Here is a 144,179-nt window from a genome sequence, read left to right on the forward strand (position 1 = left end):
AGATATCATGATAGATGCACCGTTAAAGATAGTTTTAGCGAGAATATTCAAATTTCACTTTGTTGTGAGTAATTAATCTCTTCAGTTAAACCTAACTCTTTTTCTAAATTTCTAAAGAGTTTAATAATAACCTACAAATTAATTTAACCTGATTTATTTGAATATTCAATCAATTCATATTCCATACGCAACAATTGATTTGGGATCTTGCCCACCTAACAATTTTGATGGCTTTGTCTTCTTTTTCAAGGCACAATGTGGTAGAAGTCCAATGCTAGTCCCTCGGATTGAATATGACGTTAACTTTCGGCAACTAGGAAATCAGAGAAAGCTTTAGGGGAATGGATTCTCATGTTTGCTTGCATTTTTTTTTTTTGGGTCAAAAATTGCATGTTTAACAAAGAGAAAACAAGTAGTACTATATTGTGCAAGCCGAGGAGTGAACGCAAAACTATCCATTCTTGAAGACAAAGAGAAGGGTGAAAGGAAAAAAATCATGCATTAGTTATTCAGACAAACAAATAACACAACACGTAGTTTGTCCAAGTAATACGGTAGATGATCCACTTAAACAATGTTTCATATTCAGTTTTGTGGATGAAATAAAGGTGATTGAGAGAGAAGAATCCTATTAAAAATAACCAATCAAGTTTTTTAATGAAAATTAGTCATGGATAAAGTTGATACATGCTTGATAAAACTAAATAAAAAATTAGTTGAAAGTTGAGAAGTCAACTTATAACTAAAAACTACAAAACTAATTTATTAACCATTAAAATAACTTAAAAGTATAAAATGATGAAAAAAATGATAAAATCATGATTTATTTAAAAAGAATAATCAAGAAATTTGACAAATGTATTAATGATAAAAAAAGAAGAAAATATTAAAAAAAATAAAACCTAACATTTTTAAAAAATACTTTAGTAGTATTTTAAAAGATTATAAAAGCTACTAAAAGAACTTATTTATCGAATTATTAAACAAATCTTTTAACTAATAAAAAAAATTAAAAACTAACTAAAATATATTATCAAAATCTTTGTATTAATAACTAATAACATGATTAAAAAAATGCAAGCATAAATACATATTATTTTTCACACAATAAATGTGTGGTGGTGCACTTGATATGGTTTACAACATTTAATCAATATTTTTTTTATTTTATTGAGCAAAATATTTTTATTACTTTAAAATTCTCGAATTTACACTAAACTTTAAATTCACCATAAATTAGACTTGGAGCGGTCTAAGATGGCTCACATTGTCTTGACCGAGCTTTATTTTTGGAAATATTTTACAACACACTCAATCACCTATAAAATGCAAAGCTACTGCAAGTAGGTTCAATTTAGACGAAGAAAATTGCATTTAAACGTGTGACTAAACAATTCAAAGATTAAGTTTTCTTTTTGAGCGCTGCTATTTGGTGCGAAAGAAAATTTGCACGAAATATACGAATGGACACGTGTAAACATTTTAAAAAAACAGCAAGTGATTATTTGCATTTGACGGGAAGTTACTTATATAAAATTAATCTTTAAAAAACATTCGTCTTATTTCATGCAACAAAAAGTGCAATTAAGCATTTCTCTTTTTCTTTTTTTGATAAATTTAAGAATTTTTTTTACGATAATAAGAATTGAATCTTAAGTTTTTATTACTTACCCCAATCCCAACACTAGGTTGATCCCGGGGGATTTATTTCAACGGTTAAGTTAGTAAATGCTTTCATTGTGTATTTAGGGGGAGCTAGGTCTATATTGTAGCTAGAGTGGTTAAAATGGACTGATTTGGTTCATTTGGATCCAATTCATCTAGATTCACTTCTTAAACTTAAACTGGACAGTTTCACTTAAAGTTAATTAAAAAAAAAGTGAATTATCGTGACCCATCATGTTGTAGATTAAACGGGTTAATCCACAAATCCACCTAAAATAAAATAAAAAATATTTAACTTTCTAAAAGAAAATTCAACAAAAAAATTATGTTTTAAAAAAAATAAATTAAAAAATATTAGTTAAATTACAATTTTCATTGCCCACACCCCAACAACACATATTATCACAAGCTAAAGTCTAAAACTATAAGAACAAAATATTTAAAAATGTTGACCAAAACACTAAATAACATAATATTGAACAATATCATAAAATACTAAAAGTATATTTTAAGTGAGTTTTATTTCATTGCTAGTTAAATGAACAAAACAGTTTTAAAAAATATTATAAAATATTAATAGTTTATTTTTTTAGGTGAACTAACCTGACCCATCACGGGTTCAACCTGGATGGGTCAGGTCGTAAGTGGATTGGGTCAAGTTACAATTAGCTATAAAATTTTTCTCTTTTTGGGTCTGGCTCAACAACCCGTAATAAGCATGATTAGGCCATGGGTTTAAACCCATTTTAACAGCAGGTGATGCTAGGTGCACCCAACATTATTATTAGTGCTCCCAACACTTAAGCGGAAAATACCTAAATACCCTTAACAATTTTTTTTTAAAATTTGTACACCCAGCAATACAAATTTCTTCTGCGCCTGTTAGTCTTCTTCTTCCTTCCACGACCTCAGTTCTTCTTCCTTCTGCGCGTGATTCTTGCTTCTGCAACCTTGACTGGGCTTTGTGCGTTCTTGCTTCCGGCAGCGTGGTTGTTGATTCTTCACCATTGTTGGTGGTGTGGTGGTGGTGCTCTTTACCTTGCGCGTTCTTCTTCTGGTTGTGCTGCTCCATCGACGTTGAGGTAAGCGCATTCTCCCTTCTGCGTTCGTGCTTCCATTTCTGGTTTTGTAGTGTACTTCGTAGGATAGTATTGATCCGCATAGGGATTTAGGTCTTTCGTTGTTGGTATAGGTTAGGATTAAGATGATTCGTAGTTGGAAATAGTTGATCCGCAAGCAGTTTTGCCCGTGAACTAGGTTACGGATCAACTTGATCCGCATGAAGCTTACGGATCAAGTTGATCCATAAGCTTCTTATGGATCAAGTTGATCCATAAGCTTCTTATGGATCAAGTTGATCCATAACCTTCTTATGGATCAAGTTGATCCATAACCTTCTTATGGATCAAGTTGATCCGTAAGAATCTATTTTAATTTTTAAAAGTGGAAATTAGGTTATAAATTATGAAAAATGGTTTTTAATTAGGGTTTAGGGTTTCTTTTGAGGCTTTTAGGCTGAAGTATAGTACGATTGAGTAATGAAATAAGTTTGAAATTATGTGTTAACTCTTTGATGAAGTTGATATTGGTTTGAAATTTGGTTTTGAGGCTTTTTGGTTTGTATTGTATGATGTTTGATATTGTATAATGTTTGTTTAAGATATTTTGGTTGGTGTGAATTTATATTTTGAAGGTTTTAGTGGTCCACTTATAGTATATATTGGTTTATTACTTTATTTATATCCTGAATGTTATTGAATAACAAATTGAAAATAGGAACACAAACTATTAAGTTGCAACACTACTTTCATGTCTCTGTCTCCTCTCATTAACCAATCTCTAGTTTTGTTGAAAGTTTTCTCCTACTTCTGTGTTTGAAGCCCTTAAATTTAGTCACTCATTAGAATCCCAAAATCATGCTAAAAGCTTAGAACCCTATAAACTCTCATGAGTTATGCAGTTAGAGCATGTTGCCTCCATGCTGCAATCATTCAACTGTTTTATTTTCAAAAGCTTAGATATCTCCATCTAGATCACTTCCTGAACACTCATTTGGATGAGGTCTGATATAAAAAATTAGTTACTGGTGTTACTAGATAACAACAAAAGTCTTATCTAGGTGAGTTTAAGTAACATAACCAATTTCAAAACTTTATTTAGATAATACGTAATTGTATGTGTGATTTCATACTCATAGTTGCTTAAGTAACATACTCAAAGTTTTGTTGCCGTAAATGTTTGCAGCATCATTGAAAGGCAGATGGAGTGCAATCATAACCACATTTTTTAGTCACTTAAGAACTCTATCATAACCCTACCAAGTTTTTCATTCATTCTGCTTGCATTTTACAAGTTCAGTCAAATACCTTAATTATGAGTGGATTGTGTTGTCTTCTGCTTTTTATAAGGACATACATTGTTGTTTGTAGAAGTTTTCTGTTGACTCATTGGTCCCTAGCCAGAGTCTTTGGACTTATTTATCGATGTTGGTGTGGGAGTTGAGACCCACATTGTTCTCCTTGACACTCAACAACACCATCACCTCCAATTTTTAATGATGTTGTACATGGCCAGTGTTTGTGGTTTGCGACACATGGTCAACCCAAATTAATCTTCTTCACCCTCAAACCAATCACACTTAAACATTAGAAACTTGAAGTGACCATAACAGTCTAACTCAATTATATCCTTGATTGCTCCATAAAAAGTGTTACACCAAAATTCTGAGTCAATGAAATCCCTAGAGTCAATGAAATCCTTAGAACTTGCATGACTTTGAGTCAATCAAATCAGTGTTACACCAATGAAATCAATGAAATCCTTCAACATCACTTAAACATCCTTAGAACTTGCATGACTTTGAGTCAATGAAATTAGCGATGAAATTTTTGGTAGACATTTGCAGATCATGGTTAGGACGAGAGGTTTAGGTCATGCCTTAGGTAGGGTTATTGGCAGAGCTTTGGGGAGAGAGGATCTTCATGATTCTGATGATGCTCCCTAGCGGCGAAGGCCTACCGCATCGGCATGCAGGCAACGGGGAACTGTCCCTGTTGCCGAGGATGACCCTGTGGTAGCTACTGATGAGCCTATGGTAGTTGCAGATGCTGGTGCAGACGGTCATCCATCTGGTTCAGACACTGGTGCAGACGTACATCCACCTGGTGCAGACATCGGTGCAAAGGCTGCTGTAGATGAGCTTGAGGGATTTCCAGGTGGATCGACCGATCCATCCGTGCTTACCAAGTATGCTGAGCATGTTGCAGCCAGCGTATGAACGGAAGAGGTATTTATAATTTTCAATTTAAGTTATTTGTTTAGTATGTGTTATTATTGAAATTTGTGTTCCTTTAAAATATTATGTTAATGAATTGTCTATTCCTTTATACTTCAATTTAGGAACGTCCTGAATTGAAGTTATCCTCCCATGGGAGGAAGTTGCAGAAATTAGGTAGGCCTGTCCCTATCATTGAGGGGCTAGTTGCTAGCACAGGACTAAGTCCTTTGATCGCGTGTTTAGTAGACACTGGCGATCGGGGACTTATATCCTCGTTTGTGGAGAGGTGGCACAGGGAGACCAGTAGTTTCCATCTTCCCGTGGGGGAGGTTACCATCACCCTGGACGACGTGGCGTCTCTTCTTCATCTGTCCATCGTTGGTGATTTCCATACCTTCCAGCCTCTGCACGTCGATGAGGTGGCATTGATGTTGGTTGACTTACTACTGGTCTCTCACCAGAGGCATCCAGGGTCAAGACAGGGCATTGTCATGGACCATACGTACGCCTATCTTGGGTACGAGATATATATTAGAGTAGATGTCAGGCCAGACATTGGACAACTGCAACTCATGCCTATCTTCTTCATCTTCTGGGTTGCACTCTTTTTGCTAACAAGAGTGCAACCTATGTTCATGTTGTCTTCTTAGATGCTCTACGTGACCTTAGTCAGACTGGGAGGTATGCATGGGGAGCTACTGCCCTCGTGCATAAGTATGATCACTTGAATGATGCTTGTATCAGCACCAACCGACAGCTTGCTGGTTACATCACCCTCTTACAGGTAATTAATATGTTTTTCATAAGTTAATTACAACAATGTTTTAATTAGGGTATTTTATATGTTCATTTGAAATTTGTATGATTTTCATGTAACCTTTGTAGTGTTGGATATATGAGCACTTTTCGTTAGTTGTGGATCGCTGATCTGTACTACGACAAGGTGTCACCACGTGCATGTGGATGGATTGCTACTAAGAAGACTATGAAGACCATATATACAAAGACGTATAGGTAGCATATTGATCGACTCAGGATTCCTGATGTCTGTTGAATGCCTTATGGGGAGCATCGATCGGTCCAGGAGTTTCACTTGATTTCATGCTTTTCCGGTCAGCTCCGCTGGGGGCCCGTTGCTGTCAGACTCTGAGCATAGAGGGTTATGTGCCAGTTCGGATACGTCCAGAGTATTCCTGCACCGCCTGTCGATTCATGGGAGTCATTTGATGAGATAGATGACAAGTGGATGCACTACTCAGACAATCTTGCGCCAGCAGGTGAGATGTGTGTTATGCCAGGTCAGTGTGCGGCGGACTACATGGACTGGTTCTTCGTCATTTCTCATCCATTCATGACCGTGGCATAGCCATCAGATCTGCCGCGAGATGCACTTGCGACGCAGCCCAGACATATCCCTCAGGTCCCGGAGCCAGCAGCAACATCGACACATGCCCATTCTGATGAGGACGAGCCTAGACATGCAGTGGTAAGTTTGACTATTTGCAAGATATGTATCAAATGTCATTTATGTAAATTATTTTAATACTATTGTGTAATTTGTTTATTTTCTATTTAACAGGAGGCTTGCCATGCGATCGCTAAAAGGTTGGAGCGTCATCTCAACCTAGGGATAGTCACACCAGGCACAGAGACACATGAGGTCATCGAACAATGCCTCAGGATTGCCAGGGGTGTCACAGAAGACCGCATTGTGTATGTGAGGTCTCGACGTAGGCGGCGCATGGATCAACCATAGTTTCTTTACACATTTGATATTATCATATTTGGACGATGTATATACTTTTCTTGTATTTTAATACATTTTTGTTTTTGATTGAACATTTTGTATATTTTAAGTTATTTTTGTTTATAATATTAGTGTTAATGTTTTAATGTTATTTTTAAATTACTTGATTCCAAATTCATTCAAAATTCGTCGAAATAGTATGAATGTCATTTAAAATTGAAGCAAATAACTAAAAACTAATTTAAAATAATACGATATGGATGTAACTAATTTAGAAATTTTTATTCTTATTCTCTTACTAAAAACTATTTTGAAGCAAACTACCTATTTTAGATTTTTAATTTATTTATATACTTTTTAAATATTATTTTTTTATAATTTAATTCAATTTTTATATTTTATCTGTCAAAGAAATTTTATAATTCAATCGCGATTGTCTATCATTACCAAAATATCATTCAATATTAAAGCTTACATATTTTTATAAATATACTAGCATTTAATTTGATTTCTTTTATAATTTTACTTTTATTTTCTTATGTTGTTAAAAAAAACAAATATTTTAACTTTATTATCATAAATCCATTAAATATTGATGTCACATTTAACTAAAGATTCATTTGATATAATTTTATAAAGCTAACACATAACAAAAAAGATAATCATTAGGATAATATTTTTTAATCACATGCTATATTTTAATTAGATAAACAAAAGAGACATAAAATAAAATTAGTAATTTGAATCTATTTACAAAAATAAAATATCAAAAATAAGAATTAACTAACTTTTTAGTGTTTAAAATTTTTCAAATGGATTTTAGTTCGTAAACAATTTTTTGATTGGTCTTGGTTCTCAAATATTCATCCTATGTCATCACACCATACAATAATACAATCATATAACTTTTTTTTTGAGTCCTTTTTAGTTGTTCCATATCATTACACACCCAGAGAAGGCCTAAGGCCGGCCTTGAACAAGATTCTTGAATTATCAATAAAGTGTATATATGTAGAGGGTAGACATGCATTAACATGTCTTTATTTATGGGTTATAATAAGATTATAATAAATCGCATTTTTTATAATTAAATTTTTAGTTCCATAATTTTTATATTTTTTAATTTTTCATTAGTATTTTTAGTTTTATTTTTTTTCCATTTTTGGTCTTTCCTTTATTTTTATTATTTAAAATTAGTTCTCATTTTTCCTTTTTTTAGTTCTTCATTTATTTTATATTTAAAATTAATTTAAAAAACCGACAAAAACTAAAAGTTGTAGAAAAAAATTAAAAGACTAAATATTTACATTTAAAAAAGTTAAAGGAATAAAAATTTAATTGACCTTTAAATTATTATAAATAAGAAAAAGAGTTGGATTCCTTTTATAGTGCCCACACCATCGAAAACCAATGCCTTGTCAATTTAAAAAATATGCAAGGTTTTGTCCCTACCTATCCTTTTAGAGTCCCTATACTTTCATACAAGTAGTATGATCACAATTTTTTTTTATTTATTATTTAATCTCTTTGTTTTTTATTTTTTACTTAATCTCTCTGTTTTTTATGTAGTTCATAGAAGGGGAGTTATTTTTTTTATTGTATATTTACTCTCTTTGTTTTTTTATCTTTCTATACTTTTTTATTTACCAACAAATTTATTTTCTGGTCCCACTGTTATCATTTTAATTTAACGAATTTGTTGATTTAGGTAAACCTTCAACATAAAATAATCATTATACGATAATGGACACAAATTCAAACATTACATTAACTTCAACATAGTGGAAAGAAATAAAATTTGCATCAAATACTATAACTAAGCCATGCTAATTTTGCGACAAGGACAAGTCGTCTTCCATTTCCATTATATGTTTATTAAAAACAGCTAAAATTTCTATTGGCCCAAATTTTTTCCAGTAGTTAGACTGCACTAACACCTTTAGCACGTCATTGTTGGTTTTCAGTTCAATTATTTCGAATTTGATAATTTTATCTGAATACTCATAGTGACTTGGTTGTCAAAAAAACAATCGCCTTACCGTTTGTGTTTCATGAATACCATAAGGGGGAATCCCATGAGGCGCAACTTGCTTGATCAAATCCTTCAGTTCATCCATGGTACATCCTGGAATGTCAAACTTTTTGGGATTTTTTCCTGTGAACGAGTAACCAACAAACTTATTTTGGCGTGGCATGTTCCACCTCCCATTGTAATATAACAGGGCACATGAGTAGGGGTCATAGTGGCTTCAAGTAAGTTTAGTATATCATCTGGTGTTCTACCAATGGTGCATAATAACTCAATCGGACCAACACATGAAAATTGATGATTACACATTAACATTGTGTTAACATCATCATCATTTTTCAGTTGCATACATTGAAAGCGAAGATGGTTACCTGTATCTGTGAATAACTGCCGGTAGTAAATTTCATCCAAATATTATTTGTCGGTTAGCTGAAGGGTATTGTGTATTCTGGTTTTTAACATTTTAAAATCACAACCGTTAGATACTTGAATGGGTACTGGAGTGGAAGTTTGAAAATAAACACCACTGTCATTGTGATGGATCCATTTGAAAAAATAAAACCTAATGTCGAGTTCACAATTGTCTGAATGTTTGTTTCTCCCAAGAATGTCATAATTTGTTCTAAGAGTTGGGTTAGGATAGAATGTGTGATTTTTTACAGTGTTCGACTATGTCATATATATAGATGAGTTTCAGTATCATTGCTTCAATTTTTTAAAATAAATACATACACATGCACATGATTTCTGTCTGTGTTGTCAACTACACCAATGACATGACATGCTTTATCTTGCATCAGTTCTGAATGTGTAATCAAGTCTTACAATGTCATGTCATGCTTTATGTTAACACGCATGCATTTCACAATGTATTGTCAACTCAAACAATGATTTATCATACATGCATACTTTATTTTAGTTGCATCAGTTAATTTTTTTCTTAACGCAAGAATTAAGTAATAATTTTTTGTTAATGGAACAAATATACAAAGATACATAACTCTAATGTGAGATTCAAATTAAAAACGATCAGTCATTAAAAGGTATATGTTCAATCATCATTTATGTCAACATAGTCTCTTTTGAACATCATGAAGCTTTTGTAATGTTGCATTCTACTAATATATGGAGTTGACCACTACTTTGCCTGAGGATGACAATTGCTAGACCATAACAATGCTACAAGCGGTAAAGGACAACGGTCTTTTAAATAAACCTGTTGTACATTAAAAAAAAATTAACTCAATGGTACACAACTGATTGTAGTGTAAATATAAAAAAAAACACTTTATATCTAGAATGTACCTGAACAAAATGATTGCCATAGATGTGACCGATACAAATTATTCGATGCACTGAAGAATCTGCCGGTGGTTGACTTCTAAGAGGAAAGAACGTAATGCTTTGTTGTTGAGACAAGGATACAAGAATTACATTATACCTTGATGCAATGACATATACCATGTCGGTTATATCCATCCACTTATCCATAGTCACCTGAATGAAACAAATATAGACGTCGAAGTTAATTCTTAAAAATAAAAAGCATAAATTAAATACCTTGGTTAACCCATCAACAAGTAGTGACATCCTTAATTCCACAAATCTATCTGTGCCACCAAAGAGCTTGATATATTCTTCTGAGAATTTGTTAAGTTCTTTAAGCAGATGGTTGCGGACCACCGACTAAGAGTCTTCACCCATACCTAATAAATCGACAACCGACCGATATCCACAGTTTCCATCAGCTTTGACATCAACAATGTTATGAATGAAGTCGTGGATAAATGGCTAAAATTGATCCAACATAGGCATGATCGTTTTTGGATTGGGCTGCTCAGAAGATGATGCACTATGCCTCACTGACGAATTGCTATTTTGCATAAATGAAAAGCATCTACATAGTCCCAGTAAGATGGATTGCGTTTTGTTGACCTTGGGTTTCTGTTCATTGGTTTCTTCGATGCACCTTTTGTGTTAACCTTTGCTGGAGGAGGACACATCGAATTTTGATCAGGGTATGCAATTTCCCAAAGTTTAGTCTTCAAAGTAAACTTACCACAAACATCAAGTTCTTCAAATCTTTTGGATATTGTTTCCATTTCTTCCTTGATGCTCACTTTAGGCTTAGATAACCCTTGGTCTGAAAAACTGAGTCTCCTCCAGAACATATGGATTGAATCCAGTGGGATGCAACCAACAACGTATTTGGATAGCTCACAAGCACAAGGAAGACCGTGCGTGCTTCTCATGACATAACCACAAGTGGAAGGATTCTTGCCAGCATAGTGAACACGCTCAAATTCAACAACAATCTGATTTAAAGCATACCTTGAAATCATTCCAAGAAGCCTCTTGTATAAGGTTTTTTTGAAGACATGTCCAACGACATGTGTACTTGTTTCAAATGATGCTTTAATTTTCGTGTGCTATAGCATCATCATGTTGTTCATGGCATCCCAGACAATGCATAAGTCTCCAAGGCTATTCTGTAACACTCTTTTTAAAGCCCAGCGAGCAGATTCAACCCTACATTTCAAATAGACAAATAAAAATTAAAATATAAACAATAGAATTCCATCAATTCATCAACGTTAATAGAAATAATTGAACAATTTCATACCTGTTTGTTGTTGTGTTTCATAAGTGCATCACCTTATTCGTCCAGGCGGAAACAAATTTTTCCTTGTGTGGGATTATCCATGTTTCCTTGACATAGTCAATAAACATTGGCCAATGTGAACAAACCATTTCAAACTTCTTCAGGCACTCATCAAACTGCTACTCCGAAGGACAATCAACAAGAGTTCCCCAGACATCCATGACATAATCCCAAGCATTTCTTTGACCAATTAATGATTTACATTTGGCCTTCACATTCTTGTTTATGTGAAAGCTACACGACAAATTTGTACACTCAGGAAATACAGTTTTCACTGCATTCATCAATGTTAGGTCTCTGTCAGTCACAATAACTCCAGGAAGGACATCACGTCTTAAAAATATACCTCGGAATCGTTCTAAAGCCCAAACCACATTATTAAGATGATCACCATCCAGATATGCAAAACCGGCAGAGAACGTCATCCCAGTTGGCGTCAACCCAACAAAATCGAGCATTGGGAGTCTGTACCTATTGGTTTTGTAGGTACTATCTATCAAAAACACCAAATTACATGCATTGACTAACTTCACTGCATCAGGATGACACCAAAAGATATCACGAACTACGTCTTCATCCTGTAATCTGTGCCAATGAATATACTGATCACGTTCAAGAAGCTTCATTAGATGTTGCATTTCAGTATCACTTCCTCTTATGGAAGAACGATATGCACTTCTTGCATTATATATTTGTTAGATGGTCATACAACTATTGGCATTGTGCTCCTTCAGAGTTAGCAGAATGTTTCTTGGTTTCACCATTGACTTGGTCATATCAGCAATAAGTGTCTTTTCAGCTTTAGTCAATCGCCTAACATATGAATGTCCAACTAATGACTTGGCCAATTCATGATTATGAATCCCTCACATCAACTTCACCATCCAGCCTTGTCCTCCAACCACTGGCTTGCCACGAAGCTTGAAGGGACACCCACATTTCCTAGTCCTAGTATCTCTTCTAACAAATTCTTTCTTCCTACACCTATATTCGCCACTCCTTTCACAGTCAATTAACACAAACGAAGTCCTTCCTCTACTACCAGTGTTTGTATCAGACCTTATAATCACTGCCACAAATCCGTTTTCATAAGCAACGGATTGAGCCCACTACAAAACATCGTCTCGGCTGTCAAACACCTACAAAGCAATCTAGATAATTTCAGTTTTCTACAACATATTCATTTTATTTAATCACTCACAATCATGAACACCTGAGAAGTATTGAACGCATCCGAACAATCAACATGTGGTTCATTCACACCACATTCTTTTTCATTTTGATAATCCATATAAACTTCTTCAGACATTATACTGTCATACATCCATTGATCTTTGTTCATCTTAATAATAAATCATAAATTTCAACACAGACATACAACACCTAACCGAACTAGACATAACATACAAAACTATACATAATATTTTACTATCAGTCACAACAACTCGTTATTAGTAAAATGCAAACACCCATTCTACATACAATGAAAATCAATTACACCTATAAAAAATTAAATTATTTTTAATTATGACAATACAAACAAAGTAATAATTAAAATAATTATAAAATTAAATAAATTTTACAAATTCAAAATTCGTATAAACCTTATGGATCAAGTTGATTCGTAAGGCTTATACGGATCAACTTGATCCGTATGCTTAATATCAACATACGGATCAACTTGATCCGTATGCTTTACGGATCATCCCACTCACGAACACCCAGCAGAGATGCAGAAATGCGTATCTCGTATCTCGTTTGTCACCGACGTCGAACAAATCACCGCAACAATGAACACTGTCCCCTTCACCTTCACCGAAAGCTCACCTAGCACAAGAAAATATCGCACGAAAGAGAGAAACGCAAGAAAAAAAAACTCCACAGCGGAAATCACTGTGCACCCAGCTTTTTAAAGAAGAAGATATGGGAAGGAGCATTTTTGGCAATTTCAGAAAATGTTGGGTGCACCAACAATAATGCTGAGTACAACTAGCATCTCCCTTTAATAGCTCTAGTCTCAGGGGTGGGGGAATATCATTAAACAAATATTTATGCAAAAGTGATATAAAATAACCATTTGCATAAAATAATCAAAATTTTAATTATTAGAATTATCAAAACTTTACAAATTTCGATAATCAGTGTTATAAGATAACAAACTAAACCTTTTTTTTTTAAAAAAAAAAATTCAAGATTACAATTATTGATGACCAATTTCACATGTTACACAAAATTTATAATAAAAATTGATATCTATGTTAATTTTATTACTTTTAAAAAGTCTTTTAACTATGTTTTAAAAAATATATTAAATTCGGATGAATGACTTATTTAGCAAATGATAATAGCCAATAATCATCAAAAAAGAATATGCTTTCAAAAATTAAAGTATAGAAAGTCCCTTTGTGTATTTGACATTATTCTTTGTTGTTGAGCGAGGTGTGATTCCTTATTTCAAAGTGCATTTAAGTTGTGTTGTGCTTTTTTGTTCAATAAGTATTGTTATAGTTTATTTTATATACATTAATAAAAAATAATAAATAGAGGACAGAAAGTAATAATTTTAATAAATAATCTTATTAAATAGGTTTAAGAGAGTCATATTAATATTATATTGAAAACTAAAGTGACACTTGTTATTATGAGTATTATTAAAAGAAAAAATAATTAATATTACATTAAAAAACTAATATAACACTTATTTTTGAAATAATTTATTTTCAAATACAACACTTATTTTGAAATAATGAAAATAAGTAGGTTATTTGTTAGACTTCGATTCAATTCTTGTAACATCCCAATTTTCACTTAATAAGAATTTATTTATTTTAGGAAATTAAATATTTCTTAAAATAAATATTGTTTGATGTAAAGAGAATTATTATCAGAAGAAATTGTAAATAATTCTTTTTAGTGATTAATTTGTATGAATTGTTTGATATTTAATTTTTTTAGTATGTTTTATTTAATTACATGACTTTGTAAATTATGTGCCTATAATGTTGGGCCTAGAATAGGAATATATTACTTTTTGGCCTCATATAATAAAAATAAAACAAGGTGTTGTAACGGGTGTAAATAGAAGTCTTAGGAGTGTTGTAAGTAAAAATGGACTCACTAAAAGGGGTATAGAGTGCCTTTCATGGTGCAAATAGTAAATCAATTTTTTTTTCATGGGATGTTATTTTATCAGAGTGTGGAGATGGATCTCAAAACCCTGGCATTCCATGATTTAATCTTATATTGTTATAATGCTTGTTATAAAAATTATTAGTATGTTATTATTATTAATTGGTATAGATTGAAATGCTGATTTTGAATGAACATCACAATGAACTTGTATGAATTTGCATGAACTTGTATGGATGCCTATGAATAAAATTAACCTAAGCCATCGAGTATGTGATGTCTCAATGGGTAAGTCAATCCCCTAGGTTTCGGGATTGATAGTGCCAACTCGTAAATCCCAATAAATGTAAAGACAACTTATGATGGAGTAGAGAGTATATCTCTTTCGGGTATTTTGCTCGATTGATTACATGTAAATGAGATTATATATTTGACTGACAATTGGTATCGATGTTAGGGTACCAAGAGGATGTGTTGGCTGCACAGGTATGGAACTGTGGCAGTGGTAGAGATATACTTACTACCATCACTTCCCAAGGATGATTTGTGATGATGGTTGATTAACCAGGTGTATGGATCCATACGATAATGTTGTGAAGAGAATGATGTGATGATGATGATGAGGGAGGGGAGTAGTATGTTAGTGTCACTGCTCTACTAGGGTTTTGTTAGAGGGAATTGATTAGTGGTCTTTCAAGGATATGATGTACCTTCAGATGTATTTGGTTTTCAGCTATATTTATTAACTATGTTGACACATCTTTTGATTAGTGAAAATGTTATGTTTCCTTCCACTGTAGTGTTTATGTTTTAATTTTCGCTTTTGTTCAATGATTTTGTTAACACGTGAAAATTTACATGAATTTTAATGAATAAATTATTACAAATTTATTTAAAATTAAGCAGAGATTGAATATGAATCAATGTAACAAGGGTATTATAATTCCTCTCATAGACATTTGGGATTGGGATTGGACTTGTCTTGTCTCGTCATGAATAAGAATTTTTAAGTATTTTATTGGATTAATATCATTAAGTATTTCTCTACATCTTATATCACTAACTATTTTATAAATAATTTTTAGAATCATACTTTAAATAAATCATATACGTTTTGTATAAAGCTTAAAATGTGCTTTGAGTAAGTATTTTTTCTATTTTTAATTTTTTAAATTAAAATTTAATAAATAAAGAAGTAAAAAGGAAACAAGTAAATATACTTTATTATTTTCTTAGTAGTAATAGTATCTAAGTTAGTACTGTGCGTTTCCATTTCATGTTTAATTATACTTTTTATATTATTTTGGTTAAAATATATTTTTATTTGTTCATGTTTTTTTTTATATTTAGTTTGGTTACTTATGTTTTAAAAAGTTTAATTAGTCTTTTATATTTTTTAAATTTAAGTGAGTTAAAGTGGTTCTTTTAAAATAATGGTATTTTTGATTTTGAAATACGATTTGAACTTTTTTTTTATTAACTCAAGAGTGAAACTTATCCCAATTGATTCATTATAAAATTGAGTCGGTACTTAAACTTAAAAAGATTATGATAAAAATCATCTGACAAATAAATCCAACAAGTGATAAGAAAATTAGAAAATCGAATATTTAGTTTTTTTAATTGTCCGTGAGACTCACTGTTCACATTCTCATTATGTTTATGATTCTTTATTGTTCAAACATTATTTGTGTTACAAAGTATTCATGTAAATAAAAATAATAAATAAGTTTAATGTCTTGAATTAATAAAAAAAGATTAGAAGAATTCTGTCCCAAAATAAAAAAAAACTATTTTAACTCACTTTAAAATTAAACTCACTAAATTGATTTTTTAAAATATAAATAACCAAATTGAATATCATTGAAAATATAAAAGATTATAAAAGAATAAAAGTGTACTTTATCTTATTATTTTCGTCAAATGTTTTTAAAATAGTTAAATTTTTTAAAAAGCCAAATTTGTTGCAACTCTCACAAACGACGGCCATGAGTCATCATCACACTTTCAATTTGCAACCATGAATACTATGTATTAATGAAACATACTTCGTAGTTCCCATCTCATCTCATAAAAACTGCCTTTTGCTGTCAAACGTTAAGGTTTAGGTGTCACGTTGATAACACTCTTTCCCTCCATTACATTCATTATTAAGCGTGCAAAAGAGAAATGGTGGAAACAATTTTTTTCTATTTAACACGAAAGCTATGCACAATTGATGGACTCTCCTTCTCAAAATTGAGTGTGAAATACAGGTTAACGTTTATTAAATAATTTTGTTTCTTTTTGAAGTTAAGTGTAAGATTTTAAAAATATTTTTATTTCTTTTTATAAGTCAATTAAAATATTTAAACAATATTTTTTATTTTTTAATCAATTGTAATTTCTTTTGGAATCTAAGGAAATGAAAAACAATAATAAAGGAAAAAACATTCAATAATTTTAATAAATAGTATAATAAGAAATCAGTAACAATTTTAACAAAAACAAGAATGTTAATATATTTTTTTAATTGACGTGTCACAACCTTAAAGACACTAAGAAAGGAATGAAGGTATTTTGAAATATTTAAATTAAAAAAAATCTTTGTATTTATAAAAAGAAAATATTTGAAATAACTCCAAAATCCTGCCAAGTTGGATGAAACCATTAACTATTAGGTGACGAAGTTTTCATATCAAAAGACAAAAGTCATTATTATTCGTGCTCAATCATTGTTTAATAAAAGTATGGAAAACTCTGCTATATGAATTGAAGGTTTATTTCAATAATTCTAGCAATTTGAATTGAAATTTCAGTTACACATAATAGATGTGTAACTTCTTATTTATTTTTTAGTGTTTAAACAAACAAGACTTTGAATAATTTATGTATTTAATTATCTGTCTCTAACCTTATAAAGTATTAGAAGGAAATAATGAGAAATTGCTGGATAGATTTCAGTTTGCCAAAATTGATGAAGGTCGGTTAGAGACCTCCACCTTCCCATGAAAAGCCTTGTTCAATTTGGTTAAAGAACATATTTTTTAGAGATATTATTTATCTTAAAAAGGTCGGCTACATGGATTAAAAAACATCATTTGATAACAAAAGCCTTGCCGAGTTGTCAAATGTTGTCATAATAAAGCATAATTAACAAGTTAAGATAACTTCTTAAGATACTAGTACTACAACAAAACCCTTATCTCACTAGGTGGAGGGTGTTGTAAAATAAGGTATCTCAACAACAAAACCCATATGCTTAAATATAGATTTGTTATAAAAGAAAGAAACCGTAATAACTGACTTCTTAAATAATAAACAACCACTCATATAACAATAACAAACCACTAATATAACAACTACTAAGTAATTGGACATAAAACAACTAATCCTAAAGACTTGGTCAAACAGTTGGTAGAAAATAACAAACTCCTTTTAGATCCTTCGGCATTGCATCCCTCCATTTTGGATCATCCTTTGCATCCCAGTATCCTCTAGGTTCTAGAACTGCTGCGTTGCATCTTTCATAAATATCTGAGAACGTACAATCTAGTGCCTCTCATGGGTACATCATCAATTAACTCATCTTGATCATGCAAAGGGCCATCTATTGACATTTTCTCGATATCGTTTCAGCTCCATTTCTCATTCTCCATGAAGTACACATCTCTGCTTATAAGAATTTTCCTTGTGTGAGGTTGGAAAACTCTATAAGCTTTAGATACTGAACTATAACCTATAAAGATACCAAGTTCAACTTTCTTGTCTAGCTTGTCTCTCTTAATTTGAGGCACATAAGTAAAACACAAACATCTAAATACTTGAAATTTTTTCAAGAAGGGTTTATAACCATACCAAGCCTAAAAAAGAGTCTTTCCATCTATTGCTTTGGTGGAAAGTCTATTTAGCAAAAATATTGCAGTGTTTATAGCTTTCACCCAATATGCCTTAGGTAACTCTTTCTCATGAAACATACACTTGACCATTTTCATGATTGTTCAATTCTTTCTTTCACTAACCCTATTTTGTTGATGGGTGTAAGGAGCTGTTAATTGCTCAATGCCTGCTTCCTCACAAAGCATGGGGAATTGTGTTGAAGTGTACTCCTTACCATTATCAGACCTTAAATCTTGAATCATGCAGTCACTTTGCTTTTCAATCTAGTGCTTAAATCTCCAAAATACACTTGCAGCCTCTGACTTAGACTTGAGAAAGTAAATCCAACACATTATGGTGAAATAATCTACAAAGATGATGTAATATTTACTCTCTTTAAGTGAAACAGTCCTTTGAGGTCCGACCAAATTTGTGTGATTTAACTGCAACTTCTTATTGCTCTCCAAGTTGATTGTTTGAAGGGTAATCTTGCTTTCTTTCCATATTGACATGCTTCACAGCTTGGCAATTCAGAATCTAAGTGAGGTAAGCCATGAACCAACTCCTTTCATTGCATATTCAACACAACTGCATGATGAAAATGGCCAAGTATTTTGTGTCAAACTTCTATATTGTTTACAGTAACTGAATATGTTGCTTACTCCTCCTCCAATGGATCAAATGAGAAACTTTTTCCTCTCATTTTGATATTGAAATTTTCCTTGTCATTAACATCTTTAATCAAATAGTGCTTGTTTTCAAAGATTACTTTAAACCCATTCTCAATCAATTGTTGCACACTTAGAACATTTTGATGAATCTCAAGTACATACAAAACATCATAAATTAATTTTGTACCTACACAACTTTTAATGGCTACAGTTTCCTTTCCTTCAACGGTGATAAGATCACCATTGCCAATTCTAACTTTTGATACCTGTGATTTGTCTAATTCTATGAAAAGCTATTGATCATGGGTCATGTGGTTGGTACAACCACTATCCACTAGCCAACATTCACTTGAACTATTGCTTGTAAAATATGTTGCTACAAACAATTGCTCTTCTTCTTGTTGACCTACAACTTGAGCCACATTCTTTTGTTGAAAATTGCTTTTGCAAATTCTCACATGATGCCCTAACTTGTTGCACTTTTCACACTTAACATCAGGTCTTCTCCAACATTTGAAAGGAGGATGACCCATTCTGCCACAATGTTTGCAAGGAGGAAATCCTTTGTTGTCTCCATTATTGTTGCTAGTGTCAGTTGCTGCTTCTTAGGTGTTGAAATTTTTCTTCTTGTATTTCTTCCACTTGTTTTTCTCTCCTTGGTTAGTTTGCAATTAAGCTTGCAATGCTCGTTCCATAGAACCCTCAACCCTCATTTTTCTTCTTTGCTCCTGGGCTTGTAAAACATTTACAAGTTTTGCCAAGGTAAGTTTTAAAAGATCTTTAGTATTCTCCAAGGATGTAATAGTAGCCTCAAATCTTTCAGGGACAATCATTGGTATTTTCTCAACTATTCTCGAGTTGGAAAATTAGAACCAAGCAATCTTAGTTTGTTAGCAATGCTAAGAAGCTTGTTAGCATACTCTTTAATTGTTTTGGACTCCTTCATTTTCCGCATCTCAAATTCTCTAACCAAATTTAGGGGTTGCATTCCTTTGATCCTTTCATCTCCTTTGTATTCATTTTGGAGGAAACTCCAAATTTCATATGCTAGTTTGATGGTCATGATTCTAGTAAAAATTTCTTTTGGGATAGCAGCAAACAAAGTAGCTCTTGCCTTTGACTTTCTTGCTTTCCTCTCTTTTTGATTTTTTATTTGAGCCATTGTTGAATTAGTTGGTAAGGGAAGAATTTCGTAGTCTTCCTCAACAACTTCTCCGAGATCATTTGCCTCCAAGTGTGCCTCAATTCTTGCTGCCCAGATTTGATAATTGTCACCATCAAACATAGGTGGTGCTAGTGCTGAGTTATGATGTTTCAGAATCCATTTATCAAATGAATTGAAGTAAGGTGTTTAGGCTTTTTTTTGTGATGAGTTTCACTCAGTTCATTCACAGGTCCTTCTTAAGAAGAAGGCTTTAGATACCAATCTGTTGTAAAATAAGTGTAACTCACAAAATTAAGGGAGATGAATGTACACTTTTTTATTGAATGATCATATGTTTAAATACAAATTTGTTGTAACAGAAAAGAAACAATAATAGCTGACTTTCTAAATAATAACTAACCACTAACATAATAATAACAAACCACTAACATAACAACTACTAAGTAATAGAAAATAAAACAACTAATCCTAAAGACTTGGTCAAACAATTAGTAGAGAATAACAATCTAATAGACAAGTGTTGATACACATTCAACAAAGGATCACACGACATCATTGGACTCGATTAAAGACCAAATTCTTAGGATATTATTCACCATGAGATTCTTAAGATACTAGTACGCATGAAAATAGTTAGGAACTTGGATAGTGAAGTAATCCCATCAAGTCATGGAATAATGTACAAGAGAGAATGAGATAGGACTATCTACACATACAAATTCTTATGATTTGTGCTCCAAAATGTGGTTTTAGCTAAGTTCTGATCCTTAACATCTATCCAACTATTGAGTAAGGGGAACACACTCAAGCTCAAGCTCCAGCTCACCCCTCTCAATATTCTGTAGCCTCAATGAGATTTCCTGTTTGATCTTCCCTTCATCAAGAGATATGATACCATCCCTAACAAGGGTGTTGTCCTTGCTTGCTACAAATTTTCCAAGCTGCATGGACTCATTGATATTCAATTTCTCGTAGGCCTTTGCGGCAATAACTAGAGGTTGAATGTCTATTCCAGCCTCCCCCATAAAATCATCAGTTGAAAATGTATCTTTGTCATACACAAGCTGCGCATAAAATCCCAACAAACACAATCAATCAAACATGGCTAACACAAAAAATAGTATAATGCAATATAAATAAAATCAAAGTGTTTTTTTAATGGAAATGTAATGCATAAATTGTGACAAGATAATTACAATGCTAGACATTAGCAAAATTTTCTGAGGAGAAAAGAAGGCATGTAGGATTTTCAAAGAGAAAATAGGTAGTGGTATCATGATATGCATGTTATTTACCCTGCTTTAAGAATGTTAAAAAAGGGATGAAAAATTATCAAGAAGAAATATTTAGCTAATTTATCTTATGCAAACAAAGGAAAGATGAAGAACCTTTTTTCTTAGTATAGTTTAACAAGTTAATCTTTCAAATTTGAAGCCTTATTCCTAGTTCAAGGGGAAATGACAATGAATGGACATTACTGTTATAGCAATTAAAATTATCAATTACAAAATAACTATATCTGAAGTTTGAAATTTTGCATTCAGGAAATTGTCACTTTCTCACTAAGTGCAAGTATTACTATGATACCAGAACACCAATACCAACCATTTATGATTAACAAAAATTGAAAAAAATTGAACTTACCACTTTTAGAGGAGGAATGTTCTCTGGAATTGATAGCATTAGGCTTTCATTCCAGACCGGATTCAAATTGCTCTTTATGACACGTGTTTTTACTGACTGCAACAACAAATACAAAAAGTGTTTCATATTAAATGTTACATTTTTTTTCCATTCCATCTATATTTTAAAGTAGGTCATAGATGAAGATGCTCACTTGGTGACCCAAAGAAAGGATGACATAAGGGTCACTAGTCATTACATCTCGAATGGCTAGGTGAGTGCCTTTAACCACATTAACCTTAATCAACCCAACAAATTCAACCATACCTGCCTATAACAGTAAATGAAAGCAACAAGATTTAGTTTACAAAAAATAAAAAATTCTACATTTAATAACTATTATTTTCCCTTTCAATATTTAGAATAGGGTATAAAAATGTATGCTTAATATTATAATAATTCTTTGATTCTCATCTGCTTTTTAATATTGTTAGAGCTTTGTGGTCTTAGTCCCACATCGCTTGGTTTATAAAAACTTGTGTCTCATTAGTGTTATATATAGAGACACCTTGTAAGCTTTTATGCACAAGAAATAAAAGTTCTCCTAGTGTAGCCGTGAACGTAGGCACATATATTGTGTGCTGAATCACGTTAAAAATTTGTGTCTTTTCTCTCTTCCCTTTATTACTTTCTCTTCTTTTATTGCTCTATACTAACAACTGGTATCAAGAGCTTTTGGTTACTCCATGAGATTTCCTTAGTTTAAAGGAATTAGTGGGAGTCTTCTCAGTTTAGAGGAGGCAGTGGGAGCAATGACATTAGAAGAGGGGAAGGTGAAGATTGAGAAGTTCGATGGCAAAGATTTTAGCTTTTGGAAGATGCAAATAAAGGATTATCTATATCAGAAGAAGCTGTATCAGCCCTTATCAGGGGTTAAGCCAGACAACATGAAGCAAGAAGAATGGAACTTGCTGGATCGACAGGCTTTTGGCGTGATCAGATTGACATTAGCCAAGAATGTCGCGTTCAACATCGTAAACGAGAAGACTACTACAGGCTTAATGAAGGCATTATCAGATATGTACGAGAAGCCATCGGCAGCCAACGAAGTATACTTGATGCGCCAGTTGTTCAACCTCAAGATGGGAGAAGGTATCTTTGTAACTGATCATATTAATGAATTTAATACTATTCTTGCTCAGTTGGAATCAGTGCAGATTAAATTTGAGGATGAGGTGAAGACATTGATTCTATTGTCATCACTACCGGATAGTTGGGCTGCAACTGTTAGTGCAGTTAGTAGTTTTACGTGGGAGAACACATTAAAGCTTAGTGACATCCGTGACTTGATCTTAAGCGAAGATGTTCGCAAGAGAGATTCAGGAGAATCTTCCAGTCATGTTTCTAATTCAGCATTGAATACTGAAGGCAGGGGAAGGACTACCCAGAAGGGTCAGAATGGTCGAGCCAGATCAAAGTCAAGAGGGAAAGGTCAGAGAAAATTTCAAAGTGACGTTACTTGCTGGAATTGTGACAAGAGAGGTTACTTTAGCAATTAGTGCAAGGCACCAAAGAAGAACAAGTCGCACAAAAACAAGAAGCGCGATGATGATGAATCCACAAATGCAGCAACTGATGAACTTGATGATGCATTAATTTGCAGTTTGGATAGTCCTGTTGATTCATGGATCATGGACTCAGGTGCGTCGTTCCACACTACTTCCTCTAAAGATTTATTGTCTAACTATATTTCTGGAAGATTTGGGAAAGTTTACCTTGCAGATGGAAAATCTCTTGACATTGTTGGAAGAGGTGATATCAACATCAAGACCTCCAGTGGATCCCTATGGACATTGCACAATGTCAGACATATTCCCGCCTTAAAGAGAAATTTAATATCTATAGGGTAGTTGGATGATGAGGGACATCACCACTTTTGGAGATGGAGCTTGGAAGGTAACAAAAGGCAATCTCGTTGTGGCTCGTGGAAAGAAGCAATGATCTTTTTACATGATTGCAGATGAAGACGTGGTAGCAGTTACTGAGGCTGTCAATAATTCAACCATGTGGCATCAAAGACTTGGACACATGAGTGAAAAAGGAATGAAGCTTATGGCGGCAAAGGGTAAGCTATCAAGCCTCAAGCATGTTGATGTTGGTGCTTGTGAACATTGTATCCTTGGAAAGTAGAAAAAGGTCAGCTTCTCAAGGGCAGGGAAGAATCCTAAAGTTGAAAAACTAGAATTGGTGCACATAGATGTTTGGGGGCCAGCCCCAGTGAAATCTGTTGGAAACTCATGCTATTATGTCACCTTTATCGACGACTCTACCAGAAAGGTATGAGTTTATTTTCTTAAAAATAAATCTGATGTGTTTTCTGTGTTTAAAAGGTGGAAAACAGAAGTTGAAAATCAGACAGGTCTAAAGGTTAAAAGTCTGAAATCTAACAATGGCGGGGAGTATGATAGTCAAGAGTTTAAAGACTTTTGTTCAGAACATGGGATCAGAATGATCAAGACAATACCAGGAACACCTGAGCAAAATAGTGTTGCAGAAAAGATGAATATAACCTTGAATGAGAGAACGAGGTGTATGCGGATCCAATCTAGCTTGCCTAAAGCATTATGGACAGAAGTAATAAACACAACAGCATATCTCATCAATAGAGGACCATTAGCTCCTTTGAATTATCAGTTGACCGAAGAAGTATGGTCTGGAAAGGAGGTAAAACTTTCACATTTGAAAATTTTTGGTTGTGTTTCATATATACTGACAGACACTAATTATAGAGATAAATTGGATCTGAAGGCGAGGAAGTGTTATTTTATTGGTTATGGATTTGACATGTATGGCTACAGGTTTTGGGATGACCAAACCAAGAAAGTTATAAGAAGCAGGAATGTTACTTTTAATGAGAACTTATTTTATAAGGACAAATTTTCTGCAGAATCTACATGTGCAGGTAAACTGTCAAAAATTTATGAGAAAGCAACAATTGAAGAAATTTTAGAAAGTGATATAGCCAGCAGAAACCAGAGTACATGCGTAGAGGTTGAGTTAGAACCAGAACCATCAACTCCTCCAAGAAAATCTAGCAGAATTTCAGTACCACCAGATAGGTATTCCCCTTCATTGCATTATTTGTTGTTAACTGATGCTGGTGAGCCATAATGTTTCAGTGAGGCTACGCAGGGGAATGACTCTGTTTAGTGAGAGCTAGCAATGAAAGATGAGATGACATCCCTTCAGAAGAATAAGACATGGTCTTTAACTAAATTGCCAAAAGGAAAGAAAACATTACAAAATAGGTGGGTTTATAGGCTAAAGGAAGAATCTGACGGTAGAAGAAGATACAAGGCGAGATTGTGGTGAAAAGGTTTCAGCAGAGACAAGGAATTGATTTCACAGAGATCTTCTCTCTAGTTGTAAAGATGACTACCATCAGAGTTATTCTGAGTATTGTAGCTGCAGAGAATCTTCACTTGGAGCAGTTAGATGTTAAAACTGCATTCTTGCATGGGGATTTAGAGGAAGACATCTATATGACCCAACCAGAAGGTTTTGAAGTGCCGGGCAAGGAAAATCTTGTGTGCAAGCTTCACAAAAGTTTGTATGGCTTGAAACAAGCACCGAGATAGTGGTACAAGAAGTTTAATGAGTTTATGAGCAACTCAGGATTCAACAGATGTGACATGGACCATTGCTGCTATGTTAAGAAATATACTAATAGTTATGTTATCCTTATCATGTATGTTGATGACATGTTGATTACAGGATCTAGTATGGCAGAAATTAACAAGTTGAAGCAGTAGTTGGCAGAAAACTTTGAAATGAAGGATCTTGGTCCATCTAAACAAATCCTTGGTATGAGAATTCTTAGAAACAGATCAGAAGGAATTTTGAAGCTATCTCAAGAGAAATATATACACAAGTTGCTTGACAGGTTTTATCTTGAAGATTCTAAGACCATGAATACCCCTTTGGGATCTCATTTGAAGTTTTCAAAGAAGCAATATTTGCAGACAAATGAAGAAAAATGTTACATGTCAAGAGTACCATATGCATCAACAGTTGGGAGTTTGATGTATGCTATGGTATGTACCATACCTAACATAGCACATGCAGTGGGAGTTGTCAGTAGGTTCCGATCAAATCCAGCAAAGGAGCATTGGGAAGGCGTAAAGTGGATACTCAAATATTTGAAGAGTACTTCAGAGATGTGTTTGTGCTTCAGAAAAAACAATCTCACTTTACAAGGATTTTCAGATGCAGACTTGGGAGGAGATTTTGATTCCAAGAAAAGCACCACAGGCTACATTTTTACTTTGGGAGGTACTGCTGTGAGTTGGAAGTCTAAACTTCAAAATAGAGTTGCTCTCTAAACCACGGAAGCCGAGTACATAGCTATCTCAGAAGCAGCTAAGGAGATGATTTGGCTAAAGAATTTTCTCAATGAATTAGGGAAATAACAAGATAATGCTTCAATGTTTAGTGATACTCAAAGTGCTATAAGTCTTGCTAAGAATCCAGTCTTCCATTCTAGATGCAAACATATTCAATTAAGATACCATTTTATCAGGGAGTTGATAAATGATGGAGACTTATCTTTGTTGAAGATCTTAGGATCAGAGAATCCAACAGATATGTTGACTAAAGCTGTTATAACTGACAAGCTGAGGCTTTGCATTGCCTCAATTGGCCTTCAAGGATAATTGAAGATGAAGGCGCTACACTAGGTAAAGAGTCGATGAACTCATTGCTTACAAGGAGCTGCTAGAGTTTGGAACTTAGACCCCAAGTGGGAGAATTGTTAGAGTTTTGTGGTCTTAGTCCCACATCGCTTAGATTATTAGAGTTTTGTAGTCTTAGTCCCACATTGCTTGGATTGTTAGAACTTGTGTCTCATTAGTGTTATATATAGAGACACCTTGTAAACTTTTATGCACAAGAAATAAAAGTTCTCCTAGTGTAGTCGTGGACGTAGGCACATACATTGTGTGCTGAACCATGTTAAAACTTTGTGTCTTTTCTCTCTTCCCTTTATTCCTTTCTCTTTTTTTATTGCTCTATACTAACAAATATGACTCTAAAGTCAAAAGCACATAAGGAAAATGGGTGATAAAAGCCCAATGTTGCAATTCATGAAAACTAAATGTTGTATAGGCTGTACATTTTATCCCACGAAATACTGACAAACATCATTCAAGGATATAAAGTGTTTTGTCATAAAAGTGTATCATGTATATAATGTTTTGTTCTTAGAAACATTAATAATAGCATACAAATTTAGATTCTTCTTTTCAACAAAGCATGCTGCTATTCAATTTATCTATCTCTTTTTTTATTTTTCATCCTTGCTGACATAGTTGAACATTATAGATGGTGAATTATCCCTGTCCGTAAAATTTTTTCTGTTCATTTGCCTTCATAAACATTCAAAATTTTATAATCACATAGAAACCTGTATTAATAATAATGGAAAAATACAAAGTTATCCTAAAGCTAGATATGAATTGTCTACTTATACTCCCTTTCTAAATATTTCCTTAGAAATTCATTTGACTAAAATATAATATTAAAAGGCAAAGGCCCTACTAGACTTATAAATGTTGTCCAGTATGGAACTTAATTAATAAGAATTTCTTGCAAGTCATTACTAAAACTCATTCTCTCACCCTTTTGGGCTAAAAATAGAGAAAATAGGAGCAAGGAGAAACACAAATATTTAGTATGTAGTACACTTTGTTGTATTAACTAACTCCAAAAATAGTGTTTATGTTCATTTAATAGAAGACTTATATAACTGACATTAATCAAAGGAAAAATTACCAAAGAGGTACTTTTCTTTGCAGACTTGTGCTCAGAATCTTTTCTTCCCCAGCTGTTTCGGAATGTGTTTCCAATACGATGTTTGCTTTGGTGTTTTTCAGATGGTTTGTTGTCCATAAAAGAATTGTAGTATGAAGTGCTACTTTGAGCAAGAGCAAGTGATATGCTTCTTCCTTGAGATGGGACAATGGGGCATGATAAACCGTCATCATACCCGATAAATTGTTGCATCTCATATTTTCTCCTAAGAAATCAAATAGTATATATTTTTGGATCAGAATAATGTATTCCTCCACACAAAAATAGACATTTTGTTTCATTTTAGTTACCGAATAAATTCAGAGCGCTCCTCAATGGATGAATGTGGTTTTGGTTTTCTTATGTTACTTGGGAGGCAAGCTTCGTACTTCTTATTTAATAATGTATTTCCACCCAACTTTGCTAATGCATCAACTTGTTCGTCCGTCCATTCATCTAGCTTCAGTGATAGAACCTATAATAGCTTCAAATTATGTTAGGATTTCTTTGTTTAGTGTGCCAGTTATTCATGCACAAATAACTTGGTGAAATGGGGACAAGTGGTTCAATACTCTCCCCTTTCATCACTTTAGAAAGCAGATAAAGTCAACATGGAGTGCTTCCGTATTAACGACTAAGATCTAGTTTGGATAATCTTCTTAATAAATATTTATAAGAGAAGACAATAAAATGAATCGAGGAAGTAAAATAAATTAAGTTTCTCTCATAAGTTAAAATTAATTTATGCACCTCAACTCTTTCTAAAGCTCCCTCATCTAACTTTTTTTATAAGTTGAAGTTCATAAGTTATTTTTAATTTATAGGAGAAATTTGATTTATTTTATCTCTTTAATTTTTCTTCTTCTTATTTTTAAGTGTTTATTGAGAAGTTTATTAAATTGGCTCCTTTGATTAAAGATTCTTAAGAATATGTAGTACTCACATTGACTTTCTGTTTACTTTAACTTTAAGCTACCAAAGTTTATTTATCATTTTGTCTATTTCTTGTTGATGGTAGTTTAATATGGCGTGGATTTATTAATTAGATAGAATCGTAGTAGCTCCATTTACATGGAATTCACTTGAGTATTATCAATCTTAATTTGTGACCCTTTTCAATCCAGTAAGCATTTTTCTTAATAATATGTCATGTGATGTAAGATAAATATTTGGATAAATAATTATTTTTGTCCTTAAATATGTAGAATGTTGACAAATTTGTCCCCAAAAGATAAAAATTCAAATTTTAGTTACAAAGTGAAAAAAGTGTGACAAATCTATTTAACCGTTAACTTCCGTCTGTTATTGTCAATGAAAGAACCTACGTGACACATTCAAGAATAAATTTGTCAACGTTTTACACATTTAAGGAGGAAAATGATCATTTACTCAAAATATAATTTAATTTTCATTTTCTTCCCTTTTTAATCGTTGCAAACATAACATTACAATAAATACTTAAAAAAAATAGGAAAATAAGCATAAGTTAGAATAAACATAATAATAATTAATAAGTATAATCTGTCTATTGCTCTGAAATTTCTAATGTGATAATACCTTACTCAAAATATGAGACTCAAACAAAAATGCGCAATCATTAAGTTAATTCTTACAAAAAAATAAAACCCAACTTGATTTTGTCATTACCTAATGTTGTCACAATAGAAATTTCAGAGCAATAGACAAATTATGCTTATTAATCAATATTATGTTTATTATTATGTTTGTTCTAGCTTGTGTTTATTTTCCTATTTTTTTAAGTGCTTATTGTAATATTATGCTTCCAACAATTAAAATAGAGGGAAAGATGGAGATTAAATTATATTTTGGATAAATAGTCATTTTTATCCCTGAATGTGTAGAGCGTTCATAAATTTGTTTATGAATGTGTCACGTAAACTCTTTCATTAACGGTAATGGACGAAAGTTAATAGACGAATGAATTTGTCACACTTTTTTACTTTTAGGGACTAAAATTTGAATTTCCATCTTTCGAAGATGAATTTATCTAACACTTTATATATTCAAGAAGCAAAATGACTATTTATCCTAAATATTTTTCCATTTGCAAATGATGAGCGCATTTAGAAAGGTATGCCACTATAGTTGTAATTTAAGAAGGTTTGATACACAAGATATATTAAAGCTCATAAAACAAGAGAGTACAATAACCCCCTCCCAATATACACACGTGTTTCTAAGAGAGTCATAATAATGAATATACAATTTTAACATAATTCTTTTAATTCAAGCGTATAAATATTTTCTGCAAGTATGTATGTTTGTGTGTATATGTATGAATGGTTCGTAACAACCTTCTTATTTTTCCAAGAAAAACTATAATAAATGAATATAATAAAATGGCAATGTCACTAACAAGTTATTTGAAAAGCTTTGCTAGTAGCATACCTTTGATATGTGGACTCCTAGACTTCTATGTATGCCAGAACACTTGATGCATATAAATACTCCAAAACTTGAAGACCTGATGTTTAACAAATTTATCACATAAAAAAAGTACAAATAATATGAGCTATAGATTTAAAGATATGATTAATTTCTCAATGAACTCTAAATACAACACTTCATATCTTAATTTTCTTAGCAATTTTGTATAAATCGTTTAAGCTTATAAGCTCCAAAACATTTGGTATATATATTCTAATTTTTGTATTAATCATTGTTCCTAGTTTGTAAATCCACCATATATAATTCTTCATCATTTTTTTAATTTGGAAGTGTGTTGCCTTAATAATTATTGGTGTTAACTTTATTCCTTTCTTCATTAGAATATGGAGTTGTGAAAGAATAAATATGATTTTAGACCTGATTAATCTGTTATCTACACTCATTTAGTATCAATGACAAGCCATAGTCTACAAAACCTATGGCTTGTATATTTATCCAATAAAATATGCTCCCTTAGCTTGAATTTGAAAACTCACATATAAAGACAAAACAAGTGAAGATTGTTGTTGCTAGTCTAGTCAAGTTTAAATAACCTTAACAGAAAAATATGTTTATCTTAGAAAATGAAGTTTTTTCTTCTTCTTTTGGAAAGACACTGAAATAGCACTTAGTTTCATTATCAATGATAATGTTATATAACCATGAAAGATAACCAAGCCAATAGACTAAATTCCTGTGAAAATCCAGGCAAATACATACACCCATCTTGGCTCTGTTGTTCCACAATCAGCGCAGAACTTGTTTCCAGCATGATGCATAAGATTTTCTAGTCTTTTTTGTGGACCTAGTAATTGGTAAAAATGATGAAAAGGAATAAGATATAAGCTAAAATTAATCAAGTAAGGAGGCACATGGGGTTAATAACTACAGTTGATCCTACATGTAGACAAACTATCTATAAATGCTGCACCTATAAATAATCTTCTTTCAGTATTACACATAACAGAGTCACACATATTCAAGGAACATTAATCAACATCTATTGTTAGAAATTCTTAAAACATATAATGTAATTCATGGTACTACATTCTATAAGGAATATAAATTTATTCAATCCCTAATGTCAAATACAATAGGTAGTACAGTATGATTGACATGAACTTTCCTAGAAGAAATCAAGAATTATGTGGAATCACTAATTGATAGATTAACATTGTTATTTATCATGTCTGCATATAATTATCAGAGAAGAGAGTGCATACTGATAGTAATAAGGAAGATATTCAATGACCAGTTGCCTTCAAGTAAAAATTACACTTTTAACATTTATTGCCTCTTCTATAGAGTAGCTATGTCCTAAATTGATTTTAGAAAAGTTTTCTGAATACATTTTTGAAACTTTATAATGCTATTCTTTTTTTAATTCGTTGCTAAATTGCTAATTGCTTTTCAAATGAAGACAAGCACATCTGATTGTAAAGATAATGACCACTCCCAAGATGCCTTGGGACTCATTAAAAAATAGAAGATATAAATTAGATGACACATCACACATCACCTTTTGTAAGAACATAAAAAACATAAAGAATTTTGAATTGTTGATGCCTCATTTCTATTATGGAGTCTTAAACCCGAACTATAATCTGACACTATGTTTTGCATACTAGTTTGTGTTCTAGGGAAATTTTTTTGTGATGTTTAACTAAAATCAAGAATCATTTAACTTTCATGAATATTTCACCTTTGATATCATGACATGGTACAAAGCACAACATCTTAAGTATCTACTATATCCTCAGAAACCAAAATAAGAAACCAACAGATTAAGCCAAAAATACCTAGGAAGCAAGACAATTGTTGAAATAATCTATTAACATCTGGTAGAATTTTGTGGCAATTGCATCCCTAGTTACTTAAAATTGCATATGCTCATTCTCTAATTCCTTAGAGGAAAGGCATTTGCAATAATTATCCCTTCTCACCCATCAAGTGGTATATTATAGAAGATTTTTCACAACAGGAACAGGTCCTTCGGGGGGGGGGGGGGGTGAGAAATTGAATGAAATAATTCTATGATATCGATGATTATCTTCATGTGCACACAATTTATCATTCTATTTATATATATTATTTTTCGAGGGGGGAGAAGATTTTGAAAAAAAGGATTAGAAACTCTTACATATTACGTTTTTTGTCTCAGAATTTTCATGTTGTATAGACATATCTGGCCTCCAATATTTAGAACCCAAAGGGCCTCCAATATTTGAAACCCAAAGGAAAATATGGTGCTACAATCTGTGACCAGCCATATATGCCAGTTGCTTCTCTGCATGCAAATACAAGGCATTGCGCATATTAAATTTGATAATCTTGCACATGGGATATGCAAACCAAAATGAATAAACATCAATGGTGGCCAAGAGGTTGCAAATTGCAACGACATAGCCAATGAAGGTATAAAAAGAAACAACTTTTGAATAAAAATTCTTAAATATTAGAATATATCTTTTTCCTCTTAAATTTTGAGAATTAAGAAGCCAATGAATTCTTTTTCTGCACTGCAACAAACCAAAGTTGTGTTAAAACCAAATGGCTAAATGAAACATATCATAGCCAATTAATGGGGTTGTGAATGATTGAAATAACATACCCGAGTCTGGAAATATTCAAAAAGGTCTTTGAGAAATTTGGTTTTTGTCAACCAATGAAGGTGAAAGCTTGAAACTTTCGGAAATATGCATTGAATAAGAAAATAAAGAAACTTGGAAATTCATTTGACAAGCAAAATGTGATGGTTTTTGGAAGTGGCAAACAAATCACAGGTTTCAAGGAAACGAGACATATCAGAATTTTGTTTTGTTTTTAACAAACTTTATAATTCTTAAAGAGAAAAAAATATAAATCCTTAGGTATTAAAGGTTAATGTGAAATTTTCTATAGATTCTAGGCAATGAATTGACTTTTTTGTCTTTTAAAAAATGAATAATTAACTGGCTTGACACATCCACTAACAAACATGTATACACCCTAACATGGCGTGTATCTTGACATGTGTAGTACATGAAAAACTTCGCACGCATTCAAGAAGCACACATAGTCAATATCAACTATGCAAAAGGCTAGCTACCACCCAAAAATAGAAATTTCCACCTTTTTTCTTTTCCAAATCAATATTTTTTTTCCCTTTAGTCCTTAAACAATCTGAATGCCTCTTCTTAAGATTTTAACGATTCTGTTTAGTTTGATAAATAAATATTTTTTTTTGTTTTAAAAATATTTGTTCAAGAACAACTACTTTTACAAAGGTCTTTGAGGTAATTATGTCCATTAATTTTTATGACGTGTTTACTTTCTTTTCCTATTTTATTTTTTCTTTTTTACTTTTCAATTATAAAATTATCACTTTATTTTCAATTTGTTTCTTCCATGTTTTCAAAGATTTGTACAGGAGACACATTAAAAACAATGTAATAATTTAAAACTAAAAGGTAAAAATAAAAAATGAAAATATAAGTAAGTTTAGGACAATTTCCCAATTGTTGCATAATAAATAAATATTTACAACTATAATATTGATCTCTCGAGATATATGTTAATGTTATCACTCAACTCACATATTTTCTTTTAGTTTTAGACTAATTTGATAGTAGATTTATACTTTTTAAAGACATTTTTTTTCAATTTTCTTACACCGATGGATGAAAATAGTTGTTTACTCCCTCACCTATGATGTTAAATTTTGGGGCAAAAACAATTCTTTTTTATTTTTATTAAAATTAAGGTTGGATCGTTCAAATAATATTTGAATTTAATTTTTGATATAAATAATTTTTAACTAGATTTTATTTATCTTCCGATTTCATTTTAAATTATTTAAGGTTCTTTTTTTCCTAATGGGTTAAGACAAATAAAGATATGATGTTAAAAAAATATCATAAATAATTTCAAAATAGGATTTTGTTAAAGGATGACCCTTTTATTGTCTTCCTTATGCTTTGTTTTCTTTCAACGTCTGTTTAGTGACAAAAAAATAAGATAGAATAAGTATTCTATCTTGTTATAATATTTCATTTTACGTAGGATATAATAATATTATTTTATCTCTTACCTTATTCTATTGATTTAGTGTATTTCTTATCAGGATAGAACCGAGTTAGGATGAATAACACACGCACTCAAACATGTCATCCTCCACGTACATTTAATATGTGCATAATATATATATATATATATTATAATTTTTTTGACCAACAAATTATCTTTAATACATAATAATAATTTTGACACATAAATTTAAATTATTTCAATAATTAAAATATTAAAGCTTAAATAATTATTATTTAAATATTTTTTTATTAACTATGATTTTTTAAACCCTATATAATTTGTTTATAATTTTAATAAAGGTAAATATAATTTTATATAATTTAGTTAAAATTATATTTTTATGAAGATTTTTATAATTTGAAAAAATAATTTAAAATTTACTTTATAGAAAGTTATATATATAATGAAATGATAATTTTATTATTTGAACATTTATAGTTTTATGATTTTTAGCAACATCAGACATTAGATTATATAGAATTAAAGTTTCTTATCTTATCCTATCTTATCAAATGTTCACCACATTAGACCTTAGTTCTTCAAGTAAACTCTTTCTTTCAGCTTTGCTTCGTAACAAGTAGGGGTGGGAATATGTCAGGCTAGGCTTTAAAAGGCCTGAGCCTAGCCTACGATGAATTTTTAAGGCCTGAACCTGACCTATAGCCTATCAAAGACTTTTATTTTGTCTCGGCCTGACCTTTTTAAAAACTTAGCCTGTCCTAATAGCCTTTTTAAAAGCCTTCTTCACATTAAATCTTTAATATTCCTTTGCTCTAGAGTAGGAAGTAATAGGAAAGGAAACGTCAACAAGAATAGGAAAACCAATAAAAATAATGAGGAATATAAAGGGACACATGACTCACACCTAAATTGTAATTAAAGTTTTACTTGATTATAGGAATAGAAGTTATGGAGCAGTAATGTGTAATCAAAGTCTGATAGTTTAAAAAAAAATTAATTGTACCCAAAAAATAATATAAGAATATATTGGTACCAAAAAATAATATATATATATATATATATATATATATATATATATATATATATATATATATATATATATATATATATATATATATATATATGCAGGCCTATCAGGCTTATAAGTTTTTTTAATAAGTCTAAGCCTGTTCTATTTAATTTAATAGATTTTTAAAAAAACATGACCCTAATCTTTTAATTAAATAGGTCAGTTCAGGTCAGACTTTATGTAGGCCAGGTCGTAGGCCCCTGTAGACCGACCTGACCTATTCCCACCCCTAGTAATAAGATTGAGGCCAATAAATCCTAACACATTGTCATAATCAATGAATAGAGGAAAGATTGCATTAAATCCTATGAAAATGATGTTGCACTTTCTTATTCAGATACGAACATATTTCCCCTGATGACGTGGCCTCGTCTCGTAGCATCAACATCTCCCATGAAAGTGCAAACCAAAACCAAATGCAACACCACACCCTTCATTTTCTCTCACTATGAACTACACACACCACTCTGTGTCCTCTTCTAGTGAGTTGAATCTTTTGAAGGATTAATTTCAATGTTTCAATTTATATCATATGCTCTTTGGGTTGCTGGTTGCTACATTTGACATTTTAATTGTGTTTTGGTTGAATCAATATTGTTGATAAGCTCATTGAACTTTTTAGGAGTTTTTAAGTGTCATTGAGCTTTTGAATGTCATTGATTGATTCTGCATAGAAATTTTGTTATATGTAGTCTGGGTTGCTGCATTCTATTCTAGTTGATTGAATTGATTTTGTTGCTCAAACAGTGTAAATGGTTAAATTGGGGTGTTTTCTTTTTTTTTTTTTGAGAGGTGGGATTTAAAATTTGTGGACTTGTGCTTGCCTATGATTTCATCTGAAACCAATGGGAGTTGGGTCTAACAGAAGGGCTAGTCCCTCACAGCATGGTGAACCAAGGTCCAAATCGCTACTACGAGAGGTACTTACATTTAGTGTTTAATCCTATTTCAAATAAGATTGTCTTCTAATAAGGAGACTTGTGGGGAGCAAAAAATAAATAATTGCATCTTAATGATTTGGGGATTTTTTTTTCTTTCTTTTAAATTGGTTTGAATTGGTTATTCAACTTATTTTTTTTCTTCCCTTTTAGTTGTTTGGTAATTCAATTGTATTTTATAGCTAGATTGAGGTTATATTTCTGAAATTTTGGTTTTAATCCTAAGGCAAATTCGGTGTACTTGTTGTTTGTTGCATAGTACTGGATTTCAGGGGGTGGGATATGGCGAAGGATAACTGGGATGGTGCTTCTTCTTTTCCCTGTTTATTGATTGAGATATGATTTAGAACCTCAATCATTAAAGAGGGGAAAGAAGAAGCATATTGTGGTTTCCTTCACAAAACAATTCTGAGTGAAATTGAGTTCTGATTCATATGGTAACATATACAGGTTCTATATATACAACAACTACTAGAGTACATACGATGTATAATGTTCATATATAAGTTGTACCTCTCAATAACTGTACATATCAACTTTGTAGCCACCAGATATGTACGATTCTGTGTGCGCTGGTGCATGACACATGGATGCAGATTTGTCACCACCAGTGTAAGGTTGTCATGCACTTGTTGTGAAAGTTTCATCCGAATTCCTTGTGTTCATCACTAATTTTTTAAGAAATTGATCGCTTGAATTATACTCTTTTGTATATGCTGTGAGAATATTATGATTAAATCTATGCTAGTGGTTGAGCTAAATGTTTCGGAAAATGTACTTATATATGTCTTTAAATTTTTAATTGAAGATGTTGCATACTGAATTACACAAGTTATGCCTAAGGCCTAAAATAAGCCTTGAAGCACACTGGGAAATGCACATCAATGGAATCTATAGTTCTTCAACTCCATGAAATCTCAGCTATCAAATTTGGCAATTTCAAGCTCAAGTCTGGCATCTCCTCTCCAATCTACATAGATCTTCGCCTTGCTATATCTTATCCTTCTGTCCTCCGGAATATTTCTCAAACCCTTATTTCTTCTGTCTCTTCCACTTCATTTGACCTTGCCTGTGGTGTCCCCTACACTGCTCTGCCCATTGCCACTTGTGTCTCTGTTACTCAGAACATCCCCATGGTCATGCGCGGCAAGGATGCATGATGTTATGGTGGAGCATCAGTGAATATATTCATGAAGGTAATTGAATGCTAGGTTTGACAGTAGGACAACATGCATGTTTCATTTTATAGCAGTGAAATTATATGAATGTGGGAGAGTATACCCTAGCATACCAAGTGGTTTGGCAATTGAAATGGCTTATTTTGTTTTTGGTTTTAAATGTACCCTTTTACATCAATATGGATAATAGAATATGTATAAACTTTCTTTGGTGGACTTTAGCTTTCCCTGTGCAAGGTTCATTTTATCTTTTAATGAGATTCTTATCTTATATAAAAAAAACTTTAGATGGTTTCATTAATATTAATTAGAACATAAAACTTTTCAAAAGATTAAAGCTTAATTTGCACCCACTACATGTCCAAATGTTCAATTATTTCCTTTAATTAACTCAGACTAATGGTTGATGCCTATAAAGCCTATCTCGTGGTCAGTTAAATTCTCATCCGATTACATCTGGGAAATTATCATTCATATTCTAGCTACTCCTATGGCTTCAATTGGTGGTGGCCAACAACCAAATAAAGAAGAGAAGCTACTTCTATCCCTTCATAAAGAGAGGAGTTGGTCATCACCTTATGTTTATCTATTTCAAGAATTCTGGTGCCTATCAACTGTTATTCTTGTTACCAGCCTTCCAAAGTCAGGTACTACCTGGTTGAAATCCCTTATTTTCACAATTGTCAATCAACAATACTTCTCCCCCACCCATTACTTACTTCCAATCCCCATGACCTAGTGACTTCCCTTGAATATACATTGTTTAATGATGATATGCAAGTGTACCCAAATCTACAACATTTCAACATCACTGAGCCATGACTTTATAGTACTCACCTTCCATTCACTTCGTTACCTGACTCAATCATTGAGTCTATTTGTAGAAATCCATTTGACACTTTTGTTTCATCATGGACTTTCTTTAGTAGTATTAAGCAATCATCTTTACCTGCATTAACACTAGAGGAAGCATTCGAAATGTATTGCAATGGGATAATTGGGTTTGGTTCACGGTGGAGTCATATGTTAGGTTACTAGAAGGATAGCATAATTACGTTAGACCAAACAAAGTTCTTTTCTTAGAGTACGAGGATCATAAAGAGGATGTCAATCTTCAAGTGAAGAGAATTATAGAGTTTTTGGGTTGTCCTTTCACTCACGAGGAAGAAAATAATGGAGTTATTGAGAGCATAATCAAGTTATGTAGCTTTGAGAATACGAAGGATTTGGAAGTGAATAAATCTGGAAAACTAGGCAACATCATTGAGAATAAGAGCTTTTTTAGGAAGGCTGTAATAGGGAATTGGATGAATTACTTTTCCCCTTCTATGATAGAAAAATTATCCAAAATTGTTGAAGAAAAATTAAGTGGATCAGGTCTATCATTTAAAATGTATTCATAGAACTACAAAGTGATATGTGGCCTGTGAAGCCCGGATATGTGAAAAGAGGAAAAGCCGTATCCGACATCGATACTCCACGGATACGGCCGGATACGTATCCTAGGAGTATCCAATTTTTTTTTAAAATACAAGATACGGCTGGGATACGACTTAGATACGAATTCCTAAGGCTAGACACGGCTTCAATACGACTCCAATACGACGCAGATACGGCTACAACGTTTAACCCCCTTTTTTATGATTTTTTAAACGCAGAAGCTTTATTATTTCACAAAACCCATTTGCTTCTCTTCTTTTCCACGCTTATGAAGCTCAAACCCATTTTCTTTTCTTCTCCACACTACGTGACAACTAAAAACAAAGCTGCAAAGTGATTCTCTTCCGCGTCGACGTGGTTCTTCTTCCTCGTTGATGGTTTTGCAAGCCATCTTCAACGACGCTTTCTTCTCGACGACGGATTCTTCTTCAACAGCTCTCTTCACTGGCAGTTCTGCAAGCACTCTAGTTGCCGCCGATTCTCGTCATCATCGGTTCCCATCATTGTTGTTTCTTGTTTGTGGGTGTGTTTGCTGTGCTATGAAAGATGTCTTGTATAACAGAAATGTTTGCATCTTTGGAATATCAAGATGACCATGCTACACTGTGGTCATTTGTTACAATAAAGGAAAAGATAGGAGATGGGGGTGGTAGTAGGATGTGGAGTTGTAATTTTTGTGAAAAAGTTGTCAAAAGTTCATACTTTAGGGTTAAAGCACATTTGCTTAGAATTTGTGGTAGTGGAATTGCTACTTGTCCGAAAGTTACTGATGCATATTTGGTTGATTTGAGGAGGGTTTTTGAAGAGGCTGAAAATAGATTAAAGTCTAAGAATGTTCCTTTACCTACTGACAAAAGGACTCCAACACCACCAACATTACCACCAATAAGAAGAAAATCAAGCAATATAGAGAGTGCATTTAATATTGAGGATAGGAATCATCTTAGAGCAGAGATAGCAAGGATGTTTTATTCTGCCGGCTTGTCATTCCATCTTGCTAGAAATCCACATTTTGTTAGTTCTTATTCATTTGCTGCTAACTGTAATCTAAGTGGGTTTCTTCCTCCTAGTTATAACGCATTGAGAACTAGTCTTTTACAGCAAGAGAGGTCTCATATTGAAAGGTTGCTTCAACCTATCAAATCTTTGTGGAGTTTAAAAGGAGTTACATTGGTTGCAGATGGTTGGACAGATGCTCAAAGAAGACCTTTATTAAACTTCATGGCTATATCTGAAGAAGGACCTATGTTTTTAAAGGCCATTGATGGGTCCAAGGAGTATAAGGACAAACATTACATGTTTGACTTATTAAAGGATGTAATCAAGGAGGTAGGGCCACAAAATGTAGTCCAAGTCATAACTGATAATGCTCCTATTTTTAAGGCAGTTGGGTTATTGATAGAAGTTGAATTTCCTCATATTTTTTGGACCCCTTGTGTGGTTCATACTTTGAATCTTGGAGTGAAAAACATTTGTGCTGCAAAGAATGTTAATGGTAATGAGAATGTCTTCAATGAATGTGGGTGGATTGCTGAAGTAATTGGTGATGCTTCTTTTATCAAGGTTTTCATCATGACTCATTCAATGAGATTAGCAATTTTTAATTAGTTTTCTTCTCTTAAATTGCTTTCAATTGCTAAAACTCGTTTTGCCTCTATGATAGTCATGTTAAAAAGACTAAAATTGTTGAAACATTGTTTGCAAAATATGGTCATTAGCGATCAATGGAATAGTTAAAGAGAAGATGATGTCAGAAAAGCTGCACATGTAAAAGAGTTGATTTTTAATGATATATGGTGGGATAAAGTTGATTACATCCTTTCTTTCATGGATCCTATATATAGCATGATTAGAATATGTGACACCGATGCTTCTAATCTTCACTTAGTGTATGAAATGTGGGATTCTATGTTAGAAAAGGTGAAGACAACCATCTATAGACATGATGAAGTGCTAGAAAATGAAGTTTCTAGTTTCTTTGAAGTTATTCATGAAATACTTAATTCTAGGTGGAGTAAGAGTTGTAATCCACTTCATTGCTTAGCTCATTCTCTAAATCCAAGGTAATATTTTTATATCAATTTTTCAATAATGTGTATGGCTTAACTTAGCTCTTTCTCAACCATAGTATGACTAAAATGTATACATATATTTTTTTATAGGTACTATAGTGATAATTGGCTTAATGAGGTTCCAAATAGGGTTCCTCCTCATAGAGATGATGAACTTTCTAGCCAAAGGAATAAATGTCTTAAGAGATATTTTCCACATGTTAATGTTAGGACAAAAGTTTATGAAGAATTCTCTAAATTCTCATCTTGTGCGGGTGACTTTGGTTCATTTGATTCAATTGAGGATAGATGGGCATTAGATCCAAAAACTTGGTGGGTGATGCATGAATCCTCTACACCTATACTCCAAAAGCTTGCTTTAAAGCTTATAGTGCAGCCATGTTCTTCCTCATGCTGTGAGAGGAATTGGAGTACATACTCCTTTATTCATTCTTTGAAGAGAAACAAAATGGATCCAAAGAGGGCTGAAGATTTGGTTTTTGTGCACTCTAATCTTAGGCTTTTGTCTAGAAAATAGGAAGGGTATAAAAAATGAGAGACAAGATTGTGGGACATTAATGGAGATGTACATGATCCACTTGATGATAGTGCTGGAGTTCTTGAAATGGCAGATTTATCTCTTGATGAGCCAGATTTAGAAGCTATGCTTTTCTTAGATGATGGCAATGGAGGAGAAGAAAATGAAACAATTAGAGTTTGACAATAATTTAGTAATTTCTAACTAGTAATGATACTTTGATATAGGCTATTGTATAAAGCCAATACTTATATGAAAGTTGTATTTTTTTGATGTAGAAACTGTATTTTTTGCTTATGATCACAAGTATGTCTTTTTGTAAATTGTGATCATTATATGAAAGCTATAAATTAATGACAAATGAATGAATGATCAAAGTATTACATGCGTTTGATGTGATTCAGTCTCACAATTTGTTTGTTTTTGTTGACTAATTGATATGGTATTATAGTCTCATAATTTGTCAGTGTCACTATCTCTTTTGTGGCTGAGGAAGACTCCCTTAATGGAGCCTGTCCTACAGAAGAGAAGAGTGATTGCTTGGAAGCAGGTCCAACTATGAATTCTAAATTAAAAGAATTAATACCACATGAAGGTATCATTTTCTGGTCAGACATAGGTGAAAATGTCCTGTCAAAAATCAGATTTAGTTGGTACTCATTAAGTCTGCAATATCCTGTCATTTTCTGATTCTAATGATTTTTTCTCTGGTTTTGTCTAGTGACAGGAGATGTAACCAACATAGCATTGGATCCTTTATTCATGTTTGTTTTCCATTTGGGTGTTAATGGTGCAGCTATTGCTCATGTTATAAACCTTAGGTTTTCTTGATTTGATGATGATTTATGTTATTTGTTGTTTTACGAAGCTGAATAGGGATTTTTGTTATTTTGGATTTATCTAAATGGATAATCTGTGCCTGCCATTGTCACTCTATGACAACTAACTTTTTTGAATTTACACTAATTTATCTTAATGGACAGATAAACTTGTTCTGATTTCATTTAATGGACAGATAAACTCGTATCTAGGCTTCCTGATTCAAGTGAAGTTGGAATACGCAATGAAACCGGCTCGCATATGGTATGAATCAAAGAACCTAGTTTTGTCTTGTTTTTCTTTATCTTCAATTGGTTTATGATAGATGGTTAGAGGGTGTCTATGTTACAGTTCTTATAGATGTAACTAAATTAACACCAGAGTTTTAAATTTGGGTCGCAGTGGAAATTTCATTGCTATCATATGGGGCTGAATTAATTGTGAATTGAATATGTACCAAGTAATGACATGCTGCTGAATTGAGCTACAACATGGAATGAATCAAGTGGGTAAATTGGCTATCCTGCCATGAATTTGGAAAATTTATATTAGATTACTTGATTAACTACATATTATGTATACTACTATGCTGTAATGGAATGGAGGCACAATTGATGTTATCAGTGTTATGAAATGCAATTCAAAATCATGACATGATAATGATTTGGTTTCTAAATTCAATCTCTGAAATAAGTTTTTCTGTTGTGTATCCTCTGTTTTGTTTTACTTTGTTCTTGCTTTTTTTTTTTCCATGAATTGCTTCCTTTTGTGTTCACATTTTTCATATTTTTACTTCTGTTTTGAACATGCAGCTTCATATCAGAATTCTAAATCTCAAGGCTCACAGAACGAGAACGATCCAAATAATACAACTGTGCGTATTTCTTTGCAATATAGAAATGCTTTCTTTCCAACTTGTTTGTGACATGAATCTTAATTGCAGATTTTTGTTGGCAATTTGGACCCTAATGTCACTGATGATCATCTGAGGCAAGTTTTCAGCCAGTATGGTGAATTAGTTCATGTGAAGATTCCAGCTGGCATTTTCTAGTCTAGGCAACATTGATATTATGTCCTGATTTTTCATGTTTTATTTTTTAATATTAATTTGAAGCTATTCCAATGAAAAATCTAACTGTTCTAGAAAAAAAATTTGAAACTATATATAACTTTTTATATATTTTATTAACGTATCCAAGACGCATCGTATCTTTAATTTTAAAAATTTGTCGTATCTCCATATCTGTGTCGTATCGTATCCATATCGTATCTCGTATCTAGGCTTCATAGTATGTGGCTACTTACCATGCATCTATCTGTATTATGTGACAAACAATATTGTGACTTTTCTGCACTTTTATTCTGACTAAGGCGTGAGTATGGTGGAATGTTTCTTCTGTTTGGGAAGGAAGTACACTTGCTGCACTTTGATTTAATGGGGCATGATTCTTTTGTGGCTTCCTTATTTCTGCCACTTTTATTTTAGATGCAGGGATTCTGCTGTTTGATGGTCTGTAGTAGGGGTTTTTCATGTATGCTGTTCATTTTGTATATTGGTGTTTTTTTGTTTGGTGGCATCACATTTTTTTGTCTCCATATGGGAGCTTTTGTAAAAGACTATATCCATATTGAATCATGACATCCCTTGTGGTTATAATTCTGCTTTCTGCTTTTTAATATAATTATTTTTGTACAAAATGTTAGAAAATTAAAATAAAATGAAAGAAATTAATAAGATGAAAATGAAAAGCCTTAGATTAAATAACAAGATAACAATAGCAAAATAACTTTAATTGGCAGAATATGAATCAACAACACACTATATCATACAATAAGCACCAAGAAAAAATAAATTAGGGGAAAAAATAATTAGCCTGTGTTGAAGTGCGCAAACGTTATCCTTAGAGAGAAAATGCTCTCACTGCACTGGTAGGAAAATCTGATTGCACTCCTCTCCCAAGATACGACAACCCGTTGGTTCCGATCGTGTGTGGCGAAAGGATCCTCGAACCTGCAGAACACCAATTCTCTTGCTCTCAAAAATAAGTTTTTTTATGAGAGAAGGAAGAGAAAATTTTAGGGAGAAAAAGATCAAACTGTTGCTTTGCTTGTGTTTTCTAGAGAGGAGGAAAGATATATATATATATATATATATATATATATATATATATATATATAGGCATAGATCCCTTTATGCAACAACAATATATGATTGATGGAAACCAAATATGACCGTTGTGAACCAACTTACAGGTATCAAAATAAACTTAACAAATTGCATTGACCCATTAAAACAAAATCTTAGAAAGACAGAAAATCTAATTTTACGTAACAGATTCTAAAATAAATATTTTATTTTATAAAATAGAATTAATATAAGTAATATATATTTATAAATTTTAAATTATAAAACAAATATTTACTAACATTCTCCCACATAATTTAAAATTTTAATATATATATATATATATATATATATATATATATATATATATATATATATATATATATATATATATATATATATATATATTAAAAATGATCTGTATAGGAACGTAAGAGAAAGAACATGTGATATTGTATTTCGGTATAAGGAACCTTCCGGGTTTGAGCCTTATACCTAGTGTTTATGAACTTCCATACGAGAAAAATGTAGTGACTTAATTGTCTTGAACTACACATTCTTTAACCAGACTTTAGTACACAACCCCTTCAATATTGACGTTCAAGTAGGTTCTAATTAGTGGTAGTGCGCTACACGACCTTGCGCATGTATCTTATTTCGTCAGTTTCACTTAGAGATTAGCCCATATCTCATAGTGGCGGCCCCACCACCACACTCACTAGGTGAATCCTCAAAGAGTGGTTTGTGACCCCACCCTTACAATAATTGTCATCGAATTCATTAAGAGGTATTTTTTTATACCAAAAATACACATATATAAATACCTCAACCTTAATATTGCCACAATTTATAATACACTTTGTCATAGGAATGAGAAACGGAACAACTCAGCCAAATTTTATTTTGGTGTACTTTAGTCAACAAATAATTTTGTTGTTACCCGTTGAATCCATTCATGGGATTATCAATCACACGGAGACGGGTGTCCATTGTTGTAACTAAATAATGGGCTCTAGTCCCATTCCCTTTGACGACTCAAGTACTTGTTGATGCGTCAACCATTTTGTATGCGGATCTACAATATTGTTTTTTGACCTGACAAAGTTAAGAGATATGACATCATGAGAAATCAAATTTCTGATAGACTTAAATCTCACTCTTAAATGTCTTCTTTTTTTTCATTAAAATTTTTGCTAGTAACTTTAGATATAACAACTTGACTATCACAATGCATTGGAATTGGAGGTATGGGCTCATTCAACAATGACAAATCACATAACAAATTTTTAAGAAACTCAACCTTACTAATAGCATTATCTAAAGCAATAATTTTTGCTTTCATGTGAAATAATAGTTTGTCTAGTAGATTTTCATGATACTACATAACCAGCTACTAAAGTAAAGATATAACCACTTGTCAATTTTGTTTCATCAAAAATAAAAAATTCAATTTGCATCACTAAATCTCCTTAATTACTTCCCAATCTACCAACTGCATATGCAATGTCAGGCAGACCTAGAGAAGTTTGTCAAATGCTTCAAAAACCAATAATTTGAGAATATTTATGTGAAGAAATTTGTTTACTCAATTTTTTCTTTAACTTGATGGATGAGTCATAAGGCGTAGAAACATGTTTTACATCAAAATAATTAAACTTCTTCAATAGCTTTTCAACATAATAAGATTGTGTAAAAACTATGCCATCATTTTTCTTTGTAAGCTTAATACCCAAAATCACATCTATATGCCCAAGGTCTTTCATATCAAAATTTCTAGACAAGAAAGACTTCACATCATTTATGAAATACATATTACTACCAAATATCAATATGTTATTCAGATACAAACATAAAATGACACATCCATTATCATCAAATTGTTTCACATACACACATTTATCACTATCATTAATTTGAAAACCATACGAAAGAATAACTTGAGCAAACTTTTGTGTCATTGCTTTGGAGCTTGTTTCAAACCATATAAAGATTTAAAAATTTATTTTTCAAGGAAAAACATTTTCAAAGAAAGTGATATCTCTAGATTCCATAATAATACCATTAGAAATTTCAGATACTTATGAATTAACAACTAAGAATCTATAAGTAGTATTATGTAAAGAATATCCAACAAAAATACAATTAACATTTTTTTTATGTCAATTTTCCTTTTCTTATTAAGAGGGATGTTAACCTTTACTAGACACCCCTACACTTTAAGATATTTCAGATTTGGTTCTCTTTTTCTCCATAGCTCATAAATATTTTTTTTAAAAAAATTTATAAGATACCATATCAAGAAAATGACATACAAAATATAAAACTTCACCCAAGTGTTCATTTTGTGTATTGTATTTTCACATGTTTATTATTATTATTATTATTATTATTTTAGCAAGAAGCTACATATATAGAGGCAATCAGTCACTAACTTCTAACAACAAAATATTTGCAACAATAACACTAAGAAACAAAATAAAAATCAAACAATCTTACTAACATTAAATACTTGTAACATTCACAAAGGAAATTGACCAAATAAAACATAGCTTCCTAACATATAGGAATGAAGTTAGTGACATGCTTTTTGTTTTTCACATATACTAATTCTAAAAGCATTTTATCTTTACAAAACATAATTGATAAATAAAATATATTTTAATTTTAAATTATAAGAAAATATTTTCCACCAATCTCCCACTAATTTAAAATTTAAGGAAATGAAATAATATAATAAAAACATTTTTAATGGTGCATAATATATTGTGTTTTCATCCATTAATTTTCTAGGTTTACTAGAAAGGGACTTAATCATATCCATTATATATATTTTGATAAAACATGATGCTACTGCAAAAAAGATTATGCAAGAAGAAAGTATAAATTTTTTTTCTCTAACACTGTTAGAAAATTAAAATAAAATGAAAGAAATAAATAAGAAGAAAATGCAAAGCCTTGAATTAAATAACAAAATAACAATAGCAAAATAACTTTAATTGGCAGAACATGAATCAACAACGCATTATTTCATACAATAAACACAAAGAAAAATGAATTAGGAAAAGAAATAATTAGCCTGGGTTGAAGCGCACAAACGTTATCATTAGAGAGAAAACACCCCCACTGCATTGGTAGGAAAATCTGATTGCGCTCTTGCTCTCAAAAAAAAGTTTTTTATAAGAGAAAGAAGATAAAATTTTAGGGAGAAAGAAATTAGACGGTTGCCTTGCTTGTGTGTTTTCTAGAGAGGAGGAAAGATATATATATATATATATATATATATATATATATATATATATCCCCTTATACAACAACAAAATATGACAGTTGGAAACCATGACCGTTGGGAAATAACTTACAAAATAACTGTAACAAATCATATTGACCCATTAAAACAAAATCTTAGAAAGATAGAAAATCTAATTTTATGTAACAAATTCTAAAATAAATATTTTATTTTATAAAATATAATTAATATAAGTAATATATATTTATAAATTTTAAATTATAAAACAAATATTTACTAACAAAAAACTATTGTGATTTTTCCTTGGGCTAAATAAAAAGTATTATAAGTTGTGTAGATATAATGATATGTGGTTAACTTTGTTGTTACCATCGAGAATCAATTGTAGGACCTCATATATTGAAAAATAGAAAATCTTCAATATGGTGAGTTTTCCTAGGCTTCCAATGATGGTGAATCGAGTACTTTGCTCCAAGAAGAATATCTTCTCCAAAGGAGTACCAAGAAGATCAAAGAAGATGTTGTGGTTTTTCGAGAGAGTGGTGCTCCCTCGTACACTGATCAATTATTAAAGCCGATCGGGGTGAACAACAATGCTCTGATGGAAACAGAATCAAATGTGCAAAAGGTAGTTTTAGATGAAATGTCAAAGGAGGCTACGAGGGGTGTAGAGATAAATTGTTGCGATGAGCATCTCTATGATTGAATACTTTGGTGGTTAACATATTGGGAAGACGTGTAAATTTTTGTGCTATTGCAACAAAGATTCATAAAACATGGACAAAGAATGGGAAGATCCAGGTTATTGATATGATGATGGATTTTATCAAGTGGTTTTTAGTAGCCAAAGAAGATTATAATTTTTCTTTACACGAAGATCCATGGAGAGTTACAGATCATTATCTTATTGTTCAACAATGAAGACCATTTTTTCTTATGAACGCGGAGAAAGCAAAAAATGTTGTTGTTTTGGATAGGGTTTAGAGGCTGCTTATTGAGCTTTACAATGATATTTTTCTACAAAAGATTGAATTGATCTTAGGGAAGTTTTTGAAAGTGGTCATCTAACATCCATACACTTCCATAGAAAATTCGCAAGAATTTGTGTGGAATTGGACTTGGATAAACCACTTGTGCCTTATATTTACGTGAGGGGTTATAAGTTGAATCTGAAATATGAAGTTCTACACTCTATGTTTTCGTTGAAGAAGCTTTGGCTACAAGGATCAGCGTAGGGAGGTATTGGAGCATGTCGTGGAGCCTTAGATGGAGGTTAACGACAATCAGGAAGGCGACACAACGATAACAACGCCGCCGGAAGTGGTGCATGATGGGAGTAGGGCTGATGTTAGTTGTGACACCCTCTACCTCGACATATATATATATATATATATATATATATATATATATATATATATATATATATATAAATAAATAAAAAAATATATAAAAATATCGGTAAATAAATTCATGTGGGTAAAAGGTTCGCATTCACTTCACTATTATCAATTAAAACTTATTAAAAATATATTCGGCTCAAAATAAAGTCGTAAAAATTTATAAAAATATTTTGTTAAATCAGTGAGGTAAAATAAAATAGACTAACATCATGCAATTAATATAAAAACTTATGTCCCAATGTCACATCCTATCAGAGCACTGTGTCCCGACGTTCTTTAGCACAAGGTTCCGTAAAAAAATTCACCTAGTCATCTGTTCCCCCGAACACAAAGTTCAAGATCATCACAGGATCCAAACACAAACACCACACGAGGAATGAGTTATCACATTCCTAACTAATAGAGAAGCAAGACAACTAGATATACATACCATATAAACAAAATAAAACTTACTTAAACATAACTCACGTAATTCCATCACTTTGTCATTCAAAATTCACTTTTCAATCATCAATCACATTACACAAGAATTACACACTCCGATCAAGATATAACAACACATCAAATTCATAATAAATAATTAGCAAGCATGTGCAACAGTTATGCTAAGATTCAAGCCTATATGCAATGTGGTACCATGTCAGTGAAAAACCACCCTGGGGCGCTTAGGAGTACATAACAAGACACACCACACAATGGGTATGTCAGGTCACTCTCACTAAGTAAAATCATAGGGAGACCAGTTAGGATCACGCTGTTTTGCGAGAATATTTCAACCATGTGGGATCGACACAGGCTTAAAGGAGCACTCAAATCGGGTGACCCATAAGGCCTACACTCCGAAGAGTTCGTCAGGGCCTCTCCCTCCTGATTCAAGTCCAAACCCTAAAATAATTTTTTGCATGCAGACACTGCTCATGAATTATACAATACTCACAACCTCACACTCGTGTTTTAAACACGTTTAACACAATTGCGCTACAATTTAACACTGATTCCCAAATAGGAAACCTACACTTTCTCTTTGACACTGCGCATCAACACTTTTCTCAATATCAACACTGGTCGGGTTATTGTATAATTCACAGCTCAAAACTCAATACACACATCTCAATACACATGTATCTCAAATCTAACCATAATATTCTCAAACTCCAACACTTGAATAATTTTTGGAATCACACTATAAGAACACTATAAATATTATTTACATAAAATATTAATATAAATAAATATGTAGCTAAATCTATATATATAAAACCAGCAGCATACATCATATTGGATCATGAATTTCAAAGTAAGCTTTCAATGTACCAATTCTAAATAATTATATGAACACTTTCCCATATATATAAGTATACATGAATTCATATATATTATCTACGGATACAACACACAATCTATTAGAAATCTTTGGTCAATTTCAAATATAATATTAATTTTAAACTATAAAAAAAACCTAAAAAGCATGAAAAGGAGAAAATACAAAATCAATATCTCACTCCCTCTTACGCTAAATCTCTACTTACTTAATTTCATCAATTCACGCTAATTAGACAAAGGTTCAATTTATAGGATTCACACTCAACACAAGAACACATCAATTTCATAGTAATTTCTCATTTGGACATCAACTGGTTCATCAAAAGTATATAATTCACACTTATAATTATAAGGATAAAATAAAAAATTGCGGAAACACCCCAAAACTCATTCCAATTGATACTCTAAGGATCCCTATACATGTTCTCACTAATCCCCAATTGTGAATAACTCATCCATTACCTCGACGTAGTCGCTCAAGTGTTCTCTGTTATCAATTGTGGCATTTCTGGTGCTCTCTAGAGCTTATCATCCGGTTGCTCTGTTAGGATTCCCAAACGTTAGGGAGAAGGGATTGAAGCCTCCATTCCATGGTCCTACGTGTGATGCATCTTTCTCCCTCCACAAACATTATTTTGTAAATCCATATGGTGAAGACGTGAAGAAATGAATCATGAACCACATATCAAACTTTCATGACAATCCAACGGTTAAAAAGTTTGGGATCATAGTTTTACCGAGACAGCTTTGGGTTTCTATGGGAAAGGAAAAGTTACAATGCGAAGGGTATTTCTCTCAGCTTTGACATCTTTTTGTAATTCCCAACGGTGAGATTTTTCGGAATTGAGTTGCAAACTATGTGCTTAAATAGCACAACAATCCAACGGTGAACGAGTCCAAGATCATCATTTTTCTGAGACAAGTCTGGTGGTAAGCAGGAAAAGAGAGAGTTTTGGGAGGAGAAGAGGGGAAAACAAAATTGAGAGAAAAATGAGACTGAGAAGCTATCGTCAATCTGAAAACTGACATAACATTTAGCTAGGGTACTCACAACCTATTATTTACTCTATTTATTTATTTTTATTATTTTACAAAAACAAACTCTATTTTATTCCCTATCAATTGAATACCCTTTTTATTTTCTCTCAAACCATTATTTTAATTAATAAAGTTATTTCTTCTTATTTATTTAATTATAAATAATCTAAAACTCTATTTATTTATAAATAATAATCCTTTTAAATAAGTTTACGAAAAATGGGATGTTACATTAATATCATTGATGGGACAAAAGAGATTTTAGGGAATCAGTTTTGATAACAAAAGAGGAGAATAATTACTATGGGCAGTGGATGATTTCACAATGCACGTTTAGGAGGAAAAAAGGGAATTACACAAATAGTTAGGAAGGAATCTTTGATGAAGGAGTGAGAAAATGGAAATGTATGAGTCCAAAATAAAACCAATCAATGTGTGATTCTTGTTGATGAGGACAGACGACTAGCAGTGGGTTTAGACTCATTAGAAAATATCACTATAGAGAAAGATACATATTATTGGTTTATTTATTATTTGTGAAAATTATAGGTTCAAAGATCATGTTGGTTTCCTAATCTAGAAAATCCTTGAAATTTTTACATGTGATATAAGAGTTATGAGGTATGAAATTTATGATTTTCGAATAATAATTTATTTTCTTCCAATTATGATGAATCATAATTATGAATTTAGGAATTTTATTTTTCCCGCTGCAAATATGATATTTTGTAAATAAATAAAAAAGAGAGATTGTTATTTTTTTTCCAGAAAAAGTATACTATTAGAGAAAAAAAAAGTGGGCAGCTATGCATGTTGTTTCTTTTCATTGGAACGAAAAGCAAACCCTGGGGATGAAAAGGGGTGAATTCTTTGGAATTACTATTTCCAACCTACTTTTTGTTATTCTCAATCCCACTTGCTCATTTTTTTTAATATTGTTATTAAATGTGATTAAAGGATTGAAAGTTTATGTCCTGTAATTAATGTTTATTCAATTACTCATAAAATAATAGATGCTAAATTATATGATTATTGGTTTGTGGGTACATTGAAATTCATTGTAATAAGACATATATGGATCACCTAAAGGTTGATTAGTTGTTCTTATATAGGCGATTTGTGTGTATCATTAGTTTTATTTATATACCCAAAGATAATAGGTACCACTAATTGGTGCATATTTTATTGTCAAATAATGTTAAGAATTTTATTAGCATCATGTTTGTATGTTGTGTGTTGGTGTATCACCTAAAGGAGAACATCGATATACATTGACCGTTATCTAAATGAATCATATGTATGACTTTATGTCTCAAAACACTTATGTGAATTTTATTATGCAATACATGTTCCCAATTCACTAAATTTTCATGTATCATTTGTGCCAATGTTAATGGGCTTAACTTCTCTAACTGGAATGAGCAAGTCCAATTTCACCTCGGTGCTTTGGATGTTGATCTTACTATGTTGGAAGAGAAGTCTGTTACTATTATTGATACTAGTACAATGAAGAGAAAGCCCATTATAAAGTTTGAAAAAGATCTAACAGACTCAGCCTAATATTGATGAGAATGACTATTGCAAACAATATTAAGACAACTCTCTATAAAATCGAAAGTGCTAAAGAGTTTATCGGGTTAGTGGGAGAGCACTCTCAAATAGATGATAAGTCTCTTGCTAGGACATTAATGAGTACATTGACCATAATGAAGTTTGATGGTTCACGTACTATGTATGAACATGTCATTGAGACGACAAACATTGCAACAAGACTTAAGACCTTGAGAATGACTTAAGCATAATCATCTCATTGGTACTGGTGTTCTTTGTGATGATTTATATAAATTGAAATTAGATGGTTTGTATTCTAAAATCATTTTAACTTTGCATCATAATATTGGCACTATACATAGTTTAGTGAATGAATGATCTGCTTTCTTGTGACATAAAAGTTTAGGTCACATTTCTAGAGAAAGGATGGAAAGATTAATAAAGAATGAAATTCTTCCTGATCTAGATTTTATGGATCTAAATATTTGTGTGGATTGTACTAAGGGAAACAAACAAAACATACAAAGAAAGGAGCTACAAGAAGTACTTTGCTTCTTGAAATTATGCATACTGATATTTGTGGACCTTTTGATGTTAATTCTTTCGAAAAGGAAAGATACTTTATTACCTTTATTGATGACTATTCACATTACGGTTATGTCTACTTACTGCATGAGAAATCTCAAGTAGTGGATGCCTTAGAAATTTACTTAAATGAAGTAGAAAGACAATTACACATAAAGGTGAAGGTTATTAGATCTAATAGAGGTGGTGAGTATTATGGAAGATACGATGAAACTGGGCAACACCCAGGTCCATTTGCTAAGCTTCTTCAGAAACGTGGCATTTGTGTGCAATACACAATGCTGGTACACCACAACAAAATGGTATATCAGAAAGGCGTAATAGAACTTTAATGGATATGCTTAGGAGTATGTTAAACAATTCAACTTTACTTGTATCTTTGTGAATGTATGCCTTGAAAACTACCATGTATTTATTGAATAGGGTTCCTAGTAAAATAGTTCCAAAGACACCTTTTGAATTGTGGACGAATAGGACACCTAGTATAAGGCACCTGCATGTTTGAGGTTGTCAAACTGAAATAAGGATTCCTAATCCGCAAGAAAGAAAATTTGATGCAAGAACAATCAGTGAATATTTCATTGGTTATCTAGAAAAGTCAAAGGGGTATATGTTTTATTGTGCTAATCATAGTATGAGAATTGTCGAAACTGGAAATGCAAAATTCGTTGAAAATGGTGAAATTAGTGGGAGTAAAATTCCACAAGATGTTGACATTAAAGAAGTTAGAGTGCAAGTCTCTTTAGTTTGTGCCTTTAGCAGTAAGGTGATTGCTCCTTTAGTTGTTGTTACAAAATAATGAAGAGGAGCAACACAATAGTGAGTCCATGATACATAATGAACATATTGTAGAAGAATTATAAGAAGTAGCATTAAGAAGGTCTCAAAGAGAAATGATACCAACAATTTCGAATGACTACGTGGTATACCTACATGAAACAGAAATAGAAACAAACTTAAGCATTAATGACAATGATTCAGTTTAGTTTCCACAAGCTGTAAGCTGTGATAATTCTGAGAAGTAGTTAAATGCCATGAAAGAAGAGATAAATTCCATGGAGCATAATGGTGTTTGGGACCTTGTAGAATTACCAAAGGGTTGTAAGAGAGTTGAGTGTAAGTGGGTCTTCAAGACTAAACGTGACTCTCATGGCAACCTTGAACGTTATAAGGCTAGACTTGTTGCTAAGGAATTTACTCAGAAAGATGACATTGAATATAAATGGACTTTTTCACCGGTCTCACGAAAGGATTCTTCCAGGATTATCATGGCATTAGTAGCCCATTAAGACTTGGAGCTACATCAGATTGTGAAAACTGCCTTTCTTAATGGAGATTTAGAGGAGAAAGTTTATATGGACCAACAAATGGGGTTTTCAATTGAACGAAAGGAACACATGGTATGCAAATTAAAGAAATCAATATACAATCTTAAAGCAAGTTTCCCACCAATGGTATTTGAGGTTTAATCGACATGGAAGGGACCATGTCGATTAAGTGATGTGCAACCACCATGACTCGAATTGGTTCTTATTCTTAATCATAAAATTATGATATACCCAATGTATTGAGAAATTTAGTCATTTTAATGTGCATTATGTTAGTTTAATCTATTTATTTATTTGGTCCATAATGTTTAGTAATGTCACATGAGCCAAGTGGGAGAATGTTAGAATTAATGTCTCGTGTGAGAGGCATGTGACTTATGTAGAGACTAATAAATAAATAATTAATAATTAAGGACTAAATTGTAATTGGGTTAAATAGGAGAAGTTTCTTAAGGTAACTGCTACTAACCATACATATTTCGAAAAAGAAATAAAGATAAGGCAAGCCTTCATAGCCACCAAATTATATAAATAAGTATGTGTAATAATAATTATGCATAAGGATAACGTATGGTTAGAGAAAAAGTAACATAATTATAGCCTGCAAATAAAAACAAAATATAGTATCAAAGACAAAGTAATAGAACTGAATAAATACAAAAAGAACTTTGCCTAGATCTATGTCGTTCACTATTGTCTCAGAGGACATATTGTCCAATGGATCCTAGGACACAAGACATTGTTCAACATAAGGACGCTCACTTATGCATTTGCATTTATTAAGTGAAACATAGTGTTTCCTTAAAAGAATGTTGTAATTCTTTTTGCTGAGTCAGCTCTTGGATGGCTAGCTTAACCAATTCTTTTCAAAGCACATGATAAACCCTTAAATAGAAGAAACTCTTAGTATCTTTCTCACTCTACCTCAAAAAACACTTCATCTTCCTCTCTATGACCAAACCCTACCCTAACCTTCTCCGATGATCGCTTCAAACTCGTTCATTGTTGAGATCATTCCAACCATTGACATAACTACCATCCACACTAAAAATACACCCTCAATACATATTGAACACTTCTTCAACATTCAGGAACTTGAAATGGTTGGTATCAAACTTGGTGAGACTCTTTTCTTTTATGGATCAAGACATTCTTCAACGAACAACGCACCATTTATCTATAACTCATCAGAACATTCCTGTGGAATGTTGAGTTTGCCAATCACATGGTGATTATATTCAAACTATTGGGAACCAAAATGGTGCTTTATAGTGATTCCATTGCCAAGGCCATTGAGTGCCTTCTTGAGGGTGGCATTTACCAAGAAGGGTGGAAGAGAAACTATGACTCCCATGTGACAAGGGCTCTATGCAAAGAGAATGCTGAAAAAGTGGGTTATCAAAAGGCCACAGTATACAATTTGATGTGTGAAAGGGCGAGGATATGGGCTAACATTATTAAAAGTAGTTATCCATAAGCAGGGTCAAAAACTTCTCTGTTAGATCTCCGTAAGTTTGTGCTCTATTACTTGATGAAGAATCTTCCATTTGATCGGCTTCACACCATCTACATCTACATCCTAAAAAATCTGAAGGGGTTAAGGGGGTCTGGACAACATCTATTATGTTGCTCTAATAAAAAAGGTGTTGTGGGATCAAGGGGTTCATCATGTTTTTTATAAGATGGATGAAAAATCCAAGCACACCATCATAATCAATGGTCCAACTATTTCCAAACAACAAAAATTTAGCAAAACTAAATTGAAAGCTATGAAGGTTGCAATAGAACAAACCTTGGAGGAAGCTTTTTAGGTGGACATGGACACCATCAACAAGAAAGAACAGAAAAGGCTAGCCAAGGCCATCACTAATGAAGATAGAGGTCTCAATAGTTTTGGAATTGTAAAGAAAATTCAAAAGATCATGAATGAACAACAAAAGAAGAAGAAGACGAGGAAACAATCTCAAAGGGAAGAAGAAGAGAAAAAATTAATAGCTAGGGAGTATAAAACTAAGAAAAGGCACGAGCAACCTAATGTGTCCATCTCTATGTATCCAGCTAAAGAGAAGTTAGTGCCATAGTTCATTTACCTCTCCCTTGGTGGACACGTCTAGTGGTGACTCAACTCATATAAATGCAAGCTCATTGGTTGGTACTTGGAACCTAACAATGTGTCTGTCCATCAACTAAGGTCACACCAGTAGCTGCATGGAGAAACCAACATATGTCCAAGGACAAGAAGAGCACTAAAAAAATTATTTTTAGGGTTTTCTTTCACATAAGACTCAACTTATAGGCCAAGTGTAACCCAATCATGATGTAGTAACTGAACTATCATCCAGGTCGTATCCCAAAAGAATAAAGGAGAGATTTCATGTAATTATTTAACTAAGAACTAGGTTTTTGTATTTCTGTTTTGTGATTGTCATGAAATAAAAAACATAAAATAAATTGTAATAAAAATTGAATAAAAAAATTAAGTAAAGATAGAAAACCACATTGATGAATGAATGTCTAGGTTTAGACTTGGAATTCACTTAATCCATTATAACTTCACAATTCTCTACTTATCTCTCTTACTCATCCCCAATTCACCGGTGTATTCTAGCCCAACTCTCACATGGTCGCATATTCTAAACAACTTGCCCGATACCCAATCCTTTGGACATACTGACACAAGCAATCAACATTAATGGTCGAGAATTAGCAAGACTTAACCAAGATTATTCTATCCCTGGAGATAATTCCAATTAAGTACTTGATTCACGTTCAAGTTCTACCAAGGCTCGCCAAAGCACAAGTTAATTCCTAAATTAATTCATCTATAAGATGGATAATCAAATAAGAACATTACGTACGGTAACAAATAAAGAACTCAAGATGAATTATTGAATTAATAGAATTAAAGCGAAACAAAGTTCATTATTTCCTATCCTAGGTGGAAGGAATTACACTCATAAAAATAATACAATAAAACCTAGAGCGTTTAATGGAATAATGCAAGTGTCTAGTAGGTGGAAGTCTAAAATATAATTCTAAGAACTGTTCAAGACTTCTACAGTCTTACAATGAATGTTTGGCCTTATATTTATAGAATTGTAGTTGAGTTTAATTAAGGAGATAATCACAAGAAATTACAAACAAATAATATCTCTAATTAATTCAAGTAATTATCTTCTTTTTTAGCTGATTTATCCTTAAAAAATATCTTGCTCTTGATTTTCCTAACTTTTATCTTCAATTTTCACAATTTCTCCTTCCAGATTTTTTCTACTCATTTTATGCCTCTTGAGCCCTTACTAGAATGATCTGGTTTTGCTGGAAAAATATCAAAAATTCAAAAAAAATAACTAAAACATAAAATTCTACCTAAGACAAAGTAAAAACTAAATTTATAACGAATTTGATTTAAAACAAGGACTAAAGTTAACTAAAAGGTCAAATAAACGTCACAAAATGCATATGAAAATCCTGTAAAGTTAGGTTTATCAAGTATCCCTAGAGATCTGTTTGAGAAACATATGAGGGATCCTTCATAGGAAGTGAAACCACCCAAGAGTGAGTTTCAAAAGAAGATTAATCTCTAGACACCCTTTACAAAGCTTCTACCTATACATCCAGCAAATCTTGACCTTTCCCTGAAGGACTACTCTTCTATTGGTAAACTTCATTCGCAAATGTATGCTCGAGATCAAGGAACTGCCTATCAACCAGAATTGAATATCTCAAAGGCCATCAACATCAAAATCGTTACAGGTAAGGTGTGTTGTCGTATACTCATTTGGGATGTTATTGAGAAAAAGGGTTTCACGCAATAGTACAATGAAAATATGCCTTGGGGGCAGATGAAAGTTGAAGTGGTTAACTACTCATGGAACTTGAGTTCCTTGTTTAATGGAAAGGAGCTTGTTCATTCTCCAAACACATATGACACCAAAACCTTCTGGAGTAAGATTGTGTGAGCTAACACCTTGAAGGTCTCCTCATTGGATTATGATGGAATTGAAAATGCCAATCCTCATGACATCATTCAAGTGCTACATCCAGTCAGGAAGTATCACTTTGGTGATGCTTGTGTATGTTTCACCAAGGATGCTGACAGCTACTCATTCATGCAACAAATTAGTCCTGCAAACAATTTAATAACAAATTGATCATTAAACTTTGTATCTTAATGTCAAATTGATCCTAAAAAGTACAACTTCATTGTCAAATTAGTCCTTGAACATTATAACTTAATGATAAAATGGTCTCACAAATTTAACGACAAAGCTAATTTATTGATATTTTTACACATTTAGGGACTAAATTTGTCAAGGCATTACACTTTTAGCACTACTAGAAAATGATGTTTCTACAACGGTAGAACTGGGACTTCTATGACGGTTGCCAATCATCTTTGAAGGCTGCGTCGTGGAAAGTGTTGACTTTCCATGACGGTCCCCTAACAACCGACTTCTACACAGTGTCAATTCTACGACGGCTTTTAAGTAAAAGACGTCGTAGAATGCATGTATTCTACAACGTCTTTGAAGTAAAACTCATCGTAGAATACAAGCATTCTACGTCGGCAACTACCTTAAAACCCATCGTAGAATTCTTGCATTCTACGATGGGTTTTAAGTAAAACCCATCGTAGATGTTGTATTCTTTGGGTCTGGATGGTCTATTTCTAGCAATGTAACAATCAGGAAGAACCATATTGGCCTCCACTGTAGTTGTAAATCAAAGGCACATCAGTTTTTACTTCAGTAACTAGTTAAATGATCATAGAAACTTCAAATGTGTGTATATATTTGTATTACAATACAAAAGAAAAACAAGTATTATGGATCAATACCTTCAATTTTCCATGAAGAAGGCCATCAAGGGCCATGAATTGAGCAACATGAGACCCAAATCCTCCTATTGATCCTTCTTCCACGATGATCAAGACCTCGTGCAATTTTGCAAGGCTTCGAATTAGGGAATGATCCAATGGCTTACAAAAATATGCATTCACCACTGTTGCATTTAAGCCATGATCTTCCAAGAGGGTAGCAGCAGACACATAACTCTGAACAATTGATCCATAGCCCAACAAAGCCACTCTTTCTCCTTCAATTAGTATCACACTAACTTTATATGATTGTTGCAAATATTGTGTGCTTGGAGTCTAAGATCATAGTTAGCGAAAAAAAATTGAAAATTGCCAAACAGACATTGCCAATATATACTTTAGAGGAGCTAACCCTTAGACATTACTATTAGCGAGCTCCTATTTACAGCTTCAACAATTGCACTGATATAGTAATTTTTTTCCCAGTGCTCCATGATCCATTCCAACCAAAACCAAAAATCCCTAAATAAGCATGCCTTGAGATTATATATTAATAGATCTATAGTCTACAATCATGTAATCAGAAAACACAAGAAGACTCGATGTATACTTTCTGACACACTTTCCTCTTCATTTTTGGGTGAATTGTATGTTGGTTGGAAAATGTGTAGCAAGCATGTCTTCTAAACAATCCACAAATAGAAAAATAAAAGCAATGGATTGAAATTTACCTTATGGAGAAAGAAGGGTGAGAGCTTGTAAACTTGGGCAGTGAAACCTATCCCTATATTCATGATTAACGCCCACAAGTTTTGACATGAAGCAACACCGCTAATATATAAGCCATCCTCATTTCCTTTGTCAATGTGCTGGGATAGCCTTTTATCTGACACATTGTAGTGATATCTACAAAATAAAACACAATCATTCCTAATGCACAACAACTCCCTCACATTGATAACTTCAAAAAAGGGATAATTCTTAAATCCAAAGTAAGTCAAGCATACAATTTACAAAAAATACACACACAAAAGGTTGTAAAACAGGTTCCACAAGATGGTATGGGCAGAAGAATCACCCTCTCCACCCCTAATCTCAAGGATGGGGAAATGAACAATTACCATCCCTATGACCCTATGGATCAATTTAAAATGCCTAAAATAGAATCATATAAATGACAGTACAAACTTCATGTAACATGGGTGTATACCTTTGTTTCATTGGTCTATGAGCATTGTAAACACTTATCCACTAAGATGCTGGCAAACCTATACAAATCTTCTTTTTGGGTTGGTCATCGTCCTCTTCTTCCCTCACCAACGGCCTCTCTTGTGACCAATGAGATTTAGACAAAACAAAATTAGCAATGTCAAGAATCTTTACTACAATCTTTGAACGTATAAAAAAAATACAAGTATAAAGGGATAACAAAATTGATACCTTTTGTGCCCCTTTTGTATTAATTGGTTTAATATATGGGTTAGGGCCAACAATCCCATCAAATAGAGAAATGTATTTTGCATATTTAGGCTCTTCGTCAAACTTTAAGTTTACAACATTTTCAACAAACTACTTAAAAGGTAGGGGACTAAAGTAGCACAGGGTCTCTGGAGATGTTCCCATCTTCTTTTTGCAAACCAGAAATCCTTTGTTTCCCTGTGAGAAAATAATGTTAGAGACCAACAATTATGAACATAAGAATAAAACTTAAGTTATTTTAATATGTCCAACCTGGAAACCCTTCCAAGGAAGGAAAGCTCAAAGAAGAAAAATTAGTGTATATGCAATAGATTCCTAGTCATCCCTCCTGCTTCCAGTTTTCCCTAAATGTGCATGCACACTAGCATAGCGGACTGTACCCCTGAAAATATTTTTCATACAAGTTAATATCAATACAAAAAACTGTATAAATAGACATATAAACATGTTCTACATGATCCGAGTTCAGTTATAAACACCTGAAAACATCTGGCCTTTGGTTATATTCCACATGCAAGCCTATTGTACTGTCCTTCCACTTAGTAGCTATAAGCCCAAAATAGAAAAGGAAGTGAGTAAATGATTACTGCCAAATTAAGAAAATGTAATAAATAAAAAATTAGTTGACAACTAAATCATACCTAATCCTAGATCTATAAGGAACAATTTTTTCTCATTAGGTGTCCCAGGAGAACCAAGCAGGAAATTTTTAGGCTTCACATCCCCATGCACATACTTGCCATATAATGTAGCCATACATTTTGAGGAACATAAATTCAAGCATGATGAAACATCATATATATACGTTACTAATGTAGTGAAAGTAAAAGGTATATGAACATCATATATAGCTTCACAAGAAGTGTCTGGCAAATATTAAATATTCAATGTTTGAAGGAAATAAATGCAAAACTTTATCAAGAGTTTATGTAATTCAAGTATTGAAATTAGTGGGTGGTATGAAAATTACCCTTGAGAGTGCATTTTTTCCAATATAGATATTGCTTCAATTGAAATACAAGCAACCATTTCAGTGGTCATGTTGGAATTCAGAAAAACACATTAGCACAACAACTTAAAGTCAAAATCAACTACAAAGAATACAATTTTATTCATATCTGACATAATTTCAAGGACTTACTGATGAATGCTATTATTCCAAATGTCCTAGAGACTAGGTCCCTGCATATCCATAACCTACACAAAGGAAATATTGAATCATGATTCAGAATAATAGCAGTAATAATGAACATGCACTCAAGAATAAGACTCAACAACATACCATGACATAATAGTCACCTTGCCTGCCCTTGTATACACCGTGACTGCCACCGAGAGTGCTGTCTAAATAAGAGGGAGAAAAGAAAAAGGAGAATGGCATAGCCTAAAAATAGAGGAAAGGAAATAATGGGAAACTATAAAAGGAGACAAAATAACACTCTCTTGTACACTTGCCACTCGTAGGGTGGTCCATAGGTACATCTTTTACTAGTTCTATGCTCGAGTTTTAATGCAACCTAATCAAATAGTTAGAAAAATGTGAATTTTTGAAATTAAAAACTTAAGTATTTAAACATAAGAAATACGACTTCTCATTCAATACTGAAAGGATACACATACCTCTACAACTTCAGATCCAATTCTCTAATTCAAATTTCCACCAGTACGTTGCCCTACATATACTTGACCAAATCCACCCTTGCCAAGTTTTCTTTCTACTTTATACTAAGGGGAATCACCTACTTGGATCTGTCAGCATAAGAGAACAAAATTGGGATACAAGTATCAACAAAACAAGTTACCATACATATATATGCTTCATAATTTACAGGGTTCAATTAGAGCAAAAGAACATTTATAGCAAGGAATTACATTTATAGTATTTATAGTTCAAAAATTGGTAATAAACACAAAGTATAAATAACAGCTCCATATGAACATACATGAATTTGGTTGTGGAACCTCATATCTGTTGATGTAAATTGGGCTATTATCAACACTATTGACATCCTCAGCTACACAATGACCTGCAAAATGGGAAGTTTGGTGGCACAAAAATAATTGATCCTATTGACGCACCTACCAATTGTGATAGCAATGCATTGTCCAAGGCTTTTGTTGTAGAGAAAATGAAATAAAGAAGTATGTATATTAATTCTCAAATAATTGTACTAACTTGTTTATAACAAGTACGTTAAACATCGAATACACCACAATGGTTCTTTCTATCTTATCTAAAGGTATGGACATCATATGTTTTTAACTTTAAAAAAATATCCTGCCCATTTCTTCCGAATTATTGTGATGGTCTTGATGTCTAATGGCGTGCCATCACCAAACCACTACAAAATTTAAAGTATACAAATTAGTGACCTACATGTGAAATGAATAAAAAGTGATAGTCAACAATGATATAATAGTCACCTCATACCCACCAATTTGAACATGACTCTACATTCAATATAAAAAATGATTGAATAAGACAATTATGAACTTACCAAACATCAATAGTTGGAAATAAACATTCATTATATGACTAACCTTTATTTCAATCCACTACATTGCAACTTTATCAATATGACCATCCTAACTACTCATTAATGTCTTTATTGCATTGCTTAATTAAAAAACATCAACGTGTAAACCAACACAAAAATATTAATGTGTGGATGTTTAGAATATATTAAATGACTTATGATATAATACTGAACTTGTTAACTACAACTTTCAAATGAATATTAGGCTTCCTACGCAACTAACAAAACTAAACGACAACATCCTTCATAGGACACAAAACAACCAGCTGACAATGGGCCCTAGATTTGAAAATAAATAGGCACGTAAAATACAAATATTCAATACATGGATTTCATAAATTTTACTTATTGATTCAAGTAAGCTCCTAAGTAGACCTCTCGTCAGGATTCCTTAACCCATGTTTGAATGTAATGTTGACATTCACCACATTTGTCCTTGACATTGTGTATGGACTGAGGCTCAAGGAATCCATACAGCAAACCATGACCCAAGGTTGAACTCCACTCATCCATAAACCTATTTTGATAATTTGAAATGAAAAATTGAAAATCATGTATGTTATAACCAATATTAATTAATAGTCAATCATATAAAATGTACTTACATCATTCACAACTGCAATCTAACTATGTTCAGACATTTGTCTCCTGATATTATTTCATTTACATAAGAATATGTTAAGAAGAATGATGCATCTGAATTTGGAATCCCAAATTTACTCCCATCCCAAAACAACTCAACAGGTTTGTCGTAAATGTCATACATGGTTCTAATCAACTGACGTAGCAGATCCTCTACACCAACATCATTCGACCTTTAAACATATCCAGCCACTTTCTTAGGAGTAACATGTGAATCCTATATGAAGAATGAAAACAAGAATTAAAGTAATGTTACTAACAAATTTATATCAATCTACGATTGTCTTAAAACATGTTAAACAAACTAAAAATTACCTCATGTGATACAAGTTTGACAAGATTTGTCACCCATGCAATGAATGTGTCAAGGGCTTACCTGACATACTTAATTTCTGATGTTGAAAATGGGACTTCAGCGTCACTGTCATAAATTTTTTTAGCACTGACCCTTACCACATCATTTGCATAAGCGACGCTGTGTATGGTAAACCCCTTATCATATATGTTTCCCAAGGCCACCAAGTGTGTACAATTATCACCTTGCACATACAACCCCATAGTCGGTATAACATTAGCATCATGTTCTTCCCCTGATGCGTTGACAACATTTTCAGCATTGCTACCCTTTATGTTGACATGTGCACCTAATACTTGCATATCCACATCAATCAAGGGTGTGTACTATGATCCCCTCTAAGACAACTCTATTTTGATGGCCTCATTCAACTCCTGTTTCATTTTCTCCAGAGTCCACTTGTTTTCTTCTTCAATTTCATTCCTCATTTCTTCCTAAAGGTTGACTATAATCTCATTTGTCCACTCTTCCTTAAGGCTTCCAATTATCTTAGCCAACTGTTATTGGCTAATGGATGTGGAGGAGGTGGTTGAGCCACGTGATGCCCTTCCATAGTATTGAGATATTGCCACACCAGATTCGACTGCACGAACATGACCTTCATGCTCCGGTTGCCCAATAACAGTGTTCAGTATGTCATTACAATGACACTGTGTGGGATTCCCTTCAATTTCATATTGTTTTTTTAATAAAAAATTAGTCAAATAAAATATGAAAGATGCACTAACAATTTTATCAAATATTTCTTGTGTTGTCTAAGATGTCATCTTCCAATATTGCTTTGTGTGGGCCAACTTCCACTTAACATGTCTTTTGATGGGAGATGAGGGGTCATCCATTTGTGACGTATTCTCAGTTAGCATTGCCTCCTGTTGTCTTTTCTTAATTTTCTCATTTAGAAACTTTTTTTTCAAGCAAATCATATCCCCCATGAGACAGTAAATGAGGACATTCATTGTGTTTTAGAATTTCCTGTGCTCTTTTCCTGATTCCCTGTCATGCATAATATATAATTTCCATCAAATTAATTAAAATGAAATCATATAATTAAATTGAAAATAACAAGTTAAAGTCATCCACATCTAACCTACCAATTAGGTGTCTTTCAGGTTGCAGCAAATTCCTCCCAAGTTTATGGATCTATACCATATTTTACAAAAGCATCATCTTTATCTTGTTCGTCATTGTTAGCATACACAAATTAATGTAATTCATGTAGGTTTTGATGATGCCAGAGAGAATTTACTTGATAATGATTGTCATCATCAAAAAGGGGGAGAATATGATTCATGCAGGTTTTGATGTTGCTGAAAAGAATTCACTTGATAATGATTATCATCGTCAAAAAGGGGAAGAATATGAATGTATGAATACATGGTTTTGATGATGCCAAAGAATAATCAAACAAGGTTGCTTTCAAGATTAATTTAAAAAACATTCAAAGGTTAAACATTGCTTCAAGATTAATTGAAGATCAAGCAAACAAGATCAAGAAAAAGATAAGGCCTCAAATAATCTCATTGGTTAATCAAGCTTTTGCCTCAAAACAAATTGTTTCCAACATCCAAGGCTTTGGTAATCGATTACCTCAATTACCATAAGACTATTTTGAAAAATCAACTTTTAGAAGGGTTTTGAAATTTGAATTTAAAAGCTGTAGTTGATTACCATTGATGTGTAATCGATTATCAGCAACGGAACTTTTGAAATTCAATTTGAAAAGTCACAACCCTTCAAAATATAAATGTGTAATCGATTACCAGTAAAGAATTTCAAAAAAAGATTTTTGAAAAGACACATCTCTTCAAACCATTTTGAAAAGGTACGAAGGGCTTATATATGTGTGTGTTTGACTTCGAAAAACAAGAGAGAGGTTCTAAGAGAACTTAATTTCCAAATGCTCTCTCAACAACTCTTGGGCAAAGACTTACAAATCTATTGAGAATTCATCCAGAAACTTCAAATTGTATTATCATCTCTAAAACAGAGAAATTCCTCTAGGATTTTTAATTTGTATCATCCACTCTAAAGGAGAGAAATCTTTCTGTTCATCTCAAAAAGTCAGTTGTAATCAAGAGACTGATTGTCTCTTGGAATATGAGAATTATAATCAAGAGACGAGTTTTCTCTTGGAGAATCTTGAACACAAGGGTGAGGATTCCAATGCGTGTTCAAAGTATGTAAAGAATTTATAGAGATAGTGAAAAATCTCAAGTGGATTACTTGAGGACTGGACGTAGGCACAGGAAGTGGCTGAACCAGTATAAATTGAGTTTGCATTTCTCTCTTCCCTTATCTCATTTATGTTATTGTAATCAATTTTGTCTTGCATGTTTAAAGAACATTGTTAAATTGATTGTTGTTTCTGCTTCTGCATTCTGATCCTATCATTTAGAAGGGGGTTAAATGTTTGTTAGTGGAAATTTTGTAAGACTTAATTCACCCTATCTCTTAAGTTATTGAGGCCACTTGTCCAACAATTTGGTGGTCAACTGAGACTTAAATTGTCTCCATCTAGTGGCCACTGTTGACATGACTTTCTTCTTGGCATTTGCTACTTCTGGGATATCAAATTTGGCCTATATAACAAATTTGGATGTCAACATTTTTAATTGTTCATAACAGAAAATTAAATAAACCTCCCCGTTAAGTGGACTTACCAAGATGTCATCCTACACTAGCTCATTTAGAGATTCTAGTACATCTATCCAATTGTTATGTACAATTGGAGTTTTTTTTTTAGCTACTACCCCATATAGTTGTGGAACTTCTCTTTATATGGGCCTGATCCTCTCCCAGTTGTAGGATCGACATTTATTGCTGGTCTAGGCTGATCTAAGGTTCTTAAAGTCAACCTTCTGAGTTATGTGGATTGTCTACTTCTCTTGGACGCAACCTATGAATGACCATCTGAATACAGAGGGGAGCTTGGCGGTGATCCCATGAACCTGTACAAATAAAAAAAATTCATTAATGTAAATCAATTATAAACAGATACACGTAAGAAATTGTAAATATTGACATTAAAAAATAGGTTACAAATAACGCAATATGGTATACATTACTTTCATACAATGCAATTACATAGGAATGTTCTCCCATAATCCTTCATCATGATCAATATAGGTTGCATGTACATCATCCACGTCGTTGTGTTTATTTATAGAAGGCATTTGTTTGCAAAAAGCAGGCATCTCACAAATGTCAAGCATTGAATCATCATTTTGGTGACTGATACCATTTGCTCTTTGTTATAACACCATTAACAATCTTGAATCACATGGATCTTCAACGTAAAAGACCTGTCTAGATTTTTCTGCCATAATGAAAGGTTTGTCCATGTAAGCCACCTTATTAAGGTCAACTAAAGTAAATCCCAGTTGATCTCGATGCACACCAGTATTCGCATTAACCCACTTACACTTAAACACGGGAACTCTAAATTCACTGTAATTAAGTTCCCAAATTTGTTCAATGACTCCAAGGTAAGACATGGATGCTTGAATTAGATTATTGTCTGATGCACTACATAAGTGATCGGAATCAACATGAACATTGACCCCACTATTCTGCATGATACTTTTATCATCTTGTGACTTGGTGTAAAAGGAATAGTTGTTGATATCATATCCCTTCCAAGTAGGGACATTGAGATTTGGCCAAACCGACGACAATCTTAATATTTTTGAAGCACTGTCATCAACTAATATTGTTTCTCTAAACCATTTAATGAAAGTTTTATGTAGAAGCAAGCTTCATTGCTTCATGATAATGAATCAAGATTGATTCAAGGTGTTTTGATGATAACAAAGATGATGACAAAAAGCCCATGAGAATGATTTCAAGATTGAATCAAGAACAATTCAAGAATCAAGAGAAAGATTCAAGAGAAGTTTCAAGTTTCAAGTTTTCAAGAATCAAGAATCAAGAACAATCAAGATCAAGATTCAAGACTCAAGATTCAAAAATCAAGAAAAGGCTCAATCAAGATAAGTACAAAAAAGTTTTTCAAAACATTGAGTAGCACATGAAGTTTTCAAAAAAGCTTTTACCAAAGAGTTTTTACTCTCTGGTAATCGATTACCATTTACTGTAATCGATTACCAGTGTGTTTGAACGTTGAAATTCAAATTCAAATGTGAAGAGTCACATCCTTTCACAAAAATGCTTTGTGTAATCGATTACAATGATTTCGTAATCGATTACCAGTGATAAGTTTTGAATAAAAAACAAAAGATGTAACTCTTCCAGTGGTTTTCAAGTTTTTCTAAAAGTTATAACTCTTCTAATGGTTTTCTTGACCAGACATGAAGAGTTTATAAATGCAAGACCTTAACTTGCATTTTACATACATTGAAACATTGATTTCAATCATTTACAACCCTTGAGTCTCTTTGAACATCTTCTTGAATTTTCTTCTTCTTCTTTCTTTGAACAACCTTTCAGTTATCTTAAGAAAGGGGGGGTTGAATTAAGATAACAAGAACTATTCCCCTATTAAAATTTCGCTCTCTTTTTAGATTAACAATGCACCCTTAACATGAATTACTCAAAAGACAATTCAGAATAAACTTCTTTAAAGCAAAAGATAAATGGCAATAAATAAAAGAGGTTTAAGGGAAGAGAGAAATGCAAATTGATTTATACTGGTTCAGCCACTTTCCGTGCCTACGTCCAGTCCTCAAGCAACCCACTTGAGATTTTCCACTCTCTTGTAAAATCCTTTTACAAGTTCTGAACACACAAGGACAATCCTTCCTTTGTGTTCAAAATTCTTTTACAACAAGAGACCCTCGGTCTCTTAATCCCTTTTCATAAGTAAGAAGAAGGGAAGAAGAAATCTCTCTTGAAAGAGATAGATTGTACAATGAAGATCAATCACAATTCCTTATTGAATATGCAAGTGTTTGACCAAGGAATCTTTGAGAGGATAAGACATTTCAATTCAGAAAAACTCTCTTAATCTTTTGAGAGGATAAAACTTTTTGGGCAATGAAAACTCTCCCTTAATTCGTGTTTCCAAGTCACATATAAATAGACCTTTGATGGCCATTCATAAACCATTTGAATAGATATGACTCTTGGAAGTTATTTTCTGAAAATCTCCTCTAGTAATCGATTACAGGTTTTGTGTAATCGATTACAGGTTTTAAAATTTGAATTAAAACGTTTATTAACTGCTGGTAATCGATTACCAATATTGTGTAATCGATTACACAGTGTAAAATTTGAATTCAAATTTCCAATAGCTGTTGTAAACCATTTTGGCCACTGATAATCGATTACATCCTCTGGTAATCGATTACCAGAGAGTAAATATCTTGAAAAACACTTTTTAACTTAAATTACTTGGCCAAACCTTTTGCTATATCAATTAGGAATTCCCTTCCTAAAATACTAGTGATCATCTTGATGTTGTGGCTTGTATTCTTGAATCTTTGTCTTGAATTTAAAATTGAAAATCCCATTTGCATCATTTGCATCAAATCATCATGATCATCATCAAAACACCAAAGACATTTGCTTCTACATTTGATTCTTCCCTTTCCCTAATACAAAAGTGTTCGAAGGACTAACCGCCTGAGAATTCTTTTGTATCCCCATTCACAAAGTATCAAAGGTTTAACAGCCTGAGATCTTTGTCTCAACACATTGGAGGGTACATCCTTTGTGGTACAAGTAGAGGGTACATCTACTTGGGTTTGACTGAGAACAAGAGAGGGTACATCTCTTGTGGATCAGTTCTAGTGGAGGGTACATCCACTAGGTTCAAAGAGAACAAGGGAGGGTACATCTCTTGTGGATCTTTGCTTGTAAAAGGATTTTTACAAGGTTGAAAGAAATCTCAAGGACCGCAGGTCGCTTGGGGACTGGATGTAGGCACGGGTTGTTGTCGAACCAGTATAAAAACTCTTGTGTGTTTGTCTCCTTCTTCCCTACTCTTTTACTTTCCGCTGTGCATTTAATTTCTACTTTTACTTTCTATTTAGTTTCTCTTCTACTCCTCATTCTCTTAACAATTTAGTAAAAGTCTTAAAAGAGTAATTTTTAATTGGTAAAGGTTTAGGAATAATTAATTCAACCCCCCTTCTTAATTATTTTGAGGCCACTCGATCCAACAGAATTCGCCAAGGACTAACCGTCTGAATTCTTTTTGTGTCTCTCTTCTCCCTTTTCCAAAAGAACAAAGGACTAACCGCCTGAATTCTTTTGAGTCTCCCTTCTCCCTTGTCAAAGAATTCAAAACGACACAGTCTGAGAATTCTTTTGATTCTTCCCTTTCCCATAAACAAAATATTTCAAAGGACTAACCGCCTGAGAATTCTTTTGTTTCCCCATTCACAAAGTTTCAAAGGACTAACCGCCTGAGAACTTTTTCTTAACACATTGGAGGGTACATCCTTTGTGGTACAAGTATAGGGTACATCTACTTGGGTTGTTGTGACTGAGAACAAGAGAGGGTACATCTCTTATGGATTAGTTCTAGTGGAGGGTACATCCACTAGGTTGCTCAAAGAGAACAAGGGAGGGTACATCCCTTGTGGATCTTTGCTTGTAAAGGATTTTACAAGGTTGAAAAGAAATCTCAAGGACCGCAGGTCACTTGGGGACTGGATGTAGGCACGGGTTGTTGCCGAACCAGCATAAAACTCTTGTGTTTGTCTTCTTCTTCCCTACACTCTTTATTTTCCGTTGTGCACTTTAATTATTGCTTTTACTTTTGGTAACATTAAGAAGGATAGATTTTTTAATTAGTAAAGGTTCATTAATAATTAATTCAACCCCCCATTTTTAATTATTCTGAGGCCACTTGATCCAACATTTTATTGTGCTCTTGCAACATCCTCATCATGCTCATTTTTAGGTGTCTAACTCTAAGAATTTGTTTGAGGGTTTCTATGTACAGAAACACCCATGCTGTGTTGTTTAATATATATAAATGCGCTTGTAAGACCTCTTATCAAGTCATTGTGACAACATTGTATCCTCATGTACCCTTACCTCCTTGTGTCTGATCATAACGAGTTTCAGGAATCCCAAAAGATTTAACTATTTCAATGTACTGGGAACAAAACTGAATACATTTTTAAGCAATGTACCTTTCAACAATGAAAGCTTTTGGTTGGTATTGATTCTTGGTATAACCCGTTATGACCTTTATGTACCATTCAGTTGGATGCATCCACCATAAAAAAATAGGACCACACAATCGGATTTCCCTCACAAGATAAACTATTAAATGAACTATTATGTCAAAAAATGATGGAGGAAAATACATCTCCATTTGACAAAGGACAATGGCAACCTTATTCTCTAAATCATCCAATTGTTGAGGGTCAATAACTTTGCTACAGATAGCATTAAAAACAAAGCACAAACGACTTATGGCTACCCTAACTTTGTCAAGCAAGATACCGTGAATGGATACAACAATAGTTATTGCATTAACACATGACAATCATGAGAGTTCAAGCCAACCAATTTCAAATCATTGACGGATGCAAGGCTCTTAATATTTGAAGAGTATCCTTGTGGGACTTTTAGACTCCGCAGACATTGACAAAAACTTTTTTTATCTGTTGTTGACATTGTATGACATGCTGGGGGTAGATACGTTCGTTGATCGTGTGATATCATATGCAACTGCTCTCGTATACCCATTTCAACCAGGTCTTGACGACACTTCACACCATCCTTTGTCTTGCCTTTAATGTTAAGAAGGGGGTCAATTAAACTATCATGGACATTTTTCTCCACATGCATCACGTCTATACAATGTCTAACATCAAGATCAGACTAGTATGGAAGATAAAAGAATATTGACCTTTTGTTCCATATGTTTGGCTCAGATTATGGCTTCTTTTGGGTCTTCCCAAAGATAGTTACGATGTCGTTGACCCGATCATAAACTTCTTTTCCAGCTAATGGTTTTTGTACACTTTCATTTTCCTGAATCCCGTTAAAAGCTTTCTTCAATTGCCGATACGGGTGATAAGGTTGTTGAAATCTTCGATGCCTAGTATATATTGTCTTCTTCCCATGTTTCAGTTAGATAAAGCTCATATTTTTCTCACAAATAGGACATGTGGGATGTCCTTTGACACTATACCCACTCAAATTCTTATATGCTGGAAAGTCATTAATGGTACATAAAACCATTGCACGTAACCTGAAGGTCTGCTGCAGATACCCATCCCACACATCAACCCCATCTTCCCACAATTTTCTCAAGTCTTTAATCAAAGGAGTTAGATACACATCAATATCATTCCCTGGCTGCCTTGGACCCACTATCATCACACAAAGCATTATGTACTTTCTCTAGATGCACAACCAAGAAGGCAAGTTGTAAATCATTAACAAAACAGATCATGAACTGTTGTTACTGCTTCGGTTACCAAAGGGATTCATTCCGTTAGAAGCAAGACCAAGCCTTAGGTTTCTTTTCTCGGCCCCAAAATCCGGATACAAATGATTGATTGTCTTCCATTGCAGAGAACCAGTCGTATGTCGCAACAATCCATCACTTTTTCTGCCATCTGCATGCCATGAAAGGTTTTTTGCATCATGTCCATTACCAAACAACCGCTTAAACCTTGGTATTATTGGAAGATACCAACACACCTTTGTTGGATGTTGGATGTTTATGGTTTGATCATCACTGCTTTCGTCATCCTTCACTTTGTACCTTGATACACCATATGTGGGGGTACTTACGCATTTCTGCAAACTGATTTATGTACAATATGCAGTCATTAGGGCGTGCATGGATTTTCTGGTACTCCATTCCTACTAGACATAAAATCGTCTTCGCCTCGTAGTGATTCTTCAACAACATGTTATCTTCAGGAAGCATCTTTTTCAACAACATAAGTAATTTAGTGACGCTCTTGTCACTCCACCCAAATCGTGCCTTCAACTTGACCAAAGTTAACACCACTGACCACCTTGTGAAAGTTGTGCACCTCGAATACAGAGCCATCTTTGAATCATTTTCTATTTTGTCATACAAAGGTGCATGTGCTTTGTGAAAACTGTGTTGCCCAAGACCGCGAATCATGTCTTCTACACGATGTCCCATATCTACATTAACTATTTCAGTATGAGAGACTGTTGGCCTATCTCGCAATCCCGTCACATATAAGATGTGACCTTATGATATTTAATGAATGGCGTCTCCCTTTTGTAGAACTAACACATGGACAGAAAAAATTTCCATGCAAAGATGATGCATTATGTTAAGTAAATTGCAAGAATTCTTCAATACCATTCTCATACTCTTCAACAATGCGTGATGCTTTCATCCAACTTTGATCCATTCTTGTAACTATTTTCTGTGACACTTCTTTAAGTTATCAGACATGCATGAAAACCTCACTTTTTTCATTAAAGGTGTGACCCTATCTGATATGAACCCTCATGGCACAAGGGCTGACTTAGGATCGTCTAGGATTAAACCTTGATGGAAAATAAGGTGGTTAATTTCGTGGGTCTTAATAAGGTGGTTCTTGGCATAAAATGGAAGAATGAGATGATAAAACGAGGTTAAGTGGTTGCTGGACAGAAATATAGAAATGGCAATAACTCAAGCTACAAGGCTCCAAATGAGGTAATTCCAAAACGAGGTGAAAGGTCTCGTTTTGAAATTCAATTTAGGCTCAAGAATCACTTAATTTGAGTGCGTAAAATGGGAGTTATGGCCACGAGATAATTCTGGGCAGAAGTGGATTTTCTGGAATTGTGGATTGAAAGAACAAGGTTGAAGATGAAAAGGAAGGAAAAAATCACTCTTTCCGGCGAGGACAACACACAAAGGTTGTGAAAGTCCTTTGATACAGCCAGGGTGTTCTTGAATCACTCAAGAACTTAGGAGAATCACTCTCACTAAGACAAAGAGATAAACTCTAATTTTCTGAATAAAACTCAACTTGTGTTTATTGATAAAATGGTTCAGCTTATATAGAAGCTTTACAGTAGATTTTAGTAATGACCCACTAACCTAGAATTAAAAAAAACTTAATGCCATTAACCTAGGGAATTAAAGAACTTAATGGTTGAGTGTAACTAAAATTGTGGCAACAAAAAGCCACTCCCAACAGCCATCAAGTCAGCCACCATTTGGGCTCCCAAAGGCTGATGCCTAGGTTGCCAATTGGGCCCTTATTACAACTTGAACTAAACCAAACTAAAGCCCTTTTAGTTGATTAACCCAAAACATATTTTTGGTTAGCCAACTTTACAAGGATTGGGCCATTATTTAGACAAACTAAACACTCTAAAATTGAGACAAAGTGGTGCCATTTAGTCCTCCTCCATTTGGGGCATGATACAACTCACAACCTTGGACTTTTCTCCTTGAAACTTGGGCTTGTATTCAAATAGTATGGACAACACCTGTTGAAGAGCTTCCTTGGCTTTCCTTGCTCTAGCCCTTGTCATTGGTCCTCCAAGTCCTTCAAGTGGATCCTTGCCCTTGCTCTTGGTCATGTCCTCATCACTATCCCATTCATGAAGACATTTTTTATAGTTGATTGGTACATATAAGTTAATTGTCTTTTGTTAAATTTGACGAAATTTTGGCAACATATGGCATTGGTCTCCAAGTACACGACATGAAAGCGGTGATATTTGATCATCCACGACATTCAAGTATGGACTTGGAGAACAAATTGAAATGCAGTACACCGAAATTTCGTCAAATTTAACAAAAGACAATTAACCAATACATAGGAATCACCTATAAAAAATGAGTCTTCCCAAACTGTCCAAACGGACAATTCAAGATTCAATACATTGATTAATGCAAACTTTCCGTATTAATCATTGTATTGAATCTCAAACAGGAAACTAAGGTTCACTCACAATGCATATAACTGCTTAGGTAAAACAATAGTGATACATAAAGAAGCATGTGATAAAACAAGTGTGGGACAATCAAATACATACCTCGTAAGATGGTGACTAAAACAACAATGAGTGAGATCAAGGCAGTGCTATATTATACAGAACTGTCGACTCACGTAGAGTGCTTGAAAAAATGACTTAACTTGGCAAGTGTGCGTAAAAAACTTGTACCTTCAATGAAAACCAATTGTCAAATATTGAAGAGTAATTAAACATGTACCTACATGACTTATCTGGAAGGCAATAACTAGATTTTGTGGATTATTACTCTAATTTCCCATAATGATGTTAATCAGTTTGGCATTAAGTGTAGGTATATGATCAATCTATTTCACCAGTCAGCCAACTTGATTGGCCAAAAGATCACTTGCTTATTATAGTTCTGGATGACTCTGATGATGAGGGCATACAATGGTTAATCAAGGGAGAAGTCTCTAAGTGGAGCCAAAAAGGTGTTAATACAATCTACCGTCATAGGAAGTTTAGAACTGGTTATAAAGCCAGTAATCTCAAGTCTGCAATGAGCTGTGATTACGACAAAGATTATGAGTTCGTTGCGATTTTCAATGCTGATTTCCAACCAAATCCAAATTTCCTCAAGCAAATTGTTCCACATTTTAAGGTGGCTAAGTTTATCTGATTCTTACTAGTTACTACTGGAGTATTTCATAATCTATCCATTACTTTCCCTATCTCATTCTTAAGTTTGCTCTGCAGGGAAATCTTGAGCTGGCATTGGTTCAAGCTAGGTGGGATTTTGTAAACAAGGATGAGAATTTACTGACAAGACTCCAAAATATTAATCTCTGCTTCCACTTTGAGATTGAACAGCAGGTTAACGGGGTCTTCCTTAATTTCTTTGGTTTTAATGGAACTGTCGGTGTTTGGAGAATAAAAGCACTTGAAGAATCTGGTGATTGGCTTGAGAGGATAATTGTAGAAGACATGGATATAGCAGTCTGAGCCCATCTGAATTGATGTAAATTTATCTTTCTCAACGATGTGAAGGTAACCCTTTTATTACTATTAAAGACATGTTTTGTTTTGCCTTTTGGTTTTAATCAAAGTTAATGGACTCAGTATGTATCAATTTCTATTTGCCTATAACTAACAATAACACTTTTAGTATTTATTGATTTGGAAAGGTAGGACGAACTTGAATTGGTGAAGTAATTATTTGCAGTAATTGAAAGGCATGCTACACTAAATTTTGGGGTGAAAAACTGTTGACATGTACAATTTAGATTGCAATTTTAGTCTAAAGAAACTTCTTTCAGGTGCTTTGTGAGCTTCCTGAATCATATGAAGCTTATAGGAAACAACAACGTCGATGGAATTCTGGTCCTATGCAACTATTTCATTTGTGCCTTCCAGCAATTATAACCTATATGGTGATCTATTTTCTTTTATTGCTCATGCACTGTTTTGAAGTAAAATACAATCTAAACATGTTCTAATTTCATAACATTGCAGATTGCATTCTGGAAGAAAACCAACCTAATATTTCTATTTTCTTCTGCTTGGGAAGCTAATCCTCACTTTCTATTCTTTCACATTATTCTGCATTATTCTTCAATATTTAAGGATATTGTAGATTCTAAAGTTTCAAATTTTAGCATAATGGGAAACTTAATTCATAATAAGGTTAAACTAAACAAATGTAGCAATAAAAATCAGAAATCTCAATTTTAATTAATGTACTGAACGACATTCCCAACAGAAATGTAACCCGCATACTAGCTAGGTACTAATATACTAATAGCAATATATTAAATATAACAAAAATTGGCCACATATGACATAATTGACATAAGCCACTCTTGCTACCAATTAGGTCCCTGATGTTAACTTAGAATCTCTAGATTCATTTTAATTTATTTGCACATATACAACATATCAATATAAAATATTCAAACTCACAAACCAATTAAAAAGTTTGTAACTCATATTAAGGTAAGTTGTATAATTGGTTTTAAACATATGAAAGGACATATCAAAATGAATCACTTGTTTCCTTCTTTTCAATTCAGCCTCTTTAGCTTGAATGTGAAAACATCCTTTGCTTTTACGTCCTTAAATTAAGAGGTACATAATTAAACCTTTGCTAAACAATAACAATGAGACAAATATTTTGGATATGTATTTCAACATTTTCATAATCCGGCCTACCTTCGCATTATGAAAGGGGATGTCAATAGTTGCCTGACGATCAAAAAGCTCAGGTGGAAGGGGCGAGAGCCTTTAGTTTGTAGAGGGAACACTTTCACTATTTTGCAAATTCAAAGAAATTCTTGTAAGTTAATTAATATAGAAGCCATTTTCTCTTGTTCCTTTTACATTTATGAAATCAAATATTTAGAACGACTTTCCTCCAAGAAAACATTCCTTCCAACATTGGCAATCTAACAAGCCATGTGCACTTGACACTTTATGACAACCACCTCAGTGGTGAAATTCCAAAAAGCATTGGCTCTTTAAGAAAGCTCCAAGTCTTCTGAGCAGGTGGAAACAAGAATCTCAAGGGTGAGATCCCATGGGAGATTGGAAGCTGCACTAACTTGGTCATGCTAGGCCTTGCAAAAACAAGCATTTCAGGAAGCCTTCCTTATTCAATCAAAATGCTAAAAAAATGTCAAGACCATAGCCATATACATAACTCTATTGGCAATTGCAGTGAGTTGCAGAACATGTAGTTGCATTAGAACTCTATCTCAGGCTCAATACCAAGCCAAATGGGAGAACTCAACAAGCTTAAGAGCCTACTTTTGTGGCAAAACAATATAGTTGGAACAATCCCATAAGAGCTTGGAAGCTGCATAGAGATCAAAGTCCTAGACTTATCAGAAAACCTTCTCACAAGTAGCATACCAAGGAGCTTTGGCAACCTTTCAAATATCCAGGAGCTTCAACTAAGTGTCAATAAGCTCTCAGGTATAATCCCTCTTGAGATTTCAAATTGCACTTCTTTGAATAAACTAGAACTTCACAACAATGCTTTCTCTGGTGAGATTCCTGATCTTTTTGGCAACTTGAAAGACTAACTCTTTTCTTTGCATGAAAGAATAAGTTAACAGGAAACATTCCAGATAGTTTGAGTGCCTAGAACTTGAGGCAATTGATATCTCTGTAACAACAACTTGATTGGTCCAATACCTAAACAACTATTTGGGTTGAGGAACCTCACCAAACTTATGCTTCTTTCCAATGATTTATCAGGCTTTATACCTCCTGATATAGGAAATTGCACAAGCCTTTATAGGTTGAGGTTGAATCACAATAGACTAGTAGGTAACATTGCACCAAAGATTGAAAACTTGAAGAGTTTGAACTTTATAGACATGAGCAACAATCATCTATATGGGGAGATTCCTCCAACACTATATGGATGCCAAAATGTTGAGTTTCTAGACCTTCATTCCAACAGTCTCACTGGTTTTGTTTCAAATTCTCTTCCCAAAAGCCTTTAGTTGATTGACTTGTCTGACAACAGACTAACTGGTGCATTGAGTCACACAATCGGTCATTGGTTGAGTTAACCAAACTCAATCTTGGAAACAATCAGCTGAGTGGAAGAATCCCATTAGAGATCTTGTCTTGCTCTAAGATATAACTTTTGGACCTGGGAAGTAATAGTTTCAATGGAGAAATTCCCAATGAAGTCGGTCTAATTCCTTCACTAGCAATCTCTCTCAACCTTAGCTGCAACCAGTTTTCCGGTAAAATTCCTTCCTAGCTCTCTAGTCTTACCAAACTAGGAGTTCTTGATCTCTCACATAACAAGCTCTCAGGGAATTTAGTTGCTCTTTCTGACCTTGAGAATCTTGTTTCCTTAAATGTTTGCTTCAATGGCCTCTCTGGTGAGTTGCCCAACACCCCATTTTCTCATAATCTCCCTCTTAGTGATCTTGCTAAAAATCAAGGTCTCTACATTGCTGGAGTTGTTATAACTCCTGATGACAAAGGTCATGCTAGATCAGCTATGAAGTTCATTATGTCCATTCTCTTAAGCACCAACGCAATACTAGTGCTTCTCACAATCTATGTCTTAATCAGAACTCACATGGCCAATAAGGTGCTCATGGAAAATGACACTTGGGAGATGAGTTTGTATTAGAAGCTTGATTTCTCCATTAATGAAATTGTTATGAATTTGACATCAGCCAATGTGATTGGCACTGGAAGCTTAAGAGTTGTGTACAAAGTCACAATTCCAAATGGTGAAACAATGGTTGTTAAGAAGATGTGGTCATCAAAAGAGTCTGGAGCATTCAATTCTGAGATTCGAACATTCGGGTCAATTAGGCACAAAAACATCATCAAGCTTCTTGGATGGGGATCAAACAAGAACCTAAAGCTGTTGTTTTATGACTACCTCCCTAATGAAAGGGAAAAGCTGAATGGGAGACAATATATGATGTTATATTAGGTGTGGCTCATGCACTTGCATATTTGCACCATGATTGTTTGCCTGCTATTATTCATGGAGATGTCAAAGCCATGAATGTGTTACTAGGTCCTGGATACCAACCTTACGTTGCTGACTTTGGCTTGGTAAGAACTGCAATTGAAAATGGTGACTATACAGATTCGAAACCACTTCAAAGACACTACCTTGCTAATTCATATGGATACATGGCTGGTGGTATTTTATTTTATTTTATTTTTATACTAAAATTAATTGAATGATTTTCTGTAGGGTAAAATATGTTTTAGGTCACTCAAGAATCAAGACTTGGTAAAAAATTGATTTTAGTCCCTATGTTTTTAGAAACAGTGGTTGGTTATCATATTTTTGAAATGTGGTGAATTTTGTCTTTGACCGTATATTTTGTTTTGATGTGATGAAGGATCAAATGTATCACATTTCAAAAAATATAAGGACCTAAACCACTATTTTAAATTGTAGGAACTAAAACCAAATTTCACTAAAACTTAAAACACATTTTATCCTTTTTTGTACTAATTTGAATAGTACTAATTTTTGTTGCTTTTGGTTTATGCACAGAGCATGCATCACTATAGCCTATAATTGAAAAGAGTAATGTGTACAGTTTTGGCATGGCTCTACTTGAGGTTCTCCCAGGAAGGCACCCATTAGACCCAACTCTACCAGGGGGTGCACACTTGGTTCAGTGGGTTAGGAACCACTTGTCTAGCAAAGGGGACCCTTCTGACATTCTTGACACAAAGCTTAGAGGGAGGGTTGATCCCACCATGCACGAAATGCTACAAACTCTAGCAGTGTCATTTCTGTGTGTAAGCAATAAAGTTGATGAGAGGCCAACAATGAAGGATGTTGTTACAATGCTAAATGAAATTAGACCCCTTGAGAAGGGCAGACCCTGATGTATTGAATGGAGGTTTAACAACACATAGTTCACCACCACCTCCTAAGAATGTGGTCTCACATGGATCTTCTGCATGTTCCTACAATTTCTTGGATAACTCAATCAATTGAACATGTATGAAGTTTGCATCTAATGGAGAAGCTATGCTTCACTCCAATTGTACATAGTCTAATGCAATGCCAATCAGAAGATCACACACACACCCACACACACACACATATATGTAGAGAATACACTCGCTAGAGACTTCTAAAGCTCTTCAATGTGTGACCTAGAGTTCATTCAGTCAAGAACTACTTGGATGATACACACCACTGAGCACTGATAGTAAGTAAAACTATGGGTTTTTATGATCTAATCAACATATAGTGGGTGATAAAATGGAACTAATTTAAGGCAAAGTTTTTTACATAATTTGGCACTAAAGGAAATAGGATTGGTAAAATATCAAGCGAATGTAATGGATTTAGTTTGAAATTAACACCTAAAGCATATACTAATTAATTCACATAACAACATACAATTTAAAACTCTATGAAAAAGGATATACTAAGAACCTGACAGAAAACTGGAGATGCACAACACTCCACCAAATTCAATAATCCAATAAATCGATAATTAACTAGGTAAAAGATCACAAATGAATGTTTTAAGTTAGTATTTCTATAATGTATCTAATTACATTTTCCCAATAAGATATAACTTAGTCAGCAAAAGATGAAATATCAACTAGAACTGAGCATCAAACAACATAATTAAGATTGGTGGCAAAGAATAAATAAGAACATCATAGAGATGCAAAACGCAGAAAAAAAAAGTTTCCATAATTTGTGACTTGATCTTAGACAATTCAAGGTAAGAATTGCCCTAGTTAAAGGTCTTGGTTTCAAAATAAAGCTCTGTACATTATCATTTATAAACATAAACAGCCTGCAACTTTGAGCTTGGTGCGAACAGATTTAAAGCAAGTGCTACTGAAAAAGATAAACCTTACTAAGTAGTTTCTCCTTCAGTTGTTGGAGCACATTCAATAATGTAAAATAGTTCAGACACAAGCACTACATTTTCAGGATGCTTCTTTTTAGTAAATTTCATCTGCAATTATCAACAAGAACTTCTTTTGGATGACTTTCTCACACTGAAAATCATGTATGAAACTCAAATTAAACTAATTGACAACTACAAAAGAACCTGTTGACATAATAGAACAAGCTCCAACTAGCTGAATAATCCAGCTCAAAGCCAACTTCACGTTTTGCACACCTACTATTGAAGTAGCATGAAATACTTCAAAATACGAATTGGGTGTACATTGAACAACCCATTCAAATGGTGTATTCAGCCCCCACCATTTTCATAACCCATTGAACCCTATAAAGCAATAAACTTACAGGCAACAAAGAGAGCCTAAAAACAAACCTCAAAAGTCTTGGGGTTACACAGTGGTACATGACAGTGTTACACACCGGGACAAGATGTTGTTCCACGCACGGGGCGATTGTGGGAAGATGTACGATAGCCAGTTAGTGATGAAAGATGTTCATTGAGTTAGGGGAAAAAGGTACCTTGTTAATATCTATGCTAGGGCAGGAGTTGAGGCACGTGCACACACGAGGGTTAATGACGCCGAATTCCACGATGGTGTTAGAAGAAAATGTCGTCGATTTGTCATTTCTATGACGGTCATAATATGACTTGTCGTTGTATTATTCATTTGAAGACGAGTTTCGTCTCACCGTCATGGTTTACACATTATAATTACAAAAATGACACCGCCTATTTTGTAAGACAGTTTTCAACAACCGATGTCAAATATGCAACGTAAAAACATGTTTTTCTATTGGTGTAGGGACCAATTTTTTTATTAACCTTTTTTTCAAACAATCCATACTAATAGTTATATCAACATATTATTAGTAAACTTTTATTATTCCCTTCATCCCAAAAGGACTAGGCTTTTAGCTTTTGAAAAAAAATTCTACACTAGCTGATGTTCTTACTGTTCTTATCACAAATAGACCAAACACCTGTCTTTTTGTTGAAGGGTCTTCTATTGTGCTGAAAGGTCTTCTACTGTGTCGAAGGGTCCACTCTGGTAGTTCCTTGATGAAGTGTCTAGTGTATGTGAGCATCTGAAATAGAAGGGGGGGGGGTACTTACAAAAAGCACCCTGATGCTCAAGTCAGGGTTCGCCTCAGAGTTGTTGATGATATATGGTTAATATTTTGAAAATGAATCAATCCTCCTACTTGAGGGATTCACCCCTTTTTATACTGACCTTACTGGGCTAGGGGTTTATAGACATGCAAGTCCTAATTACCAGTTGAGCAATATGTCTCTTAATCATGCTTAGGCACTTCTAATCAAGTAAATACCTTTAAGTGGGTTTATTGGTAATAATTATGATCGGAGGATATTCGTCATTTGTATATGTCAAAGGACGAGATGTGTGGTACAAAATATGTGGTTACGTGGTTGAGGGGGTACTCGATTTTGTGATGCCAAATGTCCCCTTGGCCTAACTGAGTACATTATCTCGTATACTTACTTTTTAAGGAAATATTCAAACATTTATTTCAAGTTTGTCTTGTAATAAATAATGTTTCTTGGAAGACTTGATAATATATTTACTAAAATTTAGAGAAAAAACAAGGATCTTTTAATAAAATTAAGTGTCCTCTTATAAATGTTAATTATCTTGAAATATTTGCTTTCATGGCATGTGTGAAAAAATCATAAATATCAGTCATTTTGAAACAAAAGAAATATTTATTTATTTATGTATTTTAATTACAAGAGGTGTATGGAATGCCTTATCTTTCCTAGTTACTATCATAGGAAGTCTACTGATTTAGTTGCGTAAATACAAGTCTTGACCGGTTGACCCGGTGTCTTGCATCCATTTTGACAATTGCGTTTGCAACACGCACCCAGTCCACCGATTTAGTAGCTTCAATAAGTCTTGACCCGCTGTCTTGCATACGTTTCTAAAACAGTGTAAGCAAGCAAAATTTTCTAATACTGCAATTATTACCAAATTTTTATAGTAGGAATTAAACTCATATATTAACATAATTTAAAATCAATAAAAATATTTGAATAATTATAATACATGGCATTAATTTTAAGGGAAAAATAAAAAATTATTTGAATAAAAAATAGTTTAAAAATATTTTGAAAAAAAATTTATTATAATTTTATTTATTCTAATATTTTCTTTTAAAAAATAATTTTATTAACTGCAACTAAAATTATTCAAATACTTTATACAATTAAAAATATCTATTGATACTTATTAAAAAAAAAGAAATAAAAGATTTATTTTTTGAGCTTCAAACAAAATTATCTAAAATTATTCTTTAAAGTATAAACTCAAATACAAAACTATCACTAAATTATAAGTTCAAATAAAAATATATTCCAAAACATAAGTATAATCTTAATTAATTTTTAAATTAGAATTAGAATTTTATCTCACTAATATGCATAGTAAAATCTGCATTATTTTTGTTTATAAATTACTAGCATGAATATTTAGTTTTTATTGGAGATCAGCAAAACATCACATAAGATATTATAGCTATTTTTTTGTTTTTTTAATTTCCCACCTATTGTTTTTGGTTCGTTAATTCCTACGATCCGACTCAAATTTAGTTATTTTCCAATTCCCAGTGCCAACTCTTCACTTTTAGTTTTAATTTTTTTAATTTTATTTTTCTTTATCACAAATTCAACTCCCACCCGATGACACGTTCTTCATTTTTTTTTAATTTATTTTTTCAATGAAATATTCAAATATTGATTTTAATTTTGTCCTCAAATAAATAATGTTTCTTGAAAAACTAGATAATACTTTATTAAAATTAAGAAAAAAACAAGGATATTTTAATAAAATTAACTGTCATCTTATAAATATTAATTATCTTGATCTGTGTGAAAAAATTATAAATATCAGTCATTTTGAAAAGAAAAAAAATTATTTTTAATTACAAGAGGTGTATGGAATGCCTCATCCGTTTATTTTTAATTATAAATACTAGCATACGAAGTCTACCGATTTAGTTGCGTCAATGCAAGTCTAGATCGGTTGATCCTGTGTCTTGCATCCATTTTGATTTTTGCGTTTGCAACACCCACCCAGTCCACCAATTTAGTAAGCGTCAATACAAGTCTTGACCCGTGTCTTGCATGTTTGCAAAACAGTGTAAGCAAGCAAAATTTTCCAATACTGCAATTATTGTTTCGGTCAATGTCAAGCTTTCACATCCTGATTTTAATAATTGTTTAATTTTGATTAAATTATAAGTTTTACTTAACAACCAAATTTTTATAGTAGGAATTAAACTCATATATTAAAATAATTTTAAAATCAATAAAATATTTGAATAACTATAGTATATGTCATTAATTTTAAAGGAAAAATAAAAAATTATTTGAATAAAAATAAATAATATAGTTTAAAAATGTTTTAAAGAACACTTTTATTATAATTTTATTTATTCTAATATTTTCTTTAAAAAAATAATTTTAATAATTACAACTAAAATTATTCAAATATTTTATATAATTAAAAATATCTATAGACAGTTATTAAAAAATGAAAAAATAAAATATTTATTTTGTGAGCTCCAAACAAAATTATTTAAAATTATTCTTTAAAGTAGAAACTCAAATAAAAAATTATCACTAAAATATAAGTTTAAATAAAAATATATTCCAAAACATAAGTACAATCCTAATTAATTTTTTAATTTGAATTAGAATTTTATGTAGTATTGGGGCTTAGGGTGGTTACCGTCGATTGTTTTGAAAACCGAGGCCTTTTAATATAAAAGGCTTGCTAGCTAGCTTGAAATCTAATTAAGTTTATGAATTTCTAGAGTAAGTGCAACACTATTACGAGTAGTCCAACTTTCTCATATATATGATGTGATTTTTCAATGAATTTCTAGAGTAAGTCCAGCACTATTAGGAGGGTTAATGACCCGAATTCCACGACGGTATTAAAAGAAAATGTCGTCAATTTGTACGACGGTTATAATATGACTTGTGGTTGTATTATTTATTTAAAGATGGGTTTTGTACTATCGTTATGGTTTACACATATTATAATTACAAAAGTGTCACTGTCTATTTTTGTAAGACAGGTTTCAACAACCGATGTAGAATATGTGTGGTAAAAACATGTTTTTCTAGTAGTGTAGGGACAAATTTTGCTATTAACCTCTTTTTTTAAATTCTTGTAGCTACTTTTTTCAAACAATTCATACTAACAGTTATATCAACATATTATTAGTAAACTTTTATTATTCCCTTCATCCCAAAAGGATTAGGCTTTTAGCCTTTGAAAAAAAATTCTAAATTAACTAATGTTCTTATCACAAATAGATTAGACACATGTCATTTTGTTGAAGGGTCTTCTATTATGCTGAAAGGTCTTCTATTGTGTCGAATGGTCCATTCTGGTAGTTCCTTGACGAAGTCTCTAGTGTATATGTGCATTCGAAATAGAGGGGGGGGGGGGGTGGATACTTACAAAAAGCACTCTATGCTCAAGTCAGGGTTCGTCTCAGAGCTATTGATAATATATGGTTAATATTTTGAAAATGAATCAATCCTCCTACCTAAGGGATTCATCCCTTTTTATACTGACCTTACTGGGTCTGGGGTTTATGGGCATGCACGTCCTAATTACTAGTTGAGTGATATGTCTCTTAATCATGCTTAGGCACTTGTAATCAAGTAATTACCTTTAAGTGAGTTTATTGGTAATAATTATGATAAGAGAGTATTCGTCATTTGTATATGTCAGAGGACGAAATGTGTTGTACAAAATATGTGGTTACGTTGAGGGGGTATTCAATTTTGTGGTTTTAAGTATCCCCTCAGCCTAACCGAGTACTTTATCCCGTATACTTACTTTTTAATGAAATATTCAAATATTTATTTCGATTTTGTCATGTAATAAATGATGTTTCTTGGAAGACTTGATAATACATTTACTAAAATTAAGAAAAAAATAAGGATATTTTAATAAAATTAAGTGTCTTCTTATAAATGTTAATTATCTTAAAATATTTTCTTTCATGGCATGTGTAAAAAAATCATAAATATCAGTCATTTTGAAACAAAAGAAATATTTATTTATTTATGTATTTTAATTATAAGAGGTGTATGGAATGCCTCGTCTTTCCTGGTTACTATCATACGAAGTGTACTGACTTAGTTGCGTAAATACAAGTCTTGACCGGTTGACCCGGTGTCTTGCATCCATTTTGACCGGTTGACCCGGTGTCTTGACCCGGTGTCTTGCAAGCAAAAATATATTCCAAAACATAATTATTTTTGTTTAAATTAGAATTAGAATTAGAATTTTATGTCAGTAAATAATTTTAGTTATTTTTGTTTATAAATCTGCATTATTTTATCTCAGTAATTTGCATAATAAAATCTGCATTAATTTTTGTATCTTTTGTTGGTATGTATCTTTTGTTCATGTTATTCATATTTTGATTCTCCATTATTTTATCTACTATTATTTTATCTCTAGCTCTTGGCTTTAATTCCAAATCTATTTCTTTGTTGGTATGTATCTTTTGTTCATGTTATTCATATTTTCTTATGTACTTGTTTGATTCTTATATTTTGATTCTCCATGTATTTGATTTTGTGAATTGGTTAATTTTATTTTCACCAAAAATTATATATCATTAAGCATAAAAAAGTATTTAATTTAAAAAATCTTACATGTTGATCTTTGAACTGAAATTAGTACATGTATTGTGCTAAACTTTGTTCTCCTTATAATATATTATAGTATTTTTTGTTCATCACTTTAGAGTATAAGATAGTGTTTACAATAACTTTTTTTTTGTGCTTTAGTCTAAAAGTGATGGACAAAGAGTGGACTAAACTTCCACCGTTTAGTCAAAGAGTATATAGATGGTGTTGATTCTTTTCTAGATTATTTTGCCTACATGAAAGGAAGGCCTCAAGGAGATGAACTTTTATGTCCTTGTGCCACTTGTAGAAATCGTTTATGGGCAAAGAGATATGTGGTTTATGATCACCTAATATTTAAAATTCTTTCTAAAAGGCTATGATGTTTGGGTAAACCATGGAGATCTCCATGGCTAGAGAAAATACCATTACGTATGGAAATGAACGATATCATGGAAGATCAAGAGGACTCACATGATGACATTGGTGGCTTATTATATGACACATTTAGAAATATAACAGAAGTAGAAGGAGTGAGTGAGGGGCCTAATGAGGATGCTAGAACATTTTTCAATTTGATTAACGAGGTAAAATAAGAATTATACCCAGGATGCAAAAACTTTTCTACCTTATCATTTGTAATTCGCTTGTACTTGTTGAAGTGTCTTCATGGGTGGAGCAATTCTTTATTTACTTCTCTCTTGGAATTACTGAAAGAAGCCATGCAGGATTTGAACATTCCAAAATCTTTTAACAAAACAAAATCCATGATTAAGGATTTGGGCCTTGATTATAAAAAGATTCACGCATGTCTGAATGACTGCATGTTATACTAGAAAGAGCATAAGAATGATGATATTTGCCATGTTTGTAAAACTTCTCGACGAAAGGAATTTGCCCCAGTAAATGGTGAGTTTGAGCAACTGAAGCATGATTATAAAGTTCCTGCAAAGATTTTGTGATACTTTCCTTTGATCCCTAGACTTTAAAGGTTATCCATGTGTTCAAGTACAGCTGATCAAATGATTTGGCATGAAGACGAACACACAAAGGATGGGAAACTAAGACATCCTACTTATGGCCAAGCATGGAAGGACTTTGATAGGATTCATTTTAATTTTTCTTCTGAGTCTTGTAACATAAGACTTGGCTTATCAAGTGATGGATTTAATCCATTTAGAACTATGAGCATATCACATAGTACATGGCCTATCATGATGGTCGTATATAACTATCCACCTTGGTTGTGCATGAAACCTGAATATACGATGTTGTCATTATTGATTCCTGGACCATGATTTCCTGGAAATGACATCAATGTGTATCTTCAGATTGAGGAGCTTAAGGTGTTATGTGATTCAAAGTAGAGACATATGATACGTAAAAAAATAAAATGTATGCAGCTCTTTTATGGATTATTATTGACTACCATGGGTATGCTATGTTGTCAGATTGGAGCACCAACGGAAAGTTGGCATGTGCATGTTGCTGGTACAACACTAATTCAATCTATCTGAACAATAGTCACAAAGTGTGTTATATGGATTATGTTGAGAAATGACCTCAATAACTAACTGAGGAGGTGAATTAAGTTTTAAATTTTTTTTATCTTCTTTTAAATGATATAAGATAGGTTCAGAAGAAAAAATAACAATTAAATTAATTAATTTCTTTTAAAACGGATAAAACAAAATTAGTTACAATAAAATAAATGAAATAAGGGAAAAGAAAATATAAGTGTAATTTTTCTTATTACATGAATGAAAAAAATATAGTTAAGAAAAAAAATCTTTTAAAGGTGACTAACTAGATTTTTCAATAAAAATTAGTCATTCACAACCCATACAAATAACATGATAAAAATATAAAACTAAAATAAATAATTACTTATTTGATCTTATAGTTACAATTTTTTCTATTTTTTAGTTTGTATACTTAAAAATATCTCTTTTTAATTTTTGTGTATATCAGTTTTAATCTCCTAAGAATCAAACAAATATTTAAACCTAATAAAAAGTTTTAATTTTTTATTAAAAATATAATTATTATGAATTATTTTTTATGGAAATTAAAAGCTTTTAAAAAAGAAAAACAATAATTCACTTAGCGTGTAAAATATTTTTATTAATTTTATGTAATCATCCAATTAGATACTATTATTGTTATTTATAAAAATTTTATTTCATATAAATAATTATTTATGATTAAATAACAATGTAACTGTTAAACTATTTTGTAAAAAAAAAATGCTATGAAACTCTTACAAAATTAGCTACCGTTAGTTTCTTTTATAACTTAAAAAGGATAAAGGTTAACAAATATTAATAATTTTTATTTTAAACCTTTTAAAACACGGGATCACATTGTTTCTTGACTTTGGTTCTTGTATCATTGACATTTTGCCTATAAGTATTTGCACCATCCCATGAATTACATGCAAGCAATTCTCCTCCAGTTGATAGGATTAGACAATAGGTGATTGAAATTTTCCGCATGGTGTTCATATTTCCAACGCTTCTGTCCATGAAGCTCCAACCATTTTGGCTGCTTCTTGTAACGTGTTTTTGTGCATTTGCAATGGCCTCTCCTCCTTCTTATGATGCCTTTGCTTCTTCTGAGATTGCCACAGAAGCAAATGCTTTGCTGAAATGGAAAGCCAGCCTTGACAACCAAAGTCAAGCTTCTCTCTCTTCATGGACCGGCAATAATCCTTGCAATTGGCTTGGAATTTCATGTCATGACTCCAATTCTGTTTCCAACATAAACCTTACAAATGTTGGATTAAGAGGTACGTTTCAAAGTCTTAACTTCTCATTACTTCCAAACATCCTCTTTCTGAATATGAGCCACAACTTTTTGTCTGGAAGTATTCCTCCTCAAATTGATGCCTTGTCCAATCTCAACACTCTTGACTTGTCCACTAATAATCTCTCTGGTAGCATTCCCAGTAGCATTGGTAATCTGTCCAAACTTTCATATCTTAATCTTCGTACAAATGATCTCTCTGGGACTATTCCTTCTGAAATAACACAGTTGATTGACCTTCATGCATTGTTGCTGGGTGAAAATAATATCAGTGGATCCCTTCCTCAAGAAATAGGTAGATTGAGGAATCTGAGAATACTTGATACTCATTTGTCCAATCTCACAGGGACAATCCCAATCTCTATAGAAAAGTTAAACAATTTGTCTTATCTAGATTTAGGATTCAACAACCTTTCTGGCAACATTCCTCGGGGGATTTGGCATATGGACCTAAAGTTTTTGTCATTTGCAGATAATAATTTCAATGGTTCCATACCCGAAGAAATTGGGATGTTGGAAAATGTAATACATCTTGATATGAGGCAATGCAATTTCAACGGGTCCATTCCTCGTGAAATTGGGAAGTTGGTTAACCTCAAGATTCTATATCTTGGAGGTAATGATTTTTCTGGTTCCATTCCTCGTGAAATTGGTTTTTTGAAACAACTTGGTGAACTTGGTTTGTCTAATAACTTTCTCTCTGGTAAAATTCCCTCTACAATTGGAAACTTGAGCAGTTTAAATTATCTTTACCTTTATGGAAACAGCTTATCTGGTTCTATCCCGGATGAAGTGGGAAATCTCCATTCACTTTCCACAATCCAACTGTTGGCCAACAACCTCTCTGGATCAATCCCGGCTTCCATAGGTAACTTGATCAATTTGAACTCTATTCGCCTTGATGGAAATAAACTCTCTGGATCCATTCCTTCCACTATTGGAAATTTAACAAACCTCAAGGAATTAACTTTATTTGATAATCAACTTAGTGGCAAGATTCCAACAGAATTCAACAGGCTCACTGCTCTGAAAAATTTGCAGCTAGCTGCTAATAATTTTGTTGGCCATTTACCTCGCAACGTTTGCATTGGTGGAAAGTTGGTAAATTTTACCGCTAGTAATAACAACTTCACAGGCCCAATTCCAAAGAGTTTGAAAAATTGCTCCAGCCTTGTGAGAGTCAGGCTTCAACAAAACCAACTAACGGGTGATATAACAGATGCTTTTGGTGTACTTCCAAACTTGGACTTCATCGAATTGAGTGACAATAATTTTTATGGTCACCTTTCACCTAATTGGGGAAAGTTTGGTAGCCTCACAAGCCTCAAGATCTCCAACAATAATTTATCAGGTGTAATACCACCAGAACTAGGTGGGGCAACCAAATTAGAACAGCTTCACCTGTTCTCAAACCATCTTACAGGAAACATTCCACAAGATTTATGTAACTTGACCTTGTTTGATCTTTCACTCAACAACAATAATCTTACAGGAAATGTTCCCAAAGAAATAGCATCAATGCAGAAACTTCGAACTTTGAAGCTTGGATCAAATAATTTGTCTGGCTTAATCCCAAAACAACTTGGAAATTTGCTCTATTTATTGGACATGAGTCTGAGCCAAAATAAATTTCAGGGAAATATTCCTTCAGAGCTTGGCAAACTGAAATTTCTTACAAGTCTTGATCTTAGTGGAAATTCTTTGAGAGGAACAATACCTTCAACGTTTGGAGAATTAAAAAGTTTAGAAACATTGAATCTCTCTCACAATAATCTTTCAGGTGATCTCTCTAGCTTTGATGATATGATAAGCTTGACATCTATTGATATATCATACAACCAGTTTGAGGGCCCACTTCCTAAAACTGTAGCCTTCAACAATGCTAAAATTGAAGCATTGAGAAATAATAAAGGCTTGTGTGGAAATGTCACTGGCTTGGAGCGTTGCCCAACATCAAGTGGGAAATCTCATAATCATATGAGAAAGAAAGTCATAACAGTAATTTTACCCCTTACTTTGGGCATTCTAATAATGGCATTATTTGTTTTTGGAGTCTCGTATTATTTATGCCAAGCTTCAACGAAAAAAGAAGAGCAGGCTACAAATTTACAAACTCCAAACATATTTGCAATATGGAGTTTTGATGGCAAAATGATATTCGAGAATATTATTGAAGCCACAGAAAACTTTGACAGCAAGCATCTCATTGGGGTTGGAGGGCAAGGATGTGTTTACAAGGCAGTGTTGCCTACAGGTCTAGTTGTTGCTGTGAAGAAACTCCATTCGGTTCCAAATGGAGAAATGCTCAATCAGAAAGCTTTCACAAGTGAGATCCAAGCTTTGACAGAAATTCGACACCGTAACATTGTAAAGTTATATGGGTTTTGTTCGCATTCACAGTTCTCATTTTTGGTGTGTGAATTCCTGGAGAAGGGCAGTGTAGAGAAGATTTTGAAGGATGATGATCAAGCAGTTGCATTTGATTGGAATAAAAGGGTGAATGTTGTCAAATGTGTAGCAAATGCTTTATTCTATATGCACCATGACTGCTCGCCTCCAATTGTTCATCGTGATATATCAAGCAAGAATGTTCTTTTGGATTCAGAATATGTAGCTCATGTCTCAGACTTCGGAACAGCCAAGTTTCTTAATCCTAATTCATCCAATTGGACCTCATTTGTAGGAACCTTTGGATATGCTGCTCCAGGTAATTAATTTCCTTTCTTTATACTGATCGAAGATATCATGATTTCTTAGTTTGCCTTTGTTAGTCAGAATATCTACATTTTGTCTTTGTTAGTCACTAGAATCCTATTTTGCATATGATTGCACTTTCTTTTATTTTCTTACAGAGCTTGCATACACAATGGAAGTTAATGAGAAATGTGATGTGTATAGTTTTGGGGTCCTAGCGTGGGAAATACTTTTAGGAAAGCACCCTGGTGATGTTATATCATCTTTATTGCTATCATCTTCGTCGAATGGTGTGACCTCAACACTTGATAATATGGCATTGATGGAGAACTTGGACGAACGTCTCCCTCATCCAACAAAGCCTATTGTTAAGGAGGTGGCATCAATTGCAAAGATAGCAATTGCCTGCCTGACTGAAAGTCCACGATCTCGCCCTACCATGGAGCACGTTGCCAATGAGCTTGTAATGTCATGAAGCTCATCTTCAATGGATTAGCTCTACATTGCCACTTATATATAGCTGAAAGATTGAACTTACAAAGCATGTTTGAGTTCTATGTTTTTTGATGTAATGTCTAAGTTCTACTTGTTCTATTCTATTGTGTTGTATTGTTTATTTTGCAAGTCAGTTTATTTTAAACTTATGATGTATCAATTGGGGATTTATTTGGATTTTGAACTTATGATATATTAGTATATTACCACTTTGAGATCAATAAGATTTTGTTTTGTTTTTCCATTCACGGGATCCTTGTAACTTAATAATTTAAGGAACTTTTGTTGTTACTTACGAAACTACATAATTTTAACCTTCGTATTTGCTTGTGATAGTGAAGTTTCTTTGTTTCATACTTTAATTTCCATAGATTTTGGTTCCATCCTTTTTTTGCAACATTTTATGGATTTGAATTTTTATAGTCTTAGTTGCCAAAACATCTCTAATAATGGGTCCTACACGTAAGGGTGTTTAAAAAATTGATTTGAATTGAATATGACTTTAACCCAACTTAAATCAAATTATTTTTTATAAAATTAATTTGATTGATCAAATTGTTTCTATAAAATCAATTCGGTTTAAAAATAATTTAAAAATTAATTTGAAACTGGGTTCATTTTTTAAAACTAGTTTAAAATTAATTAAAAACAAGTTTAGTTCACAACCAATTTCTTTTATATCAGTTGGAGTTTGAATCACTTTCTAAATTAGGTTGATCAATTTTTTTAAAATTAATTCGAGTTTGAATCACTTTTGAGTTTACCTTTTTTTTTTTTATTAAACTAGTTTTTTTTTTTTACACACCCCTACTTACATGTGTTAGCAGACTTCGGTGGATCTCTTACTATTTTTGAAAGTTGGTTCTAGGTACGTGTCTTTTTCCAATCATAGATTCAAACAAGTGGATCATAATTCATACGGTCAAGAACAGAGTCGCAACAGAACAACAGAAGAAAAAAAACCCTTAAAAGCAGGGAGTTTCACCGGTATTCGCAATTAAATTTTGGATTCGAAAGTTGATTAAACTTAGAGAAGACATTATCCATCATGAATTTACCTCTAATTAAATATATAAAATTAAAATAAGTTTAAAAATATTAGGTTTACCCCTTTTAAAATTCATAAAAACAATAAAATTTAAATGAGTGAATATTTTTTTTATCATTGGAATTGAAGACAATATTAAAGGAATTTATAATAACTTACATATTCTTACTCAATCAATTGAATTATACTTTCTTAATTAAATGAGTGAATATATTTATTTAGAATGAAAACTAAATTATGAAAAATAAAATAAAAGAAGGTTGTAGATTTTTTAATTAACCCACTTTTATTATTTTTTATGAAATAGAAGCCAGCAAACATGAACTGAAATGTAGTTATCCCAGCTAGGTTGACACTAGAGCAAAACAGAATCATATGCAACAGTTTCCTCCTGAAATATTAATAAAAGATGAAAAATGAAATCTAAAGATAACAAGTGCGGGAACCAAACCAATATCATATGTTTAACCACCGGTTATACAAATGTGGACATGTATTTTAAACAACACATTTTCTATTCTAAACAAATAGTGTAAATGATTATTTAATCATGGTCTAAAGGTTTAGATTATGTTTTTTCTTCTTAGATGAATAAAATAAGGAACAAAAATGAATATACGATTTATAACAAATATGTATACATGCACAAAATACTAAATATAAATAATCAAAATATAATAAAGTACTTCATATATATTGATGTCAATACGCGTGTGCATAAAACACTTTGACATTTCTAAAACATTAAAGTATATATTAAAAATTTGATACCAACTAATTTCTAAGAGATAAAGTCATCTCTGATCAAAAGTATAAATCCAAAAATAAAATCAAGTTTTTGTGTATGAAGATCTAACTTTCATATCATGAACATAAATTTCTTGGTCTCCAACCTACAAATATATTTAATAATTTAGTAATTGTTATGTATATACATATAAATCAAATCAAATAATATTTTTAGAAGTTTAATGGGTAATTATACCTTTACAAAATTAGGAACATTAGTTGATGCAGAGGATCACATTGCCGCATTACTATTTTCATTAGCTACAACATTTCTTATCATGTCATCCAAAGCTTCATCATCCAAATTTGAGTTGTTTTGCTTCATGAAGCATATTAGAAGTGCTTCCAATCCTTCAAACCTCCTAGCCCAATTATTCCACTCATTTGCAGGCTCCTTCTTAAGAGCAACAATTTCTTCTTTTCTTTTCAAATGTGATGGTGTGACAATTCTTCCAAAGCAACGCACTCTACCAAAATTTTCTTTTCCAAGCAACAATTTAAATGCTTGTTCAGCAGAAGTAGTTGAATCTTGAAGCTTTTTCTAATTAATAAAAAAAGATCAATGTCAGATATAATCAACACTAAGCATATACTTTATGAGTAAAGACGAACTTGCAATAGCAACTTGTGTTTCTTCATCCACTTCTTTTCCTTTTGGTCGGGCTTTGCGAGTTTCAATAAACATTTTTGCTCAAGTGACTTCCTCTCCTTCGTTCTTCTTTTGATGCTACATTGATTCAACAAAGATATGTTTGAAGATGTACATTGTGTAGAACATCCAACATGAATATTATAAATTACTAGTTTACTATGAAAAACAAAAGCATTTCAGATGCATGTGCATATATCCAATATCAAGTCAGATACAATTTTACCACTGGGTCCAATCGACTCTCCATCATCATCTAAGACCACTTCTTCACGATCATGAACATTTCTTGAATGTATTTTCATCCATTGCATCGGTCCCCGTGTTCTTTTCTTACTTGTCCCTATTTTGACATAAATATATAAGACTGATTAAAACTCAATTAAATTACCATTTATTTCACCATCTTCCTCTTGGAATGCATTTCCTTTGTGTTCCATGGATTTTGCATCCTCTAGGTGTTCATTTTCTTCTTGTTCCATGTTAGTTTCTGTTAGATTTCATCTTAAAACCAAATGGATTTAAGTGAAGTTGCCCAACAGATATATAAGTTGCACCCCAAGGATTGAGGTAGCCGATGTGGGACTTGGATATTTCTCAATAGTTTCATCTCTTGGTTCTTCTTCTTCAAAATCTCCCTGGTTGTCAATATACTCTTCAATTAACATTGGTGGACACATCACTATTAGAAAATATGCTTTCTACACCGGTTATTTATGACTTTCAACATCGGTTTTTGAACCGATGTTGAAAGTACCGATGTTGATAGTATTATCGTTAACATCAATTTTTTAAAAATCGATGTTAACGTAAAATTATCAACATCGGTTATAGAAATAACTGATGTTGCTAATATGAATTACATCCAAAAAATGTATATTAATGTTGAAAGTTAACATCGGTTTTTACAAAAAATCGATGTTAACGAATGTGTTAATGTTGACAGTTAACATCGGTTTTCTATAAAAAAACTGATGTTAACGAATTTGTTAATGTTGACAGTTAACATCGGCTTTCTGTAAAAAAAAAACTGATGTTAACGAATGTGTTACTATTGACAGTTAACATCGGTTTTCTGTAAAAATCGATGTTAACGAATGTGTTACTATTGACAGTTAACATCGGTTTTTTGAAAAAATCGATAGTTAACATCGGTTTTCTGTAAAAAAATCGATGTTGTTTTCAGGAATTTTTTTAAATAATATCTCTGTTTTTACAAAAAAACCAAAATTTAACCTGTAAATTTAAAATCAGACCACACAGCACACAACATATATCATTTGCATTTTGCTTTCAAATAGGTTTTAGCAAAAAACTAACTATCAACAAAGGTTATTCAATGTTAAAATGAACGAACAATTGTAAAAAATGTAATGCAAAGTATGTAAACTAATTAAGTAACCTAAAGCTACGTAGTTGCCTAACATCCTATGTTTGATTTCTAACTTTTAGATAATATTGTGCCCACTGGATGCAAAGCGCCTTGAATCTCTCTGCTTCCAATGGTCTAACTTCATTAAAATACTGCATGATCAAATAAAAAACTAAATTAATAATGTAATAACAATCATAAGAAAACCAATTTTGTTTGAAATAAACAATTACCGTCTCCCAATTATTCCTAAAAGATCCTAAGATTATCGTGGACATCCAGTGCACCACGTAGTAGCCACATTCAGTGATTCCTTTTTGTCTATTACACTAAATACATAATGAAATTTGGATATTAATTAAACATTAACTACAATTAGTGTACACACACATAAAATATATATAAGTAGAAGTTTTATTTAAATCACGTACCTTAACAACAATCCACCTAGCAGCAGCCTTAGATTTAGGTTGTGGAGTATCATCAAGTCCTTTCAAAGCACTAGTGTTGAATATGAGGAACATTAAAATATTAATGTTGTTGAGTTATGCCAATGAAAATGTATTGAAAACAATACTGACCTGTTTATTATTCTCTTAAGGTAGTTGTCTGGCATGTTATGTAAAGAACAAAACCAGACAACTAGGTTTTCCTTAGGCAGAATGACGACCATTTGCCAATGTCCACTGCAGTAGAGACGAATATGGGTTATTATAGTAGTATAGATTATTTAAATTCAGTTGTTGTGTTTGACTTACCCATTCAGGTAGGCTCCAAGGTAAACATCTCGTTTTGAACTCTGTATTCAACTCTTGATGTAACTTTCAGATTCAAATTGTGATTGTCCAGATCTCTGAATAGACTGTGGCTCGAGGAATCCATACACATCAGAATTCCCCGCTCGCACACTTGTCTCAGTCAGATGGCTGTGTTGTTAAGCCAAAGTTAATTATGTATGAATTTAAAACAATTACTTTGCTTAGATGGCAATGTACGATGTTTGTTAAACCGCTCCATCTTGTGAAGTTTATAATGGTGGACTTGGTAGTATAAAAAATAATAAAAAATGACTAGAGTATAAATTAAACATTGATCCAAAGTTCAAGATAAGACACTTTTTATTAAACATATAAGAAATTTCCATCACAATCATAACAATGTTTTATTTACTCTTTTTATTAAATTATTTATTGTTGAATCAATTTACGGAGATCTAGATTTTTTAAGTGATAATGCTCACATAAAATTCACCTCATAATTAAAAAAATAATATATTAAAAAGAGTGTGTAAAGTGTGAATTACGAACATTTTTTTAGAACTTATGCTTCTTAACAATTAATTTTTTTATCAATAAATGCAATTAAAGAGAACAATAGCTGTTGTCAAGGCATTGTGTCAGAATTTGAAGAACACCGTAGACTTTCCAACATAAAAATGGATGCCTTGGCGTAAAAAAAGAAAACAATGCAACAACTTTTATTTTTTTAGTGTAAGCCAACAAATATTGTTACTGAAGGTATATCGATCTAGTCATTTTACCTTGAAGGGGAAAATAAGTTAGTTTCTTAATTCACAACCTTTTTTTTTATACTCTAATCCTTTTCGTAAAATCCTGAGAAGAAGAATACCACGAAGGAATATGAATTAACAATGTTAAATTAAATATCATAGCTAATAAAAAATAATGTTTAACCCATCCTAAGTTCAAGATAAGACATGATCCAAAGTCCAAACGCACCTTATATAAATATGCTCACTGTATTAATTCATTGGCAGTGGTGACAGGTGTAGGCTGCAGAGGAAACGCGTATTGGTCACATTGAGATGTTTGTTAGATGAACACGTGTAGTTGATGAGGCTGCAAGTGCAACACAGTTGGTTTCACAAGTCAGAAACTTCATTTATTGCATTCAATTTGATTTCAGGGTTACATAACAGAGGACCTTTTATTATGTCATTCTTGTAATTGAAAATTATCTTACCTTTTGTCGTGTTGGGTTTATGATCCAAGGTAGTGTCTGGATTCATGTTAAGTTGGAGGGTAAAGGTGTGTTTCGAGTTTGATGGCTTCGGGCATTAGAGAAATTTGGAGGGGTGTATTTTGTGTAGAGGATAATTTGACATGGTGGGGTGCAATTGGCTGAGTATAATATGTCGAGCCATTTGTAGTGAACGTGAGAAAATAGGAACGTTGATATTGTTAGTGGCGAAAGAGTTGATTTGGTAGGGTGGATTGTTCACACGGGGATTTTCATAGAATATGTCTTTGTCTTTTGTGTTTTGTGTTTAGTTGGCATTTTTATCAAATATTAAGAAGTGCATTACAGGAAAAATCATAAGACAGCAAGCGCGATTATTCAATTCGTAGGAGGAATTTCAAGTTATTGAAATTTTTGGTTTTATTGATTAGGAATTTGAAGTTATTGAATATTCAATTCGTAGGAGGAATCTCAAGGAGGGGTACCACAATTCAGCCATTTTTTGCAGTATCAATCATGTTACAAGTACAAGATGAGATCAAATGTACCAAGGATTAAAGTTAAAATTGATTGTAAGAAATGAAATTTTGGCTGAATTTTAAGGCTCATAGATAGAGTATTGAAGTCCCCTTATCCAAGTCGAAGCTTAAATCTACATTGGAATGAGATTGTTGTTACATAATTGTAACACATTCCACAAGTTATCAGAGCATTCACATAGATAGATATATTTATTATTCCAATTTTTATTGTAATGCCCTAAGAACTAAACATGTAATTTTGTGCAAATGTATTCCAACCCATACATAGAATAAAACCTAGTGCGAGATAGAGTTACCTTTGCACTTGAGCTGTTTAAGTTTCAAGGCCTTCTTCTTTAAGTGAATTTTTGGTGAAGGTCTAGGGGTATCTTTGGTATCCAAACCAATGTCAGATTTTGCAAGTACCTTCAACAACTGCCATTTGAACATCTTCCATGGTTACCAAACCATTATGTAAGGCGTCCTTTTGGTCCTGAAAAGTGAAAACGTGAAGGGTTAGGGTTAGGGTGGGTCAAGATTTGAAGAGAAAACAAGGAAAGAGAAAGAGAGAGAGAGTACTCGACGCCATTTTTTGAAGAGCTTGCATTTGCGTTTTCCAGAAATCAAATGTTGTGAAGGGTCTCCGTGAAGCTATCTCTTCTTCTCTGCTATTAGAGCGGTTCCTTTGTAAGGGCTTAAGGGAAGCGGGGTCAGAAATCTCGTCTTAACTCTCACGTTGCCTATGAAGACAAAACCCCTTTTCTTTCTCGTGAAATAGTGAGAAGAAGAGCCCCCAATATTTCACACGAGTACCAAGGCCTTTTCCGTGTGAACTCCACGACGTGCAATATTGCTCCAAAAGAAAAAGGAAATATACACCTGCAAGTGCAACTACATTCTTCTTTTCTTTTCTTTTCTTTTCTTTTTTGAGGTTACATTCTTCTTATTATTTCATTTAGATGTTGAAAAAATCACTAGCATTTTAACATGCGGAATATATAGGATAAATAAAATATTTGTTTTCTATAACACTAAAATTTATTATAAACTAATAGCAATTAAAACCAAAAAAAGTCTTCATAATATGCCATGGTTTGATCGATCCAATGTAGAATATGGTTTCTGGAATTCTAACAAGTAGAATGGCTAAAACTAATAGCAATTAAAACCAAAAAAGTAAAAAAATTATGGGGGCATGCACTTTGTAGACAGTTAGTAATTAATAAGTATTGTGAAAATTTGTATGATAAAATAATAACTCATATATATAGTTAAAGTTAATAAAAATGAAAATACTGTGTCAAGAAAATGAAAATATTTTTATTTTTGTTCTGAAAAATTTGTTTAAAAATAATGAAAATATCATTTTTTTTAAAATCCTACAAATATATGAGATAACTATAATTATTTAAATTAAACCACTGTAACATATATTTTCAATAAATCAAATTAATATATACAAATATTTTAATTTACTTAAACTCTATTATTAAAAATAGTTTTTTTATATTTTCAAATTAACTAATATCAAATAATTTATATAAATGTGTGTTATATTTAAATGATAATCATGAAATAATAAAATTAAAATTACAAAATTCATTTTAAAAATTTAGTTTAATTTTTAAATGCTTGCCTTTTGAATTTATTATTGTTTATTAATTATTTTATTTTTTAATTAAAATATAATTAATAACGCAATATATGATTTTTTTAAAATATATAAATAATTAAAAAAAAGTTTATATTAACATCGGTTATTTGAAAACCGATGTTAATAAAATATTTGAATGAATAAAATTAAAAGCAATTTTCTATCTATGTAACGTTCCACGGGTTAAGTGACATTCATTATCCACTTTCGATAAATTTGGCTAGTTAATTTATTATGTTTTCTTGAGAGAAAAAAACAATAATTTTTCTTCCCTATCTATGTAAGTGCCAACGCAATAAATTTGTGTAAGAAAAAGAAGAATAAAAATATGACCTGTATCTCAGGAAGCAAGCCACTGGTGTTGCAAACAATGATAGCGGAAATTGCACCAAAGGCATTGAACACCTTCCTCATGACTTCACTTCTGCCAATATCGTAATCCCTATTCGAATTTGATTTCCCTTCGAACCACTATATAATTTAACGCTAGTTATTATTATGGTTTGAGGGCAAGTTTGGTGAGAACAGTTGATTAATGTAGTAGTATTTTGAAAGCGAATGCTTAATTACCATCTTTGATTAAAACAATCAGAAGAAATATAATATATGTAAAACAATCAGAAGAAATATAATTTTTATTTTTATAATAATTAAATAAAAATATATTAATAATAAATTTTAATTTTTTTTACGATATAATTATTTTTACCAACATTCTATAAAAATTCTATAAAAGTTAAACTCTATTATTAAAAATAGTTTTTTTTTCAAAAACCGATGTTAACTAATGATGTTAACATCAGTTTTTGAAAAATCGATGTTAACGTGTATGCATTAACATCGATTTTTTGAAAAACTAATGTTAATGTGTATGCATTAACATCGGTTTTTTGAAAAACCGATGTTACCATCATTAGTTAACATCGGTTTTTTGGAAAACCGATGTTAAGAAGGATACTTTATTTACAAATATGTCACCGCATTTAACTTAACATCGATTTTGTCCAAAACCGATGTTAATAAGCCGATGTTAAAACTGCTTTTTGTAGTAGTGCATGGGAATTATTTTTACTTCTTTGCACTTGAATTTTCATTTTCAGCTGCTACCCTTTTCATGGACTGCTTAGCAGTCTTTGAATGGTCATTTTTAGTTTCTACCCTTTTCATAGGTTGTTGTTATACCCTTAAATTATCATTTTCTGCTACTGCCTTTTTCTTGGGTTGTTGCATTGGCTTTAAAGGATCCAATACAATAACTAGAACTTGTTCAGGAACTTCATTTTCACTTGAACTATTTTTTTTTTGTTGGTGCTGATTTTTGATAGGCTGCTGTTTTGCCCTTGTATCATTGTTTTCAAATGTTGTCCTTTTAACATATTGCTGATTTGCTTTTGAATTATGACTAGACCTTGAACTTTCATTTTCATTTGTTGTCCTTTTCATAGGCAACTTATTTAGCATTGTCACATCATCTTGAGCCACTAATTTTTGCATTGCTTGTTGCTTTGGCCTTGACATTATGACATCTTGATCCATTGTCATTTTCATAGGCTGCCTCTTTGATCTAAATTTGTGTAGATCTTTGGCCTTTTATGGCAAAGTCAAGTAACTAGAATTGAGTTTGGGTGATACCATAAATGCAGGCTTATTTTGCTTGTTATTGGGCACTTTAAATGCTTTCACATGTGCATTAAACCATTCATTAAAATCTTGACTCTGGATTTTAGCTTTGAACCACTTTCTTTAACAATATCATCATGCTCTCTACGAAAGACAAAAAATGTTATGTTAGGATAGTCCAAAAATTAAATTACTAAAAGAGGTAGAAAATAGAAGGGTCTTATGGTACCTGATGTATTTCATTAACATCACCATAATTGAATAAGATGTATTGGTGGGCTTGGTTTTTCACTTTTAAATCAAGAGAAAACAACTAACCTTTTCTCTTCCTACCTAAAGGTCAACCAATGTTTGGAAGGTAATCAAGTGAATCTACTCCACATGAACCACTAACATCATCATTTTGACCTTTTTTATTTAACCTTGTCTCTACACTTTTGTGCAAATATCCAGAGCAAAATGTTAGAGCTTCTTCTACCAAATACCCCTTGGCAATAAAAGCTTCAAGATGAACTTTATTACAAACATAAGACTTACATAAGTATCTTTCTGTTGGATACATCCACTTGTATAGAAAAGGACCACATAATCTAACTTTGTTTGCCAGGTGAATAGGCAAGTGAACCATTATGCCAAAAAAACTTGGAAGGAAAATCATCTCTAATTGACAATGAATTTCAATAATTTGTGATTCTATATAATCCAAATCTTCTACCTGGATCACTTTCTGACACAAAGAAAAAGAAGGATCCAAGGAGAAATAGAGGATCAACCACCACATACGACAAAAAATAGACTTCTCTTCCATAGTCATTGAGAAACATGCTTTTGCAAACTTCACATGACCTCCACCAATCTCCCTTTGATGAAGATTCTTTCTAATTCCCATTTCTTGCAAATCATAATGAGTATTAATGCGATCAATTGTCTTGCCAAAGATGTCCAGAAGAGTCTCAATTATATTATCACATTTTTTTTCAATATGTATTACATCAAGGCTATGACATAATGTATTTTGAGCCCAATAATTCAACTAAAAAAAATTGACCTCTTCTTTCACGGATCAGTAATTCTTTTCTTTTTCTCGCCTTTCTCCTTCCTAAATTTATTATCGAAAGTCTTTAAGCTTTCTAGGATATTTGTCCCTTCTAATGCAGGTGGCCCAAACCTAAGCTTTTTTTCCATTAAAAGACTTCCTATTTTCTCTCTAGGCATGATTTATTGGCAAAAAGATACGATAATCTGTGAATCATGCAGGTTTTGATGATGCCAAAAGTATCTACTTGATGAAAGCATACATTGTTTCAAGTCAACAAACAAGATCAAGAAAATCACGGATAATGACTTAGTCAATTTGTTAAAAGAATCTCATTTTTATTGCAATAGTTTGGCCTCGAAGTCTTTTATAAAAATATATTTATCAAGATTAATCAGTTCATAATAAAATCTTTTTGAACTGGTAATTGATTACTAGGTCTTGTAATCGATTACCAAAGAAACTATGATGATGACTTTTTGAAATTTTGAATTCATTTGAAGTTTAAACTGTGTAATCAATTACCAAGATTCTGTAATCGATTATCAAAGACACATCTCTTCAAACTATTTTGAAAAGGTACAATAGGCCTATATCATATACTCTATAAGAGAGAAATCATTTTGTACATCTTAAAAACCCAGTTGTAATCAAGAGACTGTTTGTCTCTTGGCGTGTGAGAATCTTGAACATAAGGGTGCGGGATCCTAAGGTGTGTTCAAAGACTATAAATGATTTACAAAGATAGTGAAAAATCTCAAGTGGGTTGCTTGAGAACTGGACGTAGGCACGGAAAGTGGTCGAACTAGTATAAATCGAGTTTTTAATTCTCTCTTCCCTTATCTCATTTATTTTATTATAACTAATTTTGTCTTGCACATTTTAAAGAAGATTGATTAATTTAATTGTTGTTTCTTCTTCTGCATTCTGAGTCTATCATATATCATTTAAAAGGGATCAAATAAATAAGTAATTATTTATTTTAGTTTAATATTTTTATTATCATGTTATTTGTATGAGTTGTGAATGACTAATTTTTATTCAAAAATCTAGTTGGTCACCTTTAAAAGATTTTTTTCTTAATTATATTTTTTTCATCCACGTAGTTTAAATTCAAAATCTTACTTAAGAAAAATAACACTTATATTTTAAGTCATTTTAGCTTTAGATAACAAATAACAGTCCAGATTATTATATCTCATCTAATATTTTCATGTCATATTTATTCTTAATAAAAATATATTATAAACTTAAAATGAAAATGCAGAACTTCTTGCAATAAAAATATATATTATAATATTCATTGAAATGATCGGGGAAAGTCTATGGATATAATGATATATATTGCTGATCCGCCATAGAGAGAAAAGATGCATGTAAAGGCTAATTAGCTTTAGTCAAACACTGTTTTAGGTTTAGATTTGTGTTAAGTCTAGCACAGTTTTAAGTCTAGCGTTTAGCACTGTTTTTTTTGTCAAACACCGTTTCAAGTCTAGACGCAAAGTGTACATAGAAATTTCTTAAATGTATGGGACTAATTTTAAACTTGCACGACACCAAAGTTGAATATTAATATATAAGATTCAACATAGCTTGTGACTGTTTTAATTATTTGTGGTCAAGGAAAGCTAAGTGTCTTCTTTTTTGCATTCAAGGGGCAATTTTAAAAAAAAAATCAAATGGGTAAATTTTAAAAGATTATATAAATGGATGTCATGTTTTCAAAACACAACTTTGAATACTGAAGTTATGTTTAGAAACATAATTTTTTTTAATTTAAACTAAAGAAGTTATGTTTGATATGCACAAGTTTCGTAATTTTTATTTTTTATTTTTTATTTTAAGTAATTTTTGAAAAATAAGACTTTAATTTTTTTAAAAGTCATGTTTATAAATATGAGTTTGGTTTTTTATTTTTCTTTTAAATTTATGTTGAAAAGTAATGTTTATACTCACAACTCACCCTTAAAATAATAGTATTTCATGATGCAACGTCGACGACGGTTCCAAAAAATCGTCGACGAAAAAAAGGCAATGACAATATCGTAATTAAAATGAAATGGATGGCGTCAGATTTGTTAAAACCGTCTTAATTTATTGCATTCAACAACAGTTTTTAGTAAAAATCGTCCTTGTTGGAGAATTGTAATTTCAACTTAAACCTTGTTCATCTTTCTCACTCTCGTGCTCATCTTTATTTGAACCTCTCGTATTCTTGCCACCACCTCTCGTGCTCGTGCCCTCATCTTTGTGTTTCATCGTCTTCGTTTTCCCTCATCGTCACTGTCCATTGTTCTTATACTCGTCATCACATAGATCTATCACATTTGGCTTTTCATCCCAATTAGAGAAAAGTCAGGGTTCACAACTTCCCCTTTTGCTTGCAAGTTTGAATCGAATAATAATCAATCATTCATCATGTTGTCAGTGAAAAAGATCATGCTGAAGAGTTTAGATGGCAAGGCTTTTGAGGTGGACGAGGCAGTGGTGTTGGAGTCTTAGACGATAAAGCATGCATGATCAAGGATGACTGCACCGACAACGGTATCCCTATACCAAACGTAATGAGCAAATCCTAGCAAAGGTGATCCAGTACTGCAAGAAGCACATCGAGGCTGCGAATCCTGAAGACAAACCCTCTGAGGAAGATCTCAAGACCTGGGACACCGATTTCGTCAAGGTCAGCCAAGCCACCCTCTTCGATCTTATCCTGGTCTATTCCCTTTTCGATTCAGCACTATTATTGATGTTGTTGATTGCACCTGCATTTTCGTTTCCTAGGTTTTATTAAAATACAGAAAAAAAAGACTTTCACTACATTTTTTTTCTCTCACGTTTTTTTTTGCTTCTTCTCCATGTTTCTGACTCTTGTTGAACCAGTTTTGCAAAGTCAGAGAAAAAACGTAAGCAAGAAGAAGGAGGAGAACTTCGACTCTGTCATTGTCGTCGCAACCATGGAGTTCACAGCTACCACCACGACTCTCATAAAGAAGCTCTCAAATAATGGTGGATACGACGTCTCCAATAGCTCCACGTACGACGGCGTCTTCGCCACTTCGATCAAGCACCGCGCTTTGAGCTTTTCCTCTCAGTTCAGCGACTACCACGAGATTTTCTGATCCACGAACTTTTTGAGCTCAACGAGAGAAGAAACAACAACGGCGTTCGATGCTCCAAGTTCAATTACTCGAGTGTCTTCGACGGGTTCGAGAATCTAGGCATTGTTGTGGTGCCTTTTGATGAGCTTCTTGCTGAGCCTAAGAAGAAAGACAGCTTCGGAACACGATGAGTTTGCTTCCTGAGTTTTGGTTTTTTTTTCATTAGGATTTTAACTTAATGTGACTTGGGATATTGAGTGTGCATGTGTTTTTGCTTGAAATCTAGATTCCATTCGAGAATGTTTGTTCTTTGAACTTGGCTATGTCAATCATTTGAGTTCATTTTGGAGAAAGGAGAAGCTGCGTTTTCTTTTGCTCTTTTTTATTTAGGTTAAATTACTCATTTGATCCCTATAGTTTCATGATTCTTACCTTTTTGGTCCCTATAGTTTGAAAGTGATGTTTTTAGTCCTTATAGTTTACATTTTAATTCTCGTTTAGTCCCTATAGTTTTAAAAGTGGTTTTTTTAATCCTTATAATTTTTATTTTAATTCTCTTTTAGTCCTTATAGGTTGAAAGTAGTATTTTTAGTCCCTATACTTTATATTTTAATTCCATTTTAGTCCTTACCATCAAAATATGAGTAATATTATCAATTACAATTAACTACAAAAATATTAGCAAGTAATTCATAACTAATTTATTGTAAGATAATTTGTAATAAAAAAAATTGATAATTTATAATTAATTTGTAACTAATTATTTTTATATATTTTTTTGTAGTAAGGACTAAAAGGTAATTAAAATACAAATTATAGGGACTAAAAATATCACTTTCAAACTATAAGAACTAAAAGAGAATTAAAATACAAACTATAAGGACTAAAAAGAACACTTTTAAACTATAGGGATTAAAAGAGAATTAAAATGTAAACTATAGGGACTAAAAAAATCACTTTCAAATTATAAGGACTAAAAAGATAAGAATCATGAAACTATAGAAATCAAAGGAGTAATTTAACCTTTTATTTATTAGTTAATTATTAATTATTTGTGTTATGGTTATGCTCTCGAGCAAGTAAGTGGACAACAAAGTAGATCATTCAGAGAGGTTCCTTCATTGCTTCAGCACAAAAACAAAAACAAAAACCATGACCTTGTTGTGTTCTACTGGGATGATGAGAGTGAAGATCAAGAAGTTGTGTCCTTTTTGAGGAAACAAGAAATGGGGTTGGAAGAATTTAGGCAGAGAAAGAAGCAGGGGAGCAAGAACAAGGAGATTGCTAATATAACAAAGGAGAGGAACCACACTAAGAGAAAGAAGATTTCCAAGTTTGAGAATGAGCCTAGAGTGGTTCTTCCTCTTAAGCATAGTTCAAAGGTTCGAAATCACAATGAAGCCAAAGTTTTGGCACAAGTTTCTGCGTGCTCTAAGAGTTGTAGTAATAGCCGAAGAAAATGTGGTAGTGGTCCTAGTGGGTTAAGAACGAGCTCCAATTTGCCAACTAAGCAGAAGAAAGTGTTCTCTGAACCAAAATGCACGAAAAAAAAAAAAAAAGCAATAGTCAACAAAGAAGAGAGACACTGAATTTAGTACAGAGAATTTTAGTCCTAGATGACTGACTATTCATTTCTTTATGGTTCTGATTTTCCAGGTTTGTTTTCTGAATGCCCTTTTTCTTTAACTTGTTTATTAATGACTAAAATTAGACTTTATTTGCAATTTTCGTTTGCATAATCCATTTTTGGAGTAGTTATGGTATGGTAACTGATATTCATGGTGCTTAATGTGATTTCTTGATGATGATTTCATAATAAATATTCAAAATTATAGTAAATGCAGGTAAACTATCACACTTAGAACTAGTAGCAAGAAAAAAGTGTCTTGTATTAGAATTAGTGCCCCACAAAGTCACAAATTGCAGTTTAAATTCTTGTTAGGAGTGTCTATATTTAAATCTCTGCCATTCCTCAAACAAGATTTATAGAAGAAGAAAAAACAGTATTTTTGTCCTTTAAATCCCTCTCTTTAATTGTTTGAAATAGCTTGTTATATAAAAAAAAATGTTTGAAATAGATTATATTGACATTTCTTCTTTTTAAGAAAAATATACACTATGTATTCCTATAAGAAGATTAGTGTAAACGTTAGATAGAAGTATTGTGTGCAATTAAAAAAAATCACAAGGAATGTCAGAGCAATTTGTTCTAAACTTTATATATGGGAAAATATCAAATTTTTTTATTTATTTAAAATAACACGGAAGATAATTCAGAATTATTAATTTGGGAATATTATAAGATTCAAGTTATGACTATGTTGTCATTTATAAGTTCATCATGAACTCGAATCCGCTCTAAGAACAAACTCTCAGTAATTAAACTCTTCTGCTCATTTATGAATGACAAAAAAATTCCTGATACTATTTGCTTCTTTAAAACCTTTTATCTATCACAGGTTGTTGTACGTATAAAGAACGTAAAGATTAGGCAACCAGAGGCACTTGGGATATCTCTGCCGAATTGAGAGACAAGGCACGTCTAACTTCTCTTTATTCTATGTTTATGATTTTGTTAATTACATGCTTGAATTGGTAATTTCAACTTGTTAAGTACCAATGCACACTTTTGTAATGCTATACCCTACAATCAGCATTTTCCCCTTTTACTATTCAAAATTTTTCTTTTGAGAATTGATATTGGTAGAATATCTACAAAATAACTAATAATATGTCGTGGAATCAATGAGCCATCTAATCGAGTAAGCAACTAAGGAGTTATTTCCTGATTTCATTATATTCCTTGTTTCCCCCATATTTAATTAGTGTTAGCAGTGTTATTGTATGAATGCGCCAGAGCTTTACACACTAGAACTCAATGTAATTATTAGTATGAAAAAGAACTTTGAGTTAGAATTTTGTATTACATAGTAATGCATAATATCAATCTATATGAGTATCTATATTATCCTAAATACTATAACTAGGGTTCACTCACTGCTATGTTTGAGGAACAAACGGTTCCAACTTTCAAGTTTCGACTAGTCTTTTATGTTTCCAGTTCATTTTTTTTTGGGTCTGTTTTACTTTTTTCATTTGATATAATTATTGTTCTCCCTTTTTTGGAAGTTTCTTGTTCTACTGCATGTGTTTGTAGTTAAAATTGGCCAAGAGGTTCACTTACCAAGCACGTAAAGTTGAAGGGAAGCAAGGAGTAGTAGTTTGTCCCAGGATCGAGACACATGAAACAACCTACTCCTTGCTTGCACGGCCAAGTAAGTGACAATATATATCAATTAAGATGAATTGGCAAGCAACTTTTTTTTTTTCCTTTAGTGCATTAATTCAGGTTCAGGATTCTGAATTTCTTCAGGGCTTGTTTCCACAATTTGAATCATTTTAATTTAGGTATTGGAAATATGATATCTTATTCGATTACTTAGGATTCGTTCATTTGAGTTGAAATAAAAGAAAAGTTAATAATAAAATGAGATGAAATTTATATTTTTAAATTAATTAATGTGTGAAATTTATAGGTGCTAAGTGCCAAATGCGAATACTTAGGATATGATGTGTAACGATCCGTCTCGTCGTTAAGATATCACCACTCTAAACCGCGAGAAATCTCAATTTTTAGATGAAAACTCCGTTAATTTGATTATGAAAAAAAATGAAAGTAATTTTTTTTCTCGACATGCATTCACCAAACAACGCACTATTACTTAAGTGAATATATATATATATATATATATATATATATATATATATATATATATATAGGAATAGTAACTCAATACACATTATACACATAATGGAAAGTAAATTTGTTCATACATATAATTAAATTTGTGATTTACATCTTCAAATAAACAAAAAGAATTACATAACCAACTATAAAGGAGTTAATTAACAAAATACAACTCTCTTCCAAAATAATCTCAACGTCATCACGTTGGTTCGGCGGCTCCACAAAAGAATCTCACTTCTCATCCTCTACTGCTGTCATTCTGCTCCCACGAACAAAGATTCGTGATTATCACAGGTACCAACCACATGGTACAAAAATTGCGAGGGGTGAGTTTATTATAAAAGAAATTAATACAAAAATCAAATAACCACAATTAGTAAGAAAACATTAACAAATATCATAAGCTTACACAAACATTCACTAGTCCAACACACACTCAACAAATAGTCATCATCAGTCCATAGTTCCAATCAATCATGCTCAGTATGATGCATGCACCTGACCTCAACTCTCAAATGCAATGTGGTACTATCCCTAAGGAAATAGCCTAAGTGTGTCCAAATGACACTCTCACTTAGAAAAACTAGGCAGTAAGTATCGAGGTCACCCTGTTGTGCATAGACAACTCCCCCCTCCCCCCCTTCACGGTGCTCAGCCTGAGTCTCAAAGGAGTTCCAAACCGAGTGACATGTCCCCTAGTACAAATATTCCTCCTCACGAGAAACTAAGTCATCCCCCTCCAGAGATGCTTAAAACTCTTTAACCACTCTATTTCCCCCACCAGGGACATCCAACAAGGTCAATGCACCCCCCATGTACATACACAACATACATCATCATAGTGTATTTTCAACATCATCAACATTTCATTTCAACATCAACATCATCTCATCTCAATGATATTATCAACAACAACAACATCATCTCATATTAACATAATCATCAATAACAACATCAATTCATATTGACATAATCATCAATAACAACATCATCTCATATCAATATTATCATAAACATCAATCTCACCTCATATCAATTAATGTCATCAATAGCAACATCAATAGTCGCATTCCGCATATACATACATCTATAGTTCATGCCAGAGATTCACACTTCCCAAGTCTTCAGACCACACAAGTCTAATAGTAATGTTATTAATCAATAATAGATATATCGCATCCCATTAGTCAAAAATATTATTTTCTTGAAAACCAGCATGCAACAGGGACATGCATACATCCCCATAGTTAAGTTCCCTGACCCCAACTATGGCATTAAAAGTTGTAAACTATAATAAACTCCCCTCACCTATCGTGAACTCTCCTTTAGTTTCTCTTGGCGTCACTCAAAATTCTCTCTCGTTCCGCTCATTAGTCCAAATGCAAGGTTCTATATACCAAATTGAAGGAAATTTAGTATAGATTTCAGAAACAAGGTTAATAACAACATTCAGAGTCAAATACCCCTGTCAAAACATAAAGGGCTGAAGGGTGTTTCAGATTCTACTAAAAGGAGACATCATTTTAAAATTCCGATCACGCCAATGTTGTAACATCCCATTTTTTCGTAAACTAATTTAAAAAAGGATTGTTATTTGAAAATAACTAGATTTTTAGAAAAATGATGAGGTTTTTGTAATTAAATAAATGAGAAATAAATTTATTAATTAAAATAATGGTTTAAGAGAAAATAAAAAAAAGTATTTTATTTATTCATTTGATAGGGAATAAAATAGAGTTTATTTTTATAAAATAATAAAAATAAATAAATAAGAGTAAATAATAGGTTGTGAGTACCCTAGCTATAAATAACGAAATGTTAGGTCAGTTTTCAGACTGATGATATTACTCTCAATTTCGTTTTTTCCTCTTCTCCTCTCAAAACTCTTTCTTTTCCCGTAGACCACCAAACCTATCTCAGAAAAACGAAGATCTCGGACTTATTTACCGTTGAAGAAAAAGTGTAGGTTTCATATTTAGGAACCAATGTTAAATTGTAGTGCAATGTGTTGTACGTGTTTAAAACATGAGTGTGAGGTCGTGGGTATTGTATAATTCATGAGCAGTGTTTGCTTGCAAAAAATTGTTTTAAGGATTGGACCTGAATCAGGAGGGAGAGGCCCTAACAGACTCTTCGGAGTGTATGCCTTAGGGTGTTGGATCGAGTGGCCTTAGAATAATTTAGAAGGGGGGGTTGAATTAATTATTCATAACCCTTTATTAATTAAAAAAAATTACTCTTCTAAGGCTTTTACTAAATTGTTAAGAGAATGAGGAGTAAAAGAGAAACTTAACAGAAAATAAAAGCGGAAATTAAATGCACAGCGAAAAGTAAAAGAGTAGGGAAGAAGGAAACAAACACACAAGAGTTTTTATACTGGTTCGGCAACAACCCGTGCCTACATCCAGTCCCCAAGCGACCTGCGGTCCTTGAGATTTCTTTCAACCTTGTAAAAATCCTTTTACAAGCAAAGATCCACAAGGGATGTACCCTCCCTTGTTCTCTTTGAAATCCTAGTGGATGTACCCTCCACTAGAACTGATCCACAAGAGATGTACCCTCTCTTGTTCTCTGTCAAACCCAAGTAGATGTACCCTCTACTTGTACCACAAAGGATGTACCCTCCAATGTGTTAAGACAAAGATCTCAGGCGGTTAAACCTTTGATACTTTGTGAATGGGGATACAAAAGAATTCTCAGGCGGTTAGTCCTTTGAACACTTTTGTATTAGGGAAAGGGAAGAATCAAAAGAATTCTCAGACTGTGTCGTTTTGAATTCTTTGACAAGGGAGAAGGGAGACACAAAAGAATTCAGGCGGTTAGTCCTTTGTTCTTTTGGAAAAGGGAGAAGAGAGACACAAAAAGAATTCAGGCGGTTAGTCCTTGGCGAATTCCTTTTGGCAAAGGGATAAGAGAATGAAGAGGATGAATAGCACAAGTTTTCAAGGTTTAGAAAACCAGAAAACTTCAGAAAGCTTTTGGTACAAAGAAGAAGAAGAAGTTCAAAGAGATTCAAGGCTTGTAAAGGATTGATTGAATAAGTGTAAAAGTGTATTGAAAAGCAAATCAAAGCCTTGCTTTTATAGACTCTTCATGTCTGGCCAAGAGGACCATTTAGAAGAGTTATAACTTTTAGAAAAACTTAAAACCAATTTGAAAAAGTCAAAAACCTTTTGAAGAGTTACATCTTTTGATTTATTCAGAAACAAACACTGGTAATCGATTACCAAATTAGTGTAATTGATTACACAAAGCTTTTGTGTGAAAGGATGTGACTCTTCACATTTCAATTTGAATTTCAACGTTCAAAGGCACTGGTAATCGATTACCAAAACATTGTAATCGATTACAGCTTTTTGAAATTAATAGGAACGTTGTAAATTCAATTTAAAAAACTTTTTCAAATCCATTTTGCTATTGGTAATCGATTACAACAATATGGTAATCGATTACTAGAGAGTAAAAACTCTTTGGTAAACATGTTTTGAGAAAAACCATGTGCTATTCAATTTTTTAGAAAAACCTTTTCATACTTATCTTGATTAAGCCTTCTCTTGATTCTTGAATCTTGAGTCTTGAATCTTGATCTTGATTCTTGAGATCTTGAACCTTGAATTTTGATTCTTGACTCTAAACTTTCTTCTTGAGTCTTGAATTCTTCTTGATTCTTATCTTGAACTCTTGAATTGTTCTTGATTCACTTGAGTTGTTCTTTGATTGATCTTTGAGCTTTTTGTCATCACCTTTGTCATCATCTTTTGTTATCATCATTGTTATCATCAAAACACCTTTGAATCACCTTTGATTCTCCATGAAGCTTTGCTTCTACATAGGGGTCACTCGGTTTGAGTGCTCTTTTAAGCCTGTGCCGATCCCACATGGTTGGAGCATTCTTGCAAAACAACGTGACCCTGACTGGTTTCCCTATGATTTTACTTAGTGAGAGTAACCTGACATACTCATGTTGTGGGGTATCTTGTTATGTACTCCTAAGTGCCCCAGGGTGGTTTTTCATTGACATGGTACCACGTTGCATAGAGGCTTGAGTCTTAGCATAACTGTTGCATACGCTTGCTAATTGTTTATTATGAAATTGATGAGTGCTATTATGTCTTGGCCGGAGTGTGTGATTCTTGTGTAATGTGATTGATGATAGAAAAGTGTGGTTAATGACTGAAAAGTGAATTTTGAATGACAAAATGATGAAATTACGTGAGTTATGTTTAAGCAAGTTGTATCTCATTTATATGATATATATCTAGTTGTCTTATTTCTCTATAGTTAGGAATATGATAACTCACTCCCTGTGTGTTGTTTGAGTTTGGATCATGTGATGATCTTTAACTTTGTGTTCGGGGGAGTAGATGACTAGGTGAATTGCTTTAAGGAACCTTGTGCTGAAGGACGTCGAGACACAATGCTCTGATAGGATGTGATATTGGGGCATAAGTTTTTATATTAATTGCATGATGTTAGTCTATATCATTTTACCTCACTTATTTAATAAAATATTTTGTAAATTTTGACGGTCTTGTTTTGAGTCGAATATATTTTAACAAGTTATATTTGGTAATAGTGAAGTGAATGTGAATCTTTTACTCACGTGAATTTGTTTACCAATATATTTATATATTTTATTTATTTATATATATGTCGAGATAGAGGATGTCACAAATGTGACCGAGGTTCAGTGAAGGTCATGAAAATAGCATCAATGTTATAAAAAGATAGCTTTTACAATATCTCATTTTCAAGGGTTTTTCAAAGGAAGTGTAAAAACACCCTATTACAGTACCCAACACACAAGAGACACTAAAAGGAACTCAAACTAACTACAAGAAAGGCTTAGAAGTCAAGATTACCTCAGAGAAGCTTTGAAATGGAGGATTGGGGAATTTTCTCCACCGAATCCTTGAGGAGGATTCTGAGGATTTCACTTGGATTAAAATGTTCCTCTTGGTGTGGGGGTTCAACGGCAAGTAACGGCGGCTCGTGGTGGCCACCGGTGGTCATGGGTGGTGGAGAAGGAGGTGTTAGGGTTTGGATGGCATTTTGGAGAAGAGGATAGTGAAAAATTGTGTTTTCACGCTGAGGAACATATTTATAATCTGCAAATATCGCTTAGCAAGCTTGTCTCACTAAGCGGGAGTCCACTTTTCCCGCTCAACATGCAAATTCTCACTCAGCGCAACTTCCTCTGCACTATAGCTAGCTCAATGGGCAATTTCTCGCTCATTGCAATTCTCTCTCGGGTTGGAATTGTGCTTAGCACGCCCTTTGCGCTTAGCGAGACATCAAAAGTTATTATTTTCAAAATCCCAATAGTCAGACTGTGGAAATATGTCTTAGGAAGCTCCAGACAAAATTTTAAGAGGATTCAACGGTTAACGAATCCGGGATTGCGCTTTTACTGAAATAGGTTTGGGTAAAATTTGAAATTTCATAATTTCAACTTAGTTCAACAAAACTCCACATAACTCAACATCCACATCAAGAAATTCATACATGACTAATTCAAGCCATACCTCAACTCATTCAAGTCAACCATATAGTCAAATAACACGATAAATACAATTAAACATCGATTTATAACTAGTAATATTTCAAGGTGTTACAACTCTCCCACCCTTTTAGAAATTTCGTCCCCAAAATTTACCTGACTCAAACAAGGATGGATAGGTTGTTCGCATCTGACTCTCTAATTCCCACATGGTGTCTTCTCCTGATACATTCTAAGATGGTTCTCTAAAAAACTGTCTTAGAACATCAACACACTAAGACGATTTTTGAAAAAACCTTCTTAGAATTCTAAATTTTTTAATTTAAAAAAAAAAATTCTAAGACGGTTTTCCAGAAAATCATCTTAGAAAATCTGCATACTAAGACGTTTTTCTATAGAATAGTCTTATAATGTCTTTTTTAAAACTCCTTAATTTTTTTAATATTTTCTTTTAAAAAAAAGACATTCTAAGATGGTTCTTTGAAAAATCATCTTAAAACGTTTACATTCTAAGACAATTTTTGAAAAAATCATCTTACAATCTTCAATTTATTTTTTTTTAAAATAATTTCTAAGACGATTCTAGAACAAGACTGTCTTAGAAATTGTACCATTCTAAGACAATTTGAAAATCATTGTGGAAAGTCTACAGAACCTAGTATATGCACTCTAAATTACACTATATATGTTGTAAAATACTTGAGTATTTTGTGAAAATTTTAGTAACGACTTGAGTATTTTGTGAAAATTTTAGTAGTGACTTGAGTATTTTGTGAAAATTTCTTTATTAGTTTAGGGAGATAATACTTCGTGAATTCATCTATTTTTTATGGAAAAAATATAATCCCTAACATAACAAGATCAAACAGATACAATATTATAACATATTGTCACATGAGTATGAAGAGAATATGATGATAGAATATGCACCTAGTGTAATGAATTGATTTGCCTTGCTCTATTTTGAGATTCAAGTAACCCTTATAGAGAGCTAGAATGAGCTAGAGAAGACATATGAGAGCCTTTTGACCAAAATAGGGCAATTTTATTTGAAACTTACCAAATGTGGATGGTGTAATGCCCGAGAATTTGTATAACTTAAAATTGATGTTTAATGTGATTCTTGTGTTATTTGATTGATTTGAATGAGTTGAGGTGTTGTGTGAATTAACTATGTGTAATTGTTTGATGTGGATGTTAGATTATGTGGAGTTTGATTGACTTACAGTGAAACTGTGAGATTTAAAGTTTTAGCTAAACCTATTTTGGTAAAACCGCGATCTCAGACTCATTAACCGTTGGATCACTTTAAAAGTTTAACTGTAGGTTTACAATGCACATCTTCACTCTTTTACCATTGGGATTCGCAAAATAATATTTTTGGAAATCTCACATAGCGAGACAAGTGCGCTAAGTGCAATTCTAACTCGAGAGGAATTGCACTCAGCACAAAATGTCACACTCAGCACAAATCCCAACTCAAGAAGAATTGTGTTCAACACAAAATGTCACACTCGACACCAAAAGTAAATTTTCACTTAGTAAGATGAGCTCATTAAGCGAGATATGCAGATAATAAACTTTTTTTGGCATGAAAAACATGATTTCACGTCTCTCTCTCTCTCTTTCTGAAAACTCTTCCTAAACAACCCTATAAATTCTTCCTCCACTACCCACGACCACCGATGGACACCACGAGTCGTTGATGTTTACCGCTAGACCACCACATGGAGAAGAACGCTTTAATCGGAGTGAAATCCTCAGAATCCACCTCAAGGATTCAGTGGGGAACAAGCTCCCAATTCTTTCTTCGTAGTTTCTCTGAGGTAATCTTGACTTATATGTCTTTCTCTTAGTTAGTTTGAGCTGCTCTTTTTGTCCCTTATGTTTTGGGTACCGTAATAGGATGTTTTTACACTCCCTTTGAAAAACCCTTGAAAATGAGACATTGTAAAATTTATCATTTTATAAAATTTATGTTATTTTCGTGACCTTCGTTGAACCCTAGTCACAATGGCATGATCGGAATTTCAAAATGACGTCTCAATGTAGTAGAATCCGAAACACCCCTTAGCTCTTGTTCTATTGACAGGGTTAGTTGACCCTGAATGTTATTATTAACCTTGTTTTTGAAATTTATACTAATTTCCCTTCGATTTGGTATATAGAACTTTGCATTTGGACTGAAAAATATGAACAAGAGGTCTCTGAGCGACGCGGAGAGGAGATGACAGAGAGCTCACAATAGGTGAATGGAGTTTATTATAATTTATGACTTTGGTACCATAATTGGGGTCAGGGAACCCAATTATGGAAATGTATGTTTGTCCCTGTGCATGCTAGTTTTCAAGAAAAATAATGTTTTCGACTAATGGGATACAATAGATCAGTTATTGATAAATGATAGTATCGTTTTATTAGACTTATGTTGTTTAAAGATCTAAAAAGTGTGAATCTCAGGCATGAAACTAATATGTATGTATTGGTGGGATGTGATTACTAATGATGTTTTTATCGATTATAATGTTGATATGAGGTGATGTTGTTATTGGTGATAATATTGATAAAAAAAAATGATGTTATTGATGATAATTTTGATATAAAAAAATGATGTTGTTATTGGTGATAATGTTGATATAAGAATGATGTTGTTATTGATGATAATATTGAAATGAGATGGTGTTGATGTTGGTAATGTCATTGAGATGAGATGATATTGATGATGATAATGTCATTGAGAAGAGATGATGTTGATTTGGTAATGTCATTGAGAAGAGATGATGTTGATGATGATAATGTCATTGAGATGAGATGATGTTGACGTTGATAATGTTGATGTTGTAAATGACATTGAGATGAAAAGATGTTGATGTTGATAATGACATTGAGATGAGATGTTGTTATGTTCAAAATGTCATTGTAATGGTGTATGTTGTGTATGTACATGGAGGTGTAGTGACCATGATGAATATCTCTAGTGGGGGAAATACAGTGGTTAAAGAGTCTTAAACATCTCTAGAGGGGATGGTTTAGAATCTTTAATTATTTACAGTTAGTGCATTGGTGGTGTCCATGTTTCATACTTCATATTGCATGGAAATAGTATAAACTTTGTCAGTAAGTATTTGTAGTTTCTCAAGAAGGGAAATACTTGTACTTGGGGGCATGTCACTCAGTTTGGAACTCCCTTGAGAGTTAGGTTGATCACCATGGGGAGAGTTGTTTGTGTACAACAAGATGACATCGACACTTGCTACCTAGTTTTCCTAAGTAAGAGTGTCGGGTGGACACGGTTAGGCTATTTTCTAACGAATGGTACCACATTGCATTTGAGAGTTGAGCTCAAGTGCATGCATCATACTGAGCATGATTGATTGGAATTGTCGAAAAGTTGATGAATAGTTTTTAAGTGTATGTTATATTGATTGATAATTGTGTATAAGCATGGTACTTGTTATTCTTTCTCTTGCTAATTATGGTTATTTGATAATTGTTGGTTTCTTTTGTAATAAACTCACCCTTGCAATTTTTGTAGTGGTTAGTAAATGTGATGATCATGAACTTTCATTTATGGGAGTAGATGGACAACACTAAATTACGTGGAATGAGATTCTTTTGTTGGAACCGACAAGCCAACGTGATAACATTGAGATTATTTTGGGAGACAGTTGTGTTTTGTTAATCAACTCCTATGTAGCTGGTTCTATAATTCTTTTTAAATTAAGGATGTAAATTACATATTTAATTATATGTATGAACTAATTTACCTTTTGTCATGTGAATGATGTGTAATAAGTTTATATTGCGAAAAATTTACTCTCGTTTTTCATAAGCAAATTGACGGATTTTTTGTTTTAAAAAATCAAAATTTACACAGTTTAGAGTAGTGATATCGTAGCAACGATGAGGATTATTACATATGGTTTTTTAATTAATTCCCAAATGGGATAAGTCATAAGGATTCTTACAACTTAGAAGTTAGAAGTCATAAAAAATTTCACTGCTTTTTATATTTTTTTATTTATTTTTAGTGAAGTCGTGAAAAATTTCACAACTTTTGTGATTCTATTATTTTTTAAATTAACTTAAAATGTAAAGTCGTAAATTTCTAATGACTTCAAAATCATGCAATTTTTTTTTAAAATTTTAACAAAAATTTCCAAGACTCCCAAGTTGTTTTTAATTCTATGACTTCTCTATTTTTGTTATAATAGTTTTTGTTTTAATATTTTGTATATTTTTGTTATTGATATTCAGGAGTATTTTTTTGTAAATTTAAAAAATTGATGTAAACAAAAGACTTAAATAAAAAGTATTGCACATAGGTTTGTTTTAAAAAATATTAATAGTAAGATGATGTCCCACAACGAGTTCTTCTAGATATGCATTGTGGTTTTTTATCTTATTGCACTTGATTTGTTGGTGGTGTTAGAACTCGATGACTAATTACTAAACAATCCATTCATTCCCTTTGGTTTTGGTGAATAAAAAATATATAAATTTATGATTATTAATGATTTACAAGAGTACATCACACATAGGTTTTGTTAAAGTATTATATTGTAGACGGCTGTATGTAAATAGTTGTATTGTGTAGACAGTTGTATTTTGTATCTTTGAGTAGTCTTGATAGGTTTAGAAAAGGTTGTTTTTAGTGTGGATTCTGAAAAGCCTAAGTAGGAGCAGGTTCCCTAGTCTGCACCTGTCTTTTCCTTATTTCTTATTGTACTCTTTTTGTTTTCTATAAATATATACAAGCAGTGGCTGAGAAAGTAAACTCAACACTTCTCTATTGTCTTGTTTATCTCAAATCTTTCAGCAATGTAGTCCTATATTTTTAACATGATTTCAGAGAGGGTACGATCCCGTTCTGACTGTCTCCGTTTGTCGTCGCTGTCCTCTGGCCGTCGCCGTCAAATTTTCTGGCAAAACCAGGGTTTGGTACGCCTCGAGGAGCATGACCCACCCCTGCAAGTCACGTGACCAGCAACACAGCCACGTGTCACCACACGTTGCAACAGCAGCGCCTCGTTTCTAGCACGTGAAGGCCACGCGCCGCCTTCCCGCCCTCGAAACCTCGCCAGACCACCTTCAGTCACTTCGTCAGCTAGTCATGGGTACGGTCCAATCGTTGGTTTTTGGTTTTGACCTCCTGGAACGTGTCAGCCTCATGTTCCCTCCTTTTTCTCTATTAGGGTTTTGTTTCTTTGGTCAGAAATGGCTTCTTCCGGCCCTGTGTACCCAGTTTTAACAGTTTTGTCATCTCTTTCTAGGCACATTTCAGTCCCTATTTTCTGGTATTGACAGCTTGATCATTTCAAACCTTGCGTTCCCTTCTCCTTCTCCGTTAGGGCTTCGTCTCCTTGATCAGAAATGGCCTCTACTGATTATGCGTTCTCCTTCTTTAATGTCAGCCACTATTCCACTGTCTCTGCTGCTTCTCGTTGTCTACCATTATCAGCCGCTCAAACCTCTCCTTTTAGCCCTTCTTCTTTGTCTACAGAACTATGGCATGCTCTAGTCCTATTTAAGGCCCCGTCTGGTTTCTTGGCTCTTTCTTGTGTTATAAACAACAACATTGTTACCAAGCCAGAGGGTACCCATTGCTTTGGCTTCCTCAAAAGCAGTTACTCAGTTTGATATGGTTTTGAATGTTGCCAAGGTTCCCCTTCTAGTTGCCTTCGAAGTTCCATTGTGTTCTGGTTCTGAAAATGTCAACTTCAGACCTTGTTCTTTCTGTTCCTTGGACATCCTACATTGGGCTTTTGAAGAAAGATTGGTAGGGATGCTACTATTTTTTTTAAGTTTTCTTTTAGTTTGGCCATAAGTGCTCACAAGGTTTTTGTGTATATTCCTCTTTGAAGGAAAATTTGAGTTTGTTCAGTTTGGGTTTGGAGTTTCTACCATGCTTGCAAGGTGTTTGAGATTATTCCCTCCTCATTTCTCTCTCTTAAACTTGTGTTGTGCAGCTTCATTGTCTCCTGTCCTTCTATTCATCTGTTGTGTGGTCTGCTGTTTGTTTAATATTGTTGTCCTTGTAGAAGCAATGACTTTGATGTTTTGATGATGATCATGATGATTTGATGCAAATGCGCTTTTCAAGTTTAATTCAAGACAATGATTCAAGAATACAAGACACAACATCAAGATGGTCACTAGTATTTTAGAAAGGGAATTCCTAATTGAAATAGCAAAAGGTTTGGCCAAGTAATTTAAGTTAAAAAGTCTTTTTCAAGAGATTTACTCTCTGGTAATCGATTACCAGAGGATGTAATCGATTACCAGTGGCCAAAAATGATTTACAACAACTATTAAAATTTGAATTCAAATTTTAGATTGTGTAATCAATTACACAATATTGGTAATCGATTACCAGCAGTTAATAAACGTTTTAATTCAAATTTTAAATCCTGTAATTGATTACACAAATCCTATAATCGATTACCAGAGGAGATTTTCAGAAAATTATTTCCAAGAGTCACATCTTTTCAAATGGTTTTCACATGGCCCCCAAAGGTCTATTTATATGTGACTTGGAACACGAATTTGCTAAGAGTTTTTCATAACAAAAAAGTCTTATTCTCTCAAAGAGCAAAAACATTTCATCCTCTTAAGAATTCCTTGGCCAACACACTTTCAATTCAATAAGGAATTAATTGAGTACTCAAATTGTACAATCTATCTCTTTCAAGAGAGATTTATTCTTCTCTTCTTTCTATATTCTCAAAGGGGATTGAGAGACCGAGGGTCTCTTGTTGTAAAGAAATCTGAACACAAAGGAAGGATTGTCCTTGTGTGTTCAGAACTTGTAAAAGGATTTTACAAGATAGTGGAACTCTTAAGCGGGTTGCTTGGGGACTGGACGTAGGCACAAGGGTGTGGCCGAACCAGTATAAATCTGAGTTTGCACTTTCTCTTCCCTTAAACTCGTTTATTTATTATTACTTTATATTTATATTCAGATTGTTCTATTTGAATCATTATTTAAGAGTTCATTTTTAAGGGAACTTGCAACTTGCATTGAAATTGAAATAGAATTTTAATTGGGGAAATAGTTTGCAATATCTTAATTCAACCCCCCCTCTTAAGATATCTGAGGCCACTTGTCTAACAGTCCTAGGGGTTCGATCTGGTCAAGGACCCTATTATAAGTCATTTGTTGATCCTGTTGTCCAGCAACTTCTTCCTTGTCTTTGTCCTTGAAGTAGTTGCAGTCCCTGGGGTTCAATCTGGTCAAGAACCCCTACTATTAAAAAAATCATTAAGTTTTTATCCATGGTGGTTAAGCATTGATGTCAAGCTTCTACCATGGATGGTTAAACATTGGTGTCTTGTTTCTGCCTTTATGGTGGTTAAGCATTCAAATATTATGTTTTGCTTTTGTCTTGAGTGGTTAAGCACCATGTTTAGCTTCTTCTCTTGATGGTTAAGCTTTGGTTTGATTCTACCTTTTAGTTGGTTAAGTGTGTTTGCTTCTGTTAAGTGGTTAAGCATTGTGTTGTGGCTTCTGCTTAATGGCTCAGCATATTCCAATTGTCTTCAAATGTTTTCAGTCATTTTCAATCTGCTGCTAATGTATTTCCGGCATGTTTCATTGTCTATTTTTCTACTTGTATTGTTCATCCCAAGCTGGAAGGTAGAGTCAGCTGAAAGTGTTTGGAAGTGTTGACTCCACCTTCCATCTCATGTCTGAAAGTGTCAAAGTTCTACCTTATTTGGATCTAGTTGGCAGTCCACCAAGTCTGTTTGGCTCCACATTTAGTACATCATCATCATCCACTGCATCTATTACTTCTGCCAGTTCTCCAGTGCATCAACTCCCCAATTCTCATTTACTCTGACAGCAGCAGCCTCTACCTCCACACAAGTCAGCAACCTGCCCCAGTTCAATCAAATTTTGTATTTGGGAGCATCAACTCCATCAGGATGTAGTCCTTTCCAATTTGGTGGTGCAGCTTGAGATGCTTTAGCTCATGTTCCAAGCTTGGAGCATTTAATTTATATGCTCCAACTTAAGGGGGAGTGTTAAAGTATTATATTGTAGACAACTGTATGTAGACAACTGTATTGTGTAGACAGTTGTATTTTGTATCTTTGAGTAGTCTTGATAGGTTTAGAAAAGGCTATTTTTTAGTGTGGATTCTGAAAAGCCTAAGTAGGAGCAGGTTCCTTAGTCTGCACCTGTCTTTTCCTTATTTCTTATTGTACTCTTTCTGTTTTCTATAAACATATACAAGCAGTGGCTGAGAAAGTAAACTCAGCACTTCTCTATTGTCTTGTTTATCTCAAATCTTTCAACAATGTAGTCCTATATTTTTAACAGGTTTTAATGATTTACACTTGTAAAAAAAAATATCCAGCATTCAATGCACTGCAAATAGAACAAATGTTGAAAACTAGTGAATCATCCACTATGCTTTTATCAAGCGTCCAAAAGGACTCTTAAACACTTACATAAATTAATATTTCCATCTTTTACAAGTGTAGTCCAATAGCGAGTGGATTCGTTCATACTATTAATTGTCTACTTTAGATTGTTCTTTATTACTTTATTTAAACTAATGTTTGAATCTAGCATGATTAAGACAAATTTAGAAAGGATTTATTCAAGATCAATCCATTATTGGAATTGTGAAGAGCTTGCCTTATTTAGAGAGATCTGCACCTCTAGTTGTCAATGCAGCATAAAGAATGACAATGGTCAAATATTGAATGTGCTGATCCCAGAGAAGATCTGCTCCTTCAACAGCTATAAAAGGCAACTCATTTCAACATTCAAGAGTGACGAAAAACAAGTGAAAAGTGATCAAGTCGAGAATTCAAAAGTGAAACAAAGGGATATCATTTGGAGAGAAACACTGAGCATAGAAAGTTTATTCTTTACCTAGCAAAGTTTTCTTCTGAGAATAAGATTTATGTTGTAAACACACTCTTTGAGTGTTAGAATCTTTGTTTCTGTTTCAAATAGTTGTTTGAGAAAGTCAGGAGTGACTTAGTGATAAAATAATACTTGGGTGCTCTTAGATTCAGGAGGATTCTAGGGGTTGTGCTAGTAGTGGCCTAGAAAATACTTATAAGCCAGGAGTGGCAAGTTAGAATACTTGTTGTAATCGGTCTGACTAGTAAAACCCTTTATATGTAGCTCCGACGAGTGAACCAGTACAAAATTGAGTGTTTCTACTATTCTTCTTTAGCTTGTCATAGTATTTCTAAAGGTATATTATTGAAACATCTTTGCACACAAGTTTTCTTTAAAAACTATTGTCTATTAATCATTGGAAGACAATCTCTTACTACTTGTGAATTATTTTGTTTATAAATCACTTCCATTGTAAAAAGATTTAAAAAATTTATCTAACACACCTTTCAATCCCCCTTTTAGTGCGATATATTGTATGTCAATTGGCATTAGAGCTTGACCTTTTTGGGCTGAGTATTTTAACAAATACAGAGGAAGATTCTGATAAACAAAACAAATAGAAGAAGGATACTCCAACAATAAGCCTTTGTTATTCAAAGGTGTTAAGTATGACTACTGGAAGGAATGTATGATAGCTCACTTAAAGTTTATGCATATTGACCTTTGGGATGTTGTAAAGAATGTAAGAATACTCCATTCATGGTGTGCGCCTTTACGTTTTAGAGGCAATACCATTAGTTTTAAGATTATGTGAGAACCTTAGAAGTTCGAATCTGAGGTAGAAGAGATGGGTAGAATTCTTAAGAACATTGTCCTGAGTTTAGTTTCAACCGATAGAACTACCTTGGTAGTTGACTCCTGAGTAGGAGAACCCATGATATAACCAGTTTCTTAGTTAGATAGTTAGATACCATGAGTGTCAATTGAACTCTTAACCTTAAGTGTGAAGCTACCCTGGTTGTATGAGTATATGGGTGTTAAGATAACCTTGAAGCTTTAGTGAGTTTAGGAAAGTAAGGGGTTTATCTATTTTGCTTAGCCAGCTAGAAACCGTAGCTAGTACCGGGTACGAATCTTAGAATGAAACCATTGGAATCCCTTCAACCTAAGTGGGAGTTATGAGTCAAGTATATCAAAGTGAAGAAGTTCGGGTCAAGAGAAGAAACCCAGATCTGAAGATAGGTGAATCATGTATTCTCCAAATTCATTCATAGACTAGGACTGGCAAAAGCATTGGAACCTCAAAATTTTATAGCTCTTTTCTTAAATCGTTCCCTATTCGAAAAAGAGTCAGTTATGTGGTTTATCGTGTTTCCTTGTGTCTGTTTGTTCGTTTCAGATTCTCCTCAGTGTTTCCTATGATGTTGCCAAACTCCAAAATAGTATGTCTCTCACTTTCTGTTTTATTGAAATGCTACTCGAGTGGGAGGACTTAACTTATGAAATATTATCCTTGAGAAAGTGAGAAAAACCAGGCCTAATTGTTAAGTGCAAAAGAGTCTTGTGGTCGAAGTCGCTGAAAAGTGCTTCGACTAGGCATATGGTATTGGGAACCAGATGTGTAATCTTTTTCTTCTCATTCTTTTGGCAAAATTTTAGGGACGAAACTTCCTTTAAGGAGGGGGGAGTTGTAACACTCCAATTTTTATTAAATATATATTGATATTTATTAAGTATGTATTTTGAGTCATTATAATTAATTGAATTAAGTAAGTAATTTGAGGTGAGATATTGGGTTGAAATTGAGTTTTAATGATTAGTCTTGTGGACCATAAATTAATAGAGTTTTTAGAAATTAAATAAATAAGATAAAAAAGGTTTTTGTTAATTAAAATAAGTGTTTCATGGTATTAGAAAATAAATATAGTAAAATGATGCTTTAGAAAATAAAGGGATGTTTTAATTGGTTATTATTTAATAAAAGAGTAAAATAGTGATCTTTTGTATAAAATAATAAAATGAAGAAAAATAGGATAAATGATAGGCTTAGAGTACTCATGCATATAAATATCCCTTTTAATGTCAAAGTAGTTTTTATAAACCTGCGTACATTCAAACTTGTCTTAGTAAAATTATAATCCAAGACTCGTTAACCGTTGGATCATCCTAAAATTTTCACATCACCTTTGAAACTCATTCTTACACATTCACACCGTTGGTAAATAGTGTCTGTAGAGAGATATGTCTCTTGCATAGAGACAATGAAATTGAGACTGCAATTTCTTCTTCTCTCTAACACTTGAAAACCCTAGCAGAGCAACCAAAGGAAAAGCTTGAGGAATCTTAGGGAACCGTTATCACTTCCAGACTACACACATGAGCCCCCTTAAAGGTAAGAGATGAGTTACTCACGCTTGGGAATTAGAATGAACATCTTTATAGATCCCTAGAGGATCAATTTTGGTTATTTTTGGCTATTTTATGAAATTTAATTTTGTTCTCTTGCTTTTAATCGTAAAATGATTGTGTTTGATGGACCAATTGATGTCCCAATCCAGAATTATTGTGAAATTGATATGTTCTATTCCCTTGTTTCGTGCTTTAAAAATATATTTGTAATTATAATGTGTGTCTTCCTCTTGTTTCTCGTACCTATAAATTGTATGTTTGATTGTTTTACTACCATGAATTGAGTGTGCTTTCAGTATATTTGTGTCACGAGATATCTATCTGATTTTAATATATTATTGTTCAATTAACTACCGACAACCTCTGTATTTTTCTATTGATGATGATCGGAAAGATTTTTATATAATTATCCATGATACCACATGAATGTGCAAGGTTGCGCTTTGCTCTTGAATCAATTGGATAATCATAAAGCTATATAAAGAATAGGACAAGATTTACTATATAACCGTGAGAATTAGATTGTTGGAAACATTTTTTTGTCATGTTTTGGTCTCATAAGCTTATTACGTGTTGATGATTATAACACATATATATGTATATGAATTGTTAAAATAAATTAGGAATTAATAGTTCAAATAATAAAATTAAATTGAAGGAAATTAATATATTAAGATTCAACGAGTGTTTGTGTTCAAATAATATAGTTCAATTTAAGATTCAACGAGTTCAAATAATATAATTAAAAATAATATAGTTCAATTTAATATATACATGTGTTTGTGTTATGTAAGTATTAATATTGTGTGATGTGTATATCATTCATGAGGTGTGATAGCATGTTGCTTTGAGATTATAACATGGTGATCGAGATTGGGTCTATATGATAAATTGAGTATGTATTGAATTAGAAGATACATGTGTGTTAAAATGTTGTGTGCATTGAGTTGTGAGCTATAAACTGTACAATCGCACATCTCTAAGACCCTTTAAGGGCAACGAGTTTTATGATGGGCTCCACTATGAGAACTCGACAAGTCTAATCACTTTGAGCGAAGAATTAAAATGATTTTGAAAACAATTGAGTAGTTGTGTGTATTGCATAGTTCATAGATAGAGTCTGTATGTTAAAATGTTTTTTGGGTTAGACCTGAATCAGGAGGGAGAGGCCTAAGGACTTCTCAGAGTCTAAGCCTTGGGAGTAAATACACCGGGTTTGAGTGTCCCTTTAAGCTTGTTTCAATCCCATATGGTTGGAGCATTCTCACAAAAATAGCATGACTCTGACTGGTCTCACTGTGATTTCACCTAGTGAGAGTGACCTGACTTACCAATGGGTGGTCTGTCTTGTCATGTACTCCTGGGTGCCTGACAAGGTTTTTCATTGACATGATACCACCTTGCATCTAGGATTGATTCTTAATATATATGTTACATAATGATTGTGTATTGATCATTATTGATTGTTGAAAGATATTGTGTATTGATCATTATTAACTAGTTGAATGATATTGTGTTTAAGTATGTTGTATTTCATTTATATGATATGGATATCTACATGTCTTGTTTCTCTCTATTAATTAGGAATGTGATAACTCATTCCATGTGTGCTGTTTGTGTTTGGATCCTGTGATGATCTCGAACCTTGTGTCCATGAGAGCAGATGGTTAGGTGGATGACTATGGAGAACCTCATGCTAGAGGACGTTGGGACACCGTGCTCTCATAGGATGTGATATCGGGGCTTTGGGTTTTATGTTGTTTTTATCATATGTTAGTTTGAGATATGTAGTTGAACATGATTTACTTCTATGTTTCTCATTGGAATTTTAGTTGTGATACTAGTACGGTCTTTGTATGGAGTCGGAACATGTTTTTATATTCTTATCGATAAGTTATAACTTGGTTTAATTTGTGAATATGAACCTTTTAATCCATTGAGAAGTTTTATATTGAGTTGTGAAGTAAATCTTTTTAAATTACTCCTGCTATTTTATGTTTCCTTTCACTATGTATGTCGGGGTAGAGGGTGTCACATTTAGTGGTATCAAAGCCAAGTTGAACCTTTCAGCCAATGTGTTATGTGCTTACCATATTCTGTTATGCACTCTGTGTGATTTCTTGTGATTATTCTGTTGTTTATGTTGGAATTGTTGCTTGTTTTTCCTTTTTTTCATGATTGCATGAGACTAATTGATTCTTATGATGTGCCATGTATTGTCCTTAATGTTTGTTATACCATAATTCCACTATTGCGTCACTAGCTATGAGACCAGCCATCTCTATAATATGGGAAGTGTGCTAAGACATTATGGCAAGCTATTAGGTGATGCATGTAGTCTTAATAATGATTATTAATGCCTTAATAAGCCCTTGTCTTCTTGTGTGTATGTTGTCAATAAGCTTATCTCTCTCTTGATGCGTGGATTAGTGTTGTGAAAACCTTTTGAATCGTATATATGCCTTGGATGAGTGTGTCTCTCTTGATGTGTAAACGCATGACTGCTTAACTCCCTTCTTTTGTGTGTGATCATGAATGTGGTTGTTGAAGCTTATTATTCATTAATACTCCATTAATGATTGTTTGATTCTTATTTCTTGTATTTACATTATATGCTTGTTGTAGGAACCTATTATTCTATGTATGATTATAGTGTGGTCCTTCTTGGAGAGCTTGAGACCTTGTTTTCCTTGCTTAAGGGACCCTTTTCGGTTGTCTCCCTTCTATTGGTGACTAGTTGTGGTGGTAAGGAACCCTTCTCCTTCCCCTTTCATCTTCATTTTCGTGCTCCTTCATGGAGTACCTTTGGGGGCTCATAAAAGTGCTTGTGGTTGAGGTTTTAATGTTGATTCTTCTTGTTTTTAGGGTTTAGGTGTTTTTGTTTGGTGTGTGTTGTTGTTAAGGTGGAGGAAATTAAGCCCTCATCTTGGACCCAAAGCCTTCTCCTTTTCACTTTTTTATTCTCAAAGTTAGACCATTGGTTTATAGAGGTAAGAGAAGGTAAACCTTGATTTATCTTGATTTGGTAATTCTTGATTTAACTTTGTATTTGTTCAATTGATTGTTTATTTATGTTTTGGACTTGCATTGAGTATTGGAATGAGTTTTGAATCATTTGTAAGTGATTGGAGGGGTTGGGAATGATAGAAATGTGTTTGGATAAGCAAGAATCCTGAAATTTTGAGATGTTGAGTTTGCAGACTCGCTAGGCGAGCCTGAACTCACTAGGTGAGTTGTGTGACCTTGTAGGTGATCTAGATGACCAAGTTAGAAAAAGTGATCTGCTTGAAAGTTGTAACCCTAGATTTTATCTAACTAATAGCTTTGGTTTCACTAAAAATAATGGCAATAACTCTAGATATGCTTAAATGAGCGAATAAAGGTCAAATTGTCAGTAATAAGTAAATGTTTTATATAGATTATAATTTTAGGCATAGTATGCTTCCAAACTAAGTCTCTGGATAAACATAAAAGTTGGAGGTAATCTTCTTAGCTTTCAAATGAGACAATAATCAACTTAATTGATTTATTATGTCTTTATTTACCGTATTTATAAGCAATGACGGTCATAGGTACATAATAGAAAATGAATGAAATAGTAACCCAAAACTTATGAGATGTTATAATAATGTTAAACATGAAGTGGAATGTTGTTATAATAGTATAGTGATACATAATTATATGATTTGATTGGTCTATGATCTTATTGTTGAGAATATTATATTGATGATGAGATAATTATGATAATTGATAATGTCGTGAGTTATATTGGTTGATTTCTTGATGATGATATGAACATCGTTTGATGAGGTGAATGTGGTGATGTTGATAAGAAGATGATAACTGATAATAATCTTGTCTTGTAATCATCCATATGTGTTGGAGGATTAGTTATGGCCTTTGGGAAGGTCTTTTTTGAAATGAAAATTGTATATTTGGAAGGGTGAGTTTCACGCCAAAACTCTGCCTTACTAAAGCAACTCGGGGGTCTCACCTGATGGGATATCTTTTGAAGTGTCACCCCTAGGTTTTGACTTTGAAGGGCATGTCAGATGGTGAGAACTACTTCCCAAGAGGTTTAGTAACTTTCCAATGTATATTGGATGAATTGTTGTTGATGTGAAACTTGGATCCTTGAGACCGACCATGAGTGAGATAGTGGGTGTGAATGTGTCATACCTAAAACTCTAAGGAATCTAAGTGTAGTTGTTGTTCACGTAATTTGTGGCTACTAGGAAAGCCCTCAACCTAGTGATGGAGATTGTCAATGGTGGCTAACGGTGAAAGAACTTATAGAATGAATGTGTAGGTGAATCCCTAAATAGATTAAGGTCATTGCAAGCATTACTAAATGTAAGCCACTACATATGCTTATTTGTTTTCGATAAAATCACACTTACTCTGTAGGGTTAATTTGAGTCTTCCCAAATGGTCAAGGTGTGACTATGTTAAGAGATGTATTTAGGTTAATTCCTCAAAAAGTAAAATCTCCATGGAGTCAAGTCTGTCTTTAGTGTCGATGATTGATGGACTAGTGATGATGATGTTTGATGGATAAATCATGGTGATGATGATTGATCGATTAATGATCATGATGGGGTATGATAATTGAATATTGATATGATGATTGATGAATTAATGATTGTTATGATATGTTTTGTCATGCAAATTCTAAGACTTATGTTTTATGTATGATTTCTACATATTATGTTGTGTATCTGATGATAGTAGATTATGTTTTAATTGTTAAGTTTTATTCTATTTTAAGATGCTTACTTTTTGTAAGCTTACTCTTGCATTGTTGTACATGTTTCTGATGATCATGTATCTAATGTACGTGAGGGTAGATGGCTAGGAGGTGACCCTATGTCTTCGAAGACTTCATGGATATGTGCACCCAGGTATCAAGATGTATTTTCGTCTATCATTTCTTTCTTAGCATCTTGTATAACATTGACCGACTAAGAGTCTAGAAGTTTGTCTTCATTGAGTTGTCATGTCTATATTTTGTATTTTGAAGAGATTTTTAGTTACTCTGGTGTTGCATAAGTTCATGTTATGATTGAGTGCCATATGACACATGGCATTTTCAGATGTGTGTGTGTGTATATCACATGATGTTTTATCTTGGTATGTTGTGTTTTAGCTTTTAGCTCTTGGAACGTGAAAAATTTATAAGTATTTTCATAATAAAATTAATCAAAGAGTTTTAGATAATTTAAAATAAAGTCTTCCGCTTAAGATAATTCATAGTTCCAAGTGATGGCGATGAATTGTTACAACATTCATTTACAAGGTTCAATTTGATTTGGAAATATGCATTTTTTTTCACTTTTTGTTAAATTATTTTACATCATTCATAAATAGTTTTGATAAATGTGCAAAAAAAAAATTATTCTAAGATCCTTTCATCTTCTCTCATAAATCATCTTCCATTTCATTGTGTTTAATTATAAATGTTTTTTTTTATTTCTTTTTAAAGGGAGCTTACTATGCAAAGAAGTGTTTTAATCTAACATCTGATTTTGCTTTTGCAAAGCTTCAAATCCTATTACAAAAAAGTTAGACAAACTCAATAAGTTAATTTTAAATTTCCCGATTCAGATCAATTTATTTGGTTTGTTAATGGTGCATTTAAAAATTTGGGTATTTACGTTAGTAAAAAAAAATGAGGTACAAATAGATGAGTTTCTAAAATGTTGACATTGAAACAAATAATATTATACAAGACTCATCAAGAATATAATTTACTGATACATTATGAACATATTGTTCGTTCATCTATTAAAATTTGTAATAAGATATATTTAACTAAGATTTTGCAAAAAGATATAAAATCTATAAAAACATATAAATAGTGTTTAGATGGATTAAATTTTAACTTTTTAATCACCACTAGTTTAAATAATTCACTTCCACATTGTGGAAGTCCATATGCAATCAATATCAATTATCGAAACTAGAAAGATACATGTATTAGAATAGAAAAAACAAGCCATGTATCGTTTCCAAATTTTCAAAACAGGTACCAAAGACAAGCAGCAAATTGACAAATTATACCAACTAAGAGAATGTACAAATACTTGTTCTTGTTTAATCTTCCTGAATAATGTGGGAAAACAGATCTACAGAGTGTAATTTTCATGTTCTTAATCGTAGCTTGTTTGCCTGCAACATTTTCTTAAGTGCTCTCAATCATTGGCATTCATAGAACAAAAAGAATATATATAGGACACGTTAAGGTTCCACATCTCTATTCCGTAATCATCATAATGATAAGAGGAACGACTCCATGAATTTGATGAGGATAAGCAAAGAGAGTTTGCCTCCTAAATTACAAAACAGATACATGACCAGAAGGTACACATATCACTACAAGAAACAAGTTTCACTACAAACTATCAGCCTAAATATAATTGCTAGCGGAAGGACATCTCTCTCCATTCACTGTTCTTTCCAGATCCTACCAGTAACCCTTAGCTTCAATTCCTTCCGGTCACCGCCGGAAAAAAAGAGGGCCATATTCCTCTGAATGATAAGACCATCAAAACTGTCGCGAACCTTGCGGTGGCTGTCCCTGATGCTTCTAGGCACCCCCTGCCAAATCATCTTCCTCCCATTTCCACCTACCTCTAAACTGTAGCTATAATTCTTTGCCTCATTATCATCACCCATAAACCGCAAAAAGGCTATGTAGACAGGAGCCATTCCTAGTTGAAAAGCTTCAAAATGTAGACAAAAATACTGACCAAAGCAGCTGAAGACCTAGAAATTATTGTGAAATGTATAAATCAGCTCAAACAAATTCTGTCTAGCAATTAAAAACAAATGCATATAAGGGCCTTGTTCAGACACCTAGGAAGGCAAGGAGGCAATGTTGTAAATTAATAGTTCCTTGAGAATACAACTTTGAAAAAAGCTCATAGTTTCCAAGATGTTCCAGTATTGGCAATATTGGATTTTTCTTGTTTAAACAAATTAGTAAGTTACAAGGTTTGCTTAAATTTTATATACTCATTACTAATGAGACCAAAAACATGCCCCAAAAGTACACAATCTACTAAGTACTAACAGTCTAGTGAATTTACTGAGTCAATAGAAGGCAGGTAGAACCGTAGAACAAAGTTTAGAAAACAATACCGTCAACATCCATGTGGCATTTTCAACTTCTTGTGGATTTGATTTGACGTAGCGATGGTTAAAAGTGCTACCATTGTGCATGTCCACTTTGTGGTCATCTTTCAGATGGGCCACCAGGTAGGGTATATCACCCATAATAGAGCATTCTGAACCAGCATATGGACAGTTGTAAGGTCTATGTGCACATTGCGATTCATGTTTTAGCTTGCTGTAATATGGATATATACCGATGCACCCAAAACCTTGATATTTACAGGGAAGTTCCAAAGACGCAGCCACTTTCTCCAGTGCCAGGCATCTGATATTGCCAAGCTCATGCCTACAAGTAGGGCACCGGTTATGGACCCTGGGTTTGCAACCTGAGCATATAGTGTGACCATTTGAACACTGCAATAGTGACAGAGGAATACAAGTTTACTAAATTTCAAAATTAAATTTCTTTTGAAACCAGCAATAATTATATAAACCCAAAGAGTTACATATAGAAAATTTGACTGAGTTCCTGCTAGAAAAAACATTCAAGATTTTCAGAATATATCAGCTAGGTGAGATGAGAGAATTACTTTTGAATGAGGAAATCAACACACCCACACTCAGTTTTTTTGCTTATGGCATGTCACATAAACCATTATTCTAGTTTAAATTGCTATTAGAATGAGAATTCCCTTTTTCCTTGCGTTCAATCTTGTTAATAATAAGATGCACCATGCCATGATCCCGGTACTGGTCAATTTCACTTTGTTGTCACAATTAATTTATCAAATTGCACTTTGAACGCCCCAGTAACTAATTTACAATCGCATGCTTTCTCAAAGAACCCAAAAAATCAACAATGATCCATGAGTACATAAACAACCTGATGGATTGGAGGGTACATGGCATTCAGGCATACAGGGCACTCTAAAAGCTCACGAACACTGCTTGAAACAGTCCCATTAGGTTTAAGAGCAGTTTGTGCAGGATCATTTACTAATTCACCAACATCTGTTGACTCATCATTTTGAGGAGGATCAACATCAACTTTGCTCCGTATATCATCAAAGAATAGATTGCTTGATGCCATGCTAGTAAAAGCAATGACTGGCTGCCCTGTGAGTGGGAACAAAAAACATTAGAATCAATCAGAAAGCAGGAACTAAATTCCACATAGTGATTCTTTTTATTTTCTCCAAAACAGTTACCATTGTAACATAGCAGATCTAGTAAGCTATTAAATTCAGATCTTTAGTTTATTCAAAACAACAACAATAAATTGGGCCTTTTCCCCTGATGTTGACTATATATGGATTAGACAACACCATAATATTCTATTGTGAATTAATATCTATAGACAAAACAAACCACAGACAACCATATCATGAATCCATCTTTCTATATGATGAACCTATCACCCTCCCCTGATGTTCCATTGAGAGGATCAAATATGCATCAAAGTCATAAACACATTTACAAACTCTGGCTCATGAAACCAAACAGAACAAACCAAGAAGCCAACAAGCATAAGCCTTAGACATTTAAAATACATTCCTACTATTAATTATTTCACAAATTCGCTTTTATAATTGACCAATTGGGCAATCTTATTTCTTATACTGCAAAATGTATTACCGTAGATAGATAGAATAGAATATATGAAAAGTTTGCCCAAACATTCCACCAGACATAAATCATTAATCATTACCCTTCCAAATGCTGAAGAGTTAACACAATAGTTTAAATGTCAACCAAATGGATTCTTTCTACTTAATATTTATTTATGGCCTCAGAGCTATTCTTATGCTACCCTTGTTATTATGTAAAAAAAATACTAACACTAAATGTTGGATTCAACTAAATGGATAAAATGAAGCCATTTTGTTTCGTCAACATCCAAATTTTCAGCAAGACCATTTTAATAAAGGTCACTATTGATGGCTTGGCATAGTGTTAGCTTTGATCTTCAACCTCTATTTATCATGCTATCCCTTGCATGAACTAAGAAGAAAATATACCATGTTAATAAAATGAAATTTACACTTCCAAATGAACAGAACAACAAATCACTTTTATTGTAGAAGTTTATTACGATACACTTAAAAAGAAAGAATCAAGGATATAAAAAATGAATATGGAAACCATTGCAAATCCCAATTAATAGGACAGATACACCACCAAATTTTTCAAACTACAATTTAAGAGACACAACTAATTTGTATGAATATTAAGAAAAAAAAAACAAATTAAGGAAAAAAATGAGGTAAAAAACATTTAATTGTTCAAGGCCTGAGTGGCTCACAACTTCTTTCTAAGATTACAGTGCCCTAATAAAGAAAACAACATCTTGTTCTGGCAATGTACAACATTAACCTTTTTCACCAAAAGATTTAACCATGTAACACAACTATATTAGGGCGTCCTGTCCATGAGACTAGGAGCAAGAGGAATCACAATAAATTTGTCAATGTGAAATTACAGGAAGACAAAGAACATATTGTGAATTTATACACTTATTTAAAAGTGAAAACTTGATGCAAAGCTGTGTGGGTTTTGATCAATCCTGACTAGGCACAAATAAACAACCCCATGAAAATACAGAAAAAAATAAGTTTATTAACAAGACCAGGTCATTGGTGGAATTTTGTAGGTATGGGTCATTGAACTAATTTTAAAGTAAAAAAGGTAAGAATAAAACAACAAAAAGTAAATACCCTATTAAAAGTTTTCCCCTTCTCAAACATGAACTTTAATCTACTAAAACTATCCATTATATTGATGAAAGATATCACATGAAAAATCCCCAAAGGAAGAACTTGGAGGTGTCCAAACATACTCATTAATCTGAAAGACTGAAAACACCCACCCCTATAAAAGAGCCTACCTACCTGGCATCAAAGTGTGATCTAAACAACCTAAGACTCAGGAATCAAAACCTAAAATGGTATGCGTTCTCACCAAAATACAATTACCCTTCAAGTAAATCCAATTTCTTAGGAAAAGATAGTTCTACTATAAGTTTGAGATATGATAATGGTAGAATTCCTATCAGTTCATAAACAATGTCTATATATACATTAAGCAAACCAATTTCTCTTGAATACAAGTAACTGCAAAAGACATGAGTTGTGTGCATCCCTCACGTTCTCCATTATTTTGCACTTTAAGAAGATATGCAACCTCTTTAAGCTATCTTCTCCCATGATCTCTCAAGGAATACCTTGTATTTGATCCAAGAAGAATTACAGAGGACTTTATGTTTAGCCCAGGTCAAATCCCAAGAGGAAACAGTTTGTTTTCACAGTGGTACTCAGTATCTGGTAGCAGGAAAAAAAACATTCCTTTGAAACAAAGTGCATTAGGACACAACACGAGAAATGCACAGTTGCAGCCATGAAAAGGTTAAGTGGTAAACCAAACCACTAGCAAGCATATTTAGAATAACTTCACCAAATAACACACAAACTAGACTCAGCTTCCAATAGGATCGTGTGGTGTGTGCTTTCCCATGAAATCCAACACACACACACACACACACACATCAAGCCAAAACATACTAAAGAATCAAAAGGCGTAGTAGCAAAGCCAAGACCAACAGCAACACATGCATGAACACAAACAATCCAAGACTTGTTTTGAACATTGACAATTTCACGTAATCCAAGGCACCCAATTGACCAAGCAGAAAAAGGAAACAACCTCGGCAATCCAAAGAACACGTCAAACATAAACCTTAAACAGAACAAACTGTTTTATCCATTCACACTATCAAAACCCTAACCTCAACCAACAAATTCATCATGCTTCAAACCAAACCCACCACAGATCTACAGCAAACACAAACAAAATTCCCCAAAGGAACACAACGCAAGAATAAAACCCTAATCCGCCCAAATAATAATTAATAACAACAATAATAATAGAACTCCAGCAATGGACAAAGTAAAATCAAGTTGAAGAGAGAGACCTGGAATGATGGATTGATCAAAAGGGCATTACAGAAGAAGAAAATTAAAGAAACCAAATCTATATATATATATAGAGAGAGAGAGAGAGAGAGAGGTTTGGTTTTGGAGGGTTTTACAACAAACTATAATAAATGAAGAATGCGCGATTGCGAGTTGATCAAAGATTTTCAAATTAAAGAGAGAGAGAGAGAAGAGCGTAGGTAGGAACGAGGAGAGAGAGTTATCGGAAAAATACAAAATGGAAGAAAGAAAAGGTTTAAGAAAAAGTAGGACCCACCTATTCCTTGATTTCCTCACTTGCCTTGTGTTTTCGTTTAAATTTCTAAACTATTGATTGTAGCCTTGACTCTTTCATCTTTCACACCGTATCTTCTTTTCTAATGAGAAAATACCTAATTCAATTTATCAAGAAATATAATACTATAATTTAATTTAATGTACAAAACAAAAAAAAGTTACTATTGAATAATTATTAATAAAAAATTTACTACTCAAACCCTTAAAAACATTGGATTTAGAATATAACAATTTCTAGTAGCTTTTAAATTGTGAGAAAACTTAATAAATAATATAATAATAAAAAAATGTCATATCATCTCTTAATGACCAAAATTGACATAAAAGAAAAAATATTAAATGAAAAAATTTTAGAGACATTGAGCAATTGTGAAAAAATTTAAGAAACAAAATCATAATTGTCAAAAAATTTAGAACTGAAAATATAATTTCTTTCACTTAAATTCAAACAACTAACAAAATTCAAATAGATTATTCATAATATTTAAGTCAAAGAAATAATATGCCACAATGATCATTAGTGATAACAAGTCTAAATTTGTAATTAAAAAAATTGTGGTATTAAGAATTTTTTCCTTGATTAATTGTGAATTGATTTCTTTTTTTTTCTTTTATTTTTACTACACTACTAAAATAATAGCATTTCACAACACACCATCAATGTTAGTTCCAAAAAAACATTCGTTGAAGATAATACGGTGACAATATTGGAATTAAAATTAAATGAACGACATTGATTTTAACAAAATCATCGTAATAGTGTATGTTCAATGACGTTTTTAATAGTAAACTGTTGTGGTCTTTTCTCTCTCTCTCTCTCAAGGTTCTCTTTGTCCCTTATCACCTCATGTTCTCACTTTCTCTCCCCATACAGGTTTTCCACCCGTCAAGAAATGAATAGAAGAACAATTTCCATAGCCAAACAAAAAAGAAAGAGAATACAACACAACACTGACTCGGCTACATGGCCTCATTCTTCAATCTGAATAATCACTGCCTATGAACCCCTTCTTTTATTCGCAAAATCCGCATGTTCAATATCATTTTATGGCCAGAACTTTGCAAAATTCACCTTTGAACTCCTTCTCCTAGGTTGCCTATGGCGCTGCGATTCGATTGTCGCGTGTTCGATCTACGCGCAAGGGGACCTTGCAAAATGATGTCGTGTGGTTCAGCCTTGTGAACCCTAGGTTTTGTTTTCTTTTTTAGGGGTTGGATCTGGAGGTTGGGATTCGTGTACAGTTACATTAATGTACAAGTAAGTAGCACTCATGACTACATCACCATGAGATGGGATTAAGTGAATTTAATTGTTACAGGTATTAAGAAAGGAAACTTTGGTTCTAATGATTTGCATTTGAAGATGGTCAATTCCTACCTCTAAAACCTGAATGCATAACCTGTCAGAGTAATGTGAGAACATTTTTGTTCTGTAAGCACTCTTGCCCAAGTTACCCTCAAAATCTCATTTTTCTTACTCTTGTGTACAATATGTATTAATTTTTGTAAATAGATGATCCTAGACTTAGTAGAATTACATGCTTTAGTGTTGAAAGATATGAGTAGTAAATGTCAATTTTAGAACTGAGATTCAATTTAATTTTGGTTATATTGACAAATAGCAAAATTGTTTGTGTTTTTGACTTTCTAGCATTGATGCATGCCTTGTAGTTTTCATTTTTTTATTCTAGTTTATGAATTACTAGATCTACGGTTAGTAAAGCTCATAGGTCACTTAGTTTCGACAATGTTTCTCATGAATGCTATATGGCAATACTTTGTATAAGAACAATTTTTTAGGGAAGCTTAGTCTGATTTTCAAAGTATTTTCTCAATTTAGAAAGAAAAGTTCATAAATGTTTATGGGGGGATGACCATGACAATGATGGTAATCATGGAGATAGTGGCTATATTTGGTGAGGGTATAGGGACAAGTCATGATTGATAAGTGATTTCTTTTTATTACTTGTGGTTATTCCTTGTGGCTATTTTAATTATTCTAGTTGCTTAAGACTTGAGTGGTTATTACTTATGGGTATAGCATGAGTGCATCATGATACGAGAGGGGGTGGTGTGGTGAAAAAAAAAAAGCTTTCTAAGACGATTGTGTTAAAAATCGTCTTAGAAAAACGTTTGTCGAAAAAACCATCTTAAAAACATTAATTTTTTAACTTTTTTTCATAAAAAAAATATAATGTAAGACAGTTTCGAAAGAAATCGACGTAGATATCAAGATTGTAAGGCAATTTAAAAACTGACATGGAAAGTGTTGACTCTCCACAACGGCGACTTCAAGGACGATTTTTGAACTATCATAGAATGCGCTACAGAACCGACATAGAAACTATATTTTCTAGTAGTGCTAGTTTCACTAATTTTTCATCGATTTTATAAATCTTTTAATGATTTTTCTATATGTTGATTATACGACTTATTGATACAAATAGTTGATTAATTTATTTTTAGGTTCGACCCGTCAATTGGGGTAGTTCGATTTTCATACAAAGATAGAATAAAAAATGCAACAACATGTATTGACTAAAATTAAATTGAAATTCAAACTTGCATACCCATCAAAATATAATAGGAAACATTAAAACATGTCAAATTTATCAATTTATTAAAAAAAACATAAAATGAGGATAGACAACACGACAATACCTACTTTCCACCACTTGAATATTTTTTCCTTTCCAATATTCACTTTTCAGTTTGTTTCATAATTTTTTGTTTTCAAGTATACTACGTATTTTAGTCTTATGTTTTCTTCTCTGAAGATGAACATTCAACTATTTCTCGCTTGTGGCAGTAATCTGGCATAAGTTGCAACTCCAATCCTGTTTGGGTTTCTTCTTCAAATTGCATGGAGAATGCTCAATATCATCAAAAATAGGAGGTGTCACCTCTATGTGCTTTGCACTATAATCATGAACATCTTGCTTATCCTGCAATGGCATAAAAAAATAACATATGCTCATCGACCAATAAAGAGCTTCAACATCGTATATATTAACAATATTATTTTTAAGATGTATGAATAAGATATACATATTGTGATTTAAAACATTGTTCCATCATAGTAAAGTTATATTATTGCAAGTATACCATGAAGAAATGTATTCTTGCACTTTCCCTAGTCAAATAAATAAAATCAAGACTAATTTATTTTACTTTCTCATTTTTTTCTTATAAAATTTATTGAAAAGTTTAGCCAAACATATATGGTTGTTTTTGTTTTGACTTTTGCTTTTTAAGGAAACATGCAATCTATAAAATAAGAAAAAAAATATTATTATGATAAATTTACTAAATAAGTTTCCTATTTCTCTTCTCCAAAAAATTTTCAAGTTAACACTTATTAAACAAGATTTTTTTTCCCTTTATTTTATCATGAAAAATGGTTTTTCCAAGTAATTTAAAAAAAACAATCAAGGAATTCCTTGGTTTGCTTTTGTTGCAGTTAAAAAAAATAAAGATTTAAACAAAAGGATATAGGAAGCTTTTTTTTAATAATAAACCAAAAATGAAATCCTTTTCACAATCCAAAGGACACAAAAGAAGTAGACAAACATTAAATAAAATTGAAACAAAGATAAAGCAGAAGCTGGCGTAAAAAGAAGAAGATAAAAATAGAAAACAAAGGTAGTTAAACATAACACTATATACAAACCATATTGATCACTTGATATCTTTGTGCGTAATTATTATACATTATTAGAAAATAAGCTTTTAACATCAGTTGTTTTTGACTTTCAAAATTGGTTTTTCACCGACGTTAACATTATCAATGTTAACAGTGGTTTTCAAAAAATTGATGTTAAGATACACTACACAATATTGATTTTTACGAAAATCGATGTCGTACAGTAAAAAATATACAAAAAAAAGCAAAAACAAAATTGGTTTTGGGAGAGATCGATGTTGTAACACCACTTAAAACATCGGTTTTGGTCAAAATCAATGTTGTAAGGTGCATAACGTCGCTCAAAACCGATGTTGTAAGGTTCAATAGTTTATTATTTTTCGACTCTACTGATTGCTGGACGATTGATAATAGAGATAAGGTAAACGATAGTGGTCATCTAATCCAGTACTCTTGTCTTTTGAATAGGTTGTCCAATCTTCTGTAATTTGGTGGAGCATCCAGTCATGTAGAAGGAAGTGTCTAGTCTGGTGGTTCATTAACATGGATTGTGTTCTAACTCTAATTATTTTCTATTTTTTTGTCGTAACCATTTTCGGTTAGAAAGTTAGTTGTTGTCTCCTTCATAAGGAGCCATGTGTTTTGGGTTCAGTGAGCTTGAGAGTACTTTGAAGCCTTTAATTTTAACCATACAGTTTGTTATCTGTTTATGTCACGTCTTCAAGATTATATGAAGAAGATGGTCAACATGATCAAGATTGAAAAATTCACAGGGAAGAATAAATTCAATCTTTGGCACATCAAGATGTGAGCCTTGTTGAAAGAATAGGACTTCAAGGCTTTTTTCTCTAGTCAATCATCGAAGATTGATAAGTCAATGTTTGATTTACAAAAAAGGAAAAGGCATCTTATCTTTGTCTGATGAGATTCTTTATGAAATTTTTGAAGAATTGACCATTGTTGGGCTTTGGCTCAAATTAGAGAAACTCTTTAAGATGAAATCAATTTGCAACAAGTTGTTTCTGAAATGACGTCTGTTTGGTGTCCGAATAAGGGAAGGTACACCATTGAAGGAACATCTTGATGAACTAAACTCTATTTTAATGGAGCTACGCGACATTGATTTCAAGATGGAAGATGAAGATTTGGAAATGATTTTGTTATCCTCTTTTCCTCCCTTCTATGAGAATTTTATGAGTTCTTTTAGTATAGGCAAGGATTCCATTACACTTAAAGAAGTTAAGTTTAGTCTTTATTATAAAGAGCTTCGACTAAAGGAGTCTGGGAATAATGAT

At 32.8% G+C, this 144,179-nt stretch overlaps 3 protein-coding genes, 1 long non-coding RNA gene and 4 pseudogenes across 4 annotated transcripts; 5 read left to right on the forward strand and 3 right to left on the reverse strand.

Annotated features, from left to right (window-relative positions):
• Positions 1-20,573: 20,573 nt before the first annotated feature.
• Positions 20,574-32,892, reverse strand: LOC114387693 (probable ADP-ribosylation factor GTPase-activating protein AGD11). Its single transcript, XM_028347899.1, has 9 exons — positions 32,733-32,892; positions 32,262-32,408; positions 30,842-30,926; positions 30,083-30,158; positions 27,985-28,148; positions 27,656-27,899; positions 22,041-22,157; positions 21,848-21,943; positions 20,574-21,267 (listed from the first exon to the last, which is right to left on the reverse strand). The coding sequence occupies exons 2-9, from the start codon at positions 32,302-32,304 to the stop codon at positions 20,986-20,988; spliced, it is 1,107 nt and encodes a 368-aa protein (XP_028203700.1). The 5' UTR covers positions 32,305-32,408; positions 32,733-32,892; the 3' UTR covers positions 20,574-20,985.
• Positions 32,893-35,661: 2,769 nt separating this feature from the next.
• Positions 35,662-37,548, forward strand: LOC114386387. Its single transcript, XR_003661069.1, has 2 exons — positions 35,662-36,139; positions 36,966-37,548. It is a non-coding gene; the product is annotated as an uncharacterized LOC114386387 (long non-coding RNA).
• A 153-nt stretch (positions 37,549-37,701) lies between these two features.
• Positions 37,702-38,848, forward strand: LOC114386819 (annotated as a pseudogene).
• A 20,551-nt stretch (positions 38,849-59,399) lies between these two features.
• Positions 59,400-64,914, reverse strand: LOC114386198 (annotated as a pseudogene).
• A 10,653-nt stretch (positions 64,915-75,567) lies between these two features.
• On the forward strand, positions 75,568-77,111 carry LOC114386199 (annotated as a pseudogene).
• A 584-nt stretch (positions 77,112-77,695) lies between these two features.
• LOC114386200 lies at positions 77,696-80,975 on the forward strand (annotated as a pseudogene).
• Positions 80,976-90,024: 9,049 nt separating this feature from the next.
• On the forward strand, positions 90,025-93,827 carry LOC114387139 (probable leucine-rich repeat receptor-like protein kinase At1g35710). Its single transcript, XM_028347271.1, has 2 exons — positions 90,025-93,097; positions 93,243-93,827. Exons 1-2 carry the CDS (start codon positions 90,079-90,081, stop codon positions 93,557-93,559), a joined length of 3,336 nt encoding a protein of 1,111 aa, XP_028203072.1. The 5' UTR covers positions 90,025-90,078; the 3' UTR covers positions 93,560-93,827.
• Positions 93,828-133,975: 40,148 nt separating this feature from the next.
• Positions 133,976-139,130, reverse strand: LOC114388256 (E3 ubiquitin-protein ligase DIS1-like). The gene is made up of 4 exons (XM_028348660.1): positions 138,944-139,130; positions 135,860-136,092; positions 135,004-135,390; positions 133,976-134,628 (listed from the first exon to the last, which is right to left on the reverse strand). The coding sequence occupies exons 2-4, from the start codon at positions 136,064-136,066 to the stop codon at positions 134,308-134,310; spliced, it is 915 nt and encodes a 304-aa protein (XP_028204461.1). The 5' UTR covers positions 136,067-136,092; positions 138,944-139,130; the 3' UTR covers positions 133,976-134,307.
• Positions 139,131-144,179: the final 5,049 nt, after the last annotated feature.

This window comes from Glycine soja, chromosome 15, assembly GCF_004193775.1.
Source record: "Glycine soja cultivar W05 chromosome 15, ASM419377v2, whole genome shotgun sequence".
Classification (NCBI taxonomy): Eukaryota; Viridiplantae; Streptophyta; class Magnoliopsida; order Fabales; family Fabaceae; genus Glycine; species Glycine soja.

Coding starts and splice junctions, on each gene's coding strand:
- LOC114387139 (XM_028347271.1), top strand. CDS start 90,079: ATGGTGTTCATATTTCCAACGCTTCTGTCCATGAAGCTCCAACCATTT. Junction 93,098..93,242: donor CTTTGGATATGCTGCTCCAG/GTAATTAATTTC, acceptor ATTTTCTTACAG/AGCTTGCATACACAATGGAA.
- LOC114388256 (XM_028348660.1), bottom strand. CDS start 136,066: ATGGCATCAAGCAATCTATTCTTTGATGATATACGGAGCAAAGTTGAT. Junction 135,391..135,859: donor TGTACCCTCCAATCCATCAG/GTTGTTTATGTA, acceptor TCACTATTGCAG/TGTTCAAATGGTCACACTAT. Junction 134,629..135,003: donor ATGCCACATGGATGTTGACG/GTATTGTTTTCT, acceptor AATAATTTCTAG/GTCTTCAGCTGCTTTGGTCA.
- LOC114387693 (XM_028347899.1), bottom strand. CDS start 32,304: ATGTCTATACAACATGAAAATTCTGAGACAAAAAACGTAATAT. Junction 30,159..30,841: donor ACAACAGAGCCAAGATGGGT/GTATGTATTTGC, acceptor GTTAAACATCAG/GTCTTCAAGTTTTGGAGTAT. Junction 22,158..27,655: donor CAAAGAAAAGTACCTCTTTG/GTAATTTTTCCT, acceptor TTACTGTTATAG/GCAGGTATGGTTGAATTTGT.